The sequence below is a fragment of the Macaca fascicularis genome, chromosome 20 (genome assembly GCF_037993035.2).
Source record: "Macaca fascicularis isolate 582-1 chromosome 20, T2T-MFA8v1.1".
NCBI lineage: Eukaryota > Metazoa > Chordata > Mammalia > Primates > Cercopithecidae > Macaca > Macaca fascicularis.
Genome location: NC_088394.1, coordinates 80,549,213 through 80,674,440, shown reverse-complemented (window position 1 = coordinate 80,674,440; position 125,228 = coordinate 80,549,213). Strand labels below are relative to the sequence as shown.

The 125,228-nt window shown below is 44.9% G+C and overlaps 1 protein-coding gene across 6 annotated transcripts; it reads right to left on the bottom strand.

Moving 5' to 3' along the window:
* Window positions 1–15,638: 15,638 nt before the first annotated feature.
* On the bottom strand, window positions 15,639–96,722 carry USP10 (ubiquitin specific peptidase 10). Of its 6 annotated transcripts, XM_074027690.1 has the most exons (15): window positions 96,615–96,722; window positions 63,316–63,368; window positions 62,918–62,986; window positions 55,635–55,695; window positions 50,370–51,410; window positions 36,637–36,728; window positions 35,969–36,078; window positions 35,494–35,549; window positions 35,166–35,269; window positions 32,316–32,415; window positions 31,109–31,286; window positions 27,807–27,972; window positions 23,267–23,411; window positions 20,706–20,771; window positions 15,639–16,663 (listed from the first exon to the last, which is right to left on the bottom strand). In XM_074027690.1, the coding sequence occupies exons 5-15, from the start codon at window positions 50,971–50,973 to the stop codon at window positions 16,476–16,478; spliced, it is 1,809 nt and encodes a 602-aa protein (XP_073883791.1). In that variant the 5' UTR covers window positions 50,974–51,410; window positions 55,635–55,695; window positions 62,918–62,986; window positions 63,316–63,368; window positions 96,615–96,722; the 3' UTR covers window positions 15,639–16,475. The 6 variants fall into 6 exon arrangements, with proteins under 6 accessions (XP_073883791.1, XP_073883792.1, XP_005592738.2 ...); XM_074027691.1 differs by lacking the exon at window positions 23,267–23,411; XM_005592681.4 differs by lacking the exon at window positions 63,316–63,368.
* Window positions 96,723–125,228: the final 28,506 nt, after the last annotated feature.

Below are 125,228 nucleotides of genomic sequence, written 5' to 3'. Positions count from 1 at the left end.
ATTTTGGTCATAGGTCATACAACCCCATGACCAAGTGGGGTTTATTTAGAGAAGGCAAAGCTGGTGGAACATTTTTAAAAAATCAATCAAAGTTGGGTGCAGTAGCTCACGCCTGTAATCCCAGCATTTTGGGAGGCTGATGTGGGAGGATCACTTGAGGTCAGGAGTTTGAGACCAGCCTGGGCAATACAGCAAGACCCAATCTCTACAAAAAAATTTTAAAAGTGAGCTTGGCATGCACCTGTAGTCCCAGGTACTTGGGGGGCTGAGGCTGGAGGATTCCTTGAGCCCAGGTGCTCGAGGCTGCAGTAAGTGGTGCCACTGCACTCCAGTCTGGGCGACAGTGAGACTGTCTCTAAACAAAAATTAAAAAATAAAATAAATTTATAAAAATAAAAAAATCGGTGTAATACATTGTACTCACAGACTGAATAAGAAAAACCACATGATCATACCAATTGATGCAGAAAAAACATCTGACAAAGTTCAACATCCATTCATGATAAAAACTCTCAGAAAACCAGGGTAGAACAAGAGCAGAAGGCCATTTCCTTAATCTTTTTTTTTTTTTTTTTTTTTGAGACAGAGTTTCACTCTTGTCACCCAGGCTAGAGTGCAGTGGCATGATCTCAGCTCACTACGACTTCTCCTCCTGGGTTCAAGCAATTCTCCTGCCTCAGCCTCCTGAGTAGCTGGGATTACAGGTGCCTGCCACCACATCCGGCTAATTTTTTGTAATTTAGTAGTGATGGGGTTTCACCATGTTGGCCAGGCTGGTCTTGAACTCCTGACCTCAGGTGATCCACCTGCCTTGGCCTCCCAAAGTGCTGGGATTACAGGCCTGTATCACTGTGCCCGGCTTCCCTAATCTTATAAAGGGTATCCACAAAAACTCCACGGCTAGCATCAGACTGACTTCATGGGCAAAGAGAATGCTTCCCTTGAGGTAATGAAAAGACAATTTATAAACTCTTACCATTCCCAGTCCACATCTTATCTGGAGGCCTAGTCAATGAACTGTAACAAGAAATAAGAAATCCAAGGCATATGGACCTGAAAGGAAATAATAAAACTGTCCTTATTTGCATATAACATAATTCTCTGTGCAGAAAATCTTAAGGAAACTATTTAAAAGCTTAGGCTGGGCTGGGTGCAGTGGCTCACACATGTAATTTCAGCACTTTGGGAGGCTGAGGCAGGCGGATCACTAGAGCTCAGGAGTTCGAGACCAGCCTGGGCAACATGGTGAGACTCCCATCTCTACAAAAAAAAAAAATTAGCTGAGCATGGAGGTGTGTGCCTGTGGTCTCAGTTACTCAGGAGGCTGAGGTGGGAGGATTGCTTAAACCCAGGAAGTTGAGGCTACAACCAGCTGTGATTACACCACTGCACTCCAGTCTGGATGACAGACTGTTAATATGATGGATTACATTGATTGATTTTTAAAATTTTTATAAATTTATTTTATTTTTTACTTTTTTTTTTTTAGAGACAGAGTCTCACTCTCTTGCCCAGGCTGGGGTGCAGTGGCACCACTCACTGTGGCCTCAAACTCCGAGGCTCAAGACACTCTCCAAATTAACAAACAAAAACTTATTGAAATAATGAGTTTAACAAGATCTCAGGACATAAGGCCAACAGATGAAAAAAATCAATCATATTTCTATATACTAGCAATCAAAAATAGATAAATGATAAAAATGTTAACCCCATTTACAATAGCTCTCCAAAAATGAAATACTCAGGTATAAATCTAACGAAACTCGAGGATGATCTGTATGCTTTATCAAAATGCTGACAAAAGAAATCAAAGACCTAAAAACAGAGATATACTGTGTTTATGGATTGGAGGGCTCAAATATAACTATGCTATAAATTATCCCCAAATTGATGCAGAGGTTTAACACAATTCTAGTCAAAATTCCAGCATGACTTTTTGTAGATAGTAAAAATTAATGTGGAAAGGCAAAGGACCTAGACTAGAAAAAATGATTTTTCATTTTTCTGCCCAGCCAGACCCTCCTCTGGGCTCTGCCAGACCAGGGCTCTGTTCTGTGACTCGGAGCACCCCTGCCTTATCCCAGTTCCCAACGTCTTGCTTTCTCCCACTGGCTGCAAACTCTTTAAGACAAGAGCTGTCAAAATTCTCACCTCTGTTCATTTTTGATCTCCCTACAACTACAGGCAACGCCCGGCACAGAGTTGGGGCTCAATAAGTGTTTGATGAACGAATACATGAACTTGCAACTGGAACAAGATCTGATTCTGGTAATGGTTAACAGTGGACTTGGGGCAAGTATTTCTGGGGGTGAAAAAAAGCTTGTTTGTGTGGTAAAGACCTCGGCCAGACCAGATGCTTGGTGATCCCGAGATCCTTGCTTCACTCTCAGTACTCCAGACCTGGATGTCTCTTGAACCTTATGGTAATCGTGATAGAGTGAGAAGGCTTCTGTAGATGTAGTTATTAACTATCAATTAGGATTCAGGCTGGAGCCGTGGAGGGTTTGGAAAAATGTTTTCAGATTATTTTCCAAGAGTTTGATGAAACCCCAAGATATTTTTCCCAGACATATTTTCCCCTGAAGCTGGAAACCCGTGAGTATTGAAAGGAGAATTTAATCTTAGGGGTTACAGTCTGCTTTTGCTGCGCTCATCTGAATGGAATGGCATGTGATGCCCAAGAGGTCTGTGGCTCTGTATTTTACACGTGGAATTAGATGCTTGCATTTCAAGTGCATGCAACTGAATCTCACATTAATCCGCAAACCAGTACTTGAGTTTCAAGAGGGTATATAAACTTGGCAAATGTGCCTCTCAATTACTGGAATCAAGATAAGCCTGCTGGGTTGCAACAAGGCCCAGGCACAGGCCTCAGAGAACCCGGGACCTTTGGTCTTCAGAGAAGTGGAGGATGGGAGAGAGACATGATGCCGGCGTCTCTGGGCTTGCATGGAGACACAGAAGGAAAAAAGAGTCTCCCATTTAAAACGTAAAAACTGTCCATTGCAGAAAACTGGCAATACACAGACAAACAGATGAAGGGCAGACAATCCCACAAAGACAACCCTTGGAGGCCGAGCTCATGCCTGTAATCCCAGCACTTTGGGAAGCCGAAGCAGGCAGATCACTTGAGATCACGAGTTCGAGACCAGCCTGGCCAATATGGTGAAACCCCATCTCTACTAAAATTATAAAAATTAGGTGGGTGTGGTGGCGGGCGCCTGCAATCCCAGCTACTCAGGAGGCTGAGGCAGGAGAATTGCTTGAACCTGAGAAGCGGAGGTTGCAGTGAGCTGAGATCAGGCCATTGCACTCCAGCCTGGGAGAGACAGACTCTGTCTTAAACAAAATAAATAAATAATAAAATAAATAGATAAAGAAAACAAAGACAACTTTTGGTGATATTTTAGACCAGGACATTTCCTTCCAGTCTTCTTTTCCCCCTGCATTTTGGGAATTGCCGTTCAGGGCAGCTGAAATGAGAGGTGGGGTTTCGTGATTAATTCTGCCATGGACCCTCATGTTAAAGCCTGAGGGGCACCCAGAGACTTTGTTAAGTGTGAAGGCTTAGCGTCAGCTGTCAGCCAGGCACCTGATGACTCAATGAGTAGCCGGAAAGGAAAGGCCTTTATCTAGTTCAGAACTGCAAGGACCTGCTGTTTTGAGAATAGTTTATTAGTGAAGATAGCATTATCTGGATATATGTCTGTGAGCTTAAATCCCCTCTAGTCCATTTCAATACAGAGCAACTTGAAGCACATCAGAAAGTTTGCATTAATCCTGCAGCATTTAAAATGTGACAGAAGCTCCCTGACTCTCAGGGGGCCTGTGTGGGAGCGGAATTGGGAGCACTGTGCAATCGTGGCCACTCCTGCTAACAGGCGCCTGCCTGGGACCCCGCAGCTCCACTCAGGAGGATGCACCCAAGAGAAAGAGGACACAAGCCCTCCACAAGGCACACTGAGAACGCTCTTAACAGCCCTAACTGCAAACAACAGATGCCATCAGCAGTGGAATAGACAAGTACATCGTGGCATGTCCATAAAATGCAACATTACTCTGAAGTGAGAAAGCAAAACTAACTCCTGGCACCCGCCACTGCTGGAGGGATTTCAGAGAAGCAGCGCAGAGAGAAGGACACGGAGGGCAGGACACATGGTATCGTGCGATGCCACGGAGAGGAAGTGCGGAAGTCACAGTGATCCACGCCGTGGTTCTCAGCCAGGGTGACTGTGTCCCCAGGGTGTATTTGGCAATGTCTGGAGACATGTTCGGTTGTCACGATGGAGGGGGTGGGTGCGTCTAGTATCTAGTAGGTCGGGGCCAGGGACACAGGAAACATCCTACAGTGCACACGACAGCCACCACCTCATAGAATTATTGGCCCCAAATGTCAATCAACAGTGCCGGGGCTGAGAAGCTGATGTATGACAGCAGGGGTCAGGTTAGCATCAGGGACGGGGAGAGTGGGAGGGAGGGAGCTCGGGGCCTTTGGGGTGTGGAAATGCTCTATACGCTCACACACGTCTAAATGTGTAAAAAGCCACTGAGGTGTACACGTGCGATTTGTGCACTTTGCTACACACACACACACACACACACACACACTCTCTCTCTCTCTCACACCCCAGATCCAGAGCATTCCCCAGCAAAGCCGTGGCTCATGGTTTTGTGTTCCATCACCTCCCGCGCCCCTCTCATTTAAATAGGACAGAACATCTGAGTCAATGCATCCCTTTTACTAAGTGAAATGAAAGGGTTTGGCTCGCGGGGATTCCAAGGCAAATCTGAACCATATGAACATGCAGACTCATGGTAGACACTTGGCTCTTTCACAACTTCCTGCAGCCCGCCGCCGTCGCGGTGAGCGAGCACACGCAGGCAGCAGCATTGACGGGCGCCCGAGGCTTTATGGGCTCTGGCATCACTGCCATCGAGAGCTCATCATTTCCGTGAAAAAGGTGCCGGGCCCAGCCCGTCCCTGTTGCTCCATCAGCCGCAAACCTGCCTCAGGATGTCAACAACTGGGCAGCGTCCAGAGACCCAGGGGCTCATCTGCTCAGTGGGCCAGTGGGTCAGTCTCGAGGAGCTGACCGTGGTTTGTGCTTGCGTTCCAAGCACGACCTGACTCAGTCTAGTCCAGGGCAAAACCAGGCTGGAGAGTAACGCCCTGGCCAGACACTGCAGAAGATGTTTTGCTGTGGCTGCCACTCCTTGGAGAAAAAGCAAATTTGGAAGCTTTGACCCAAGAGGTGGAATGGCTGCGTATTTATTCTCATTTTCTTTTTCTTTCTTTCTTTCTTTCTTTCTTTCTTTCTTTTTTTTTTTTTGAGATGGAGTCCTGCTCTGTTGCCCAGGCTGGAGTGCAGTGGCACAATCTTAGCTCACTGCAACCTCAGCCTCCCAGGTTCAAGAGATTTTCCTGCCTCAGCCTCCAGAATAGCTGGGATTACAGGCGTGTGCCACCACTCCTGGCTAATTTTTGTATTTTTCATAGAGACGGGGTTTCACCACGTTGGCCAGGCTGGTCTCGAACTCCTGACCTCAGGTGATCTGCCCGCCTCGGCCTCCCAAAGTGCTGGGATTACAGGCGTAATGAGGCCCGGCCTTATTCTCATTTTCTTTCAGTGAATTTTCTTTTCTGTTTGACTCATATTATATACTGTCACCATGAGAATTAACGAGACCAGAATGCTGAAACAGATTTGGCTTAAGGAGGAAAAGACTCCGAAGTCAAAGTCAAGGTGGGTTTTCTGTGTAACCTTCAGGCACGGAAGGCCTGAACCATACAGCTTGTGAACGGCAAACGGGCTTTCAAGCCGCAGACACCTTCACGTTTCCAAAATTCATTTCTAAAATGCAAACCATATCTCAACACCGAAACCTTCAGAATTCCAGGATAAACTTTGCTTTAAATGTAAATTGCAGAAAAGAAATAGAGACCCACTCCCAGCAGAGATAAGAGGGCTAGAGTGAGGATGTTGATTTCAGGGGCTGGTAATGACCAAGAACAGCGTAGCATCGTGGCCCGGCATCGCCACAGGGCTGTCTCCCTGGGAAGACGAGGCCAGAACGAAGCCACCCTCACCTCCTCCACCTCCCTGCTCATTCTTTCTCACTCTCCCCTCTCTTCTCGGTTGCTTCTCCCCTCTACATTTTCCTTTTATTACTGTTTTTAATTTTTTTTTTTTTTTTTAGTAGAGACAAAGTCTCTTTATGTCACCCAGGCTGGTGTCAAACTCCTGGGCTCAAATGATCCTCCTGCCTTGGGCTTCCAGAGTGCTGGGATTATAGGCGCGAGTCGCCTGCCTAGCTCACATTTTCCTTCTCCTGACCTTCTCTTCCATTTCCTTTACCTGCTTAGCCTCACCCTTTCCATTCCCTAACTGGCCTCAATACGGAGTCAGAGCATACTTTCAGTTGTTTGCTGTATTTACCAAATGAAGTGTGTGTTTTCTTCTCCGTTACAAATGTGGGAGGGTTGAAGCTTTATCGTTCTATTCCTTTGCAAACAAATCTTAGGTTGCTCCAAATCTGAGGTTGGATGCCGGCTTTGAATGGTTCTTCTTGTGCACTAGTGACTGTGAGTTTTTTTAAAAGTCCCATTGAAGATGGAAAGGAGGGGACTTCCAGGAAAGCAGAGGGAATGCGCATGCAGCCAGCTCTGGAGGACGTGTCTGAGTAAAAGGAAGACAGCGGAGGGAAAGGCTTCCTAGCTCCTCTGGGTTAACTGGTTCTGGAACAGTCTTTACCCGGTTGCTCAATACCCTCGTGCTATTTTTCAGTGGGAACTTAGGAGTGAACGTCTCTCTACCCTGGTGGTCCCTGACCAGACACAACACACTATCTCAATGCTGAACTAGCACTGTCTGGCTTGATCAGAGTACCCGAACAGCCAGGAGGGCTGGGATTCTAACAAGGGATGGGGCAGGTGGGGGCACAGGTCCAGGCAGGTGCGTGACCAAGGTCCCGAAGGCTGGCTGCCCAGAATCGAGGCCCCAGCCCCAGGCCCTCCTGGGTGCTCCCTAAGGCCTGCTCTGCCAGGGTTCCCGGTGTGCTTCCTGCCCAGGAGGGCACGACCAGCGGGCAGCTGTGGTCGTCACTCATGTGCACCTGTGGGCCCACCGCTGAGGGTCCCTGCTCAGACCTCACTGGGCATGGTGTCGCATCTGCCAGAGTGGACGCTGTGGTGTCAGGCAGGTGGTGCAGTCACTGGGCATGGACTGTAGCCCCTCCTCTCCCAGGCATGGCGGGGGCCCTCTGAGGATTGCCAGGGCCACCGCGACTGAGCATCAGCTGTGCTAATGGATCACACCTGCTACCTTGCTTACTCCTATCCCTGGGCCTGGGTGCCAGTGCCACTCCCAGCTGCTACCCAGAGGAGGCACCGGGCCACCTGTCCAAGGTCACGTGGCTGGTTCGCAGCAGGTGAGGTTGGAATGCAGGCACCCCACTGTATAATCATTGTGCTACTTTGCTCTATTTTTTTTTTTTTTGCTTTAATGCTACAAGCACTGAGGCGTTCATACACATCTTCTTCCTTCTGTTTCTCTGCAATATCCACTGGGCTCTGTCTGCCATTCTAGTTTACTCCTAAGCACCCGCGATGACCTCGTCAAGCAGAGTGGGCTGCAGGGAGCAGAAACCGGGTATGAAAGGGTGTGAACACCTGCCCACAGCACAGAGGAGGGGCCCCAAGCACAGGTGCTGGGCAGGTGCCAAGTCCCTAACTGCACAATGTAGACAGAAACTATGCATGTGCTTGGCAGAGGACCAAATGCCTGGCAAGAGCTCAGAAGCAGGCCTGGCCTGCAGAAAGCCCTGTGTGTTCGCTGTTAATGTCTCTCAAATGAAAGGTGCCAAACCTCGAGCCAGAGGGGGAGTGTGCTGGAGAGGGGATGGAGGCAGGAAACCTGGAGGGAGGTGCTGCGGGGGAAGCATGCAGGAACACCCTAAGGGTGGTCACCGAGGGTGCTGCTGTGGGCTGCTGGCCCCTGTGGCTCAACATCTATATGCATGGACACACTCCAGGTCTGAGACCCCAGTCGTGGCAGCAGGCCCAGCTGCATCCTTCTTTTGGTCACAGCAGACGGTCCCACTGAAGACCGCACTCCGGCGCTGTGTGGCGTGTCCTCCCAGTGTGGCAGGGAGCGTTTGAAAACACAGGAAACAGGGATATCTTCCTAGAGAGTGAACTTGACTCATTGCAAAGCTAATCTACTTTTTCAAAAATACGACAATTCTTTTTTTTTTTTTTTAGACCAAGTGTCGCTCTGTCACCCAGGCTGGAGTGTAATGGTGCAATCTCAGCTCACTGCAACCTCCGCCTCCTGGGTTCAAGTGATTTTCCAGCCTCGGTCTCCCGAGTAGCTGGGACTACAGGTGCATGCCACCATGCCTGGCTAATTTTTGTACTTTTAGTAGAGACGGGGTTTCACCATGTTGGCCAGGCTGGACTCCAACTCCTGAGTTCAGGCAGTCGGCCTGCCTTGGCCACCCAAAGTGTGGGGATTACAGGCGTGAGCCATCTCACGGCCAAAACTATGACACATTTTATGTCACTGTATTAGCCCTAAGGGGGCACTGCTCACCTTCCAGGATGCCAAGGGCGCATATTTCAATGGAAAATTGAGGTGCTGACTTCTCTCCGCAGAGCCCAGGAGTAAACTGTGTGTGATAAAATAAGACTAGAATGTCAGGGTCTCTTGCCAGCCCCACGGGTATCAGAAGCTCTACTTTAAGCAGCAATAAATAAGTGGTTACCTGTGCAGACACGGATAGACAGGTCGGCGGTGCTGAGTCCTGGACCCGTGCCTTCTGATGGAAATAGGAGGAATGAGGCGGAGACGGGGTCCTCAGATCTGGAAGTCAATCGGCACCTGACGGGGCAGCTCTCAGTCTTTTAAAGCAGAGGAAGGCCGGGCGCGGTGGCTCACGCCTGTAATCCCAGCCCTTTGGGAGGCCGAGGCGGGCGGATCACAAGGTCAGGAGATCGAGACCATCCTGGCTAACACTGTGAAACCCCGTCTCTACTAAAAATGCAAAAAATTAGCCGGGCGAGGCGGCGGGCGCCTGTAGTCCCAGCTACTCGGGAGGCTGAGGCAGGAGAATGGCGTGAACCCGGGAGGCGGAGCTTGCAGTGAGCCGAGATCGCGCCACTGCACTCCAGCCTGGGCGACTAAGCGAGACTCTGTCTCAAAAAAAAAAAAAAAAAAAAAAGCAGAGGAAGAATTATTTTGTTAAATCAAATAGAGAAGACCTACATACTCAGAAAATAGGCAAAAATAATTGCTTTCTTTGAAGGACACGTGGGAAGTCTGAGGTCAGGTTTATTAGACCCAACCCAAGAAACCCAAGGCTATACCTTGAAAACCTGGGCATGTGGCCTGATCCCATAAACCATAACACGCTCCAGAGGGGTTAAGATGTTAAAAAACAAAACCAAAGAATAGGAGAAAAAGAAAAAATAGAAAGACAGAGAGTTAGATTTTGTCTAGTTCTCAAAGGTGCCAACAACACAGGCACCCCTCAGAAAGTTCCTATCGGGGGCCTTTTCAGATACACAAACACAACTGAGCAGCGTATTGGCTTGAAACAGGCAGCATAAATGAAGCTACCCTAATGTTTTCGTTATTAGGAAACCAAACAATAACCACTTTCCTCAAAACACAGCAAGGACTTAAATGGGAGTCTATGAGAAAACGAAAGTGATAAGTTTTTATAGGCCGTCAGCGGTGGCTCACACCTGTAATCCCAGCACTGTGGGAGCTCGAGGTGCGCGGATTCCTTGAGGCCAGGTGTTCAAGACCATCCTGGCCAAAATGGTGAAACCCCATCTCTACTAAAAATACAAAAATTAGCTGGCTGTGGTGGCATGCACCTCTAATCCCACCTACTGGGGAGGCTGAGGTTGCAGTGAGCCAAGATCACACCACCGCACTCCAGCCTGGGCTACAGAGTGAGACTCTGTCTTAAAAAAAAAAGAAAAGTTTTTACATAAAAATATCTTAAGCATATCACTGTGTGAAATCCTAGAGTCAAATAAAATACTTTGCAGATACCACAGCAGCAAGCACTGTGTGAATTCCCTTTACTGCAAATACAGTACAGTGATTTACAGGTCTGCTTACTTGCCAGTTGTTTCCAAGGAAAGGCCACTCGACCAAATACTACTGTGTTCAGCAAATCAGTGCCTAGCAAATGATCCCTTATCCTGACCACAGTACAACAGGAGACACGACTGAATCTGTGAAACAAAACGCATGTATGACCAGGAAGCAAACGTACAATTTAAATCCCACTGGAAAAAATGTACACTTGCTACTTAAAATGATGTAACATGTCTTGTTGAGGTGGGGGATGAGGAGAGGGAGAGAAACAATCAGAAAAGAGAATGAAACATTTGGTCACTTGTTCATCTGTGTATTCTTTAAAGGAACATCACCATGAGGTTAGGCCAGCAGATGCTATCGGGTGCATTTCGTTTTCGAGCAAGTTAATTTTTCCCCAAAAGGTGTCAATAAGATGGGAACAGCCAGTCTAAAAGATGAGTAACACTAAAACAAACAAACAAACACACACACAAAAAAAACTATTCCTAGGAAGCAGAGAAAATGTCTGAAGAGGGCAGATCAGTGTCTGCTCGGTGACTTTTGCTATGACTGATTTTAAAAGAAAAACATGCCGGCCTCAGTGGCTCACGCCCGTAATCCCAGCACTTTGGGAGGCTGAGGTGGGTGGATCACGAGGTCAGGAGTTCAAGATCAGCCTGGCCAACATGGCGAAACCCTGTCTCTACTAAAAATATAAAAATTATCTGGGTGTGGTGGCAGGTGCCTATAATCCCAGCTACTTGGGAGGCTGAGGAAAGAGAATCGCTTGAACCCGGAGGGCGGAGGTTGCAGTGAGTCGAGACTGTGCCATTGCACTCCAGCCTGGGCAACAAGAGCAAGACTCTGTCTCAAAAAATAAATAAATAAACAAATAAAATAAAATACAATAAGGAAAAACGTAACACTTTGTGTAGAGTTGGCTATTACCACATGGTCTTGCTAGACATGGATTTTAAAAACAATAACATTTTTGTCTAATCTCTTTTAAGTCCACTGACCCTCAGGAAATTGGTATAACGATACTGTCTTCACTAGGCTCAGTCAACAAGATATTTTTCCTTCTTGAGCCAGAGAAGTACCAGAAAAACTGTGAATCTTCTGTCTCTCTTGCTGTTTTTGGTTCTTTTGATGGACTCAGCACTTCCCAAGAGAAATGAAGCCAACAGACTGCTGTGTCCACACTGCCACAACTTACTCATTCGCATTGACTCATGAACATGAGTTGGCTGTACAATACGAGCTCAGCTCACTGGTTTATTGGGTTATTTCCCATAGTGCAAAAGCCACTGACTTGGACTGTGCTTGTCACTTTGTAACCAGTTGGCCTGGTCAAGTATAAGCAGTCTATGACAGCAATAATCAGAAACGTCACCAAATAAAAGACATTCTAAGATGATGCCTTTGCTGGCTGCAAAGTTCCTGCTCACATTGCCCGCACATTAGACGGGCACGGGATGACCAATGACGTCGAGCAATGAAAGCAGGGGCCGGGCGCGGGGGCTTACGCCTGTAATCCCAGCACAGTGGGTGGCCGAGGCAGGTGGATCACCTGAGGTTGGGAGTTCAAGACCAGCCTGACCAACATGGTGAAACCTCGTCTCTACTAAAAATACAAAATTAGCCAGGTGTGGTGGCGCATGCAGGACAATCACTTGAACCTGGGTGGTGGAGATTGTAATGAGCTGAGACTACGCCGCTGCTCTCCAGCCTGGGCAACGAAGGCAAAACTCCATCTCAAAAAAAAAAAAAAAAAAAAAAGAGAGAGAGAAATGAAAGCAGAATGCCACTGTGAGCCACTCGGGCAGCTGAATCATAGTTACACCGATGGAGACTGAAATGACCTCCAGTCTTCATCCTGCCTCAAACCCACCGTGGCTTGCACTTTCTTGGCTAGTGGACAAATAACACACCAATCAGGTAAACTTCATGACATCTTCCCTGTAAGAGAACTTCCAAGTCTTGTTGGCAACAACCGACAAATGCAAGGAAAATCTCCCTATAACATACTAAAAAGGTAACCATTCACTTTGATTTAAATGCCACCTACAAAGACATGTTAAATGATAATGAAGGAAAATCACTAAGTTTGTAGCCTCAGCACCAAGGTTAATGAGCGAAGTTCCCAAAGTAAATAACCTAAAGTTAGGAAACAGTCCCACGAAACTTACAAAAACATTAAACGTTGCAACATAAAATAGAAAAGTTGTGTGTTATCGTTCTCTAGAGGGACAGATGTATATATAAAGGGGAGTTTATTAAGGAGTATTGACTCACAAGATGAGGTCCCACAATAGGCCATCTGCAAGCTGAGGAGCAAGAAAGCCAGTCCCAGTCCCACAGCTGAAGAACGTGGAGTCCGATGTTCAAGGGCAGGAAGCATCCAGCATAGGAGAAAGATGGAGGCCAGAAGACTAGTCTAGTCTTTCCACATTCTTCTGCCTGCTTTTATTCTGGCCACGCTGGCAGCTGATTATTAGATGGCACCCACCCAGATTGAGGGCGGGTCTGCCTTCCCCAGCCCACTGACTCAAATGTTCATCTCCTTGGCAACACCCTCACAGACATACCCAGAAACAAGACTTTGCATCCTTCAGTCCAACCAAGTTGACACTCAGTATTAACCATCACAAGTTGAGTGCAAAAGCTCAAGAATAGCTAACAGGGACAGACCCGCAATTAACTTGGAACCCTAGAAAATGTCTGGATTTGCTAGAATCACCTAATTCTGTATCCCTGGGCCAATTATTCACTTGAAGGACCATATTCTGCCCTGCTCTGGGCTTCCCTGTCTGTGGCTGGGCGTGTGCTGATCCTGCCTGAGCAAAAAAAAAAAAAAAAAAAAAGACGTGGTGGGCAGCCACATGTTCATCACAAATACAATCTCAGGAGTCAGGCGGCATGAGGTTATGAGCTCTGTTTGTGTCCCCCCCGGTATTCATCTCTGAAGCCCGAACCCCCAGTGGAATACTAGGACGTGGGGCCTTTTAGGTGTAGATGAAATCGCGAAGGTGGAGGCCCACGGTGGGATGAGTGTCCTTGTAAGAGAAACAGACGAGGGCTCACTCTGCCCTGTGCAGACACAGTGAGAAAGTGGCTGTCTCCAGGCCTTCCCCAGACAGGTCTGCTGGCGTCTGTTCTTGGACTTCTAGCCTCTAGAACTGTGAGAAATAAATGTTTGTTGTCTAAGCCACTCAGACTATGGTATTTTTGTTCTAACAGCCCAAACCAACACAGGGGTTTTGCAGGCTGTCTCGCTAGCGCTAGCTTGCATTTTTCTATCAGCATAGATGGGTTAACAGAGGAGCCCTTTGCTGGCTACCAGGGAGTTGAATTTAAAAGGCCAGGTACACCAGACAGGGCAGCACCCCTCAGAGCAGATGTGTTATTGCCAGCTTTCACCGGCAGACCAGCATACGGCAATGTCCCATTGGAGTGAATCTCTAAGGGACTTGGGAGCTTTCAAAGGGAATTTTATTTTATTTTATTTTATTTTATTTATTTATTTATTTTTTTTGAGACGGAGTCTCGCTATGTCGCCCAGGGTGGAGTGCAGTGGCCGGATCTCAGCTCACTGCAAGCTCCGCCTCCCGGGTTTTCACGCCATTCTCCTGCCTCAGCCTCCCGAGTAGCTGGGACTACAGGCGCCCACCACCTCGCCCGGCTAGTTTTTTGTATTTTTTAGTAGAGACGGGGTTTCACCGTGTTAGCCAGGATGGTCTCGAACTCCTGACCTCGTGATCCGCCCGTCTCGGCCTCCCAAAGTGCTGGGATTACAGGCTTGAGCCACCGCGCCCGGCCTCAAAGGGAATTTTAGAGCGCAATCATTTCCAACTTATTTTGGGACTGATAAAATACGTATCTTAGCAAATGAAAGATGCTGGAGAAACCACTGAACGACATCTGAGAGAAATCTTCTATCTGAATATACCGGACAGCTTTTAAGACTTACAAGCAGGTTGGTGGACCTAAAAACTACATGCTTTGTTTGGCCTCTCGTTCCAGCTTCCTGTGCAAAGGCTTTCCCAGATCGGAAGGCCCCTTTCCAGAGAGGACACTCAATCTCACACACATGGGACACGGCAGTGACAAAGTCACTTTATACTGTGGAGGGTGAATGATCAACACCAGTCATGGAAGCTGGGGGCAGAGTGAGGATGAATAAGCCACCAAGGACAGAGGGCCAGAGCTGGGTCAAGCATCACAACATACACATTCAACCAAGTGCTTTAGGATGGGTTTTATCTTTTCCCGGGCTTATTGCTGCTGGTGTGCGTGGTTGCCCCAAAGTTAATCTGGCTTCCGTGGGAACTGTACATTATTTTAATGAGAAGCTAATTACAATATTGGGTCCAGAGTTGGTTCCTTCCGGTGGGTTCGTGCTCTGACTTCAGGAATGAAGCGGCAGACCTTCGTGGTGTTACAGCTCTTAAAGAAGGCACAGACCCAAAGAGTGAGCAGCAGTTAAGATTTATTGTGAAGAGCAAAAGAACGAAGCTTCCACAGCACGGAAGGGAACCCAAACGGTTGCTGGGGTGGCCAGCTTTTATTCCCTTGTCCCCTCTCATGTTCTGTTTTTGTCCTATCAGAGTGCCCTTTTTTCAATCCTCCCCGCGATTGGCTACTTTTAGACTCCTGCTGATTGGTACGTTTTACACAGCACGATTGGTGCATTTTACAAATCTCTTGCTAGAGTGCTGATTGGTGCATTTTACAAACCTATTGCTAGTTACGGAGCGCTGACTGGTGCGTTTTACAATCCTAGCTACAGAGTGCTGATTGGTGCGTTTTATAATCCTCTTGTAAGACAGAAAAGTTCTTCAAGTCCCGCTGGACCCAGAAGTCCAGCTGGCTTCACCTCTCAATATGACTTATAATTCAGCCAAGCAAATCAAAAGAGAATTACAAAGTGTAAGTAGGTTAGACAGACACTTGTACAGTAAGTTTAGGAATCTCTGCACCCAGGGTGGCACCAGGCTACAATTAAAAACACCAGATGGTAAGAGGAAGAACTTGAAAGGCTCCGACCACATTAAAACCCCTTCTCTGTAGATCTCAGGACACTACAATCAATCACCCACACAGGGCCAAAAGCCGGAGCACAGGCACCCTCTCACATGACGTCCCTCTCTCCATGTCTTGCGTCTCAGGCTTCCTTCCCACTACTGAGGGTGGCGTCTGGAGGCATCGCTAAGCCACCCCAGTGGCACTCAATTGAAGAAGGTTTAGCCTTCATCTACAGCAACTATTTCGGTGATACTGAAAATGCCGGGCTATAGATACAAGGGATGAGGAGGGGAAGGGGAAAAACCTCCTCCTTTCTGCCAATCGAAGAGTCAAAACTCATTTACCCAAATCACTACTTAATCCATTTGAAAACACTAAACAAACATAACCCGAGTGGTGGTTCAGCTTCCACAAACACGTCGAGCTGACTGAAGGGTGGGTTTTAATTCTGGAGGCAAACTCGTGCCCCCGTGAATTCCAGTTACCCGAAAAGGCATTCGCATACAAAGAAACACGCACACCTTTAAACCAACTTTGTGATTTTTATTGATGGGCGACAACTTTATACTCCTAGATATCACTAAACTGTGTACAATTAGGGACGCAGCATCAGAGAAGAGCAGACAGAATTAAACAGAGCAGACTGAAGGAGAGATCTTCATTATTTGCCCAGTTTTCATTATGTGTACACAGAAGCATGAATGCGATTTGAAATCTTTTAATGGCAATAAAGTTACAATCACCCATCTATGTAGACTAACATTTTAACTCCAAATATTTGATCTGCAATGTGTATGTAAGCAGTTTCTCTCCACACAATTATTAAAATTTTTCCTGTTAGGAACCAGCAACTTATTTTTTATGTTTATTTTTCTTTTGAAGTAAGAACTAGTTCTTCTTTGATAACTGGCTCATTTTTATCATTTATCAAAAACTAAAGGGTAGGGAAGAAAAGTGTGATGGATTAAAAAATTTCTTTTTTAAGGAAAGATAAAATTCATTTTCACAAATTTACAAGTGTTGTTGCTGGTGCAGGATTTATTCTACTAAGCAATGAGACTGGGGATCAAATCCGCTTTCTTATCTCAGGAATCAGCATTATTTCAGAAATATGGGTTTTTGTGGATTTTCTAAAATCAAGCGACAGTCTGTTTCAACCAAGTGATTTTGATTTGGAAGTTAGAGTCAACAGAAACTATGTTGTGCACGAACCCCAAGGCATCTCCTTTTCATTCTAGCCCACTTTTGCAAAGGGAGACAGAGTTTCTCTCTAAAGAGCCACTAAAGAGAGGCGGGAAGTGAGTGTGAGATGGCGTCCTACGAGGCGGGCACTGGGCGCACACACAGCGCACAGAGGGTTTAGAGCAGGTCCACTCGGCGGTAATACAGGAGGTAGGCTGTGCGTTCAGCAGTTGGTTTCACCACCTGGTACTGGCTGATCACCTTGACTGTCTGGTCATCGATGCGCAGCCAGCCATTCAGACCGATCTGGAAGACGTCTGTAGTGTAATGGCCGCCCGTCGCACTGTTGCCGTGATGGTAGACCACTGCAAGAGAGCCCAGCAGGCGGCAGAGTGAGAACAGCATTGCACACACATCACCACAGGTCTCTGCCGACTTCCCTCCAGGGATGCATCTTATGTGTGAAGCCCCTCTCCAAAGCAGGTGGGACAGAGACACGTCATCACACAAACCGATGCTATTTCAATTCAAACATGCAAGCAATCCATCATAAAAACTTTTCTGTAACTGCAAGGTAAGGGTAAGTCAGACAGATACACATGTGTGCATGTACACGTATTAACGACATGTTTAAAATGTCCCACACCTCACAAAGACACTCCTACACAGCCATCAGCTGTACAGACTTAGAGACCTGGTTCATGCCCTTGGATTCGGCTGATCTAATTCTAGACTGTCCTGAAGAGATTATCTGAATCTTGGACAGAGATTATGATGTCATTTATAACAGTGAAAAAATGGAAAACCTTAATGGCCACTAGAAGAAATGACTGAGGAGTAAATTATATTAAAATAACACGATTTATTTTTTCATGGAATAGATTAAGAATGGTGATGCAGGAATATACTTGTGGTATATTAAATGAGAAAACAAGGTCCTTAGGCCTTCCGTGGCCCATTTATCCCAACGACATGAGACACAATCTCCCTGTGCGGGCCCACACGGCAGGAGGGACACTGGGACTGCTAATCACGGTCGCTTGGGCGTGGAGCTATGGTGGGGCACTGTGGAGATAGTGCTGGTAGTTACGCATTTACTTTTAAAAAATTTTTCCATTTTTCTATAATAATGTTTTAACAGAACACACACACACACAACTTGCTATTTACTTTTTAAAAAGATCCTATAACCAAGAAGCCTTAGTCAAAGGCCTAAAAAAAAATCCGTTAGAAGATGTCATGAAAACATTAAAAGACAGCCACATCCTCCACTTCTATGGAGCAGAGGGGCTGAGGTCTGCCTGGCCAGCAGCAGACATCAGCCTGGGGAAGGCGGCAGTCCGGCGGCATTTCAGGAGGAATGACAGGGAAGCCTGCTAAGCTGCGTCCGCCATCAGTGGCACAAAAGAACAGGAACGAGGAGAGGCGTAAGACTTCGCTGCTAGGAAATTTCAGCACTAAAACAAGGTCAAACATCACCAGGTCCTAGTTGCAGCTGTCACGTGGAGGGGCTAAATGACGGCAGGAGGCCTGAGTCCTCTCTGGGCCAGGGACCTTGGCTGGCTAGAGGACAGTGCTTACGACTGAGGCCACCAGTCAGACTCCTGGGCTCTGCACAAAGAAATCCTCTGTGCAGGGACCCCGGAAGACACGGAATAGCACAGGGATAGCAAGACTGTGGGGCCTATACAGTGGAAAGCCAGCGACAGAGTCAATCCAAGGGCACAGCTTCATCCCGTACTGCACAAGTCACAGCCATCCTGTGAAAGGGCAGGAAGCACTCATGACAGCAGCATGTCCCCCAGATCCCAAGTTCACTTTGAGACTTCCGTCCTGGATCTTCACCTCACAGACCTAACTGACTGGGCTAAGAGTTTTGTTTCAAAGCAACTGTCAGTAGAATTTGCAGGACTTGGGGGTTTTACTAATTTGTCTTTCCCACAAGACATCTCCATTCTAAAATTTCAAGGGGGGACTGCATGTCACCATTCTAGTTTCGTAAGCAGCAGCCCAGATAACTAGCCTGGGCTAAGCCATGTGTCACTCACACCTGCAAGCCCGCCTGACAGGAGCGCTGAGAACCGGCTGAAAAGTTTGTGTGTGAGATTGCTTCTCCTGGGCGCCACCATCATAGCAGTTCTTAAAAAGTGTTCCTCTGCTCATTCTATAGGTAATTCTAACCAGTCCAGTGACCTCATTTCCAAGATCAGAATATGCTTCCAGCCTGGCCAATAGCAAAACCCCGTCTTTATTCAAAATACAAAAATTGGCTGGATGTGGTGTAATCCGGCTACTGGGGAGGCTGAGGCACAAGAATCACTTGAATCCGGGAGGCGGAGGTTACAATGAATGGAGATTGTGCCACTGCATTCCAGCCTGGGCAACGGAGTGAAACTGCATCTCAAAAAAGAATGGGTTGGGGTTGAGGATTCAGGATGGCAGGGGAGAGCAACCCAGGCCCAGGTCCTGAGGTCCTGGGGTCCTAGGGCATGGCAGGTTGCAGAGTGGGGGAGCAGGGTGTGTGTGCTCACACTGGGGCCCTGACCAGGAGACGAGCAATCCCCAGCCCCTGCCCCTGCCCAGTGATGTTCCCCACAAGAGCCCCCAGGGGAAGAGGTGCAGGGAGAAGGCAGAGAAACTGCTGGCCACCCACTGGGACCTGGGTGCCAGACTCGAGGGAGCCAGGCTGGATACTGGCTGGCTGCAGAGTCTGAGGACTCAGACTTTCCATTCCAGGCAGCGGACGGACAGGGCTGGAGACACCCAGGAGCGCGTGGTGCCCATGGCCATCCTGTCTGAGACCCAGCAAGTTGAGGAGGAATTGTGATCAGGGGAGAAAAGGAAAGAGAGTCAAAAGGAAGAGTGAATAGTGAGAGAAAGAGAGAGAAGCCTGGCCCCTTCTAGTGTGGCTCTGAGCCTCACCCACTGGGCCCTCACCCCTGCGGCCCTCACCCCTGGCCCCCTCACCCACTGGGCCCTCACCCCTGGCCCCGACCCCAGGCCCCTTACCCCTGGGGCCCTCACCCATGGGCCCCTCACCCCCTGGGGCCCTAACCCCTGGGCCCCTCACCCCTGGGACCCTCACCCCCGGCCCCCACCCCTAGGCCCTCACCCCTGGCCCCCACCCCTGAGGCCCTCACCCCTGGCCCCCACCCCTGGGACCCTCACCCCTGGCCCCCACCCCTGGGGCCCTCACCCCTGGGGCCCTCACTCCTGGGGCCCTCACCCCTGGGGCCCTCACTCCTGGGGCCCTCACCCCCGGCCCCCACCCCTGGGGCCCTCACCCCTGGGGCCCCCACCCCTGGGGCCCTCACCCCCGGCCCCCACCCCTGGGGCCCTCACCCCCGGCCCCCACCCCTGGGGCCCTCACCCCTGGCCAAACTTCCTAAAACACTGGGTGTGAGCTGAGGCAGAAAGGAGCATGAAGCCCGCTCTGCCACTGCAGGCCAGAGTGGTGAGTTTTTTCCTTGAGTTCTGGTTGATTTTTTTATAAAATGGGGATCCCACCTTCCATCTTCGAGGACACATGTAAGGAATAAAAGAATGATAGCTTGGGAAGAGGTTCCATACATGTGTGAAGGTCAATAAATGGCAGTGTTATGTTACGATACAAACAGCTCACCAAAGGCCACACCAGAGGAGGAAAGACACAGAAGCCAGAAACATGTAATCAGCCTGGGAAGCCAACGGAAGTGCGCAAACAGCAACGATCCAAAGAGGCAAAGACTCAGAGGCATAAAAAACGAGGCTATAAAAGAGAGAGGAGGATAGAAGGGAAGACAGAATGGAAAGGGAAGGTGTGGAAGAAAAACTGATACTGCAGGGAGCCTAAGCCAGGAGACAGAAGAGGTCTCAAAGCCCACCCATGAGGGAACAGGGGGTGCCATTCGCCCTCTTGGGAGATTTCTCATGAGCGACTGGGGGGCCTGGCCGCCGAGGGGCTTGTGTAATTGGGCCCACCCTCTCAAGCGGCCCTAACAATATCTATGGAGGAGGACGCAGGGATCACTGGCTGGGGGCGCGCTCGCCTAACCTGGCCGGGAGACCAGGTGTCGTGGAAACTCCACAGCACTGCCACCCACAGGCGCCACAAGCGCAGCAGGGAGAGGTCACATTCTCAAACAGCCAGCCTGGGAGCCTGAAACTCCCTCCTCTGACTCAAAGACAGAAATGTTCACTTTGAGCAAGGTCTTCTGCTATCTCTCCTCAGGGCCAAGATGATAATCCGTCATCTACGCAGAGTTTCAGGTAAAACTCTCACACGACTCCCTGACTCACAAGGCCACAGGATACCTAAGCAGAGCATCTGGTCGCTATGCTAAGTTGTGTTTCAGCAAAATTGTGCCCACATATAATCCCTTTCATCAGTGTTTTACTGAAGAAGTAATGTTGTACAAATTTACTCACCTGCAAAGAGCCGATAGGTTCTGTGGCATTTAAAATTCTTATTTTTAACCCCTGGAGAAAGCAGTTCTGGAAAACAAAATATCAATGGCTTGAAGCACTTTTAGAAAGGCTCAGGGTAACAGCAGCAAAAAATGGCTAACAACATTCTCCCCAGCAAGGAAACCGCCTGTCAGACCAGGAACAAAACAACACTTCATCCCTTTAGTTGCATAAAAATTGACTCATGAGGAAGATGAGCCATGTGATGTAGCAGGACACAAAATGCGCAGCCAGCCTCTGAAGAAACAGGAGCAATGGTCGAGGCTGTGATGCTCCTGCAGGAGGCCCCTTAAAAGCAGGTGCTCCACAAAATGGAAAAGAAAAACGCTGCTGACTTAAAAACAAAACAGTTATGAAACATCCAATAATTAAAATATTTTACATGAGTCAGATCATAAAACTTCAATTATAGGCTGGGCACGGTGGCTTACGCCTGTAATCCCAGCACTTTGGGAGGCTAAGGCGGGCAGATCACGAGGTCAGGAGATCGAGGCCATCCTGGCTAACAGAGTGAAACCCCATCTCTACTAAAAATACAAAAAAAATTAGCCAGGCGTGGTGGCGCGTGGCTGTTGTCTCAGCTACTCAGGAGGCTGAGGCAGGAGAATCACCTGAACATGGGAGGCGGACACTGCAGCGAGCTGAGATCACGCCACTGCACTCCAGTCTGGGTGACAGAGCAAGACTCCGTCTTGAAGAAAAACAAAAAACAAACAAAAAAACTTCAATTAAAGAACAGCAACACGATTTCTCCAAATAGGAACCAGTCTACCAGCTACTACGAGGTGCGAACTCCCTGCTCTTACTGCATGCAGAAGTACCACTTACATGGACACAAGAGTCCATCGATGGTGCGCTGTTCGAGGCAGCCATCAGTGGTTCCTTCTCTACTGCCTACCCAATGACCTAAGTGAGATCCTCTTGTCCCCATTTCTGTAATTTTTTTTTTTTTTTGAGATGGAATCTTGCTCTGCTGCCCAGGCTGGAGTGCAGTGGCATGATCTCAGTTCACTGCAACCTCTGCTTCCCGGGTTAAAGCGATTTTCCTGCCTCAGCCTCCCAAGTAGCTGGGATTACAGGCGCCCGCCACCATGCCAGGCTAATTTTTGTGTTTCTAGAAGAGACAGGGTTTCACCACATTGGTCAGGCTGGTCTTGAACTCCTGACCTCAGGTGATCCGCCTGCCTCAGCCTCCCAAAGTGCTGAGATTACAGGCGTGAGCCACTGCGCCCAGCACCCATTTATGTCATACTTTGATAACGTATTAGAGGCAGCAGCTGATATAAAAATACAGCAAGCAAGAAAAGATATAAAAGTAAAATCACTGTAGAAAAATATCCAAGTCAGCTCAGACAGCTGATCTGGAGGCGAGTGAAGATGCAGGAGCAGAGGTCGAGGATGCCTTCTTTGACTCAGCCAGCATTCTAGGTTTCCAGATGGACAGAATAAAATGGGGAGGAGGATCTGTTACATGATTCTCACTGGCATCTTTCTTCCTCTTGCTGGTCCTCAAATGGGATTACAAAGCAATCCGCTGATGAGTGATAAAGCAGCTGGAAGTGTGAGAGGAGCAATGGACACTAAACCCAGCACAGCAGCCAAGCCCGTCAGCAGGAAGCACAGCTCTTGTGTAGAGGCCTGGGAGAGACAGTGTCTGAGTCTTCAAGGGAAGATATAGGGCTCCCCTAGGGTAGAGAGGAAGCCGGCTAGAAACCAGCCATGCCCACAGTTCCTGGATCATCTGCATGGAAGGAGGTGTGAGGTGGGGCTGCTGTGCCGGGGGAGGAAGGGGAAGAGGGCTTCTCGGTTCAGGTTTGTTCCTCTACAAGACCCAGGAGGGAGGTCCAGTGTCCTCTTTTCTGCTTCCCAGATACCTCGATATTCTGAGAATCCTCTCTAGCTAATCACAGTCCCAATCAAGCCTCAGTGTTGTACTATACATTTTCACAAATTCTGAAGCTTTCAAGAAAAGTCTTCTTGAAGCTGTGCTTTTACCAAGATGCCTTTAACCCGGGGCTCTTTAAAACTGCTTCCAAAAAGTGCTGAGCCCATGACCTGACAGAGACTTGAGGCTGGTAAGTGCCACATGTCCTACTTGTGCGCCACAACTAGAGGTTAGAAGGGACTCTCACCGCCTATGAGAAATCATTCTTACTTCACTAAAAAGCCACCTAACCGGGCTAGTCAACACAGCTGTTAACACTCAGTGGAAGGCAAATTATGCACCATTCATCCCTGAAACGTTCACAGAAAAGTGATGTTCTTTTTGATAGACAAAAGCTCCTATTTTTCTAATCTAGTAAGATTATAAAGTTTAGTTATTTTTGCCTCTGTTTTTAACAGGCCATTTTAATGAGAATTTTAGTATTAAGGTCTATTACAAGTTAAGAAACTTAAAACAAGTCCAAGTCCAGCAAGAGAATGTCCTCACTCTTGGCATCATAAAGAAATGCTACAGGGTTGAGCTACTGATTTGCAGGAGTGTATCACCACGAACACTCCCGACCTCATGTGTGCATTACCTTTACTAATTTCCAAGTCCACAGGATATTCAATATTTTTGATAAGCTTCTGGCACCCACCAGTCTTCTCATAAACGAATCGTTTCAGGTGTAGCACGAGGACAGGAGGGAGTTTTTCCAGAGTCACTCTTCGACTTATCTCAACCTAAGACACAAAGCACACCAGGACACACCGTCCCTGTCTTACTTGCAACAGCTGACAACACATCCACCTTCCACTCAAAGATGTCCTCTGAGGGCTGAGGCCTGACAGTTCTCTGGCAGGGCGTCATGGCTCTTCCTGCCTCGCAGAAGCTCTGAGACTACCAATGCTCCTCTTAAGAAAATGCACATGGCCAGGTGCAGTGGCTCACGCCTATTAATCCCAGCACTTTGGGAGGCTGAGACACGCAGATCACCTGAGGTCAGGAGTTCGAGACCAGCCTGGTCAACATGGTGAAACCCCGTCTCTACTAAAAATACAAAATTAGCCAGGCGTGGTGGTGGGCGCCTGTAACCCCAGCTACTTGGGTAGCAGAGGCAAGAGAATCGCTTGAGAAGTGGAGGTTGCAGTGAGCTGAGTTCGCGCCACTGTACTCCAGCCTGGGCAACACCATGAGACCTTGTCTCAGAGAAAAAGAAAAAAGAAAAAAGAAAAGGAAGAGAAATGCACACATTCCTGTAAGCACAACTAAGGAGAGTCTCTTGGGTCCCCGAAGTCCAGCTGTAAACTCTTAAGAACTTTACTCTGTGGCATTACCGACGAATTAGCATAAGAATTAAAAAGCTAACTTAGTACCACCTTATTTATGTGCTGACTCCTCCACCTTTTGTTTTGGGAGGGAGTTCTCACGCTATCACCCAGGCTGGAGTGCAGTGGTGCAATCTCGGCTCACTGCAATCTCCGTCTCCCGAGTTCAAGCGATTCTCCTGCCTCAGCCTCCTGAGCAGCTGGGATTATAGGCTTCCACCACCACATCTGGCTAATTTTTGTATTTTTAGTAAAGAAGGGGCTTCACCATGTTGTCAAGGCTGGTCTTGAACTCCTGACTTCAGGTGATCCACACACCTCAGCCTCCCAAAGTGCTGAGATTACAGGCCTGAGCCACCAAGCTCGGCCTAGTATTGACCCATTTTAAAATAACTCTGATAGTACTGATAAAACTGCTACCAGTATGTTTTTTCAACTAGACGGGTTTTTTTTTGTTTTTGTTTTTGTTTTTTGAGACAGGATTTCACTCTGGTTGCCCATGCTAGAGTGCAGTGGCATGATGACCACTCACTGCGGCCTTGACTTCCTGGGCTCAGGTGATTCTCCCACCTCAGCCTCCCGACTGGCTGGGACTACAGCCATGAGCCCAGCTGGTCTTGAACTCCTGGACTTAAGCAATCTGCTCGCCTCAGTCTCCCAAAGTGCTGGGATTCCAGGCCAATCAGATGTTTTAAATAACCTTTAAAGCTATTTATTCTAATAATGAGTTTTATTAATTTAATCTGTTCCTGAAGTACTTTCACAGGTCTAATGAATGCTGCTTTTAAATAAAGTCAGGTTGTTATTAAGATGCATCTTTACAAATAACACTTAATCCCTTTATCTATCATTCTCTGTACTTACAAACTTTTTGATGCTTCCCATATTCATTTGGATAATACTTTTTTTTTTGAGATGGAGTCTCACTCTGTCACCCAGGCTGGAGTGCAGTGGTGTGATCTCAGCTCACTGCAACCTCCATCTCCCAGGCTCAAGTGATTCTCCTGCCTCAGCCTCCTGAGTAGCTGGGACTACAGGTGCACACCACCATGCCCAGTCACTTTTTGTATTTTTAGTAGAGATGGGGTTTCAACATGTTGGCCAGGATGGTCTCGATCTCTTGACTTCGTGATCTGCCTGCCTCAGCCTCCCAAAGTGCTGGGATTACAGGCGTGAGCCACTGCGTCTGGCCTGGAGAATACTTTTTGTGTGAGTAATTTAAAAATAACAATACAAAAGATATCAGCATATATAACACAATTAAAAAACTGTCAGAGAACTAGATTCACATCTAGTTGAAAGCATTTTCAAGGGTATTAGGCAAGCTCATAAGTCATCACTGGTTGGGTTTATTAACCTTCCAGACCCTTCCATGCCTGTCTTCCCACCTAGACTAAGGTCATAGGAGCAAAAACCACCTCGCACAGCTCCACATTCCCATGCATCTTTATGTTCTAGTGTCTCCATAGCCAACAAGCACTTCTGAGTGAATGAAGGGTGTGAACACAGCTCAACAGTTATAAGCAGAGATGGGGACTGTAAGACCTAGTCTCCTCACTTGTGAATTAAGAGAGCAGGGCTGAATTATCTCTAGGATGCTTTTCAGTGCTTACTGATCTGTGATTTTCACGTTAACACTCTCAGTTGATTCACTAAATGGTTAATCCAAAATTATTAAATGTGTATTTTGGGTTTCCAGACAAACTGAGGCTTAATTTCTAATCACTCAACAAAGGCAGACATTTTCTATACAGCAAATATTTCATATAATCCTATTTTCCCCAAAACCTTCACATGTTCCCACAGAAAAACACTTCTAATCTAAAACATAATAAAGTTGGTATTTTAAAAACTTAAAAAAAAATCACATTCAAGAAAATACGTAATGTGCTCCTTACAGATACTTCCATACAGGCTGTCCAAAACCTTCCTCGAACATCTGTTGTTCAGAGTGGTCCTGATCTCATCTGATGACACACTACAACAACCGTGCAGCCAGAACAGCTAGCAGCATTCTTTTTTTATCTTCAGGAGTCCACCAAAATGCCAGCTTTCCTTTATTTTTATTTATTTTTAAGTTTTAGAGACAAGGTTTCACTATCGCACAGGCTAGACTGCAGTGGTGCGATCATAGCTCACCGTAGCCTCAAACTGCTGGGCTCAGGCAATCCTCCTGCCTCAGCCTCCTAAAGTGCTAGGACTATGGGCATGAGCCACCACACCTGGCCCACCGTCTTTCTTGAAGCCTTTCTTCAAACCTGCTATTTAGGACAAACCATTCTTTCTTCACTACCATCTAACAACAGGCTGACAACTGCCTATGCCTCAATCCCTGCCCTCACACCACCACCCCTACCAGCCCACCCCAGCAAAGTCAAACTGTAATTGCAGCAGAAGCAAAAGAGAAAAACAGACACATTACAAAAGGGTCTTCCCTAGGTAGCCCACAGAAAGGCTGACCACCTCCCCAACAGCGTGGGTGGCCAAAGACTCCCATAGTTGGCTCAAGAAACAGTGTAAGCAGAGTGGAACAGCAGCCAGGGCCAGGGAGCCATCTCTGGAGTTGCAGCTGCCACAGAAGAGAGCCTAGCCGACAGTCATCCAGACTCAATGCACAACTGAACCACCCAACCAACCTCCCCAACACAAATACCACTTTTTCCCTCTCTCTCTTCCACGAGGTCCACCGCCAGACTCTTCTTAGCTCATTCACTGAAGTCAACTACCAAATTTCTGCCTCGGGCTCCTACGGCTTCTATTTTTTAAACAAAATCGCCCACGAGATGCAAGTCTGCAAATACGGCAGAAGATTAAGCGTAACTTCTACAGTTCTCCCCCAGAGCCTGGGTGGACCAGTCCACAGCAGGACACCCCTGAGGTGCTAAGGGTCCCGATGTCCTACTTTGCTCTTTTTGACTCAGAGCACGCAAGATAAGCCAAGGATAGATCCATCCCATTCATACAATGTGATGACAAGTCTTCTACGCTGAGGCATCTTATTTTACCTTGTAGCTGCCATCCACTGCTCATTATTCAAATATCGCTTTGCAGGAATGCTATGGATTGTCCATAATTATCAGCCTGCATTCATCTCCCCAGTGCATTTTTATGAATTCACTGCCACAACCTAAGATACATAACAGAGAAGACACTCTCTGCGGCAGAGTAGAAAACAGTCATAAGCCGGCACATCTAGATAGCCAGGAACTAATCAGCTCTCACAGGGCAGAATGTTATCTGTCTCGCCTGACTGAGTTGACAAGGACTCCACCAAGCTATGATCTGATAGTCTTAAATTCATGAAGACTGAAAGACTCAGGATCTTATCTTTTCCAGATCAAATCAAAGTAACAAGCATCAGAACAATGACTATATTATTTTTACAATGACCTGGAAGATCTACAATCAAATGCAAAACAGATGTGTTTGGAATCTCTTTGACATCCTAACTAATCTAATGAAAGTTGTACCCTACGGTATCATGAACATAAATAAGCTACTCGGCCTCTGTCAGAGGTAGTATTGATGTTGTGATATGATTAGATTGCCAGAAAATTAAATGTAGCTCAAGATAAACAATCCAAAAGGAGATCATTACCTTGTGTAATATGATTTGGAGCTAAAAGAGGCCCTTGGGATCATGTTTCAACCATTTCATTGTAAAAGCATAAAAACTTTCAGTACAAAACGGTTAAGCAACTGATTTGAGAGGCGAAACTCAGATCCATTTCCCCTCATTCCTAATGCTGTGTTCTTTCCACCAAACCAGAGCACCTCAGTAGAAAGGTTCAAAATCAAGTGTGAACATACCTCTTGTTTGGTTTTTGTGGTATAACCTTGGACAGATTCTCTTGCCACCAAGCTCTCCAGGGCATCCTGGACTGTGCGTATCTTGTCAGACTGGATATCCAACTGCAACGTGAAAAATGGCTGCAAAGTGGCAGATTCTTTTGAACTCTGCTGGTAAACCACAGACCTAAGAATTGAAAGCAAAAACAAAAAAATTAAGAGACCACTCCTTGCCACTTTCCCTTAAGATTAACCAAGAGGAATAAACACTGAAAATAAGATTATTCAGTATCACTTTCAAAAGACCACAGAGAAAAGCCAAAAATATACTGAATTTAAAAATAATTCTGCTGAATAGCACCTCCTTAGTATTTCTAACAACTAAATCTACCAGTTGATAAATGTTCCCAGCGCCAGTGCTCTGGAAGAAAACATATTTCATTTTCCAAATTCTTTCACCTCCTCTCCACACTGTTATTTACTGCACTAGTTCACAAACGCAGCTACCCTGCCATGGCCTCAAAATGCCGATGCTTTCCATTTTCTCCAAGTATCATAGCCTGTTCTAATAAAACAGAGGAAATCCCAAGGTAAACAGAGGATTGTTAATGGCATTTTCCTCCTATAAAAATGTCTTACAAAAAGAAGAAGGGGAGTAGGGTGTGTAGAATAAAAAACAAGTTAACATTCCAGGAAAAAAGGCTGCCATCCTTCCAAGAAGGGTGCCAATTTGACCTTGTTTTCTTAGCTGGTTTTTCACTTCATTTTTTTTTCTTTTTCTAAGTTTTTCTGAGTAAAAATTGTGTGTTCGGCCCATCTCTCATTTAGCCTCAGCAAGGGAACATGCCAGGGGTTCAACAAGGGCTTCTATTTCTGCAGTCTCAGTGACCTAGTTTCTAAACGGAATAAAATGGGTGTGGACAGGTACTCAGGCTTTCCAGAACACATGTGGTGAAGAGCTCGCTAAAAGCTTTTCTGTCCAGGGTTTAATTAGGCATCTCCATGCTCCTTTACAGTATGAAGACTTCAGTGACAACAGTTCCCCTGGTTCCAGAGAGGGATACAGTAGTGGGGAAAGCTCTCGTGAGAGCTGGTAGAGAAATCAACAAGAAGCCCTCTTGACTCAGTGGTCCTGTGTCTTAGCAAAGGTGGCACCGGGGAAGAAAGGTCTTCCTGGGGAAACTGAAAAACATCCGAAGAGGCTGAGTTTTAGAAGAAAATCTTTCAATTGGTGTGAATAAAGAATCATGCTTCATAATGGCTGAAAAGAAGTTCCTATGTTGTAAGAATTCCTTATCTTTGCTTTACTATTTTTCAAAAAGAAACATCAACAACCAATTTCAACACAGAGAACCCTCAGAGGATGTAGCTAGCAGCCATGACAGAGCCATTCGATCTGAGCCAGCAAGTCCTCCAAAGTGGATGCTGGTATTTTCCACTGGTTACTCTTAGACAAATTTGGGATCTTTGAGTATGCTGACCCTCTGCGGCCTTGAAATTCTGATACCCGACCTCTGCACGAAAACCATGTTCCTGATGCCTCCATTTGAGCTGTCCCTTCATCCTTCTCTCCCATCCCGAGGGGGTGTTCCCACAATCCTAAACCAGGCTGCTGGGCTGAAGGAGCAAAAGGCACAGCCGCCCCTCACTGCTGCACACTAACCTGGACCTTGGTGCCTCCCTGCCAACACCACATGTCCCAAGGAACCATAGGCAGTGGTCGGGGCTAGGCGTTTCCCAGGCGACAACTGACCACACAGCTGCCGTGGACACCCCACAGAGCACCAGAATAGAAAGGGGTCCCTTCAGACTCCCTTTACTCTCTAGCTCACCCGGTTCCAATCAGTTCACAACAGCCGAAAAGGGAAACAACTGTCTGTGGATGGGCCAATGGATAAAGAAACTGGTGTGTATATATATACAAGGGAATACTATTATATATACAAGGGAATACTATTCAGCTGTAAAAAAGACCCTGCCATTTGCCGCCAACACGAATGAACCTGGGGAATGTTATACTAAGTTATACTAAGTTAAATAAACCAGACACAGAAAGAAAAATATTGCATGGTCTCACTTATACATGGAATCTTAAAAAAAAAAAAAAAAAAGACAAAACTACAGAGATAGGGAAAACAGTGGTTCCTAGGGGTGGGGAGTGGGAATGGGAGATGTAGGTCGAAGGACACCAAGTGGTAGCGACACAGGTGAACAGGCCTAGAGATCTGATGTGGAACATCGGACAAGAGCTCCTCATAGTGCACCGTATTTGGGACTTTTGTGAAATGGGTAAACAGCTGCTCCTGCCATGTGCACACACACACAAGGGTAACTGTGATGGGGAATATGTTTATCTGCTTCACTCTAGCAACTATTTTACTATCTCTATTTCGTAATATCTTGTGTATACTTTAAATATACACAATTTATTAACATAAATAAATGAAATTCCTCCAGATACATTAATTTCTGCTCTTACCAAAACACATGGTTTGACTAGCCGGGTTTTGTTTTTTTTTTTTGACACAGTCTCGCTTTGTCACCCAGGCTGGAGTGCAGTGGTGTAATCTTGGCTCACTGCAACCTCTGCCTACTGGAGGCGGTTTTAATGTTGCAAGTTTTAAATGTTGATGAAGTCTAATAAATATATATATATTTTTTTCTCTTATGGTTATTACTTTTTTATGACCTAACTTATGAAACCTTTGCCTACCCCCAAGTCATGATGATATTCTCCTATAGCTTTATTTTTTTCTTGAGACAGAGTCTCACTCTGTCACCCATGCTGGAGTGCAATGGCACAATCTGGGCTCACTGCAACCTCTGTCTCCTGGGTTCAAGCGATTCTCCTGCCTCAGCCTCCCGAGTAGCTGGGATTACAGGTGCCCATCACCATACCTGGTTGATTTTTGTATTTTAGTAGAGACGGGTTTTCACCATGTTGGTCAAGCTTGCCTCGAACTTCTGACCTCAGGTGATCCACCCTCCTTGGCCTCCCAAAGTGCTGGGATTACAGGCAAGAGCCACGGCGTAGGGCCAATTAGCTGGCTTTTCTCTTACTCCCTAGCAATGAGCAGCTGAACTTGACGGAGCAGAAGTGAGGAGCTCCCTGTCCTTTGCAGACATGCGCCAGCAGGCAGAGAATGGGCCGTGGGGGCTGACTCGGGAGGCATCAGGAAGTGCAAGAGAAGAGCAGGCAGGGGAGCAAGATGCAAAACATCATGTCCAAGAAGTCTCAAGACAAGCCTCACACCTTCCCCCCTTCACTAACGTGGCGAACCCCCGGAAAAAGCAAATAATAAGTTATCTAGAAAAGCACAAACCTGATGTGTCCACCAAAAATGCCGGTGATTGGAGTCTGAACAAAATCCGCCTGGCGGGTGACGGAAGTCTTGTTCCGGGGGCCCACTTGCTCCCACTCGTCCTCGCTTCCTTCACCTTGTTCTTCCTGCTCTTCTTCAGTGACTGAGTGGTTTTTGGGGCCATTGGAAATCGTAAGTTCTGAAAAGGAGAGCATCTACTTAGACTACTATTTACAATAAGAATAGCAAAAAATAAAAAGGCACAGATCTGTCAACTATAGCTTTGAAAATGAAATCAGGGTGTGTTCTACATTAAGAGCCACGGCAACCAATCATACAGGCGCAACGCCGCTGGATCCACAGCAACCAATCACAACAGGCGCAACGCCGCTGGATCCACGGCAACCAATCACAACAGGCGCAACGCCGCTGGATCCACAGCAACCAATCACAACAGGCGCAACGCCGCTGGATCCACGGCAACCAATCGCAACAGGCGCAACGCCGCTGGATCCACGGCAACCAATCGCAACAGGCTCAACGCCGCTGGATCCACGGCAACCAATCGCAACAGGCACAACGCCACTGGATCCACAGCAACCAATCGCCAACAGGTGCACCACCACCAGATCCTTGCTTACATAAACTCCTAGAAAAGACACTCCTGGGATTGACTGGAGAAATGTGAAGATGCTCTGCAAAGTCGATATTACCATGTCATTACAGTTGGTTTTCTCAGTTAGATAAGGGACTGTGGTTATGCAGGAGTGGATTCTCAGGGGATGCTTTAGCACCTGGGATGAACTAGACTGTTAGCTGCAACTTAACTTTGAATCATTCAGGGAAAATGTATGCGTATGTATGTATATATGGACGGATAGATAGGACAGGTATAGTACATATATATACAGTGTGTGTACAGCATCAGAAAATATGCTTAAAACTACACTCAGCAATTATAAAGGTATTCATCAAATGATTCTTTCAGCTTTTCTATATGCTTGATCATTTTCCTAATTAAAAGTTGAAGGAAGATGGCAGAAGTTCGGGATAAACTGTAATTTACCTAAATATAACCTTCTCGATAGTGTAAGTTTTCGTAAGGAATAAATGCTATTTGAAGGGAAAACAACTGAGGGGCAGGGAAGCAACATAACATATGAGCATGCAACGCTTGTTTACAGCGAACTCTTGCACAACTCTGTGGGGCAAGTGGACCATAACCTACTTTCATTATTTGGTGAGAGAAGCTTCTTTAGGTTCAACATTTCCTCATGAAGTCCATTTAGAATGAAGCCTAAGTATTCCTCAGCATCTTCTTGTCGACCCTGAAAAGGTCAAATATAATCACTTTAGTGTGAACCGATCACTGTCCAAGGCCTGCAGGACATACAGTACTTGCAAAGTCCAATCATGCCTCCTCTGAAATGGAAGATGTAAAGTATTTCCAAACAATGACATGATGACATGGGTTTTCCTTGCATAGCTGAAATCCCAAGAGTGGGAAGAAAAGGAGAAACAGATTAAACACATATCTCTAAATGGGGATTTTTATTATTTATACTTTTCTATATTTTCGAAATTTTCTTCAATAAATATACATTACTTTTTTTTTTTTTTTGGAGAAAAAGTCTCACTCTGTCACCCAGGCTGGAGTGCAGTGGTGCAACCTTGGCTCAGTGCAACCTCCAGCTCCCGGGTTCAAGAGATTCTCCTGTCTCAGCCTCCTGAGTAGCTGGGACTACAAGTGTGTGCCACCATACCTGGCTAATCGTCGTATTTTTAGTAGAGACGGGGTTTCGTCATGTCGGCCAGGCTAGTCTCCAACTCCTGACCTCAGGCGACCTGCCTGCCTTGGCCTCCCAAAGTGCTGGGATTACAGACATGAGCCACCACACCCTGCCACATTGACTTTATCACAAAAAAGTTACTAAAAAAAAAAAAAATTCTCTCTTGGGTAAACAAAATAGAAGACGAAGAACTAGATGTCTAGGGCCAGTTCACTGTTCAACTACTGTTACCACTCAAGCAGTGAACTAAGCAGCCCTATGTCTGCTTCTGTCTGTCTTTGATGATGAACAACTACAAGGGAAAGAACTCAAACTATATGTGGAAAAACTCCACTGATTTAAAGCGTTAGCTGTTTTACACATACATCAGCAAAATCATTCACAGATGAGTCACCCAAGAGTTTAATAATCCCACATCAGGAGTGTTTGATTCTGTTACTTATCATCAGTTCATATTTCATTCTTCACAGCACAACTGCCTGTTCCAAGGCCCTGCAAATTGTTCTGTCTGAAGCATCTACTGCATTGAAGTTTACTTGCCCTCTCCAAATAGTAGATGTGGACAGCAGCTGTTCACGTGAGTGCATGCTCTGCACATGTGCAGCAAAGGGTAAAAATTGGCACAGCCAAAGTGTGCTGAAGACTTTTCACAGCAGGCCTGGGTGGCTCTCCTTGGAAAGGCCTGCTTGCAACGTTGGCTGGTGTCTGGGAACTTGGTTTTCAGCAAGGTCCCCATCAGTCCAATAACTGATATGGGATTCTGCCTAATCCTGTTTGTGCAAGCAATGTGCTTTCTGCTAACACTTTTGCTTTTGTTTTGGGAGTTTGGACTTTTGGTTCAAGCTAGGCAGATGGTACCTGTGGGACCAGCCCTCAGTAAAAACTCTGGACCCGGAGTCTGTAATGAGCTTCCTTGGGAGGCGGCATTTCACATGTGTGCTCACAGCCTCGTGCTGGAGTAGTTAGGCGCAGCCTTCTGGCTGCACTGGGAGAGGAGTCTGGAGGTTTCCTTTAGGCCCTGCCTCATCTGTCCTTTCCCTTCCTGACTCTGCTTTGCATGCTTTTGTTCTCATAAACCATAGCCACAGGTGTACCAGCTTCTGCATTTTCTGAGTTCTTCCTGTGAATCACCCAAACCTCACGGTGGTCTTGGGGAGCCCAACACATCCCATATTAATGTCACCTTTAAAAGATGCTTTTGTTCACAGCATTATCTCTGTGTATGATCCTAGAGGGCTTCCTGAGCACCCACTTTATTTTGCCTCCACCTGAGCTAGGTGGCCCCATCTGGATTCTAAGGCATCTCTGTATCTCTGTACTTCTCTTGTTGACTATTCATTTATCTCATTCCCTCACTGAGGGCAGAGGGCACACTTTATTCCATTTCTGCATCCCTAATACCATGTTCCCATTACTTGGGAAATAATTCCAAGCCAATACCAAAAGCTGCATTATAAGCATTTAAAGAGCTTAAAAATCTATGCTGCCCCTGGTGGTATCCTGCTGCGATGCCCTCGACATTTACTCTTCTTCAAAGCAAGGAAGCTTCAAGTAAACTTGACTTAAATGGCGTTTTCTCTCTGAATACATCTCTCTAAGCATCATTTCAACTGCTTGTACTGAGTCATCACAACTCAGTCTGGGAGGAAAGAAATGCTACAGTAAACTGTGCTAAGGGTGGCTCAATTCACTCTCAACAGCCCCAGGGCCTTTTATAAGGGCGCCCTGGCCCCTTGGTCCCATGCCTGTAGTAACAAACTACATGATTTTAAAAAAAATTTAGGTAAAGGAATCAAGTACATCAAAGAGCTACTAAAGCGTATAGGTATGATGAAGACATAAGCTCTTCTGAATACTGCCATCATTCCAGGCCCAATGCACTCCACTCTACCCCAGTGGCATATAGTGCAGTGGTTAAGAGAGCTGTCTTGAAAGCTGGGTTCTGCCATGCACATTAGCTATATGACTTCAGACAGTGGATTCACTTCTCTTAATTGTAACAAGGAGACTATAATCATACTTTATTCACAGAGTCAACTAAGTTAATATACGTAAAGTACTGACAGCAGTGCTTGGTGCGCCATAAAAGTTATCTGAGCAAGGTCAGATGATGAAGAGTGTGAGCAAGGCCACTCTTCAATTCATCCAAGCAATGGACTCTATTATAAACCTACATCTACTTACAGCGCTGGAGACAGAGGGCAAATATCGAATAAGCAACAGTTACCACACAAATACTGGAAAAAAAGGTAACACTTGATCCTAGCGACATGAGAGAAGTCTCAAACCTTTTCAGACAGGCTTGACTTGTTAACTGTCAGGAGTCTGTAAATATATGTGGGCTCAAAGGCAGCTCCCGGGCGAATGTCCCTCACGATTTTATCTCCAAGAGCTGCAATGGAAACAGGACACAGGTTTTCCTAACGACAATGAAGTCACAAATGATGAAAAAAGCAACATCATCAAAATCCCCCACCCCCCACCCGGCTGAATGCTGAGAATGGCACAGGTGGACAGACATTTTCTTCCCACCATGAATGAATTTACCAAATTTAAGTCATCTGTCTCCATAACTCCCAATATGTAAGAGCATCAACAAAACTCATTTTTACTAACCTTGTCGGGGTTTTGGAGGTACTGGCATATTAGTAAACTCATTCATTAGCCGAACACTAAACATGGGGAAAAAACATTAAATAGTGCAGTTTTAAACAGTATATATATACTTTCACTAAAGACCTTTGATGGCTAAGTAGAATATCAGCTATACGAGTATAGTAGATTTTAGATAACCAATGCTGTAATAGCTAGTGAACTCAAGTCTTTTCTATATGCATTTTTGGTCTATTTTAAGTGATATATGCTGGTAAACACTAAAAATATTTTCTACTGAATCTAAAGAACACAAATAATGCTGCAATTCCATTTCTGGTTAACTTCCATATAAAATCACGAACAATCTATTTTTATAAAAGACAGAATTATAGGACTCACTGGCAGGAAATCAAGAGCTTTACTAGACTATTTCAATTCTAATTATCAGAGGGGAAAAAACCCCACCACATAACACATCTTTCACCACCTTACTTACAAGCTGTCTATCATGGGTGTTGACGTACAAGGCCTTTGCACTTTGGAATACAGAGGAATGAACTTCATCAGGTGGTACATCGGCGGGCAAGCAACCAGCGCCTGCAGTGTCTACATAGTGGCAGTAAGGAAGCGTAAAGGAATGAAACAGACACACCACATTTCCTAAAGGCACGTTTAGCACAAGAACATCTCTGAAAACCTAAGTAAGCTAAGGACACTGAACTACTTAGACACGTCACCACAAAAAGGAATAAACCAAATCATTACTAGGGTAACTTTCCTGTGATGTCCATATGAGGATCTACGAAGCAGTCAATCGTTTGTATTCAAGAACTTGACTTATCCAAGATAGTTCAATGAGTTAAAACCAAATTTCCAGTTGTAAGTGGCTGCTCTGCCCTATGATCTGTAACCACTCGAATGAGAGTCAGCTTGTCTGCAGCCCTCATTCATATGCCAACAGATCCTCTCTTTTAGAGGGAGACGGACTGCGGCCAGGAATAACGCTGTTTATAAGCAAGGTAGGCTGACCGAGTCATAATAAACCAGGCTTGGGGATTCAAATGTAGGGCTAGATGGCCCACGGAGGCTGAACTAAGTCCCATGCACCCAAAGGAGGGAGAGCTGCAACACGCTGGCCTTGCGGACGGCGTCCAGGAAGGATACAGCATTAATGTAGCACCAGTTCCCTTTATTGATCAGCCCGCGGGGTTGCAACGACACTGGTTTATGGATTAGGGTTACATTCTCCAGTAACTCTGAAAGAGGGAAGAAGCATATTTCAGAAATCAACGACATCTAGTGAAGAATATTCAAATCATTTCATATGCTCTACTCTGGGAGAGCATTTAAAATCCCTTCAATAAAGCACACATCCAAAGAAAATGCATACTGTTAAGGCTTCATTCAGTTCAACATCAAGTACACTATTTAATTAAAACTTTTCTGAAATTAATCTTTTCCCTCAAACAGCAACGTTTAATCTTCCTGGGGGGAACAGAATTAGGGAACACAAGAACTACCTATTTTAATGAGAAACAAAAAAATGTGAACACAGTAACATTATTAGAGAATAGATTTGAGAGATACAGCCTTTTTTCCTTAAACACTGTTAGCCAGGTGTGTCTCATTAGCAGCAAGGTGTCTCAGACACTAGACAGAAAGATGTCTGGGCAGAACCCGTGTCTCGGTCCTCTCTGCATCGCCAGCATCTAATGCTGACCCTACACATCACTGCGCATGTTCACTGGCTGTTCAGGGAGTCAAGATATTCCTTTCAGAGACAACAGTCTCCTACGAATTAAACTGTCCACTAGAAATCCAATTTAGCAACTGTTTTATACACTGTAATTCCCTTATTCCATTCACAAAAACGCTGCTTAGCCTCGGGTTCACCCTGAGTGGACATCACTCTTTTTCTGTATTAAAACAGGTGCGAATGTCATCTTTATAGAATTAACCATCAGAAATGCTTTAAAACAAGGTCTCCCCCTGACCCACTATGAATCTTCTAATGGTGATGGCTACAATTTATAAACCCTTCCACACTTAGCACGTTCTTTACAATTTACAAATGTTAATTGGCTGGACTTAATCCTTAGTAATCTAGGAGTACCACCACCTTGCCCCTTTCACCAAAAAAGAAACTGAGGCTCCCAAAGACTAACTAACTTACCTGTGATCACACAGGAGCCAGGTAGCATAGCCAGGGCCTCAACTCCATAATCTGTAGCCAATCCACACTGTCTCCTTTACTTTTAAATTGTACACTAATCATAGAACCCACAAACAGATACACCTACTATGTACCAACAAAAATAAAAAATTCATTTAAAAATAAAGTACAATAAATAAACGAATTGTATATAGGAAAGAAAAACCAAAATGGCATACATGTGATACTAGCATCCACGTAAGACATGGCTCAAAAATAAGCTTTCTTTTCTAAACTACATTGTACTGGCAGATCCCAGACTTCAAGCACTGATCAAATGAAGAAATTAATTTGCAAAATTACACACACACACACACACACACACACACACACACACACACACCCTCTCATTCCTTCCTTCCTATGAGAGTAAATGTCCTCTTCCTTCTAACTGAAGAAGCGTAGGGCATCATTTCTGCATAGCTCTTCTTCTGTAGAAAGGAAAACATTACAGATTCTGTGGAATGTGTTCAGTTAGACTAAGTGTGCAAAGCTCCTCTCTCTCTTAATATGGAATACAGAACTGGGCCTTGAAATAAATGAATAATGGATCAGTTACTAACTGAACCCCAAGCCTGCATGTGATGACACCCAGCAGAGACAGCGCCTGTCATGTGGGGGACACTGTGCTAGAAGCTTTGTGTATATTATTCATAATTATCATAACAACCCTACTATCAGAGACAGCTACCACCCCCATTTTACGCATGAGAAAACTGAAGTCACATAACAGCTGAAATGACCTGTGAACCTGGGTCTACCTGACTTAAGAGGTTGAGCCTTTTCCTCAATATATAAGAGGCTTCACTTAACAATCCCTTTTATTCCAAGGTTTCAGATACTTACTTTTCCCCACAGGCTTAAAATCTATTTACAGTGGATTTTTACATTTGTCTTTAAACCATATCATCATAACAGTCTATCATTTCTAGTGTGTGCCACAGAACAGCTACTAATATAATCGCAGTGTTAAAAATGTGCATTTTCAAATAACCATCAATGACGTAAAGGCATAGTGTCTCAAATAAAAACTCCAGCATGATTCCAACAAGTCTTCACCATAGTATTTTTTTATCAAATGACATTTTTTTTAACCTAACCTTAAGACTCAAAACCTGCTATCTTTCTAACATAGAAACCTTTGTTTTTTTGAGACGAGTCTTGCTCTGTCACCCAGGATGGAGTGCAGTGGTGCGATTTCGGCTCACTGCAACCTCTGTGTCCTGGGTTCAAGTGATTCTCCTGCCTCAGCCTCCAGTGTAGCTGGGATTACAGATGTGCACCACTACGCCCGGCTAATTTTTGTATCTTTAGGAGAGACGGGGTTTCACCATGTTGGCCAGGCTGGTCCTGGAACTCCTGAGCTCAAGTGATTCACCTGCCTTGGCCTCCCAAAGTGCTTGGATTACAGGCGTGAGCTATGGCGTGGGCACCAGGTAAGCAAGGAACAGAGATGAATGCGAGATGGTCCTGCCCTAGGCGAGCTCGCAGACCAGTGAAGGGACAAACTCTGATGTCCCTGGCTCCAAACCACACACTGTACAGGCTAAGCTGAAGGGGTGTTGTGGGATGGGGGATGGAGGAAGGATGCTTAGCCGAATCCAAGGGCTGCAGAAACTCTAGAAAGGTCAGGGGCTGAAGACACCAAATGGAAGCTGAGGAAGAAGAGAGATACTAGAAGGTTCTCACTGGCTGGGGCAGCGGTGCTATCCAGCTAGAGCAGGAATACAACAGGATGAGCAGGTTATTTTTTGTTTCATGTAGTGATGAGTTCAGTTTTAGAGATGTTGGTAAAAGGTACCCAGATGACACCAGTAAATGGTATATTTATATCCAAAGACCAGCAAGTGACTGATTTTTTTTTTTTTTTTTGAAACAGTCTCACTCTGTCGCCCAGGCTGGAGTGCAGTGGCACCATCCTGGCTCACTCCAACCTCCGCCTCTGGGTCTCAAGCAATTCTTGTGCCTCAGCCTCCCAAGTAGCTGGGACTACAGATGTGTGCTACCACACCCAACCATAATTATTATTTTAGAGACAGGATCTTGCTCTGTTACTCAGACTGGCGTGCAGTGGCGAGATCATGGCTCACTGCAGCCTCAATCTCCCTGGTTCGACAGATTGATAATTACACAAACATACGCACAGGTCCCCAGAGTACAGGGCTGGAAGGGTAGAAAAGCGAGAAGCATGCAGGGGCAGCGTGTAGGAGTGAAGACAGCAAATGGAGGCTGCTCAGTCAGAAGCTGGGCTGAGGAAGGAGACAGGATCATGGGGCGCAAGGAGCTAGGGATCCAGGAAGATGCAGCAGCAAAGTTTCTGGGTAGGAGAATGAGTGAAACAGCAACTTTGGTTTTCTTGACGATATGGGAGGAAAGGTCTTCTAGGGCAGAGTCAGGGTGAAGATGCCAGAGGTGGGTGAGACAGGGCTTGAAGACATTCATTCCTGTTTAGCACTGATACTGGAAGGAAATGAAGGAAGCCACCAGGGCCAGGCATACAAGATCTGCCTGAAACTTCCCTTCCTTGTTGACCCGTTCGAACAGACTAAAAAACATGCTTTAAGAGTGGAGGCTAACTTCACTCTTAAAAGGAAAGCAGGTGCAGAGCAATCAAGAACTGGCTGCACTAAGCTCTGTCTGAAAACACAGCTTTTTTTTTTTTTTTTGAGACAAAGTCGAGAGACAGGGTTTTTGCCACGTTGACCAGACTGGTCTTGAACTCCTGGCCTCAAGCAATCTGCCCGCCTTGGACTCCCAAAGTAGTGGGATTACAGGTGTGAGCCACTGTGCCTGGCCTCCTTTCATGTTCTTAACTGAGTTACGTGCCCAGAATAATCTGTATGGCATGGAAGCTTGACCATTCAATCTCCATGCAATCAGAGGATATATAAATAAACTATAAACCGACTTTTTTCCAGCATTTATTTGTGAAACAGTGTGAACTGGTCAGACAGAAACCTTTAGTTTCTACCTCAACCATTCCCTTAAATCGACGCCAGCTTCCAGTTTGCTTATTTTGAGGCGCAGGCAGGTTAAAAAGCAGTTTCATAGTTTTTCTTCCACAGTATTAAAATCAAGTCTTCTAGCATCACCCAGTGGTTTGTTCAGTAACTGCAAGGAGCAACATTTCAGACACACACCTACAAAAGTCAATGAGCACCATCTCCGAAACAGCAGAACAAATGGACCCTCAGGAGATGTACTAGGGAATGTACTCCACCAGCTTTTCTTCAAGCCTTTGACAGTCTTTGAAAGGTCATTCTGGTAGAATGTTGTTAAACGTAGAACAAACGTTTACAGACTTGGAAAATATAGAAGAGACACTGAACAACCTAGATTTTTCTTAATGATTATTCCGTTATTCTAGAAAAATTTTATCTAGTGGCAAGTCTTTCATAAACTAAAATACCATATCATTCTGTTATTGGTCTCTTATAATGATCCTACATCCTAATCTCAGAGTAAGACCGACAGAAGGCACTCAAGATTCTCCACACTGTCTCCATGGTAGCCGACCTCATCACCGCCTACCTGACATTAGTGGTGTGTTGCTCAACAAAGTCTGCCCCATCTAAGGTAACAAGACTTGATGGCCTTCTGTGTCCTCAGCCTGTTACTGCCATCCCTACTAGCTGCATGAGGCCTCCCCTCCTTGCTTTCTCCCCTCAACACCCCTCTGCCAACGATCACTTCTCTCTACAAACAGCTGCCATCTGTTCCTTTCTGATCTTATGCCTCAGACTACCCTGAAGGCAAGGCCAATCATTACTCCAACTAGACAGTGCGTGGCATAGAGTAAGTTCTCATTAGACAGTAATACAGGATGAATTAAACATCTGGAGATTAAAGTTGTTGGTTATGGCAAATGACTCCATTCCTATTTGTTAGAAATGACTCAACAGACTTTAAAGGTCATTTAGCTCCTGGTCCAGAAAGTCTAAATGACAGCTCCTGAGAAGACGCACAGTAAAGGGCAAGGGCCCAGGCACACAAACCAGGAAGACGGGGTTCACACTCCTCTGCCACTTCATTCATTTTGCAGCCTGCGGCAGATCACTCCTCACCCGGAACAGATAAGGAGCTGCACCGTGCTCAGTTATGGCAAAGACGAGCACGCGTGTAAATACATGAGCAGACCACTCCCGGTATGACGGTCAGCTCATTACAGACGTCAGAATCCCCCCTAGGAAATAAAGAGCTAATAGAGGTGGAAGGAGAAGGGAAAAGCAAATTAATTTATGTAAGCGTTTGAGAAAACCAACAACTTACAGCATCTCAAGAGGAAATGTTAGCTCAACTTCCTTAAAATCTTGACAAGTTTTAAACATCTTGACATATTAAAGATGTATTAACAAAGTTCTATTTCAGGCCTGGTGTGGCAGCTCATGCCTGTAATCACAACACTTTGGGAGGCTGTGGCAGGAAGATCACTTGAGTCCAGGAATTCCAAGACCAGCCTGGACAACACAGTGAGACTCTGTTGCTACAAAAAAAAATTTTTTAATTAGCTGGACATGGTGGTGTCTGCCTGTAGTCCCAGCTACTCAGGAAGCTGGGGCAGGAAGACCACCTGTGCCCAGGAGTTCAAGGCTGCAGTGAGCTATGATCACGCCACAGCACTCCAGCCTGAGTGACAGAAAAAAAAAAAAAAAAAAAAATTTTTAAATAAAGCTCCATTTTAAGAGGAATGATTGTAAGAAATGAAGATTAAATACTTATTGTCAAAGGTGTTCTCTTAAGATCCAAACACTCAAGAAACAGTTAAGGTCCAGTTTTGTAACATATCACATGTACATCAAGCCTTCCATCCTGACTCATTTCAATAACCATAAACTGGAGGAGACACTAACGCTTTATGAAGTTCACAAGTTCCTCTTCTCCCTCGCAGTGAAAGAACAGGGGGGCAAAAGCAGTTCTAATTCCTCCTAAGACTGCGCTGAATTATGTTCAAGTGAATGAATCCTACTGTTATCATTCAAACGTCAGGTCTTGTGGACAAGCCAGAACTAATACCACTTTCCAATGTCTAATATCACTCTTCGCTCCACTTAATTAAATTCCTCTTTCAACATCAACATTTTCATTTACTATTTTATTCCTAGCCTAAAGTCCAATACACACTCTAATTATGGAGGCTAAAAGAATCAAAACGAGGAAGGCGGGCCACCAAGGATAGAGGGCAGGGAATTTCTAGGTTGAAACTTTAAGTCTGACCTGCATTCCCAAGTCATTGCCATTGGTGTATCTATTTTACCTTCTTTTAGGGCATATAATCAGAAGTCGGCTGTAATAACAAACTTTCCCCAGAAGCCTTCTTTTCAATTCATCATGGTTGATATAATTTACTACTTAGCTGTTCAGACAGCAACTTTAGGAAGATGGCCTCCCAAACCCATCTTTGTCACAGCAGTCAGTGGGGCTGCCTAGAACAGTGTGTGTGAAAAGGCACAAAATGCTAGAATGACTCATAGAAGACACGAAATTGAAACCCATAGTTCACTTTTGTAATAACTCACATTAAAAGGCTGAACTGAAATTTCACTCTTATGAAATCTGCTGACATACAGAAAAATGGAGTTGCTTAACAGTCTTTTTTTTTTTTTTTTTAATTTTAAGACATACATGGTAGATGGTAGCTCACAAGGGCTGCCACAAATCAGCCCACTGAAATTGTTTATCAACTCAAAGGCAATACCAGCATCGTAAACTTTTATGTCATTATAAGCTATGATTATTTTTACACATATTTTATACATCAAATTCTGTTTTCCTAAAGTTAGGACTTGGAGGTCATGTTGCCATCAAAAAATCCATGAAAACTCAAGGTGCAGAACTCTGATTCTTAGGGCTCAATAACTGGTCCGTAATCGACATTCTGGTGTTGTTGACCTGCTTTTCTGTCATCTTCCTAACTGTCCAGAACATTCTCCAAGTGCTTTTCTTCATCAATTTGGAAGAACACACACTATCTTGGTCACCTAACCAGATGGAGGGCAGCAAAGTGACCAAAATGTACCACTAACCATTGGCTGCAGATCAACTTATGTTTCTGAAGTGGAAAGACGTATAATAAATGTGAGGATACAAACATCGAATCAGATGTGGACTAAACTCTCAATCCACAAGGGTGGATCCCTGTAAACGGATGCCATGCCTTTTTAACTTAGATCATGACGCATGACCCCTGCCTGTGTACTTCCGAGTTTGAAGAGGAATGCAAAATATCTGAGAAACAATTTCCCCCAAGGAGGGGGTGAAAGTATATGCGTGATTTATAAACTGCCAAAATAAAGATCAGTTTTAGGATACACAGCCATGCTTAATGATGGGAATATGTTCTGAGAAATGTGGCATTAGGCAATTTTATCATTGTGGGATCAAACGCCTAAACGGTATAGCCAACTACACACCTAGGCTATATGCTAGAGCCTATTGCTCCTAAGCTACAAACCCGTACAGGATGTTGTGTACTGAATATCGTAGGCAACTGTAACACAACTCACTGGTCACTAGAAATTGTTTAGCTCCATTATAATCTTATGGGACCACCGTCGTACATGCGGTCTGTTGTTGACTGAAACATCATTAAAGCAGCACATAACTGTATTTTCATTTATACTTAAATAAACACGGATAGGGTAATTCATTCCAGAAGACCCAAATTGTAATAACTTTCTTTCTTGATCCAATACCTTTTAGGTATAAAACCACTGTGCAAAATCATATAAACAGGTTTGCTGTGCAAAATCATATAAACAGGTTTTGACTAACAATTCATAATAAATGACATTGCTAGATACTTCAACGCAATGTTTTCAGAGCTGTTCAAGAGTTCAGTTTTTCTAGTTCTCTGTCACTGGAATTTTAACTTATTTTATCGAGCAGTTGGCCACTCTCCTTACCCACCATTATTTATATTCTGTTAAAACGAAATACACTGTTGCATATATTTGAAAGCAAAACATCAAATACAAAATTGCTGTACTTGTGATGTGAAAGCATCTGATACCATTCAGTCTAGTATATGAGGAATGTTCCTTAGTAAAGACCCAGGAAAAGTACAACCTTCACTAAAAGCATATGTTCAATTTCAAACATCACATGTTCGGGCAATTCCAAAGTATCTGTGCTAATGAGGGAAGCAGCAGCAAAGGCGCTCCCCATGTGTCCGCCATACTCACTCTTAAAACAAGGGTGTCATGTTTTGCAACTACTTTCAAACACAAGCTATTAGGTTTTGGGGTTTTCTTGAGACAGTCTCACTCTGTTGCCCAGGCTGGAGTGCAGCGGTACAATCTCGGCTCACTGCAACCTCCAACTCCCGGGTTCAAGCTATTCTCCCTCCTCAGGCTCCTCAGTAGCTGGGATTACAGCCATGAGCCACCACAACCATCTAATTTTTATATTTTTAGTAAAGACGGGATTTCGCTATGTTGGCCAGGCTGGTCTTGAACTCCCGGCCTCAAGTGATCTGCCCACCTCAGCCTCCCCAAAGTGCTGGGATTACAGGCGTGAGCCACTACGCCGGGCTGTATTAAGACTTTCAAGTTTCCTTTTGTTGACTCCTACCGAAAAACGGCAATCATCTCCTTTCAGACCAGTCACTGAAAAACAGATCCCTCTCCAACCCTCCGCAGGACTGGTCTTTTGTGTTTAGATTCATCCTTCCCTTGAGGCTAAAGGAAGTCACTGGGTGTTCAGTTCACTTGCTTTCCCCTGGCGTGTCCTTCTCCTCTTAAAGAACAGTTTACACTTAAAAAACAGCCAATGGAAGAAAATGTTGACACATAACCTACACCCAGGAGATGGCCTTGCCACCAAGAAGATCCAAGTAGAACCCATTGAAGTGGATAGTTTAAGAGTAATCAAGAGTTTAATGTATTTCACTTCCAAATGCCTTACATGTGATTCTTTTTCTTTTAGTCGATCTGCCTTCTTAATTTCACTTCTGATAGCATAAAAACTAGTTGGCATTTATTAAGCAGGCTTAACAATAGGGGAAATAGTCCAGAAATGTGGGTATTTGAAACAAATAAACTTGAGACAAAAAATACACAAATTACTCTAAGCATTTTGTGTATAATTTTTTTTTTTTTTTTTTTTTAAGAGACGGGGGTCTCAGTATGTTGCCCAGGCTGGCCTCAAACTCCTAGGCTCAAGCAATCCTCAAGCCTCAATCTCCACACTATCATGCCTGGCAGAAAGGAATACATTTAATGTCTAAATCATTCCCCACTCCCTCTTTCCCAAAAGTTAGTAACACAAATACCACTGTCTCAGTAGAAACAGATACTAATGCAAGTCAAATTCTATTATAACTAACATCAAGAGATCTTTTAATGAAACTGGCCGGGCGCGGTGGCTCACGCCTGTAATCCCAGCACTTTGGGAGGCCGAGGCGGGCGGATCACAAGGTCAGGAGATCGAGACCACGGTGAAACGCCGTTTCTACTAAAAATACAAAAAAAATTAGCCGGGCGCGGTGGCGGGCGCCTGTAGTCCCAGCTACTCAGGAGGCTGAGGCAGGAGAACGGCGTGAACCCGGGAGGCGGAGCTTGCAGTGAGCCGAGATTGCGCCACTGCACTCCAGCCTGGGTGACAGAGCGAGACTCTGTCTCAAAAAAAAAAAAAAAAAAATGAAACTAGACTTTCACTCAGTTAAACGCTGCTTAAAATAAGTGGGCCTACACTTAAATAAAGTATGCCCACTAGGCCGGGCGCAGTGGCTCACGCCTGTAATCCCAGCACTTTGGGAAGCCAAAGCGGGTGGATCACAAGGTCAGGAGATGGAGACCATCCTGGCTAACTCGGTGAAATCTCGTCTCTACTAAAAATACAAAAAAAAAAAAAAAAATTTAGCCAGGCGTGGTGGCAGGCGCCTGTAGTCCCAGCCACTCAGGAGGCTGAGACAGGAGAATGGCGTGAACCCGGGGGGCGGAGCTTGCAGTGAGCCGAGATAGTGCCACTGCACTCCAGCCTGGAGGACAGAGCGAGACTCCATCTCAAAAAAAAAAAAAAAAAAAAAGTATGCCCACTAAAGGGAATTTGTGGTAGTGGATCTGACTTGTAACAAATTGAGTATATTTTGGTACTTTTATAAAGTAAATCCCTAAGTAGGAGAATAAAACAACAACAAAAAGTTCAAACAATGCCATTCTCCCTAAGCCCTATATGATCCCAAGAGTTATTTAATGTGACTCTACTGCTCTATATTTACGAGAATCCTGAAACTGTCAGCAATTACATGCTGCATATCGAAGGCTCAACAAACAGGCTGAAAAGAATTACGTACTTTTAAAGAAGCTACACTTTCACTCAGAAAATTAAAACATCTTCATAACTGATCTAACCAAAATAGGATTAAAAAAATAATCTGTTGGGGAGGGGTTTACACTATGTCCATACAAAAATAATTACGTGGACTGTGTGTGGCAAGGCTTTCCTCTACTAGTCATTAAGAGGCTCTTCAGTGTTTGACAAAGCTACTTCAACTAGACTTTAACATAAACAGAACATAACTATTTATCAAACTATATTTAAAGTCATATGACTAAGCAGAATGTTTTAAAACATTTAAAATGAAGCTTTCCTTTCTTATTTTAAATAAAGATTGAGAAAACCTCCCTAGGATGGGAGGTTTTCCTTTGTGGAGCTATTTTAGAAACAAAACTATAATGTTCTCAGCTGGGCGCAGTGGCTCACGTCTGAAATTTCAGCACTTTGAGAGGCAGAGGTGGAAGGATCACTTGTCAGGAGTTCGGGACCAGCCTGGCCAACATGGTGAAACCCCGTCTCTACTAAAAATACAAAAGCTAGCTGGGCGTGGTGGCGGGCGCCTATAGTCCCAGCTACTCGGGAGGCTGAGGCAGAAGAATTGCCTGAACCCAGGAAGAGAAGGTTGCAGTGAATTGAGATTACACCACTGCACTCCAGCCTGGGTGACAGAGTGAGACCCTCTCTCAAAAAAAAAAATAATGCTCATGACTTAGAACTTAGAATGCATTTTTAAGAGCACCCCACTGTGTATTTCTCATTATAGGTTAAAAATAAACTTTTAACTTAGTAATCTATACAAAAGGCTTACACAATCTATCTTACAATATCAGTCCTTGCAATAAATACATCCTGAAAGCTGTGTTAAAGAAATTGCCTGGCCTGAGTGCAGTGGCTCACGCCTGGAATCCCAACACTTTGGGAGGCTGAGGCAAGCAGATCATTTGAGGTCAGGAGTTTGAGGCCAGCCTGGTCAGCACGGTGAAACGTCATTTCTACTAAAAAAAAAAAAATATATATATATATAGCTGGACGTTGTGGCATGTGCCTGTAATCCCAGCTACTTGGGAGGCCGAAGCAGGAGAATCACTTGCACCCAGGAGGCGGAGTTGTAGTGAGCCAAGATTGAGCCTCTTGCACTATAGCCTGAGCAACAGAGTGAGGCCGCATCTCAAAAAAAAAAAAAAAAAAAAAAATCACCTGGCTTTAAAAAACATATATAAAGCCCAAAATAACGATGTATGGCCTATTATTTCTTCATTTTAAGAGAACTTCAGAGCAACAAGAGTACCTGAGATAACGTATTTTGTATAAGGAATAAAATACTCTTAAAAAAATGTATACATTGCTTGCTATCATCCTACTGCCATCCAAAGAATGTGTTTTATTTTTTACACAATTCTGACCCTCCACAGAAGGGTGTGCATTTGGCAGCTTGCTGCTACATCCTGGTAATGAAGGTTGTCAGGCCGGGCGCGGTGGATCAAGCCTGTAATCCCAGCACTTTGGGAGGCCGAGACGGGCGGATCACAAGGTCAGGAGATCAAGACCATCCTGGCTAACACAGTGAAACCCGGTCTGTACTAAAAAATACAAAAAAAACTAGCTGGGCAAGGTGGCGGGCACCTGCAGTCCCAGCTACTCAGGAGGCTGAGGCAGGAGAATGGCGTAAACCCGGGAGGCGGAGCTTGCAGTGAGCTGAGATCCGGCCACTGTACTCCAGCCTGGGTGACAGAGCGAGACTCCATCTCAAAAAAAAAAAAAAAAAAAAAAAAAAAAAAAAAAAAAGAAGGTTGTCAAGTGTTCCAAAAGGTCACATCAGAAAGTATTACAGAGAGCCTAAACGAAACAGCTTATTTTAACTTGGCTGCTAGGGTAAGAATCTGAAGATCCGGCTACCAAGCTTAGTAGAATCCAACCTGATGACCGAGCTTCTGCTTCTTAGGCAGGTACAGCCATGGGCAGCGTAACAATGTTTCGGTCAACGATGGACTGCACAGATGATGGTCCCACAAGATTCTAATGGAGCTGAAAATGCCCTGTTGCCTAGTGACGTCTTGATGCTCCTGACCCTGTTCAGGCCCAGGCTGATGTTTGTGTCTTAGTTTTAAGTTTAAAAAGTTAAAAACTAATTTTAACAGAAAAAAGCTTATAGAATAAGAATAAAAAGGAAGAAAATATTTTTTGTATAGCTGTACAGTGTTTCAAGCTAAGTGTTCTCATGAGTCAAAAAGTTTAGAATTTTTAATTTAAAAGTAAAATAAACAGTAAAAAGGTTACAGTAGGCTAAGGTTTATTTCTTATTGAGGAAAAATGTGTAAATCAACGTAGTACAGCCTAAGTGTACGGTGTTTATAAAGCTCGGCTTTGTTCAGTACTGTCCTAGGCCTTCACATTCACTCAGCACTCATCACCGACTCACTCACCCAGAGTCACTCCAGTCTTGCAAGCTCCATTCATGATGAGTGCTCTGTACAGGTGAAGCATTTTTCATCTTTTATACCCTATCTGTACTGTATCTTTTCTATGTCTAAATGTGTTCAGGCACACAAATACTTAGCACTGTGTTACAACGGCCTACAGTACTCAGTAGTGACATGCTGGACACGGAGCAATAGGCTGCACCACTAGCCGAAGGCTCTACCATCTGTATTTGTGTAGTACTCTCTGATGTTAACATGCACATCTCAGAGCACACATCCATCGTTACGCAACATGTGGCTGTGTGAGCACACATACCTCTTTCATACCGTGCTGCATTTCTGACTTCCTACTGTAACTTTTTAAAAACAACCTGTGAATTATGCAGCTTTCCATTTTTATTGTAATTGTTTCTACCTTGGAGCCTTAGCACTTCAAAATAAAATATTAACTTTGGGCTGAACTCTTAACATTATTCTCTTCCTTTCAAGAGCTGACGTTGATTTATCAAAATTCTGAATAAAATCCATTTACTCAATGCAAAATAGGCATAAAAACAAAAACATGTTATTTCACAAAATGCTTTCTTATATCTTAAGAAATATAAAAAGGAAGGAGCACACAGTGAGTACAAATCAGGATTATCACACCAAAGGTATATCACAGAAAAAGTCCATTATACATTCACACCGTGGAGCAGAATTACTTGAACAAAAGGCAAGAAATGGAAATGTAACTTGTCAACAGAAAAGAACTAACAGGCATGGATCTTTCACTTAACTTAAAGTTTTGACAACCCTCTCCTCCCATTTGTTTCTATATTGTCTTACTTCTAGAGAACATTTAAGACATAGGCATTCTTCAGACACTGCTATTAACACACAGGTAATCTACCATTGTTATGGGTAACACTCTAACACCACAGTCTATAAGACCAGTTGATGAGGTCTGTTCCCATCTTCACTCTAGATTTGTATCTTTTCAACTATACCTGCAATCTTTATGGCTACGGGATCCTCTGAAACTGGAACAAGCCCTTCTTTGACTTCAACCTGCTTTTCAGAAACCAGGGGAGATATGGCGGGAGGGGAATACTTAGTTTCCACATAGGCCATCGGCGAGGAGGAAGAGGGCTTAGAATCGTGAAAGAGACTGGCCCAGGACTTGGGCTGGCTGACAGGAAGGGTGCCTGATGCAGAGCCTGTGCCGTCAGCCGGAGGTGATGCATTCTCGGGTTTGGTTGGGTCCAAGTCTATGCTTTCCGTGGTGTGCAACTCCACCCCATTGGTAGCTGTGCCCTCACCCGAGGATTCAAGTATTTGTCCATTAGCAACTCCAAGGTTTTCAGTAGTATCGGTACCAACGCAGGGCTGAGCCCCAGCTGTCCTTGACAGGGTGTCTCTGCCAGCCTCTGCAGGGAAGCAGGACTGACCAAAATCAGCCCCGGGGCTCCCCTCTGGCTGCCCTGCAGTCCTGGTGTCACTGCTGAGTGCTCCGGGGAAAGGACTGTCAGGCACAGTGTCACTGACAGAGTCTGTGGAGTTCTGGGGGCTGTTACAAGTCCTGGGCGTAACTGACGGGGGCATGTCACCCATAAATTCTGCATCCTCTGCACTGACACTGTTCGGGACTGCTGAACTGGCATGGCCATTGACCAGGGCTTCTGTGGAAATACTATCATCACCGCCATCTTTCAAATAGCTGTAATATCCAGGTGGCCGCTTTTTCTTCTTTTTACGCTCCCTTTGTCCAAGACCACCTGAGACACCATCATTTTCCAAAACTTCCGCCTCCACATTAGAACTTCCATCCAAAGCGAGGGCAGAGCCTGGGTACTGGCAGTCGATGGAGCCATAGTTTGCTTCTTTAGTGATACCATCAGGGGTTGTTTTGGAAGTTGTACAACCGAGAATAAATTCAGGGGCCTGAGGGTTCAGTGTGCTTGAAATACTGTAGCTGGGGGTTCTCGGCAAAGTGTCACTGGGTTCGATGACTTCATTGACACCAAACTCAATTCTCTGATATTCTTGTCCTGTTTAGAAAACAAACTATTAGTTAAGAATACAGTTCTACAAACTCTAAGTACCAGTAATTACTCACTTTCTCTTTGAAAATGAAAACCTTAAATTCTCTTCCTAATCAACAAACCTATTACGTCCTTTACTTATGTGGAACAATTTGCTGAAAATGAAACCATAAAATTATTTAATTTGGGGATATGAAAAGCAGAAGCCTGTACTTATCTTCCTAGCTAAGGAAGGCTTTCAGAAAGTAGAAATTAAAATACATTTGTAATAAAAAGCAAGTAATATTCTGCCAGTTTAAAAATATCCCTCAATGGAATCTGACTTTCTTATAGCTGCCTTATGCCTAAGATAAAGGAATATGTATTTTGGACAATTTAAATTTTAAAGGATCATGACAACTAACTTAAGGACTTAAAACATGGTTAAATCAGCTTCTCTAGTTAACGTGATTTGATTAATTCCAAAAACATGAACTACGCAAAGAACCCTATATATTCTGGATGGGAGAAATTAGAAAGTATAAATTTAGAAACAAAAAAAGATGCCAAAAAAAGATTCAACAACAACAACAGGAGAGAATCGTATATATAAAGGCGCACTTCAGAGCACTCTTTTGAATTCTTCATTTCTTGGTCTCCTCCACTGGTAACCTTCCATTAAGTCTGAAAAGTGGCCCTGACACGAACACACGCGAATGTCCTCTAAATAAAGCCACACTGGATTAACTCCATGGTTAGGTAAAGCCTTCCGAAAATACCAAAAGAAAAAGTTAGAATTGTGAACTTTTCAATATCTCTTGGGAAGCCTTCAATACTTCCTTCCCAGGTAACCACAATCCACATATTTCATTCATGCTAAGACAGATGTATCTTTACAGTTTACATCTCTGAAATTAGGTTAAGTTTTAGAATCAATTTTGTCTTTCAACAGACATCAAGCATCGATGTCACCTTGTATTTGATAAAAAGTTACACATTTTGAAGTTAAGGAAGGACACATGCCTTCTATTTCATCTTTAATGCATAGCTAAAGATTTCTTCCAGGCTAGCATTAAGGGGCCAATTTTTTTTTCAAGGCATGTATCTCAAGAAAAGAAACTAATACCCAAAGAACGGTGTTCTACTGCAGAGAAATGAATTTATTTCACCTTGGAAGGACCCCTAGAAGTCTTTTTGTAGAAGAAAAAATACAGACCCTGAGAAGGGCCAGTTACGTGCAAGTGAGTGGACAGGAGGCTGGAGCGAAACAGCCTCCTGAGGTCTCCTGAATCTTTGTATGCTTTGGAATCACAGCCCCCCACTGTGGGGGGTGGGGGTGGTGGCAGCACAATCCTGCCCCAACAACAGCAAGTTCCTGGAAAAGAACACTGATGACGATTACACCTAACAGCAAGTTTACGTATAAAGTCATGACCATCTAATTCCTTTGGCTACTATTTAAATTTTGTTTCCTTACTTTGAAAAGAATTATCCAGGGGAACTGAATTTACTATCATACCTAGGGGCTGACTGTCCATTTTGGTTCCAGGCATCCCCTACTCCCAGATGTTCTGGGGCTCTCAAGACTCCCTGGATTGAAACAGGTGTGCCTGGGGAAGAACACTCCTCGTGGAGCCTGCCCTTTGAAGGCTGTGAAATCACATTCGAAACTAGAATGTGTTGTCATTCTGCTTACGCAAGACTGATTGTTTCTAAGACACAGATGTGCTGTCCACATCTCAATTCTCAATCTTATCAGAACATAAAACATTCTGGAACGTGATGTAATGTGAACAGAACTATTTCAGTATGTTACAGTTAGTATCAAACATTTACTCAATACCATGTTTGATCATCTCACTAGAAGGTGGATTCCTAGCCAGCACAGTTCCTTTTATCGAGGAACACTCACAATGGACGCATGGCAGAGAGTTCGGAGCCCAATCTGCCAGGCAGATGAAGTGCAGGAAGGCCTGCATGTTTGGCTTCAACAACCCAATCAACACATTAGGAAGATGGAAACTCAACACTCAGGTAATGCAGGCAGAGGGTCATAAAACCATGAATCCTAACACAGCGTTTCTCCAAGGCTGCTCACTGCAGTACATGCAGTAGAGTGGTCTGGACTACAAGGCAGAGGGTGAAGGAGGGAAATATACAGAGATTAGTAACACAAGGGCCCTGCTCAGAGAATTCACATTTATTAGGGAGACAAATACAAACAACTGAGAATGAAAACATGGAGGGAGGGGAGAGAAGGCTGTGAATAGCTCTAGAAAAAGGATTCTTCTGGATGCAGGAAACAGTGATCAACTTCCATCAGAAACTAGAGAGGTCAGTGGAACTTGATGGATCACTGAATTGGTAAGGGCGGGGTGAAGGAGTGGTATCTCAGGCTTTACGAACATCTAAAACAGGCAGTGCTTAAGGTGAAGGACACCCATTCACCTTGATGTAATTAATACTTGTCATATGCCTGTATGAAAGTATCTCATGTATCTCATACATATACATACCTACTATGTACCTACAAAATTTAAAATATAAAAAAATTTAAAAACACAAAAATAGAAAAGGCCGAGGTGTAAAAGGGAAACCACGATGAGGTGCCTCTGCAAAGGGCTTGCTGCAGCTAGAGGTGGCAGAAGGGAGCAGAATAAAGTATCCCAAACCATTCATCCAACAAATGTACTGAGGGCTTACAACATTCCAGATACTACAGGCACAGTGACAGACAGAGAGAAATGGACCCTGCCATCAGCAGCTGAGCAGTCTGGAAAGGGAGGCAGATCCATGACAGTACCCACAGGCTCTGTACAGTCGAATAGACACTGGAAGAGAAACTAATGTCATGGAAACACAAGAGACCCAGAAAAGGCTGCAGAGAAAAGCAGGCCTGTCACTAACTGTGCAAGCTGGTGGCAAGATTCCAGTCGTGCTTCTGGCAGAAAAAAAGCAGGACTTAAGAGGGGAGAGAGCAAAAAATGGAGAAAAAGGGCCAAGAAGCAGTCACCGAAAAGGGCAGGCAGGCTGGAAGGAGAGAGCGGGAAGCAGAACTCCGGAGGCTGGGGGAGCTGGTGGTGCCTACGGCACAGGGAGGAGGGTGAACTCAAAGAAGTGACGTGCATGGGAAAATTATGGCGCATTTGTAAGCACTGGATCAACACAAGCAGCGTGCTCACTACGTTCAAAGCACACAGTGACAGGAAGTCCCACTGACTCAGATGCCTGAGAGGCTGACATCAGCCGATTAAAAGGTGGCTCAGGAGGCTGAGCAGCCCGGCTTTCGGGTCCCTTGAGCTTCATTTATTTTATTACTTGTGCTAAGCTATTGTTAGATCTGCTCTTTCCCTTACAGTCTCTCACATTTCTTACAAATCTAACATGTTAGATATAATCACTCCCTGATGTTACCAGAGATAAAACATTTGGTTAGTCTCTTCAAGGTTTATACTGAGGCCTAAACTGTAACTAAAACCCCTTTCATAAGTCTGACCATGCTAACTAAACAGGGAATCCGAACCCCTAACTCTCAAAGAAAAAGTTTGGCATCAGTTTCCTGGAGGCCAGCAAGGGCCTTTAAAGTGATTTCAGATTGAAAAACGATCCAGACAGGTTTGAACTGTGCAAGGGCAGCCTGCAATAATTAAATGACCTTGTTGGTATTAAAACACTGGGTACTTAAGCAATACAAAATCACTGCATCTCCATAAGCACCATCTCTGATAATCAGTTCAGTGTCTGTGATGGAGACCCAAAAATGTAACAGACCAGGAGGTAAAGAGGTGACCTGAGTTCCCAAGAGTCAGCAACAGACCAGGACATGAATGTAAACTCCAAGAACAATAGATGCAAGCTGCCCCTTAGTTTACAAAGAACACAGGCTCAGAAGCTAGCCGGCGCTGGAGCCAGCAGGCTGCTTAGCAACAAGACCTAAACAAAGCTCCTTCAACCCGGGCATGTGCTGATGAAGAGTAACGTCCCTGCTGCACTCAGAACTGTTAGGAAAAAAATTACTCAACAACCATTTCCTAAACTAAACGGCTGGCACTCCGAAGCACAGGATACACTTTAAAACTAATTCACTAGTCAAAGTGATTCAGCAATTAAATACATTACAGTTTACAGCAAAAAGTTCAAGCTGCAAAGAAATGTTTATTCAAATGGGAAAACAATGTTTACAGGTAGCCTGCCCACCCAGCACGTATGGCCAAAATTCCCTTCAGGGAAGTAAGGCGAGAACTAGCTTACCATCAGGTAGTTTATCCACAGCCTGTGTGCCACAAAGAACTGTTCCACTGTACGGAGGAAGCTGCACAAGGAATCAGAAAACAAATTTTAATTCAACAAAATGTTAAAACCAACACATAACATTTAATTAAGGCAACAATTCATTAAAACTCTTTATCCATACAACTTTGCATGCCATTACTTTTAGCAGAATAACATACATGAAGAGTCAGTGCAATCTAAATCATCTTCATTTAAGGAAAAAAACGCAACAGAAATACTTTCAAATATTTATCACCATTAAACAGATCCAAAAATGAAGCCAAAGGGAATAAAAATGAACTCCAATGGACATGTAAATCAGCTACAATAAAATGCTTATGATACATCCTTCTTTCCACAGGATGTTAATGACTGACCATTCAGACCACAGACACTTTTGTTCACGCACTAGTGAAGATGGGTCTTCCTGACTGCACCTCTTATTCATGATCACTACATTGCAACACAGTCAGCAGAGGCTGGGACCAGGTCCACAGTCGGAGAGCAGTGGAAAGCCCACTAAAAACAAAAAGCCTGGTGACTGCGGCTCCCTTTTTAACACTGTGCCTTAATTAACGAAATTAACAGCTAGAAGTCACATTCCTTGTTTGGAAGACAGAAAGCAGAATGGGAACTGTCTGATCTCTTTGTAAAAAGCTGAAAAGGTATCCCAAAAACAACTTAAATTTTTCTTCTTCCTAGCTATTCCATAACATTTATTGAAGAGTTGGAAATGCTTCCAATGGACACACTGGGTGTAATGAAGTTTAGGAAGGGGCCAGGCATGGTGGCTCATGCCTGTAATCCCAGCACTTAGGGAGGCTAAGGTGGGTGAATCACTTGAGGTCAGGAGTTCAAGACCAGTCTAGCCAATATGGTAAAACCCCATCTCTACTAAAAATACAAAAAATCAGTTGGGCGTGGTGGCAGGCACCTGTAATCCCAGCTACTTGGGAAGTTAAGGCAGGAGAATCATTTGAACCTGGGGGATGGAGGTTGCAGGGAGCCGAGATCACGCCACTGCACTCCAGCCTGGGCAACAGAGCAAGACTCTGTCTCAAAAAAAAAAAAAAAAAAAAAGTTTAGGAAGAAAAGGGGTAAGGTAAGCAGAGACAAACTGCTACCTGAGGGCAGAACAAAAGGACAAAAAGATATTCTGGTGCAGCACTTCCCAAAGTCTGTTCACTGCAGTACAATGGCCAGTGCAGGAATGGCCGTAGGGCCGCAAAGTTCAGAGGCTCCTGGGTAAGTCTCATGCCCAATACTGTATGAGAGCTGCTGCTTGATTGGCTTCCTCAGCCGATTTCTCCCATGAAATCTCAGCACACCAATTCAATAATCACAGCAATAAAAGCTTCTCTCTGCAAGTAACCCAGTAAGTTCTCTTCCCAGAGAATTATGACAAACAGGAAAACACAGGGCAATTCCAAAGAAGCCTTCAGGAGTTGGCAACTGCACTTATCTCCACCACCAGGGGGCAACATAGTACTCATCACATTGACACCGAGGAGAAAGCATTCTGTGTGCTGAGGGCTACACTAGTCTTGGCACCCGCAATGTAAAGATCATTCCACACACCAGCATTGATGCTGGCAGGCACCTGGAGAAGAAAGGTGGGTCTATATGGGCAGTGGACACAGCTGCCATGTGTGTCTCAGGAAGCCTCCAATCTCGTTCAAAACCCTCGGTGGTCACAAAAGACAGTTTGGAAATGACACACAGAATGCCCTCTCTTTTTCTGTTAATGACATTAGGATGCCCCCTGGTGACAGAAAGCTGTATTATTTTGAGGCATGAAAAGTGTTCTGAATCACACTCTCTACACAAAATCATGGTAACATCAAGAAACCATCTTTGCCGGAGTCAAAACAGTTCTATCACTATCGTATCAATGTTCTCTTCACACTCACGGTATTCTGTTCTGCTCAGGGAAGACAGAATGCTGAAGAAAACCTGCAGATCCGAAAGTGCAGCAGGCCGGGAAGACGCACAATTTGGAGAAGGGACCTCTTCACCCATCCACTTCAAACGCCAGTGCAAGGCAGAGAGCTGTGGGAACCCTGCTCACCATCTTCCGGCTGCCCCTTCCTCAACATTCAACCACGGGGTGTGCACACTCACTCAACTCCCAGCCACTCCCACAACACGCAGAAGAAAACCCCAGCAATCGGGAAAAAAAGACGATGCTGAGGACAAGCAAGTGGAGAGGTGGGGCCAGTGATGCCAGGTGGCGCTGACTGAGGCGGAGACGCTGTACCAGTGACACCAGGTGGCACATACCCTGCTCCTCCTCAACAACTCTGGGGAGGAGGTCCTGTTATTGTGGCCCTCTGACAGATGAGGAAGTCGGGCGACACTGCTAGTAAAAGGCACTGCAGGGATCCGGTGAGATGACCACCATCAAACTCCGGATGACAGGGATCCGGTGAGACGACCACCATCAAACTCCGGATGACACTGCCACCTTCTGTAAGCGTGCTCAACACACTTACTTTGATTTGCTAAGGTGATAAAAAAGTGCACCTGCAGGAATGCCAGGTGGGTTGTGGCACTGTAGAAATGTGTGTGTTTTACTCTACAGGCACAAAGCACCTTTCTTTCAACAAACCTCCCTCACACATCAGCCCTTAGTCTGTGGTAACTGGATATCTAAATACACAACAGAAGAAAAGTGCAAGGATGGTTCGAAGTTCATTCGTTAACTATGTAACTATTTGTAAGAATACAAAGTTCAAAAATCAAAGCAAAGACATAAAATTCCCTACACAAATGCAAAACGAGCAAGCGGAAAAACTGTCATCTATGAATAGTTATGTTAACACAGTCTGAAATCTATGAATAGTCATGTTAACACGCAGTCTGAAAACAGCGCTGCAGCCTTGTGAAAAGGATACTTGGGCCTGTGGCTAGGAAGGTCATGTTCTGAAGTCTCCCTCTGGGGCTACCTGTGTGTTCTGCTTTCCGTCCCAAAGACTCTCCTGAACCACAAAGCCCTCCTTTAAAATCCCATTAAGACACCAAATTAAGAACTGTCTCTACTCTCTACACACGCCCACACCACACACACTGCCCACTGCCAACACTACGTCATCGGGAGCTTATTTACTCAGCCATGGTTGGGGTGTGTGCTACTTCCAAAACTGAGATTCTGGAAACTGTAAAGAACGGTGAGCATGTCCTCTTTCTGAACATAAATAACAGGATTATGACTGAGGTTTAAATATGCTTATTAAATAAGTTGACTGCATTTTTTCCACTGGAGAAAACCATTTTTAAATCACTAGAGCCCAGCTCTAGAAAAGATACCAGCTACCTTTCACCTGAATTTGCTTCTCCTGATTCCACTGAATTACTAGCCACCTTATCTTGTCGGTGGCAAGCTGCCAAGCAAGCAAACTAAAAGACAAAGCAGCCCTCCGTGGGCAGGAGTGGCGCTTCTGCAGGAAGGCAGAACGCACTTTCATTTTAACACCCCACATTTCTTAATTTGGTTTTTCAATTCATGGCCCCACGTAGAGAAAACAATGTTTGATCAAGCTCCTAATAGCCGAGAAAAAGCATATGAAGAATTCGGCTAAATTGTAACTTATGCCATGGCCACATGGTAGTAACACTGCATGTCTGGGCAGCAATTATGTTACCTGAGAGATAAAAGGCCAAACCGTGCTGTGGAAGTGACACGCCCTCACCATTCACACACCCACAGGCCCAAGTGACACGCCCTCACCACTCACACCCACAGATCCAAGTGACACGCCCTCGCCACTCACACACCCACAGATCCAAGTGACACGCCCTCGCCACTCACACACCCACAGATCCAAGTGACACGCCCTCGCCACTCACACCCCCACAGATCCAAGTGACACGCCCTCGCCACTCACACACCCACAGATCCAAGTGACACGCCCTCGCCACTCACACACCCACAGATCCAAGTGACACGCCCTCGCCACTCACACACCCACAGATCCAAGTGACACGCCCTCGCCACTCACACACCCACAGATCCAAGTGACACGCCCTCGCCACTCACACACCCACAGATCCAAGTGACACGCCCTCGCCACTCACACACCCACAGATCCAAGTGACACGCCCTCGCCACTCACACACCCACAGATCCAAGTGACACGCCCTCGCCACTCACAAACCCACAGGTCCAACTGACACACCCTCGCCACTCACATACCCACAGGCCCAACCACATGCAGCCCCAGGAAAGTGAGTTCCTGTGTAATTATGTGCTATTATAATTCAGACTCCTGAAGATTGGGAAAAGTAACTCAATCCAATTATGTTAGTCTGCATTTCCCTTTCTCAGGTTACTGTGATTTTGATAAACTCTTTTCATACCCCTCCAAATTTCACTGCATGCTCAAAAATAAGAAAAACAGAAAAGTCCAAATAAGCCCAGACACACTATGAGTTCTGAAGCTCAAACTCATTTTCATGAGACACAGTCATGTCTACTGTGAATAAAAGGTTTGGCATAACTTACCATCTGTGCCCTTTTCATCCATTTCTACTAACATCTGTTACTCACTAGCTATCGGACCATACATTAGCTGATTTCCCAACATTTCCGTGACGTGAATAAGCATTCTGCATTTTTTCAATTTAAAAAACAAAAGAGAGAGAAAAAAATGGGAGGCCTGAAAGGAAAGAACGTGCCCAAGCCCTCCGAGCCTGTGGAAGTGGCAGAGCTGAAGCGACCCCAGGCCTTCAGACCTGAAATACGGTGCACTTTTCACTCTCCTATCCCATGAAAACTCAAGTTTTGTCTACTCACTTGCAAAGAGACACACACCCATCCACATGTGCACACACTTGAGAAAACCAGTAGCAACTAAAATGTATGGTTACATCAGTGTGATGTGGGAAAAAATGCGAAACCACACACACACACACACAAATGACCCGTGTCTGGTGGCACACACCTGTAGTCCCAGCTACTCAGGGACCGAAGTGTGAGGACCCCCCTGAGGCAGGGCGGGGGTCAAGGCTGCAGTGAATTGTGATTGCACCACTGCACTCTGCACTCCAGCCTGGGCAGAGTGAGACCCTGTCTCGAAAGAAAGAAAAAAAATAGAAATAAAAAAATAAAATAAAATGTGTGTTTATATAGAGATAAGCAACAGGCTCACAGAACGGCACACTGGGAACCAGGGGAGATGCGCTGCCCAACAGGGCTGACGGGACAGCTAACCGCTGAGTTCCCAATGAATGGTGCGGAGGCACCTGCCAGGGCCACAGGGACAGGGAGTTCGATGCCACCTCACATGTCTGCAGAGTTCAGTGCTCGATACTCACTGAAGCGTGAAAACAAAACCTGAAAACTTTTCGAAGAAAACAGACAAATGTCTTCATTATCTCAAGGATGGGAAGAGTTTCCTAAAGATATTTTTAAAACTAAAAATCCACAAACTATAAGGGAAAAAAATCAATTCAGTTGACATTAAAGTTAAAAGTGTACTCCTCTTATCCAGCAAAAAAACCAAAACAAAACAAAACAAAAAAATCCAACCCCAAAAAGGTGCCTAACATGTGAAGCTTAAAGCCCTCATGCTAGGAACAGATGCTTGTAAAACCAAAGATTAATCCTAAAATCAGTAAGAAAAAGACAAGCTACTTGATTTAAAAATATGGACAAGGAGGCCGGGCGCGGTGGCTCACGCCTGTAATCCCAGCACTTTGGGAGGCCGAGGCGGGCGGATCACAAGGTCAGGAGATCGAGACCACGGTGAAACCCCGTCTCTACTAAAAATACAAAAAATTAGCCGGGCGCGGTTGTGGGCGCCTGTAGTCCCAGCTACTCGGGAGGCTGAGGCAGGAGAATGGCGTGAACCCGGGAGGCGGAGCTTGCAGTGAGCCGAGATCACGCCATTGCACTCCAGCCTGGGCGACAGAGCGAGACTCCGTCTCAAAAAAAAAAAAAAAAAAAAAAAAAAAAAAGGACAAGGGGGCCGGGAGCGGTGGCTCAAGCCTGTAATCCCAGCACTTTGGGAGGCCGAGACGGGCGGATCACGAGGTCAGGAGATCGAGACCATCCTGGCTAACACGATGAAACCCCGTCTCTACTGAAAAATACAAAAAACTAGCCGGGCGCGGTGGCGAGCGCCTGTAGTCCCAGCTATTCGGGAGGCTGAGGCAGGAGAATGGCGTAAACCCGGGAGGCGGAGCTTGCAGTGAGCTGAGATCCGGCCACTGCACTCCAGCCTGGGCGACAGAGCGAGACTCCGTCTCAAAAAAAAATAAAAAATAAAAATAAAAAATAAAAAAAATAAAAAATAAATAAAAATATGGACAAGGGATATAAAATCAAGTAATTCACAGAAGAGGACATCCGTATTGCCAGTAGACATGTGAAGATAATGAAATAGTGCCCAGCTGTCTGTAATCTGGGAGATGTAGATTAAAACAATGAGAATCCATTTACTACACATCAGATTCACAAAAATTTTAAATATACCAACACCAAGAGTTAGCAAGATTTTTTTTTTTAATACGAACAAGAAAACTCCCATGCACTGATGATAGGAATGCAGACTGTTAAAATCCTAGATAGCAAACTAGCAGTCTCTAGTAAAACTAAAGAGGCTCAGTCCACAAACCCAGTAATTCCATTCCCAGGTCTATGTCCCGGAGGAGCCCACAGAGGGGCACAAGGAGACATGGTAAAATACATTGACTGCAATATCTTTAACAGCTGAACTAGAGACCTAAATGGCCCTCGACAGGAAAATACGTAAGCAAATTGCGGTGTGTTCAATAAGTGGTACTGAGCAACGCAAATCAAAGAACAAGAACACATTTCGCAGCATAAAGAATACAACGTTAGCTTAAAATAAACGACAAAATGATGAACACAGTATACCATTTATGTAACATTTTAAAGCACATAAAACACTACAATTGATTATGGTGATATACACGTATATGATAAAAGGTGAAAACCAGTCAGGACCAATATTTCCCAACTTCAGCAGAGTAGTTACTTCTGGGGAGCGATGGGAGAGAGGTCCAAAGGAGGCTTCAATTGCATCTGTCATGCTTTATTTGCTTTTCAAACTCTAATAAAGTAAATACAGCAAAATGCCAAATCAAATGTCAGCCAAATCTAGCTGGTAGGTTGAGGTATTTCTCATATTAGTCTCCATATTTTTCTCTACATTGGAATTCTTTATTTAAAAAATTAAAATAGAAACATAACTATTAATTGTATCTACCCATGTACTCACTGAAACACAGTTTTGTCTTACCTCAACTGAAGATCGAGGAGTCACAAAGAACTGATTGAATTCATCAGGGCTAAAATCTCCAAAAATATACTGAAAAAAACAAGAGAGTCACTGATCACATAAAATATACAAATTATATACTTTCAGAAAAAATGCTACATATTTTAACAATCCTATGCAATATTTGGGCCATAACCCCCAAGATCCTTTCTCAATTAAACAGAGGATCTGCAACTCAAGAGTTCTAGGTTGTTTATATGAAAGAAATACTTCTGAACCTTTCCTACAAATTGTCCAAGAACACTATGAAACTGAAAAAGCTTATTTTGAAACAAGTCAATTCTGTATGCCAAACTTGTCGAGTCCTGCTTGCAGGAGAGTTTTATTGGTTCACAAATACTGCCAGTTGTTCCATTTACCTTTCTGCTGACTCATGCCACTACCTCCATTTCCGTTTTCTCTGCCAAACATACTAAAGCAGAAAACGTGGTTCAAATGGGAAGACAAGGAAATCCAAAAAAGGAAAATGTTAATGATCCTGATTAATGATCTTTAAAAATATCTATATAACTTTTTAGTTAAAAAATGCATTTCCACAGGACACACAGATACACGTATTATCAGACAGACAAAGCCCTTGTTGCAAGCCCTGATGTCACAGAATTCAGAATGTGACTTTCTGGAAAACGAAGTGGTTAAACTGCATGGATGTGAGTCTGGCAAGTGCCTACCAGTTCATATTCTCAATGGAGCTCCAAGAAACAAATCATTGAGGCCTGGCACAGGAGCTCACGCCTGTAATCCCAGCACTCCGGGAGGCTGACATGGGCAAATCACTTAGGGTCAGGAATTCGAGACCAGCCTGGTCAACATGGTGAAACTCCCATCTTTACTAAAAATACAAAAATTAGCCGGGCATGGTGGCATGCACCTGTAGTCCCTGCTGCTCCAGAGACTGAGAAAGGAGAATCGCTTGAACTCGGAAGGCGGAGGTTGCAGTGAGCTGAGATCGTGCCACCGCACTCCAGCCTGGGCGACAGAGCCAGACTCGCATCTCAAAAAAAAAAAAGAAGTCACTGAGAAGATTTAGCATGACTAGATTTCCACAATGGAGAAGCACTGATTCATTCATTTAATCAATAATTATTTAGAACCTACTAAATGCCCACGTATTATCAGTATTGGGTATAAAAATGGTAAGCAGAGTGTGGTTCCTCTGTTCTAATGGAACTAAACAGTCTAGTAACTTGCAGGGAAATTTACAAGCCAAGTGATTCAAAAATAACCAGTAACTAAATATTACATAAATGAGTAACACTCATTATTATTGTAAATGTGAATAAATGGCCACTAAATGCAATACCCTACTCGTAAGAATGCACAGGGGAAACATTTCTGGAGAGCTCTTTGACAACATCTACCAAAACTATAAATATACATTAAGAACAAAAAAATTTTCATATAATATTTACACATACTTGCAAAAGTCTACAAAGAAATTACTGACGGTAGTAGTGAAAATAAACAGAGCCTCAAAATGGTTCAGAAATGATCTTCTGAAATACTGTCACTGAAAGGTTACACCTTCTTCTCGTCACCAAAACTGGGAAAAGACGATATGAATCTCACTAAGAAACCCTCAAAGCAATGGAAGGGAAAATTCTATAGGCTAAAAGGAAGCAGAAAAAATTAGCACAGACTATCACAAAAAAAAAGGAGCTATCAGAGATCATGAAAGTATTCACGGAAATTAGATTACTAATTTTAAATCACTAAATTAAAAAACTCGACAGAATGTCTTAATAGCAAAATTAACAAGGCTATCTATATAAGGCAATTTTTTGGGGCAACATTTTGAAAGTTCCGAGAAAAAAGGATTTTGTTCCTAGAATGCCCAAGTATTTTTTCATAGAATTCTATAAATTACTTTTCAAATGCAGAAGAGAAAGAACATTTTCTGTCACATACACCTTTTTCTTGTGGGGAGGGAAGAAAACTGCTTAAGAATTCCAGAAAATGAATTTGAGAAATAGAAGTAAAATCCAAGAAACATATGGCAGCTGTGAAGTTTAATGCAAATATTAAGAATAAATAAACTAGAATCATGCTGTTTTGTTTAATATCAATAGTAGAAACGAGGCTACTCAGTGCACATTGCCTATGGGGGGTAGTCCTGCTCTGCAACGAGCAGTTAAAAAACAAAAAAAGTAGAGGCCAGGCGCGGTGGCTCACGCCTGTAATACCAGAACTTTGGGAGGCCGAGGCAGGTGGATGGTGAGGTCAGGAGTTCAAGACTGTCCTGGCTAACATGGTGAAACCCTGTCTCCAGCAAAAATACAAAAAATTAGCCAGGCATGGTGGCGTGAGCCTGTAATCCCAGCTACTCAGGAGGCTGAGGCAGGAGAATCACTTGAACCCAGGAGGCGTAGGTTGCAGCAAGCCAAGATCGAGCCACTGCACTCCAGCCTGGCGACAGAAACTCTGCCTCAAAAAAAAAAAAAAAAAAAAAAGTAGAAATGCTATCTTAAAAGTTATCCGTTTTATCTTATGACTAATAAAAAAGGTTTTTTACTTCAGAATGTGGGGAAGATACCTAAGGATAAGAAATCAGAATGTTCTGCAGGATTATTAGGTATTTTCTTTACGAAGGTTTTCTTCCTAGACAATGGAAAATAATAAACATTTCATGTTTATTCCAATCATACTTCCAAGGACATTTTCTTATTTGAGTTCATATACAGTCTAAAGTCTTTAGATCTGGTCAATCCAGTAAGAAAACTAAAAATCCAAATGAATTGATAAAAATCTTGGCAGCAAAGGAGGAGAGGAGGAGAAAACAGGATTCCAAGCCACTAACACACACTTCCTGTTTCAAATGCAGACACCAAGCGGCTTCAGCATGAGTCAGCGGCAAACACCCTCAAGACTTGAGCTGGAATGCTCAGAAAGGGTTCAGGGAATTTTTTTTCTCCTATTATTTTCAAATGTATTAGTTTTACTTAAGTCTTTATTTTTAAAGTCTCTGAGAAAATTTGTTACAGATTTTAAGTGTGTTTTTATTATAACTTCATGTCAATAATTTCTCCACAGATATGTACCTTCAACCTAATTACAAAATTAACTGGGGGAAAATGAGGAAGAACTTTAGGTACAGACACCGAGAGATTTTCAAAATACTATTAAAAGAAAAAACACTCTCAGTGTAAAAAAGGTAGGAAAATAGAATATTTATTTGTATTGCTATTAATAACATATTTGTGTTTGTTAATAATAGAGATATTTGTGTCTGCATAAAGAGACACTGGAAAGATCAACAAGAAGAAATGTGACCCTTCACCTCCGGGGCAGGAGCGCTGAGTGGACGCAGACAGGAGTGGAGGGGATTTCCTAGCATGTCTTTTGGAGGTTTTTTTTTTTTGAACTGTATACTTTATTCAAAACATTAATCATAAAAAGTAAACACAAACAACAGCACCTTACAACTCTTCAAACACACCCATTTTACACAGACATAATTTCATAAGCATGTTAGTTTCAAGATCTCATTGACAACAGGTTAGGACTTGATGAAAATGTGTCACCCAAAAACTACACCGCAAGTAACTGCTGACTACCAATGATGCAACCCTAAACTATCATTTAACACCTGACAAATGGCTAGCCACAGCTGTTCTGAACTCCAGCTTGATTTCCTTAACACTGGCTCACACAGCTCAATAAACGACTCCATCAAAATACACGTGAATCCTATTTTAATCCTTAAATGCATGAGCTCTTAAAAGTGAGCAGTTACACTACACCAATATTGAAAACCTGTCCTTTCGATTTGGTACTGAAAGAACAAAGGAACTTGCTAAGAAGTCCGTGCCACGGGTTTAAGAGCATCTCTGCAAGGCCTTCAGCATCCCGGGGAACCTTGGTTAGAATTTCCATCTCCTGTACAATGAGTATTCCCCATATGCTCATAGCAGATAAACGACATGTATCTTTTTCCTATGTGCCAATACATATATAACTTATACTCAAGCAGGAATTCTGATACAACCCAATAACTACACATAAAGGAATCCCCTATTTGGGGAGTGAACTATCAAATGTCAGTAAAAGACAAGTCATTGATATTACAAGCTAGGGGAATCCTAAGAATAAAACGGAATTTCTTAGAATTGCAATGCACATTTTGAAAAATGATAAATATTTCTTTCTAAGCAAAGTAAGCTGGCATGGTAACCATTTAAACACGGATTATGAATGATAAAATAATCCATATATATGTGAAGGTTAAGACATTTTCGTATTTAACAAAATCTTACGCATCAAAGCCGTACAATGGAAGCAGCATTTATTGTCAACACTATTCCAGAAGACAAAGTGTTGCTTGGCCAGACACGGGGGCTCACGCTTGTAATCTCATCACTTCCGGAAGCCGAGGCGAGCAGATCACTTGACTTGAGGAGTTCAAGACCAGCCTAGCCAAAATGGTGAAACCCCCCCTCTACTAAAAATACAAAAATTAGCCGGGCATGGTGGCGGGTACCTGTAATCCCAGCTACTTGGGAGGCTGATGCAGAAGAATTACGTGAACCTGGAAGGCGGAGGTTGCAATGAGCCAAGATCGTGCCACTACACTCTAGCCTGAATGACAGAGGAAGACTCTGTCTCAAAAAAAAGAAAAATGGTGTTGCTTATAAAATAGAATATGACAACTTTATTGGGAGGAAAAAAGCTAATTTTTTGATATGCTGATAAAATTACAAAAGGAAAAATGGCCAAATATTTATTCAATAGCAAATACCAGTGAGTGGACATAAATTATAATTTTGATAAAACTACAAAAGGAGGCCGGGCGCAGTGGCTCACGCCTGTAATCCCAGCACTTTGGGAGGCCGAGGTGGGCAGATCACGAGATCAGGAGATCGAGACTATCCTGACCAACACGGTGAAACCCCCTCTCTACTAAAAACACAAAAAATTAGCCAGCCGTGGTGGCACATGCTTGTAGTCCCAGCTACTCAGGAGGCTGAGGCAGGGGAATCGCTTGAACCCAAGAGGCACAGGTTGCAGTAAGCCAAGATCACGCCAGCCTGGGCGACAGCGAGAAAAAAAAAAAGGAAAAAAGGCCAAATATTTACTCAATATATTTCAATTATTTATGCAATTTATTCAATATATTTATAGCATTTACCAGTGAGTGACAATTATTTAACTAAAATGACATCTGACTAAATGTTGAAGCAAGGCATGTTTGTGACACCAAAAAGTTTATTACAGAAATTCAGGACAGCCAATTGCTACGAAAATGTTCTGGTTTCACCATCTCCTTCTCCAAAAGCCTTCCTAATTTCCAATCAAAAGTTATTTTAGGTGTTTGGTAAAATGAGGAATGTTACCAAAAGAGGGGAGAAGAAATGCTGATGAAAGAAGTCAATACCCTGAAAGGTTGTGGGAAACTTCCAGACTACAAAAAGCTAGAGACACGACAACTAAATGAATTTCCGGACCCTAGACTGTATCCTGTGATAGAAGGGAAAATTCTAGAAAGGACATTAACATGGTCAACTCCCAAAATTAGAATATGGACAGTAGGTTAGAAAAAAGTATTGCATCAATGTAAATTTGTGAAACTGGTCACGTTTTACTGTGGTTATTTAAGAGAATATGCCTATTCTTAGGAAATACACATTCAAGAATTTAGGAGCAAGGGGCTAGGGTGTATGTAATCTTCCCTCAAATCTCAAAGAGTTCAGAAAAAGATTGTATGTCTGTATATTTGCATGTGTTAGCCCATGTCTGTGTGTCTGTAAGCTTGTGTATCAGTATGAGTGTGTATGTGCAGAGACAGAGAACTCGAGCACACACAAATGATTAAGCAAACGGGTTTAATCTTAACAACAGGTGGATCTGGGTAAAGGACTATCTGGGGGTTCTTTGTACTACTTTTCTTTCCACAACTCTTCAAGTTTGAAACTTTCCAAATAAAGAGTTGTTTTTTTTTTTTTAAAGCTAACACTGAAAATTGTGAGGTTATGAGGAAAACCTTTACCCTCTCCTTATGTTTGACTGTTTAGTGTTTTCTCTCCTCCGGAAGATTAACTTATTTCAAAGGCTGTTACATGAGCGGGAAAAACTGTAGGTGTTTGGGTAAAATAACGATGAAAATAACTCAGTGTCTGACTTCACAGGGTTTACAATCTAGTGGAGAAGGAAATGCCACTGATGACATGAATTAGTTTTGCCCATAAAAGAGGCATATAAAATACAGAACAATTCAGTTCACATGGGAGACTAAAAAGCAGGAATAAGTTATTCTTTCTTGTAATTTCAAAGAAAGTGCAGAGCCTAGGACATATTGGTAGCTGTCATAAAACTAAAATAAAAGCAGGTAACTGGAGGCCCTGTCAGCCATGCCACACTACAGAAAATGTGACACTGCAGCAACTAACTCTGCCCTTCCCACAGCTACACCAAATACATTAAGGAAAGACTGCAAAGTCACCTAAGGTTTCAGCAACCCCGCCAGAGTCACAACACTGGGGTCAAAAGGAGGAACCAGAAAGCAGTAACCACCGCGTCCTGAGGTTGCATAGGAAATGCCCAGGGGCGGGACGGTACAGAAATGCCTGCGATTCGGGGGAGCAAACTACAAGGGCTTTAGGCATTTCTTCCCCTTTTTAGGGGAAGTAAGACTGTGAGCTCTAGCAGCTATTCCCCTCCACCATTTCCCCTCATATCCCACCCGGCCTCCATCCCAGGCTTTCAAAACTCTCGCTGTTCACATCTTTACTTTCTGATCCTTTCTCAAGAGGATGTGGGAAAAAAATATACAAGAAACACTTCAAGAAAAGGGGTGCAAGCCCACAGCACAGTAGGGATGGGAACAAAAGACACCTTACTTCCTGGAGCACAGCCTGTTGGCTGAGTTGGCTCAGTTTACCTTCTGGAAGGGTGTGGAGGCCACCACGGCCCTCAGAGGGCCTGAGTTTAGAAACCCTGGGCAAAGGTTTAGACAAAGTGGGAAAATCCAGTGTTCCCGCTAAAGGAAAAACAAAGACCTTGCCCTCAGAAATAAAGATACATTCCTCTATCTCAGCCAAAGGAAGGTGAGAAGGAGGAAAGACATCTAATGTTCACTTGCACAACCTTCGGGCTACAGCTCTCCTGTGGGAACTGCCGGAAACACCACTTTCGGCTTCGGGAGACACTGGGGACTATCAGCACAGCATGGCACTAGGGGGCGCTGCAGCACAGTATTCTGAAAGTCTCATCTCTGGAAATTTGAATAAATATGTAGGTTACTCCACATTAACATTCTCTGCCTTCAAAAGGACTGATGGAAATAGGAGATCAGCCCTGAGGTAAGAACATAAATACTTTGCTGCTGCATTTGTACTTTGCAGTTTCCGAGGCAGGTGGACAACTATGACCAATCTCCAAGAACAATCTCCCATTCACAGATGCACAGCTAAGCCTCACAGGGGCAAACGGTATAACCAGGTCACAGTAAAATACACAAGAAGCTGAGAAGTATAAAGTCTTCTCTCTCTTCTCCTCATCCAAATAAGCTGATTTTGGGGAAACATGAAAAGAGCAATGGACTGTTTTGAGTGATTAAAGCCTTAATCTCAACTATAAAATGAAGGCATGTTGGACCAGACAACCTCTAAAACTCTTCCCATCTCCAAAAGGATCTCTTGGATCTAAAAAGGATTAAGAAACACAGGTTTGAAAATGTCATCAGCACGGTGGCTCACACCTGTAATCCCAGCACTTTGCGGGGCTGAGGCAGCTGGATCACCTGAGGTCAGGAGTTAGAGAACAGACTGGCCAACATGGTGAAACCCTGTCTCTACTAAAAATACAAAAAAAAATTAGCTGGGCGTGGTGGCAGGCGCCTCTAATCTCAGCTACTCGGGAGGCTGAGGCAGGAGAATTGCTTGAACCCAGGAGGCAGAGGTTGCAGTGAGTGGAAATCGTGCCATTTGCACACCAGCCTGGGTAAAGAGCAAAACTCTATCTCAAAAAAAAGAAAAAGTCATCAGACTAATAATGCATGCTACAACAGGATGACTTTGAAAACATTATATTAAGTTAAAGCCAGACACAAAGAGCCATAAATTGTTTCTTCCATTCATATGAAATGCCCAGAATAGGCAAATTACCAGACACAGAAAGATCATGGTTGCCAAGGGCTGGGAGGAGAAGAGAATGGGGGAGCGGGAGGCGGGGTTGCTAATGAACATGAGCTTTCTTTTAGGGATGATGAAACGTGCTAAAATTGACTACGGTGTGAGCTGCGTACACAACTCTGTGAATATACTAAAAACCACTGATATGCATACTGAAATACAGAAATTCCACAGCATGTGAATTATATCTCAATAAAATAAAGTTTTAAAGAAAGGTCAGTACTTGTATCAAAAGAAAAATTTTCATTTCTTTACTAGGCTTTACGAATCAAAGCCCAGTAAGTAATGGGTGCTAGCTGATATCTACTGAACAATCACTGTGTACTTTCAACTTCAGAAGGTGGTGTGGGTGGTTCTGAGGACATCTGGAGATGACACTGTCATCAAATAGTGAATGCACAGCAGGAATTTCACTGATTTAACAACATGCACTGAGCATCAACTATCCACACGGGAACTATGCAAGACTATGAGAGTAAAACTTTGAATACAACACACACAGGGGTCTGGGCAGGGTGACATTTACAGTTTTATTACAGTGCAAGCCAACTGCAAGCTGCACTAAGTGCCACAAATGGCAGAAGCCGACAAAGGAAGAGGGAGGAAGAGAAGTTTTGTTCCCCCACTAACAGGGCTTTATTTTCTCGGGGCAGAGAGGTCCTGAGAAGGGAACAGAGCAGACAAACTATCAGAAAGTAACCCTCACAGGCAACCTCTTTCCTTGAAATTCAAACGTCAAAGTACTGCAACTGAGTGTCTACTTCTCTGCCTGTCTGTATATTCTATTTCTACTATTAAAGTGCTATCAAAAAGTAATCATTTTACCTTTCAAAGTATGGTTTTCAACAGGTTGGCTGTATATTAAGTGTTTTCATGGAGATTCCGAGCTAAAATTTCATTCAGAAATTTTAGATTGAATTCAGATGGAATCGCCAAATTAGAAAACATGATTCACTTAACAGAAACCCACTTTTACCAACTTTCCAGTCCTGTGTCTATAATAGAACTGTATTACAAAAAGGCCGTTAAATTTTAACTCGCTTTGCTCTTAACTAGTACTAAACACCAAGGTAATATAGATAGCCCTCATTATTGAATAACCTGCTGTGTAAAATTGCTATTGTATGAAACAGAGCAGATAAATTAGGGAGTAAATTCAGTCAACTTTATCTGGGATAGCCCTAGCACAAGTTCAAGATTCTACCTACTTTCATATTCATTACAATCACCTTGGTGCTGACCTTAAGAAAAAAAGAAATGGAAGAAGAAACCAACAAAAAAGAAACTGTAACAGCAGTTTTATCTTTGCTGGGGCCAAGGATGAACAAAAGAAGAGGCTGCAAGGGGGCTCAATGTCATTCTGGGGAATGACAGAACTGGTATCTTGATTATGGAGGTGATTACACAAATGTATATGCCTGTTAAAACTCATGGAAATATACACTTTAAATGGGTGAAATTCACTGCACATATGCTATACCTCCATAAAGCTGATTTCTTTTAAGTACAAGAATCGAGTTAGCTCCATCTTTGTCTAGCCAGAAGTTAATGCAGTACACTTGGCATAGAGGAGGTGCTCAAAACAGCTTTATTGAACAAATGAATTCAGGAAGAGGAAGATCAAAAAACCCACACAAATAAAAAGCTCTAAGGACAAGGAATAACTTCTCCATACTACATAGCAATCATTGCGACTTCCCAGATGTCAGTGGGCTGACAGTCTTAACTTGACCACTCTGAATGGTTTTTTTTGTTTTTTTTTTTGAGACGGAGTCTCGCTCTGTCGCCCAGGCTGGAGTGCAGTGGCCTGATCTCAGCTCACTGCAAGCTCCGCCTCCCGGGTTCACGCCATTCTCCTGCCTCAGCCTCCCGAGTAGCTGGGACTACAGGCGCCCGCCACCTCGCCCGGCTAGTTTTTTGTAGTTTTAGTAGAGACGGGGTTTCACTGTGTTCACCAGGATGGTCTCGATCTCCTGACCTCGTGATCCACCCGTCTCGGCCTCCCAAAGTGCTGGGATTACAGGCTTGAGCCACCGCGCCCGGCCCTCTGAATGGTTTTTATTCTCATGTTTTTATTATCACCAGAGATGTTCCAGCGAGGAGTACATCTTTCATTCTCAAATATAATCTTCAAATAAATATAATCAAGAAATAACACTTACTTTTAAAGTATAACACTTAAACTTATATTTTAAAATATAACATGTATTCAAGATAAGTGAATTAAGCTTTACAGAACACTTTAAAGGAAAACCTATTTTGACCTAGAGAAAAATCATTAACAACTACCATGTGATCCATTTCCCAAGCTAAAGAGAAACCACTTTTCATAATCTTAAGTTTATAAGGGAGAAAAAAGGGCCACAAAAACCCTTGGATGTGATCAGAAGGTATTGGGGCAGGTCAATCCTTTTAAAATTGACTTTTATTCCCCATCCCCCGTCTTTGACCCTCAAATAAGACCACCTGCGTCCAGTGTGAAGCAGGCATGCATCCTGTATTTCTTGGCCCCTCCCTTCTGCTCAAACTGTCTTTCTAGGTACATTTCAATAAGAACCACGTATTCGTACTCAGTTTCACTTTGCTGTCAATGACAGGAACTCATGTTCCTACAGACAAAAAATTATCTTTTAAATTGATGTACTATAAAGTTAAGATGACTGAGCCGGGCACAGTGGCTCACGCCTGTAATCCCAGTATTTTGGGAGGCCAAGGCAGATGAACCACTTGAGGTAGGGAATTCAAGACTGGCCAACATGGTGAAACTCCATCTCTACTAAAAATACAAAAATTAGCTGGGCATGATGGAGTCCGCCTGTAATCCCAGTTACTCGGGAGGCTGAGGCAGAACTGCTTAAACCTGGGAGGCAAAGGTTTCAGTGAGCCAAGATCACACCACTGCACTCCAGCCTGGGCGACGGAGTGAGACTCTGTCTTAAAAAAAGAAGACTGACAATATCAAATATTGGTGAGGACAGAGAAGTTGCGTTCTCACACACTGCTAGTGCAGATAGCAAATGGCATGGCTGCTTTGAAAAAGCCTTGCAGTTTCTTATAAAATAGAATATACGCTTACCACATTTTACCCCCAAGAAATCAAAACCTATGTCCACACAGACACTTCTACATGAATGTGAACAGCAGATTCAAACAGTGGGAACAACAAAAATGTCTATCAAGAAGTGAAGAGACAAGCACACTGTGGGACATCCATAAAGGAATACTACCCAGTACTGAAAAGGTTGGAATCAACACTCAACATGGCTAAATTTAAAAAGTTGGGTCAGGTGAAAGAAACCAAACAAAACAGTACAGTTTGTGTAATTTTGCATCAATATAATTCTAGAAAAGGCAAACTTTCTTAGCCTACAGTGACAGAAGCAGACCACTAGTTGCCTGGACAAGGTGGGGATTCATGGTAAAGGGGCATGAAGAAACTTTCTGGGCAATGGAAATGTTCTGTATCTTGATTGTCGTGGTAGTTACTACTTCGTTGTATATGTCTACCAAAACTCAAACTGGGCTGGGCGTGATGGCTCCCGCCTGTAATTCCAGCATTTCGGGAGGTCAAGGTGAGAGGATCACTTGAGAAGAGTTTGAGACCAGCCTGGGCAACACGGTGAAACCCCGTCTCTACTAAAATACAAAAAATTAGCCAGGCATGGCAGTGTGTGCCTGTAGTTCCAGCTACTCGGGAGGCTGAGGCAGCAGAACTGCTTGAACCTGGGAGGCAGAGGTTGCAGTGAGCCATGATCGCGCCACTACACTCCAGCCTGGCAACAGAGCAAGACTCCATCTCTTAAAAAAAAAAAAACAGCCAGACTTTGTGGCACATGCCTGTAGTCCCAAGTTACTTGGGAGGGCTAACGCAGGAGGATGGCTTGAACCTGGGAGGTCAAGGCTGCAGTGAGCTATGATCACACCACTGCACTCCAACCTTGCCTAAAAAAAAAATACAAAAAACCTCAAACTGCAAACTTAAAATGGGTACATTTATTGTATTAAATTACACTTCAATAAGGTTGACTTTTTAAAAATTGTTATGCACAATCTATGTAAGGAAGATGAAGCAGTACCATAATCAAAGCTCTTGAAGACCAAGGGCCACAGCTGTAATCTTTCATTTACAGAAGAATTCCTCAGTACACTCTATTTGTTAATCTCTCATTTACAGAAGAATTCCTCAGTACACTCTATTTGTTAATCTCTCATTTACAGAAGAATTCCTCAGTACACTCAATTTGTAGGCATCCACACGCTGGGATTTTTAGTTTCACATTCCTTGGTCCAAAGACTTCCCTGTGCTACACACCACCACCTTAAAAACTGTGCATCATCACCGGGCGTGGTGGCTCACACCTGTAATCCCAGCACTTTGGGAGGCCGAGGTGGGAGGATCACAAGGTCAGGAGATCAAGACCATCCTGGGTAACACGGTGAAACTCCATCTCTACTAAAAATACAATAAATTAGCTGGGCAAGGTGGCATGTGTCTGTAATCCCAGCTACTTGGGAAGCTGAGGCAGGTGAATCGCTTGAACGCAGGAGGCAGAGGTTGCAGTGAGCCAAGACTGCGCCATTGCACTCCAGCCTGGGCAAATGAGCAAGATTCCTTCTCAAAAAAAAAAAAAAAAAAAAAAAAAACAAAAATTGGCCATCATCAGCCTGTAATCCCAGCACTCTGGGAAGCCGAGGCGGGTGTATCACGAGGTCAGGAGATTGAGACAATCCTGGCTAAGACGGTGAAACCCCATTTCTATTAAAAAATAAAAAAATTAGCTGAGTGTGGTGGCAGAACCCTGTAGTCCCAGCTACTGAGGCTGAGGCAGGAGAATGGCGTGAACCCGGGAGGTGGAGCTTGCAGTGAGCCGAGATCGTGCCACTGCACTACAGCCTCAGCGACAGAGCAAGGCTCCGTCTCAAAAAAAGAAAAAAAAAATTGTGCATCATCTTTTTATTCTGCATCTGTTTTCAATGTAACTGTGCTCCACTCTGAAGCCTCTGTCCCATTATTACTCAATCACTTCAGATTATTCTTGCCTGGCTCAACCTTTATTACTGCCGAGCTTCTCGGACCATGTACTCAAATTCCACACAAAGACAATTACTGCCAAAAACAATGAAGCAAATCTATAGTGTTTCCATTAAACAGAATGCTACATGGGCAGAAGTTTGTAAGTGCCATCTGTTCTACAGGATTTTTCACTTAATAAAATATGCTGGAACCAGACCAACAAAAGGCCAGCTACTGAAGGCCACCTGCCAGGAAGGAAAGCACATCGCTACAGCAGAGCTTCGTTTTAAAGGACATCCATGAAAAAAGAAGCCTAACTACAGAAATGATTTTCCTCTGATTTGCTGGCCACTGTCAACAGACTCTTCAAATATCCTAGAAAATCGAGGACTGCCTAATGAGAAGTACTTATATCAGCTGGTAAACAGACTCCTCTCCTTCCAGTTTTAAGATTAAGTACAGAACTCCCCCCTTAATGAGCTGCTTTGTTGTCAATGGAAAGCAAAGTTACTTAGAAGGTTTGGTTTAAGAAGTAAAAAGCTGCAAAATTACTATCTGCTGAAAATAAAAGACCGCAAAAAGAGGTATGCTAGCTAAGGAAGGAGTCCACTATTTACTTTCTCAGTTTAACCTTCACCTAATGATCTGTCGAAACATGCCCTCCAAAGATTTAAATTATGCAAGTATAGCTTGCTTTACCAGCACAAATCCTAATAGTTTGCATTCCACTCTTTAATTATGTATTTAAGTTCATGGATATGGTCTGAAATCTTTTATTAGAAAACTGTTAACCCCAGACTTCAAAGTCCCCCTTATGAGACCAGCATCCCCTGGAAGAAATGTTTTCCACCCAATCGGCTTCCTATACTCTATTTTCCACATAAAAGCAGATAACCCACCCGCGGTGGTACTCACCTAGCAGGGGAGCAGCATAAACCACATTGGACAAAGGCCTAAGAAAACAGTCCTCGAACCTGGCCACACCTCAGACTCAGAGTATCCTCAGGCCATACCTGCAACAATTCTGGTTTCAGTGGTCTAGGGTGGAGTCCAGGCCTCATTCAGCATTTTAAACACTTTACAGCTGGGAGTTTAGAATCACTGTGTAGGGGCATTCCCGTGATCCAAGAAAAAGCTCTATCACTACAGGCAACTAAGAAGGTGGGAGACACTAAGCAGAAAACAGGAGGATGAGCAGAGCTACTTCTCCATTCAGCCATGCCTCCCAATTAAAAAAGAAATTATAAAATAATTTGAGGTAATTATTCACTATAAAAAGTTGATGAACAACATCCAGAACAGATGTCTTTAAAATGGGAACTCTTTTAGTGCTTTTAAGGGTTTACTGATCATTAACGACTTAACAAAGGCAAAAAGAACAACAACAACAACAACAACAACAAAACTGGCTGGGCGCGGTGGCTCATGCCTGTAATCCCAGCACTTTGGGAGGCCGAGGCGGGCGGATCATTTGAGATCAGGAGTTTGAGACCAGCTTGACCTACATAGTGAAACCCTGTCTCTATTAAAATACAAAAATTAGCCGGGTGTGGTGGCGGGCGCCTATAATCTCAGGTACTTGGGAGGCTGAGGCAGGAAAATCACTTGAACCCAGGAGGTGGAGGCGGCAGTGAGCCAAGATTGTGCCACTGCACTCCAGCCTGGGTGACAGAGAGAGACTCCTCAAAAACAACAACAACAAAACTAGAAGTCAGAAGAAAACCTTTTTTTTCTTTTTTTTTGGTGAGACAGTCTCATTGTGTTGCCCAAGCTGGAGTGCAGTGGCGCAATCTCAGTTCACTGCAACCTCTGCCTCCCAGATTCAAGCAATTCTCCTACCTCAGCCTCCCGAGTAGCTGGGATTAGAGGCATGTGCCACGATGCCTAGGCTAATTTTTGTATTTTTAGTAGAGACGGGGTTTCACCATGTTGGCCAGGTTGGTCTCGAACTCCTGACAGGTAATCCACCTGCCTCAGCCTCCCAAAGTGCTGGGATTACAGGCGTGAGCCACCGCACCCAGCCAGAAGAAAAACTATAATGCAACTAAAGTAGAAGTAATATGACAGAAAAAATTAAACTCCTGCCAAACACAGTGGCCCACACCTGCAGTCCCAGCTCCTCAGGAGGCTGAGGTGGGAGGATCCCTTGAGCCAATAACTTTGAGGCTGCAGTAAGCCATGATTGCACCACTGCACTCTATCTTGGGTCACAGAGTACAATCCTGTCTCAATAAAATAAATTAAACTCACAAGCAACTCTTCAGAAATGTCTTTTGAACAAAAGACGCTTCTTTTGTAATTAAACTCATCTCTCATTTGCTCTTTTAATTCTCTGAAATCTAACTTTCACTACCAACACTCCACTTTCTCAGAAATAACCTTCCAATCCGATTTCCCCTTCTCAATGTAGTCAAGTTCTCTGAAGCATCCACAACTCTACAAGACAACTAATCTTCCACTCTCTCTCTCACCATTGTTCTCCCAATCTCTTAGGTAAGAAACTTTGAAAATACCAGAAATTATATACCCTTTCCATCACAAATACTCTAAGGTGATCATGAATCCCAAATTTCTGGGACCATCTCAACAAAATATCAAAATGTTCAGAAAAACTGCATTTGGCAAGAACAGCAACTGAATGTATTAAATTAAGCATTACAATTAATTAATCCATACTGAAATCACATACAACTGAGAACCAGAGAACAGGACCTCAATGAATCGAAAGCAGTAGAAGCACTTTCCTGCACACACACAACTCAGGAAGATCACTAAGTGATTCATCTCCTCTTCATTTCTACAGTTACTATCCAGCACAGGCCCCAATGACCCCACCTATGCCTGGGTATCTGCAATAACCTAGGTGGTGGCCTCCTCCTATCTACCTAGTAAAATGCTTGGCACCTAAGAGACTCACAAATGCTGACAGAATGGCTCACAGTCATCGAACAGCTGGTCACCAAGCTAAATCGACACTTATTGAGCACCAATGACATACAAAGGACATTAAAAAGCAGTTTAAGATGTTTAAGCAACGTGTCCTGCCTTCAAAGAACTGGGGCCAGGGAAGGGAAGGAGGACATACAGCTAGTGTGTACTAATGTTCATTGAGCTCCAGATAATGTTAAAGGCATTTATTTAATCAACATATTTCATTTAATTTGCACAAAATTTCTAAAAGGGATTCCTAATCTTTTTTGGGTGGCAGCAGACCTCCTGAGAAACTGATGTAAGGGAATTAGGCCCACCTCCTAAAGAATGCATGTACACACATTTCTGCCTATGATTTCAGAACTTCACAGACCCTCTGAAGCTCCCAAAGCCCAATATTACCTGCTACTCAAAGTGAGGTCACCAGGCCAGGAGCCTAGGAATTACCCAGGAGCTCAGACAGCGCTCAGGGCTCACCCCAGGTGTACTGAATCCAAATGTGCATATTCACAAGCCAGCTGATTTTCAATGGACTTTCAAGTTTGAGAAGCACTGCTATGCTCTATCTTATGTAATCCCAAGCCTCTACTATGAAGCAAGCACACTGCTATCACAGTGACTGTCCCTATGGCTATGGCTCTGGACTTCTATTTTAAGTTGGGTAACCATTTATCATCCAAATTAGAGGCATATTTCAGAGTGAAAGGATCATTATGATGAATTATGCTGGGATAAGTTTAGACCAGGACATGTGGTCACTCCTCTAATTGTAAGGTGTATATAAAGGTAGAATCTTAACTCTTCAACTTGGTGTAATGGGTGTCTCTGCCTACCAACCTTGCTGAAGGTTGTGCACCTAAGATCCTAGTAACTCAGTAACTCTGCATTTATTCATTACTCTGCTGGTAAGCCTTCATGCAGGCAGCTCCCTCATCCCCTATGCTGAAGAAGTCTTACTTGTCCTTCAAGGCTCAACGCAGGTATCCACCTCCTCAAAAAGTGTTTCTAAACCCCATTTTGGCCAAAGCACTGTTCACATTTCACAGTAATTCTCATTTACCTATGTCTCTGTGAACGAACTGTTATCTCCTTGTGTCAGTCTGTATTTCGTCGACTGAAGCACAATACTGAGAACCTAATAAAGATTTGCTGAATGATGAAGACGAAAACACTTTAAAAGTTCAGAGAAACCAACCTTGCCTGAGATTTCACAAACAGAAAATGGAACAGGATTGGAACCTGGGGCTGACCTCATGGCACAGACACATTAACAGTTAGGGAACAATAATATTTAAAGAAGACTGTAAGATGCAATCAGACAGTACAGATGATTTGTCAGGGAGAAAAGACAATCTTCCAGTCTGAGGAGTCCAGGAGGAACTGGCATATCTGGAAAAGGAGAGGGGGGAGAGACATTACGCTCATGTGGGACAGAAGCGAACTGGCCAGCTCCCCTTCCTACCCTGTGGGAGAGTGGTCACCCAGTTCAGAGATCAACACACACCCACCCCCAGGCCAGATGGGAGCCCCGCCTGGCATGCCACCCTCCTCGCCACAGTGCTCTGGTTCAGGGACGACCCAAAGGGCATGAAGCTCAGGACACTGCCTAGAATTCTGGGATGCACACTCACTCTCTTGGTCAGGCTGGTGTGACGGAGGCTGCGCCCAAATGTGAAGCCTGCAACTGCTGTGGCCATTCCGCCATCTTGGGGGAAACTAGCCCTGGGATAATACTGACATGCAGAATGAAAAGATGAAGAAATGCAAAGTGAAAAAATGAAGTCAGGTCCTCAAAACTCTAACTGAATGGCTGAATTAAACTTGGAAGCCTGATCTACCTCTGGAATTTCTAGTTATATGAGCCACTAAATCTCTAGTTTATGGTGTAAACCAGTTAGAAAGCTGAGCTCTACTTTTTTTTTTTTTTTTTTTTTTTTAAAGGGAGGGCACCCTAACACATGAACAGGGTAAGCAAAAAAGGAGATAAAAGGATAGCTGGGCAGCAGTGACCAGAGAATTCATATAAAGCAGTAAGATCACCCAGCTGGGCTCACTGGCTCATGCCTATAATCCCAGTGCTTTGGGAGGCGGAGACCCTATTCCTTCTCAAGACTAGCTCATTACCCATCTTCATTCTCTGAATTACTACAAAAGAACCTGCCACATGCACCACATAATTCAGCACTTAATTACACATCTTGTAATATGCCCAGTTGTTTCTTATGCCTTAGCTATCCATTATACACAAGGGTAAGGATACTTTGGTTATCTTCCTGGATATCTACAGCAGTAGCTAAAATAGTTGGCCTTCACCAAACTTAAGCCAGCTTATTGATAAATCACTTTGGGAGGCCGAGGCAGGCGATCCTGGATCACTTGAGGTCAGGAGATCGAGACCAGACTCACCAATATGGTGAAACCCCATCTCTACTAAAAAATACAAAAAGTAGCTGGGCGTGGTGGTGCATGCCTGTACTCCCAGCTACTCAGGAGGTTGAGGCAAGAGAATCACTTTAGCACGAGAGGTGGAGGTTGCAGTGAGCCAAGATTGCACACTGCACTCCAGCCTGGGCGACAGAGCAAGACTCTGTCTCAAAAAAAAAAAAAAAAAAAAAAAACTAACAATAATAAACATATCTTTTAAAATATTTTTCAAACATTTCATATGTAGAACTTGTTTTGGATATTACTTTTAAAATTTAAAAAAATTCATGTTTTAAATATCTCCTTAATACCCCTTAGCAAAATATACCTCTCCCTTTGTCCCAAAAATAATCCATGAATTAGGGATGTTCATATTTCAGGTTACAATAATGTGCTTTATTTGCTCTAGAAAATAAGATAATTCACAACAACTAAAAACTGGACCCAAAAAAACCTGCCAAACATTACCATTTTTTAGTACGCATATACTATAACTTGTGAATACGCGGCAGTCCTTAAAAAACAACGCTGAAGATTAAGTTAAGGCTCTTGAGATATAAAACAACAATCGCAAAGGAAAATATTTAATGGAAAAACATTCACAATGTAAGAAATGGAAAGCCACGCATGGTGGCTCACGTCTGTAGTCCCAGCGTTTTGGGTGGCTGAGGAGGGAGGATGGCCTGAGCCTGGGAGTTGGACGCTGCAGTGGGTGAGCTATGATCTGGCCACTCACTCCAGCCTGGATGATAGACCCAGACCCCATCTCTAAAAAAGAGGAAGAAGTAGGAAAAACTTCTTACTAAACAAGTATCATTCCACATTTTAAGAAGGAAAATACTATACCATGAACACCCCACAACAAGCTGGCTCCCGCCAGCCACCCACCTCCCGCCAGCCACTGGCCACCCTAAGGCCTTCCCCTCCTCTAGGCACCATTCAGGCCTTCCACACTTCTCAACTGGGTCTCTGCAACAAACTACCTCCGCCTCTGTGCTCACCCCTCACCCTCCAAACTGCATGTGGCCACCACAGAGCTGTCTCTCAACTCAACCTTACTGTTCTGGTGCCCAGAAAAAGCCTTTCAAGTCTCCCAGAACTTTTCAGACGAAAAGGCTCTAGCAGAGACTACAAGACGCACCATGCACCTTCCCAGCCAACCCCCAGCGCCGCAGCCCCACAACTCTCCACACCCCAAATGCACTTCAGCGACAAGGCACACACCACGTCTTTCTGCTTTGGGCGCCGTTCTCTTGGGCCCCTGCTGGCCTGGATGACTGCGCACATTACAGAACTCAGTTCCAAAGGCTCATCTTTGTGAACTATTTTCCTCACAAACATGAGCCAAGGTGTCCCCGGGGACTCTCCTGTGACCGCCTCTCTAACTCTGGAACCTAACAGTTGATTCTCTAGCTTCTTGACCACACTAGACCGTGGGCTTCTGAATATGTCCAATGTGGTATCCTTTCATGAATGTGTTTGTTAATAAATATTTCCTAAGCACTCACCACGTTCTAGGACTAGGGGCCCTAGCAGTGAACAAAGCAAACAAAAACCCCTGCCCTCACGGAGCTTACACTGGGGGAGGACAAGAGAGTGACCCTGAGACACGTATGTCAGGATACCGGATATGGAGGTATTAGGTGTGAAGTGCTCTGGAGAGGGAGCAAGGAGACAGGGGGACAAGTGTGAAGGAGGGCGCGATTTTACAGGTGGGTAAAGTGGGCCTAAGACGATGGCACAGGCACAGAGACTCACTGAAAGTGGGGGAGCAAGCCACAGGGACAGAGGGGGCGAGCCTGTCTACAGACAGAGGGTCTCGGGGAGAGACAACGTGTTCCCCTCCATTTTGGTACAGACAATGCCTGCCACACAGCTGAGCTCAATAACTAGCGGGTGAACGATGGCTTTGGCTGAGACACCTAAAGTCACAAAGGTGGGGGAAAAGATCAACTAACTGCAGCAAACCAACTGAAAAGCTCTTCCCATGTTTACCGCTGACACATAACTGGGCCCTGTACTGGAAAGTTCGGCGGCTCCACGGATCTTGGATTTGGGCGACAGCTGCATTTGCTCTAGGAAGACCTGCGAGGATCACCAGCATGCCCAAAGAGCCCCCGCAGCCAAGCGCTTGCCAGTAACGCTGGTGAAGGCATTCTCTCTGCATTGCTAAGTGTCCTATGATCTCCAGACTACACTTGTTGAGAAAGAGACCAAGGAATAAAACAAAATAACTTATATGTGACGTGCGAGTCAGTCACCTGGATTCAAGAAACGATCACAACAGAGGTAAAGAGAGCACCGAAGAACCTGAAGAGAAGCTTAGGGGTCACACATGCACTCTAAATGCAGAAATGACAATCAATCTGATACTTCGGGAAGCAGCCACCACTTCTTCAGCTCTCATTACTATTTCTACAGAAGGCAAATCTGTCCCTCGTGGTCTTGCAGGCTGTGGTCCTGAACTTCATGCCTAGAACTATTACAGAAACACCCAAAACAACCAGAAGCAGTCCTGAAAACAGTGAATGACAACCAGCTGTTCTCTGTTTTCTTCATCTGGTCCCTGTCAATTAACCTATTCATTGGACAAATACCTGAGTGCCCATTGTGCTAGGCAGTGGGGACACTGGGGGAGCCAGACCACACCAGACTCAAAAAAGCCTTCCTGACCGACAGAGCAGCCAGGCCGGCGGCTGCTTCCGGCTCATCCATGTGGTGTTCGCCTCTGCATAAGGCACAATCTCCACAGACACAGCCATGCCTTCCTTCTGCTACTCTCAGGACAGGGCCCACACAGGCCTCTCTACACAGCTGACCACCTTCAGAGGAAGGACAGGGCATCTACAAAATCAAAGTATAAGGGCCCTCAAAGCCTGCCGTGCACACAAAATACTGCAATTTGTTTCCCTTCTCATAGAGAAGAGATCAACTGATGAATATGCTAACTTAAGTCTATGTTTCCACCCAAAAGCAGCAAGGGCAAAGAAGCACAGCTGCAAGGTGTTTCTGTCCACCTTAAAAAGCAAAAGCCACGGGATGCGGTGGCAGGTGGATCACTTGAGGTCAGGAGTTCAAGACCAGCCTGGCCAACACGGTGAAACTCCACTTCTGCTAAAAATACAAAAATCAGCCAGGCATGGTGACGTGCACCTGTAATCCCAGCTACTCGGGAGGCTGAGGCAGAGAATCGCTTGAGCCCAGGAGGCAGACATTGCAGTCAGCTGAGATCTTGCCACTGCCTGGGTGACAGAACAAGACTCCATCTAAGACAAAAAAAAAAAAAAAAAAAAAAAAAAGCTAGCCCTTTCTCACCGCCTAAAACTCTAGTTACAGGTGGAAGAAAAGTTTGTGCTGCTGGCACCTAACTTACATCGTTATGGCACAGAAGAACAAAGAGGTAAGAAGCCAGAGAGAACCAAGCGTAATTATTTCAGCACCAGTTTGGGAAAAACCAGAGACTAGAATTTCCTCACCTGACAAATCCATGACCAACAACAGCAAAAGAGAGCAGGAATTCCTGATGGCGAATTGGCTTACTGCTACGCACACATCCTCGGAGACGCTGACAACAGGCTTCAGGATGAATTAGACAGTTCCAATTCTCTGGGACATCAGGTGCTCACAGTTACACTGAGCTGTGGGGGAGTGTGCTGATCCCATGCTGTCCACAGGGGTCCTATTTCAAGATGTGGGGTGCAGAGCACCAGCCAGAGCAGCTCTTAAGGCTTTGGGGAACACATCTGTACTTACATTTTTAAAAACATATGTTTTTTGCAACTTACAAATCCCAACACAGGCCCCGGCACAGAGCAAGTGCTGGGCAAACGCTTGTTTAAAAGGCATTAATTATTTACTTAACAAATGCCAAATCAAACTGAAATCTCATTCTGAAGACACAACATGACAGATCTTCAAAGTGGCAAAATGTCAGGTTTCTCATCTGCTCAGAATTGTTCCACAATTCCACTCAGCACTAAAATAAGTTAGTATCACACTCAGAGTGAGAGGCACAATCCGTATCTTCGTTGTTGTTCACATCTAACCTAGACTGGAGATGTAACACTTTGTCCGAAATATGATTTCGTTATTGCTATTCATGGGAAAGTGCTCAACAAGTTAAAACGAAAAAAGCTGTACACAAACCCATGCAGAGGATCTGCAACCTGAGCCTGGCTGGGACAGCCTGGGGACCTGCTCACAGGGATCCTTACTCAGTGTCTTTGAGTGGCACCCAGGGTGCCAGGTGATTCTGGTGTTTGAAGAGGGCATTCAAGGATCACAAACCTAAAAACACTGTTAAACCCAATGATTCCAAATTTCTCAAGTTTACTGCCAAAAGTACTAAAGGAAACATTTAAAATAAGGTAACAGAAGTCAGCTAAGTTTTTCTTAATATCTTCTTTAGTTTCTACAAACATCATCGGGACAGATGTTTGTGTTTAAAGGTGCCTCCCCCTCAAAATAAACGGAATACGCCCCTAAACGACCTTCCCTACTACTCTATCCAATTATCACTGACGACACCGAAGGGCTACTTGCCTTACATTAATCTGTCTCAGAAGTCCCCAAAAGAAATGCCCTACTTCTTTCCCCTCAAAGTTATGAGGCTTAAGATGCCAAGGTGAGCAGAGTCGAGTCCCAGTTATGCAGGAGAGCCTAAAGAATCAAATCCCTGACAACTCTCAAAGCATCTCAGGAAGACCCCTGCACAATCATCTCAACCCAGCAAACTCTTTTTTTTTTTGAGATGGAGTCTTCTCTGTTGCACGGGATATAGTGCAGTGGCACAATCTGGCTCACTGAAACCTCTGCCTCCCGGCTTCAAGTGATTCTCCTGCCTCAGCCTCTCCAGTAGCTGGGATTACAGACATGCGCCACCACGCCCAGCTAGTTTTTGTATTTTTAGTAGAGATGGGGTTTCACCATGTTGGCCAGGCTGGTCTCAAACTCCTGACCTCAAGTGATCCACCTACTTCAGTCTCCCAAAGTGCTGGGATTACAAGCGTGAGCCTTGCACCCGGCCTCAACCAGCAATCTTAACACAGAGCGTTGCTACCAACTTAACTCAGTCCTGAGCTTGGATTATCAAATTCTTTACTTCTCCTCTCCAGACTCCCGGCTAACCACTTCACCCTACACACCACTTCAGCCACAAATTTCTCTGTTTCCCAAACAGGCTGCAGGCTTTGAGCCTGTTCCTCTGCACATTCTCCTCCACATGCCCTTGTCCGTGTGCTTCTCTGCCTGGAAAACTCCAGCTCAAATGTCACCATTTTAGAAGAGACGTCTTCCCAGCTTTGCCTGACATTCAGTCCCACTCTCCTCCTTTTTCCAAACACCTTATACCTAACTCCTGAGTCATGCAACTTCTCTCCACCTCCATTGCACGTTCTGAGTCAAAAGTCCAAGGACCCTGCTCTAAATGATCTCCTCACTGCCACTGCAACCCCGTGAGTCCATTCTTCACTGGGCAGAGTATGATCCCAAACGGCAATCTGATTATGAGGTTCCATGGTCAAATGTTGTACCATCCCAGCCGGGCGCGGTGGCTCACACCTGTAATCCCAGCACTTTGGGAGGCCGAGGCGGGTGGATCACGAGGTCAGGAGATCGAGACCATCCTGGCTAACACAGTGAAACCCCATCTCTACTAAAAATACAAAAAATTATCGGCACGTTGGCAGGCGACTGTAGTCCCAGCTGCTCAGGAGGCTGAGGCAGGAGAATGGCGTGAACCCAGGAGGCGGAGCTTGCAGTGAGCCGAGATCGCGCCACCGCACTCCAGCCTGGGTGACAGAGTGAGACTCCGTCTCCAAAAAAAAAAAAAAATGTTGTACCATCCCCTCTTCCACACTTTTCTCAGGATAAAGACAGTAACATCTAACAAAGACTGCAAAACTGGATGGTGCGTCTGTCCTTCCCCTCCAGCTCTGTGCCCAAGACACATAGGTTCTTGCTGAGTTCTCTGCAGTGCTCCAAATGCCCTCCAGCTGAAGGTCCACCGCACATGCTGTCCCCACTGCCTCATGCTATTAACGCATCACTTCCACGGGAACCATTCTGACTTCAGATCGTATTCCCTTCCTTTGGGAAACATCTCTCAGTTTGGAGTGTCATGTATTTAACTGTGATTATCTGATTAAAAACTGTCTTCCTCACTGGACCCATAAACTCCTCGGTGGGAGAAACAATGCCTGTTTTTGCTCATTACTCCCTCCTCAGTGCCTGGTACACAGCGGCCACTCAGTAACTATTTGCTGAATGAATGAAGAAACGAATGAATGAATGTTCTTGACTATGTTGTTCACATTTGTGTTACAAGAATTACCACCCTAAAACTGGATGCACCCAGTCATCAGCCTGCTTCTCTCCCTCGCTACCCGCTGAACCTGTAAAGCACAGGAATTCTCTTCAGCTCTACACTCCTAACATCCGGCCACCAACATCTCTGAATAATCACAAAAGATATAAAGTCCTTCATATGTGGTTCTGAAAAAAAGTGTCTAATATTCTGCAAATTCATTCTAAACAAAACAGTAAACCACACTTGGAAGCCCTGATTTTGCATTTTATTACAAGTCAGAAGTAGTTCGATGTGGTTCTCTCTCAGGAGTGGGCCTGAGCTGGGGAGTGTTTTGTTTTTTGCCATTGCAGTGCTCTGATGAAACAAAGTGACAGAAGACAAAAATATGATTTTGAAGAAGATGGAGAAAAATTCAGGTTAATTACCCGGTTTCTCATTATTCCCTAGGGCAGGTGACTTACCAATCTCCAACTAATAAAAAGTTTGTCCTCATAAATCTAGTGCAAAGGCAATGGATGGACAAAAATCTGAATGTGAATCAGACCTCCTTTATTGTTTTTTGAGATGGAGTTTCACTCTTTCACCCAGGCTGGAGTGAAGTGGCGTGATTTTAGCTCACAGCAACCTCTGCCCCTACGGGTTCAAGCTATTCTCCTGCCTCAGACTCCCAAGCAGCTGGGAATATAGGTGCCCACCACTATGCCTGACTAAATTTTTTTATTTTTAGCAGAGATGGGGTTTCACCATGTAGGCCAGGATGGTTTCAAACTCCTGACCTCAGGTGATCCACCCGCCTCGGCCTCCCAAAGTGCTGGGATTATAGGCGTGAGCCACCATGCCCAGCCCAGGCTTCTTTTTACAATATGAACACCGGACAGCATGACTGCTATTAAGGGGGTGGAAGTCTTCAAAATATTTCTTTTCTTTTCTTTCTTGACATGAGTCTCGCTCTGTCACCCAAGCTGAAGTGCAGTGGCACAATCTCAACTCACTACAATCTGCACCTCCCAGGTTCAAGGGATTCTCCCACCTCAACCTCCCAAGTAGCTGGGACTACAGAAGAGCACCACCATGCCCAGCTAATTTTTGTATTTTTTGTAGAGAAAGAGTTTTGCTATGTTGCCCAGGCTGGTCCCAAACTCCTGAGCTTGAGTGATTCACCTGCCTCAGCCTCCCAAAGTGCTGGAATTACAGGCGTGAGTCACTGCACCTGGCCTAAAATATTTCTTAAGAAAAAAAAAATTGTTTGGACAACATGTTATAAGTTTTGACAGCACTTCCACAATCCCCCGCATACTGGATCCTGATAAGCCACTTTAATCTCCTGAATATCTGCTTCATTCCCTGGCAAAATTAGGTAAAAATAAGAAAACTGACTTCAGTAGATGTTTTCAATAATTTTGAAAACAAGGTTTGCTCAATAAAGCTCAGTTCAGTGACTAGACAGAACAGAAATACTCCAATGGAAAAAAGCATAGAAGACACACACCAAACTGACGATGAAGGATCAGAGAGGAAGGGAATGACTTCTACTTTTCACTTTAAATACTTCTGTGCTGTTTTCGTGTCTTAAAAATAGCATGTCATTGTAATAGAAAATAAAATAAAGAACTTCATTGTACCACACACAATATTTAGTGGATAGTAACACATTATAGTAACAGATTTTGTAATTAGTAACATTAAAGTTTTTAAACACGCATTTCATTCATTCATTCTGTAAATGCTTATGGAGGAACTACTAAGGGGAAGTCACAATGTGAAAGATTATGCCTTCATCAGTCTCTTCCAGAAAACCAGTTTGGCAAAGTAGAAAAAGCAAAGGATTCAGGAGTCAAAACACCTGCTTTCAAAAGGTCCTGAGGGCCAGCAGCCATGTGACCTCAAGTCACAACCTCTCTGGGTCTTATCTTACTCATCTGTAAAATGGTTATAATAATACAGGACAGAGTTGCTGTAAAGGCTCAAACAAGCTACGGCACTTTCTAAACTATGCAGTTCATAGAGTTTATAGGCTTCAAGTGATGACTCCTGCAATGCTTAGTATTTTGTAATAAATATGTTCCTCCTTGTCCAATGATCACATCTACCCAGGCCTACGTGAGGTCTTAAATAAATATATATATAGTCTTTGCAGCTATCTAAGGGAAATTATTACTTAAGATATCAAGAGAAGGGGTATATAGGAACTCTCCGTACTTTCTTCTCAATTTTGCTGTGAACCTAAAACTGCTCTAAAAAATAAGTATTAAAAAATTGTTTCAATGTACCAGAAGTTTTTTATATTGGGCAGGAATCTCAAAAACCTCTAGAATTGAACTTCATTTTGAAATTCTCTTCTACTTTTAACCAAAACTTCAACATGTCCTATCAAAAGTAAAAAGACTGATACTTTCAGAATGAACAGGGAGGCTGGGCGTGGTAGCTCACACCTATAATCCCAGTACTTTAGTAAATTGAGGCAGGAGGATCCCTTGAGGCCAGGAGTTCAAGACCAGTCTGGGAAACACAGGAATCCCTGTCTCTACAAAACAACAACAAATTGTTTTTTCAAAGAATGAGTAGGGAGGCTGGGTGCAGTGGCTCCCGCCTGTAATCCCAGCACCTTGGGAGGCCAAGGTAGGTGGATCACCTGAGGTCAGGAGTTTGACACCAGCCTGACCACCATGGTGAAACCCCGTCTCTACTAAAAATACAAAAAAAATTAGCTGGGCATGGTGGCTCACACCTGTAATCCCAGCACTTGGAGAGGCCAAGGGGGGCAGATCACCTAAGGTTAGGAGATCAAGACCAGCCTGACCAACATGTTGAAACCTGTGTCTACTAAAAATACAAAAACTGGGCCAGGTGCGGTAGCTCATGCCTGTAATCCCAGCACTTTGGGAGGCTGAGGTAGCTGGATCACCTGAGGTCAGGAGTTCGAGATCAGCCTAACATGGTGAAACCCCATCTCTACTAAAAATACAAAAAAATTAGCTGGGCACGGTGGCAGGCGCCTGTAATCCCAGCTACTCAAGAGGCTGAGGCAGGAGAATCGCTTGAATCTGGGAGGTAGAGGTTGTAGTGAACCGAGATCGTACCATTGTACTCCAGACTGGGCAAGAGAGTGAGACTGTCTCAAAAAAAAAAAAAAAAAAACCAAGGGCATAACATGTCTGTACTCAATATACACAAATGAAAAGGAGCCCATCTTCATAAAACAAAGACAAATGGGAAACAAAAATCTAGCACCATCAGATCACGGAGAGAGAGAAAGGGAAGGAAGGAGGGAGGAGTCAGCTAGAAGTAAAAACCAGGTACAAAAGGCACAGGAGTGGCTGGGCATGGTGGCTCACACCTTTAATCCCAGCACTTTGGGAGGCGGGCGGATCATGAGGTCAGGAGATCGAGACCATCCTGGCTAACACAGTGAAACCCCATCTCTACTAAAAATACAAAAAATTAGCTGGGCGTGGTGGCGGGCCCCTGTAGTCCCAGCTACTCGGGAGGCTGAGGCAGGAGAATCGCTTGAACACGGGAGGCAGAGGTTGCAGTGAGATGAGATCACGCCACTGCACTCCAGCCTGGGCGAGAGTGAGACTCCATCTCAAAAAAAAAAAAAAAAAAGAAAAAGAAAAAAAAAAAGGCACAAGAGTGGGGACCCTCAGTTTGTTACCACAGATGCTCTCACTTCAAAAGGGACTGGTTTTGAGACTCCTGAGCCATACAGTACAGGCTTAAGGAGATGTTCCTCCAGCTGATGCCAGAAAAATAAACTGAGAATGGATCTGAAGAATGACAACCGATAAGGCTGTAGACACAAGCCCAACCTGGAGGAGACTGAGGACTCTTAGGAGTAGCCATCATTACAGTGCAGACGGTGGCAGGTGCTGGGCCCGTACTCCACATGTACACTCTCCTAACAATTTTCATGTGAGCCCAAAAGGGAAAGTCGAGGAATTCAGGCTTTAATAGCCCCAAACCACAGTTCTATCTCAACACCTTACCCGCCCTATTCCAGGAGAGGGCAACCAGGGCATGATGTTTCAAGACAGGGCAGAATGGCAGTGCTGGTAGAGCTTCCAGGTTCTCAAGTCATCTGATGAAAATGGGATCATGGCCCAGGAGCTTTCAAATAGCCAGAAAATAGCCAGTTCAGAAAAAGTCTACGATCTGAAGATTCTATATCAAGGTTTACGATAAATTCTACATTTTCTGGTCCTTGAAACAAATACTATACACAAATCCCATGGGCTACCTTTATTTTCCTACACTAACTCTTCATCCAGCCTGTATTGACAGAAATGGTCACAGAAAGACCTTTTGGGAGAACACTTCAATAAACAGGAAAACTGCAGTCCAAGCACATGTAAGTCTTTGGAAATGAACATCTACACTGCTGAAGTGGCACTAAAGTGACAAATGACAGTAATCCAATGGCCCAAGGCCAGCAAATTCCATTGTAAACAGATTTATCTGTTTTGTGCGATGGTGATTCTTGCATATGTGGCAGTAAATAGATAAGTAACAGCCTAATTACAAATTCAAAAGCAAGCTCTTCCCACTATGTTTCATATTTTGGTATATCATCCGTAAGAAGTGCCCTCAGCAACCACGTTTAATGTGTCACTTGAATACCAGCAACCATTAACAGGAAGTACCGACATGTCTGAAATTATATCTTTAAAAACAAACAAACAAACAAAAAAACAGAAACAAAAACCCTGATGTAACTAATTCAACTGGAGATGATACCACTTTTCTCAATTACTTGAATGTTATATTCTGAGCACAGCGCAATGAATGTGCCGCTTAGGCTTGGCATTAAACAGCAATCATTAAGCTTAGTAATCCTTTTCTCCTTTAAGTTTTCCTATGTGAATCACTGCTTAAATCCTATCAGTTCCACGTAACAGAACACTAGAATACATGTCCTAACTTTTGCTTTAGTGAGGAATTTAGAATGTGGTAGGCCCGCTTAGTATTCACCGGAATTTCAGTGCACTGCCCTCTCAACGAGATGGGCTCAAGAGCATGAAGGTGAGGTCCTGGTACAGGGCGGCTGCTCAGATCATCTGTACAAACCATTCAGGCGACCACTGGCTCACAAACTTAAAACATCTACTCTTAGGACATGTTTAAATAGCTTGCTGTCACTAAGAAAAGGAAAACTGTTATCTCCAAATGCCCTGTCAACATTTCAAATAATTGTATTTACTTCAGCTGCTCATTACGTGAGACTCTAATAAAAATCTCTCTCTTTCAAGAACTAACACTAATCCAGCTGTCAGCTAGAAACAGATATTCAGCAATACAGTAACATTCAGCCATACGCTAGAGGTGGAAACCAAGAGTTTCCATCATGTAAAATTTGGGGGCCCTGTTATCACAAGGTAAAAAGAAAAAAAAGAGACTGGGGTGAGTCTATGCAGACAAGGACAGAACCCAACTGCATGACATTCGAATTGGGTGTAGGAAGCATTATCGTGGAGATTTCACTATAAATGACATCAATAATCACAAATATTTTTTCAGGTGTAAGGCAAAACTAACAGCTTCAAATTAATTACCGCAAATCATTTAATTGGTGCCCTTGGTGACAAAGAGTTCACTTGGACTTACACTTCAACTGCTGAAGTTCATCTGTATTTGCTAAAATGTTGACAGTCACTGGTCTCAAAATGTTTCCAAATTCTTCACTATTACACTTCAATACAGGTAACAGGGATCAACCAACACCTTCTAATAATTGGAAATAGGGTTATGAACCTAAAAACTTTTTAATTTATTATTTATTTTGAGTTGGAGTTTCATGCTTTTTTTTTTTTTTTTGAGACAGAGTCTTGCTCTGTCACCCAGGTTGGAGTGCAGCGGCATGATCTCGGCTCACTGCAACCTCCGCCACCTGGGTTCAAGTGATTCTCCTGCCCCAGCCTCCCAAGTAGCTGGGACTATAGGCGAGCTTCACCACACTCGGCTAATTTTTGTATTTTTCATAGAGACGGGGTTTCATCATGTTGGTCAGACTGGTCTCAAACTCCCGACCTCAAGTGATCCACCCGCCTGGGCCTCCCAAAGTGCTGGGATTACACGCACGAGCCACGGCGCTGACCTGTAAACATTTTTAAATTGTAACTTTTTCCACGTACCATTATTCTCAGTGACAAATTTAACTTTAACAAGTCAATTTTTTTTTTTTGAGACAGAGTTTTGCTCTTGTTGCCCAAGCTGCAGTGCAATGGCGCGATCTCAGCTCACTGCAACCTCCACCTTCCGGGTTCAAGCGATTCTCCTCCCTCAGCCTCCGAGTAGCTGGGATTATAGGCACATGCCACCATGCCCCGCTAATTTTGTATTTTTAGTAGAGACGGGATTTCTCCATGTTGGGCAGGCTGGTCTCCAGCTCAGACTCAGGTGATTCACCCGCCTCAGCCTCCCAAAGTGCTGGAATTACAGGTGTGAGCCACCGCGCCCCGCCCCGGACAAGTCAAATTTAAAATAAGACCTTTAATTTGCAGTTGTTATTCCCAACAGAAACAAGTAATATGCATATCATGGCGCTTAACACCTGATAAACAATCAGTATTTGCTGAATGAAAGAATGGCCATTAAGGCTGCAAGACTCTTAGAACAGTAGGCAAACAAATAAAACAAATTTATTAAAACGCTCAGAATGACTCGAGCAGGAACCAGTAACTAAATCCTGTCATACATGATTCCATTACTTGTTTCCATTACTATTTTTTTTATTGAAAATTATTAGAAATCGGCCAGGGGCAGTGGCTCACACCTATAATCCCAGCACTTCGGGAGGCCGAGGCGGGTGGATCACCTGAGGTCAGGAGTTTGAGACCAGCCTGATCAACATGGTGAAACGCGTCTCTAATAAAAATACAAAAAATTAGCCGGGCGTGGTGGCGGGCGCCTGTAACCCCAGCTACTTGGTAGGCTGAGGCAGAAGAATCGCTTGAACCTCGGAGGCAGAGGTTGCAGTGGGCCAAGATGGCGCCACTGCACTCCAGCCTAGGCAACAAGAGCAAAATTCCATCTCAAAAAAAAAAAAGAAAAGAAAATTATGAGAAATCAAACTATTTCCTTTGCTACTTTCTCCATGCTAGAACTTAAAAGCATTTAAATCACACTTTAAAAGAATAAACCCAAAGTGTTGCTAACATTTCTGTTCGCCAACTTTTGCTACTCCAATTTTCTAAAGATGTATATAACGACGATTTAGACTGTTGTATAAAATGTAAATACTGGGACAACGAATTTACAATTAAGTTTACATATTATCCATCCCCATTAATTAACATTTCAATCAACCTTTAATTGTGATTGATGCTTATTAAATAAAGGAAGTGAGTTATGCCTAAAGATGCTTTCTTCATGTCAAAATCACAAGGAATATTACACATTAATTCATAATGAGACTTATACTTGTTCATACCAATTTAAATAGGCTAATTAGTATTTAAGTTGAGGAAAAGCAAATATCAAATCTTTTTTTGTTTAAAATAGAAAGGTCTAAACAAAGCTAAATACACCAAATCTCTTAAAATCTTTGTGTTATACATTTGTAAAAACTATTCAACTGCTGATGCCTTCTTTCGTGCAAAGACCTATACTACTTACAAAAATGTACAAAGGAACAAAACGTTAAAGGGGGAAGTTCTGATGCAAACTACACTACAGCTAATTTAACACAATTGAAGCTTGTCGTAACATCTAATTTTTAAAAAAGTTTTCGCATTTTAGATTCCACAACACGCATTCATTACAATAGTTACGAAAATCATGTTTCAAAAGAGGTCTAGTCAGATTGACTTCATCTGCAGAACGGCAACAAAACCCAACTGCTTATGAAGGGTTATGATTTTACCCGCCACCAGTTTTCCGAATGGCTACTTTGTTTCATTTCCCCATATTTAATACAAATACACAATGAGATGGTTAAAAAGTGTGCAACAATTTATAGGGACCAGATGTCAACAAATTAGCAGTCTAAAGCAAGACTGACAAATAATAACATCACGCCGATTTTTGTCCAGAAAAATTACAATGGCGGAGGGGAGACATGGGGTGGGAGAAGGGGTGGGAGAGGTGAATAAGAGCTTAACTCTACACGCACATCTCCCAAAAAGAGCTCTTTCTTTCCACTACGGGATTATTGTAAAGGGCCCCTAAGCTTTAGATAGTGTTCAGGCAGGGTGCGTTAGTGTCAGCCTGGCTGGGATGGATTCGTGCAAGGGATGTCACTCAAATGCAAGTGAAAGTACGGTCCTTGCGACTTATTTCGAGTTTTCTTTGCAACAGTAGCCTAACGCCGCTACTCAGCGACTTCTATCTAAAAACCAGAATATCAGCAGCCCCCGCGTCATCAATCAAGCTGAAAAAGGAAGCTTTGGGGGCAAAGGGGCAACAGGGCACCCCTAAATCTTTGAGGCTCGCTCTGGGTAGAGGCAGCAACCTGAGCTGCTCTGGGGCTCCTGCCGCTCCAGGGGACTCCCGGAGCCCCCGGGCCGCCTCCCTGGGCCGGCGCGGCGGGGAGGGCCCCACTCCACACCCCGGGCTCGCCCCGCGGTCCAGCCCCAGGGAGGTTAACCCCTTCGGCGCCCCCCACGCCCTCCCCAGGCGGGGACCGGAGCCCCCGTCCCTCTGCCTCTCCGGGACTAGGGGGCCTGGGTGGCTCAGGGGGACGAAGGCGCGACGGGCGCGGAGGCGGCGGGTGGCTCCGGCCTAGGCCCGGGCAGCGTGTCCCGGCGCCCTCCCCCACTCCCACACGCTCGCTCCGGGCAGGGCGCGGGCGCCCGCCCGCTGCGGCGTCCGCCCGCCCCGGGCTGGGGCCCCTTCCGGCCGAAGGCGCGGACCGGCGGCTACCTGCGGGCTGTGGAGGGCCATGGCTGCCCGTTTCAATGGGACTCGGCGTTCCTCCGGCTGCTCACGCTGCTTCCCCCGCCGCCGCCATCTTCTCGCCCGCACATACACACTCGCATCGGCCGCCGCGCCTGCGCACTGGCCGCGCGCCGCGGGGCGCGGGGAGGCCGGCGTGCTGCTGCGCCTGCGCGGCCGACAGGTGGGCGTGCGTCTGCCGGGCCGCGGACCTTCCCTGCCCCGCCTGGAACCGGCCGGACTCTGAGCCTCGCGACCCTCGGGCGGAAGATGCCCGGCGGCTGCATTCTAAGAGCCCGCCGGGTCCTGCCTGCGAAGCCGGAAGGGGAGGCAGCAGGCAGGTGGAGGTGGCAACGCCGAGGCGCCGGCGGGCCCCGGCTCCTCACCTACTGGCACCTGGGCCCCCGGAGCTCGGGAGCCGCGGCCTTTGGTCGGCCGGGGGCCCACGAGCCGCCCTCGGCGTCCCTGGGCCCGGGCCTCGGCAGTGTTCGCATTAGATCTCCGAGGAGGGTCAGGTTTATGAAGATCCCATTGCCGCCCGTTCATTCATTCGTTCACTCTTCATTCACTCCCCAAGTCCTGCCTGGGCGCCTGGGCCACGCCTTTTGCTAGGCATTAGGGGAAAAAAGGAAAACAGAAACAAAACGTAGGGCATAAAAGCACGCGCAAAGTGCTTGACATGAGGCCTGGCAAGTAGCAAGCACTCAGCAAGTGCTACGTGTTGCACACGTGCGTGCGTGTGCACGGCAAACCAGCCTTGGGGGTCGTTGGTCCATTCATTATTGAGAAGCAGGCGCCCCTGCCTGACTGCACCGTTTTCCAGCCAGTGGGCCCACCCTCGGGTTTTGGCCCCTTTTCTAGCTGTGATTTCAGACAAGCGACTTCACTTCACTAAGCGCTGGTCTCCTCACCTGTGAATAATACAAATATGTCGTCAAGCGTAAGATTTCTGTGAAGTTCAAATTAGATTAATGTGAGCACACTGGCCAAGAGAACAGTCAATAAAAATTGGCTACTGGGATTGTTACTAATAACCACTATCATTGCTTTCATTTGTTCAACAAACACCTACAGAGAGTCTGCTCTTGCTAGACCTTACGCTAAGCAGAGGAGATTAACAGGAAGATCCATTCCCACGTTACATAAAATAGGGAGCCTGATCTCTTCATAAGTGGGATGCCATGAAACATATAAGTGGGCCAGGCGCGGTGGCTCACGCCTGGAATCCCACACATTGGGAGGCCGAGGCGGGCGGATCACAGTGAAGAGTTGGAGACCAGTCTGGCCAATATGATGAAACCCCATCTGTACTAAAAATACAGAAATTGGCGGGTTGTAGTGATCCAATGTAGTGATTGTTCCAATCAATCTTGCTTCGATCCTGATATGTCTTTTTTTTTTTTTTTTTTTGAGACGGAGTCTCGCTCTGTCGCCCAGGCTGGAGTGCAGTGGCCGGATCTCAGCTCACTGCAAGCTCCGCCTCCCGGGTTCACGCCATTCTCCTGTCTCAGCCTCCTGAGTAGCTGGGACTACAGGCGCCCGCCACCTCGCCCGGCTAGTTTTTTGTATTTTTTAGTAGAGACGGGGTTTCACCGTGTTAGCCAGGATGGTCTCGATCTCCTGACCTAGTGATCCGCCCGTCTCGGCCTCCCAAAGTGCTGGGATTACAGGCTTGAGCCACCGCGCCCGGCCCTGATACGTCTTTTAAGCTGATTTTACTGTTTATTTGTTGACAATTGAAGACATTTTAATATGGATTGGATATAGGTGATCTTTGTGAATTATTGGTAATTTTATAGTGTAATATTGATACTGCACTCCTTGAGAGAATGTCCTTATTGTGAGGTGATGCATTCTGAATAATTTAGGAGTGAAGGCCATAATGCCTGTGAACTATTGTTTAATGGTTCAACAAAAGATAAAATCATATACACACATAAACATTCAGGGAGAGACAGCAAATATGGCAAAATGTTTACAATTGTAGGCTCTAAGTAGTGCTATATATTTCAGCTTTTCTCTATGTTTGAAAATTTTTATAACAAAAAGTTGAGGAAAACAATACAATATAGTGTCTATGCTATGATTTTAACCATGGAAAAGCGATATCTGCACATGGATAGAAACTGGGGGACGTGAAAACTCACGGGTGATTTATGGTTGTCTCTCTGGCTGGGGGTGGTGGCTCACACCTGTAATCTCAGCACTTTGGGAGGCTGAGATGGGTGGATCGCCTGAGGTCAGGAGTTCAAGACCAGCCTCATCAACACGGTGAAACCCCGTCTCTACTAAAATTACAAAAATTAGTCAGGCGTTGTGGCAGGTGCTTGTAATCCCAGCTACTCAGGAGGCTGAGGCAGAAGAATCACTTGAACCCGGGAGGCAGAGGTTGCAGGGAGCCGAGATGATACCATCATTGCACTCCAGCCTGGGCAAGAGTGAAATTCTAAGAAAAATATATATATATAAATAAAAATATATATATATCTTATATATATCTATATATATAGTTGTTTGTCTGATTTTTATCATACAGTTGCTTGAATAACAAATAAAAGTGATAATAAACAAAAGATCCCAGGCCGGGCGCGGTGGCTCATGCCTATAGTCCCAGCACTTTGGGAGGCGGGTGGATCACCTGAGCTCAAGCGTTCGAGACCAGCCTGGCCAACATGGTGAAACCCCGTCTCTGCTAAAAATACAAAAATTAGCCGGGCATGGTGGCAGGCACCTGTAATCCCAGCTACTTGGGGGACCGAGGCAGGAGAATTGCTTGAACCTGGGAGGCGAAGGTTGCAGTGAGCCAAGATCATGCCATTGCACTCCAGCCTGGGAGACAAAAGCGAGACTTCTTCTCAAAAAAATAAATAAATAAGTAAATAAAAATAAAATAAAAAAGATCACAGTCTTCATTTTCAAATAATTCACATAGATATTAACATGTATCTTCAGTATAAGGAAATAGATGTTAAAAGGAAGATATGAACAAGCACTATAGCCTACAGTGCTTAGCAGACCTTGGTGATGTACTTTGGCTGTGTCCCCACCCAAATCTCACCTTGAATTGTCATAATCCCCACATGTCAAGAGTGGGGCCAGGTGGAGATAACCAAATCATTGGTGTGGTTTTCCCCATGCTGTTCTCTTGGTAGTGAGTAAGTCTCACTAAATCTAATGTTTGTGTGTGTGTCTGTATGGTTTTTTTGTTTGGTTGGTTTTTTTGTTTGGTTGTTTTTTGTTTTTTTGAGACAGTCTTGCTCTGTCACCCAGGCTGGAGTGCAGTGGCGGGATCTCAGCTCACCACAACCTCCTCCTCCTGGGTTCAAGTGATTCTCCTGCCTCAGCCTCTGGAGTAGCTGGGACTACAGGCATGTGACACCACGCCCAGCTAATTTTTGTAGTTTTAGTAGAGATGGGGGTTTCACCATGATGGCCAGGCTAGTCTTGAACTCCTGACCTCAAGTGATCTGCCCACGTCAACCTCCCAAAGTGCTGGGATTACAGGCATGAGCCACCGCACCCAGACTCTAATGATTTTACAAATGAGAGTTCCCCTGCACAAGCTCTCTTGCTTGCTGCCATATTAGACGTGACTTTGCTCCTCATTCACCTTCTGCCATGATTGTGAGGCCTCCCCTGCCATGTGGAACTGTGAGTCAATTAAACCTCTTTGTTTTATAAATTACCCAGTTTGGGTATGTCCTTATTAGCAGTGTGACAACAGACTAATACACCTGGTATCTCCCATGAGTCTAGGGACAGTGGTCTAAACCTGGAGTCAAGACAGGCCCAAGTTCAAATCTGGAATTCCCCACTCACTGGCTGTGTGAACCTGGGCAAGTTACCTAAATTTTCTGTGAATCTTTTGTAGGAGGTGGTGTCATGGGCAGAATAATGACCCTCCCCTGAAAGATGTCCATGCTCCAACCTCAGAACCTGTGAATACATTACTTTGCATGGCAAAAGGAACATTGCAGATGTGATAATGTTACGGGCTTTGAGATGGATTATGCTGGGAAATAATCTAATTATGACATGACTGGTGGGTCCCATGTAATCACAGGGTCCTTATGAGGGAAAGAAGGAGGGGCAAGAGAGTCAGGTCACAAGGAGATGTGAAAATAGAAGCAGAAAGAGAGAGGGAGAGATTTGAAGATACCACGCTGCTGACTTTGAAAATGGAGTGAGGTGCCATGAGCCAAGGAATGTGGGTGGCCTCTAGGAGCTGGAAAAGGGCAAACATTTTCTCCTAGAGCTTCCAGAAGGAACATAGCCTTGCTTTCCCCTTGATTTAGCCCCGTGAGTCTTCTGAGCTACAGAACTTTAAAACAAAAACCTTGTGTTGATTTAAGCCAGTAAATTTTGTGATTTGTTCCAGCAACAATAGGAAACTATGTCGGGGAAGCAACACCACTTGTTCTATAAGCCTGTTGCTGGGAGGAGGTGAAGTAATGGAGCTAGCACATGGAGTGTGCTGCCTGATGCTTTTATTTTTTTATTTTTATTTATTTTTTTTTTGAGATAGAGTTTCACTCTGTTGCCCAGGCTGGAGTACAGTGGCAAGGTATCAGCTCACTGCAACCTCCGCCTCCAGGGTTCAAACGATTCTCCTGCCTCAGCCTCCCAAGTAGCTGGGATTACAGGCATGCTCCACCATGCCCAGCTAATTTTTTTATTTTTAGTGGAGACAGCATTTTACTCTGTTGGCCAGGCTGGTCTCAAACTCCAGACCTCAGGTGATCCACCCGCCTTGGCCTCACAAAGTGCTGGGATTACAGGCATGAGCCATCGCGCCCGGCACTACCCAATTCTTAAAGACTTTTCTGATCAGATTGGTGGTGATAGTAACAAATGTAACTTTTTGTCAACTTTTAGATTCAGGAGGTACATGTGCAGATTTGTTACCTGGGTATGTTGCATGATGCTGAGGTTTGGGGTAGGAATGATCTCGCCACCCAGGTACTGAGCATAGTACCCAAATGTTAGTTGTTCAACCCTTGCCCCTCTCCCTCCCTTCCCCCTCTAGTAGTCCCTTGTGTCTATTGTTGCCATCCTTATGTCTGTAATTAAAAAAAGATAGAATAGAATGCTTCAACATTTGGAAGATCTGCGTAACTCAGTGAATCAATGTTTTCCAAATGACTGATGTTATAAAATTGCACATGAGTAAAAGATCCATTCAAAGTACAAGTACAGTGGGGCCAGGCACAGTGGCTAATGCTTGTAATCCCAGGCTGGTCTCAAACTCCTGAGCTCAAGCAATCCTTTTCCCTCAGTCTCCCACAGTGCTGGGATTACAGGTGTGAGCCACTGCTCCTGGCCCAGACTTTTAAAAAATTTGTAAAAATACAAAATAATGCCACTCCTCTCACCAAAATGTTTTTTTTTTTTTGGAGTGTAGTTGTTTTTAATTAAAATGATGTTGTTTATGTCAACATTTAATGAATGTATTATATTTTACATAAATTGTTATTATTTTGTGATGTTTTAGTTTTACTTCTAATATGGTCAACCACAACAGATGCAACTCACTCACAAAAACAGCTATAATTTTTTCTTTTTTTTTTTTTTGAGACAGAGTCTCACTCTATCACCCAGGCTGGAGTGCAGTGGCTCAGTCTCGACTCACTGCAACCTCCGCCTCCTGGGTTCAAGTTGTTCTCCTGCCTCGGCCTCCTGAGTAGCTGGGATTACAGGTGCGTGCCACCACGCCCAGCTAATTTTTGTATTTTTAGTAGAGACAAGGTTTCACCATGCTGGTCAGGCTGGTCTTGAACTCCTGACCTAGTGATCCTCCCACCTCAGCCTCTCAAAGTGCTGGAATGACAGGCGTGAATCACTGCGCTGGCTCCTTTTTTTTTTTTTTTTCATTTAATTCTTTATCCTTGCCAACAGGAGGTCAGCCAACAATAATTTTTAAGAATGTAAAGAGATCAGTGACCAAGATATTTGAGAACTCCAGCTCTCCCGTGCCAGCAAGCACCCACTTTAAATGTGCCCTCTGTCTTCCCGGAACATTTTTTCCCCAGGGAGGCTCAATCCTTCACTCCCTCAGGTTTCTGTTCATGGTCATCTCTTCCCAAAGGACCCTCCTCACTCCTTTGCCCATAACGGGAGCCCCACCCCGTGCCCTCCTGCAATCCAGGTTATTTTCCCACAGCATTCACACACTTTCTTTCAAAGAAAAATCAGAATTTGGGGAAACTTGTAGCTGACATTTGGGGAAACTAGCTGACATTCTATGGTATATTTATTTTTTGAGTTTATTGTCTTTCTCCTCCACTAGCATCAGGCCAGGCGCGGTGGCTCATGCCTGTAATCCCAATACTTGGGGAGGCTAAGGCAGATGGATCACTTAAGCCCAGGAGTTCGAGACCAGCCTGGTTAACATGGCAAAACACCATCCGTCTCTACTAAAAAATACAAAAATCCACTGGACGTGGTGGCAGGTGCCTGTAATCCCAGCTAGTCAGGAGGCTGAGGCAGGAGGATTGCTTGAACCTGGCGGGTGGAAGTTGCAATGAGCCAAGATCATACCACTCCACTCCAGTATGGGCAACAGAGCAACTGTCTCAAAAAATAATGATAATAATAAAATAAAATAAAAAATATAAGCTCCATGAAGCCAGGTACTTGGTCTTGTTTTCTGATATTTTCGCAGGACCTAGCACAGTTCCAGGCATTTTAGGCAGCTGCTCACAAAACATTTGTTGAATGAATGAATGAAGGAATGACCTCATTTAATTCTCGGAAAACCCAGTGAGGCAGATACTATTGGTTTCCCCGTTTTAGGGTGGGGAAAATGGAAAAAAGCCAAGTGACTTGCCTAATGTCATGTCACTTATAAGTGGGGAAGATTGGGATCGAAAGGATTTGCCAAACGCAGAGTTCAAAACTGAGTCAAATCAAGTACTATGAAAAGACTTTTTTTTTTTTTTTTTTGAGACGGAGCCTCGCTCTGTCACCCAGGCTGGAGTACAGTGGCCGGATCTCAGCTCACTGCAAGCTCCTCCTCTTGGATTCACGCCATTCTCCTGCCTCAGCCTCCCAAGTAACTGGGACTACAGGCGCCCGCCACCTCGCCCGGCTAGTTTTTTTTTTTTGTATTTTTTAGTAGAGACGGGGTTTCACCGTGTTAGCCAGGATGGTCTCGATCTCCTGACCTCGTGATCCGCCCGTCTCGGCCTCCCAAAGTGCTGGGATTACAGGCTTGAGCCACCGCGCCCGGCCGAAAAGCCATTTTTGAGACAATTTAGAGTACGTAGATGAGGCCTGGAAAATACCAAGAAACTATTTACCAATACATGTGTTAGGTATGGTCATGATAATTGTGATTTATATAAGAAAATACTCCTGGTTTTAAGAGACGTGCACTGAAATATGTAGAGAATGAAATGACATGAGGTATGGGATTTGCTTTAAAATATCTGAGGACAAAACAGAAAGGAAAAAGGAAGCAACGAAGCAAACATTGCAAAATCTTGGTAGCTGTTAAACCTGATATATGGATGTCTTTGTTAGTCCTGGTCCTTTGAGAAACAGGGACCAAGAGGTGGAAGAAGGAAAAGGCCCAGGTGGAAAAGAGGAGGGGTGGGCAGAGATGGGAGATCGTCTAGCAGGCTGTGGGGCTGGCCCCTGCAGAGGAGAGCGGGAAGGCAGAGGGCCGGGAGGAAGAGGCTTTCACTGTAGGGCAGTTTTCTAAAAGTTTCAGCAAGGCCATCAGGAGTCCTTGGGACACAACTGCACATAAGAGAAGTCCCATATGTCCCAGAAAAGAACCAGCCTAGTCGCTGTTTCCTGTGGCTGCTGTAACAACCACAAACTGGAAGGCTTAAAGCAACACAAATGTATTCTCACAGCTCTGGAGGTCAGAGTCCAAAACCCAGGTGTTGGCAGGGCCACGCTCCCTCTGGAGGTTCCGAGGAGGACACTGCTGCAGGCCTGTGTCCCAGCTTCTGGAGCAGTCGGCCACCCTTGACGATCCTCAGCTGGTAGCGCCATGGCTCCAATCTCTGTCTCCGTCATCACCTGCCTTCTTTTCTGTTTGGCTCTGTCTCTGTCATGTAATAAAACCAACGCAGACAATTTTTCCTCCAAAGCTGGATCAAATTTCAGGTGGTCCACTGGAGCCCTGAATTACAGCTTGCTCTGCAGGCCATGTTATCTGAAATCTGTTTATTGTTAAACACCAGCATCGAAGTCAGCTCAGCAATCTGCCCTAGGAGGGAGGGAGGACCTGTTGAGGGAGCACAGAGCCCTGCCTTTCATCTGAACCTCACTCAGATCTCTTTGCTTGTTGATGGCATGTTGAATGGACTAGAACATCCTTTTTTTTTTTTTTTCTAATTATGTTACTCTTTCATTTTTGGTGGCAGAACTCACATAGCTGACGTCTCTTCTTAAGTGAGGATGTATATAATGCAGTTCCTCACTTAAACATTATACTCATTTCCCTTGTCTCTGCCCCTCCCCAGACAGTTGCCAAATTTAGGCACCGCCGTCTTCAAAGACTTTGGCCAGGAGAAAAAAACTGCTAAAGAAAGGGAGTAAGAAAAAATAAAACACACATTCTTGATCTAGATTCCATTCTTCCTTTTTTTTTTTGGACAGGTTCTCACTCTGTCACCCAGGCTGGAGTGAAATGGTGCCATCTCAGCTGCTCACTGCAATCTCCGCCTCCTGGGCTCAAGCAATTCTCATGCCTCAACCTCCAGAGTAGCTGGGACTACAGGCACATAGAACCACACCCAGTTAATTTTGTTTACTTTTTGTAGAGACAGGGTCTCCCTATGTTGCCCAGGCTGGTCTTGAACTCCTGGGCTCAAGTGATCCACGTACCTAGGCCTCCCAAAGTGCTGGGATTACAGGCATGAGTCACTATGCCTGGCCTGGGTTCATTCTTAATTCAGTCCCCTCAAGTCACTCTAAGACCTTGGAGAAATCGCTAATTTTCTGTAACTTGTTTCCTACACAAGGAAGAAAGCGCTGTTTGTCCTGCATGCTTCGTTGAGTAGACCCTGAGATCAATGGAGATGATGAAGGTGGTGGCGACTTCAGTCATGTGAAATGATACATTAGCTGCAATGTGTTCATAGTATCAGTGAGTTGAAGTGGTGTCATTATTATTTAATGCTCCTTCATTTTTCTTGATCCAGTCACCCTTACAAACCCTTCCTTTTCCCACTCATCCAAGAATTTCTTATTTTTCACCAATTTTCATGTGATGTAGGTTTTTGCTTCTTTGCCAGACCACCCAGAGAACAAAAGCATTCTTTCAATCTCCTTTAGCCTACAAAAAATGTTTTTTTTTCTACTCTAAAGGCAAGATTGATTATTTTAACAGAATTCTACAATTTTGAAGAAAAAATAATCCGTGACCCCAGCATTCTAGCACAAACACTGATTGTTTGATTTTTTAAAGCTTGTTGTTAACATGGATGTGATGGGAATCTACAAAGTAGACTCTGGAGTCCCAGGGTCCAAGCTTAGTTCCCAGCTCTCCCACTTAGCGGCAGGAAGCTGTGGGCAAGGCTGCTCCTGGAAGCCTTTTTCTTCATTTGGGGGTAACGATGCCTTTCACACAGGTCATTGCCAGGACTAAGTGAGACGGTGTACATCAGCTATGGTAGGGTAAATTGAGGTACATGGAGAAGCATCAGCAAAGCTAACCCAAGAAGCCCTCCCAAGAACCGAGGGACCCTCCAAAGGGTGTGGCATAGAGGAATGGAGAGAACAGTGATCCAGGAAAAACCAGGGTAGTTCACCCAGCACCTCCAAGGTGCCAGGGTGGATTTGCAGCTGAGTTTCCTGGGAGAGCGAGGGAGTCTTGGCAGAGATGGCGCTGGAGAATTGGGCAAGGGTCCGGTCATATAATTATGTGAACCATTTACTGAGCACCGTGTGTCAAGCACTCAGATTGAACCCTTTATATGCATCACTAATTCATTTTCTCATGTATTTATTCATTTGACAAAAGCGTGGTGAACAGGCCGGGAGTGGGGACTCATGCCTGTAATCCCAGCACTTTGGGAGGCTGAAGTGGGAGGATCGCTTGAGGTCAGCAGTTCAAGACCAGCCTGATCAGCATCGTGAAACTCCATCTCTACTAAAAACACAAAACAATAGCCGGGCCTGGTGGTGCATGCCTGTAATCCCAGCTACTCAGGAGGCTGAGGCATGAGGATCACTTGAACCCGGGAGGCGGAGGTTGCAGTGAGCTGAGATCATGCCACTACACTTCAGCCTGGGAGACAGAGTGAGACGCAGTCTCAAAAAAATAATAATAAGTAAAAATTAAAAAGCATGGTGAGTTCCTACTGTATGGAAATATTAGATGCCAAAGATATGAGGGTAAGTTGAACAAAATGCCTGTGTTGTCACGTCACTGCTTCAATCTGTCTCCATTGTCACGTGCCTTCTTTCCTGTTTGGGTCTGTCTCTACGTCATGTCATAAAACCAGCACAGACAATTTTTCCTCTAGAGCTGAATCAGATTTCAGGTGGTCCATCTGAGCCCTGAATTACGGTTCACTCTGTGCAGATGTGTTATCTGAAACCTGTTTATCATTAAACACCAACAATTGAACTCAGCTCAGCAACCTGCCCTAGGAGGGAGGGAGGGCACATGGAGGGAACATAGATCCCTGCCTGTAAACTAAGAAACAAGGAGGGACAGGAGTAGACATAGGTTTGAACAGGATCTCTCTGGCTGCTGTAGCCTGGGAGGGATAAGGGTGAAATAATAGGATATTGCACTTAGTAGGATGTTACTAGAATCTCTGCCGGTCAACTAAGAATGTACTTATAAATGTGGACGTATTCAGATTCTGTATGCGTGTTTTAGTCCATTTTCATACTGCTATGAAGAAATGCCTAAGACTGGGTAATTTATTAAGAAAAGGAAGTTTAAACTGGGTGTGGTGGCTCACACCTGTAATCCCAGCACTTTGGGAGGCAGAGGTGGGTGGATCACCTGAGGTCAGGAGTTCGAGACCAGCCTGGCCAAAATGGCGAAACTCTGTTTCTACTGAAAACACAAAAATCAGCCAGGTATGGTGGCACACACCTGTAATCTCAGCTACTTAGGAGACTGAGGCAGGAGAATCGCTTGAACCCAGGAGGCAGAGGTTGCAGTGAGCAGAGATTGTGCCACTGCACTCCAGCCTGGGCCACAGAGTGAGATATCATCTCAAAAAAAAAAAAAAAAAAAAAGAAAGAAAGAAAGAAAGAAAGAAAAACAGGTTTAATGGAAGGTTTAATGGACTCACAGTTCCATATCGGTGGGGAGGCCTCATAATCATGGCGAAAGCTGAAGGAGGAGCAAAGGCACATCTTACATGGTGACAGGCAAGAGAGCATGTGCAGGGGAACTGCACTTTATAAAACCATCAGATCTCAGGAAACCTATTCACTATGATGAGAACAGCACAGGAAAAACCCAACCCCATGATTCAATTACCTCCCACTGCATCCCTCCCATGACACATGCGAATTATGGGAGGTACAATTCAAGATGGGATTTGGGTGGGGACACAGCTAAACCATGTCAATGCAGATATATACACGTTTGCTCTCAGCACATACTGTTAGACAAGTAACTTGTTTCCATCATCTCACCATCATTGACAGCACTGCCGTGAAGTGTTTATTTCTTAACGGATCTTTCCCTGATTTTATTATATTAAGTAAGTAAATAAGCAATGACTTGGTGGATGGTGAGCATTTTATATCTTACCCTCCAAGGGTTTCCCAACAGCTGTCACTCTTCAGAAAGGAGGCCACTTAATGCTAATGAAATTGGGCAGGAGATAATTTTTTTTTTTTGTCCCATTGCATGCTGGTGAGTCAAAGCCACAAGGTTTCCTGGATCTGCCCTAATGACCATGATCTTGCTCTTGTAGTTCTTGCTTTCCATTGCAGCCCCAACACAAGGCATGATCCCGGATATGTGATGAAAGCTCAACTAATACTTGATTTATTAATCATGAGCTGAGGCCCCAAAGAACATTTGAATGGTAGCTAAAGTCTCTGGACAAGGAGGTGAACAGGCTTCATGCACTCAAAAACCATCTTTATGTTTTCTCCTAAGTAGAGATTCCCTTTTCCTACCCCATGACATAGTAGGTTTTCCAGATTGAAGAGATTACCCAGCTAGTGAGAGACACCTTGAATCTTTCGTGGATCCTAGAAACATCCTACTAAGTGTGACATCCTACTATTTTTTTTTTTTTTAGACAATCTCTGTCACCCAGACTGAAGTGCAATGGTGCAATCTCACCACACTGCAGCCTCCACTTCCTGGGTTCAAGTGATTCTCCCACCTCAGCCTCCCTAGTAGCTGAAATTACAGGCACCTGCCACCACGCCCGGCCTAATTTTTCATATTTTTAGTCGAGACAGGGTTTCATCATATTGGTCAGACTGGTCTCGAACTCCTGACCTCAGGTGATCTGCCCGTCTCAGCCTCCCAAAGTGTTGGGATTACAGTTGTGAGCCACCGCACCTGGCCTAATGTTTTATTATTTTTTTCAGAATTATATTTTCAAGATTTTGATATTCTGGGATTTCAACATTTGGGATTATAGCATTCAGAATGGTGTCTTCTGGGATTATGATCAGCTTCCCTTTGAACATAGTGAAGCTATGGACTAGTATGCTTTGGAACACATTGCAAGTTAAATAATAACATTTTGGAACCAAGGGATGAATAGTCCAAATCTTGATGTTTGAACATCCTGGTTGTTAGAGGTAGCAGAGATCCTGGAGATTTGGGGTCATCCTCCATGTATCACTGGAGAAGACCCCAGATAAAGGCAGTGACTTGTCCTGGCTCTCAGGAGACACCCCCCCCCAACTCTGGTTCATTAATTAACCGCTGAGTTAATTCAGCACACATTTATTAAGCGCTCCTGTGACAGGCACTGTTGAGGCTTGGAGGATGATAGAGGAAACAAAACAAACAGCTCTGCTTTCGCAGGGGCTTCCACATCAGCAGGAAAGACGGGCATTGAAGGAAATCAGCAAAATGGATGATATGTTGGTGAGAAATTCTAATGCGAAAAGATAAAGCAAGAGTGAGGATAAGCAGTGTTATGGGGCAGATGTTACCATTTCCTTTTTCTTTTTTTTTTTTTTTTTTGTAAGACAGGGTCTCACTCTGCCACCCAAGCTGGAGAGCAATGGTGTGATCTCCACTCACTGCAACCTCCACCTCCCTGGTTCAAGACATTCTCCTGCCTCAGGCTCCAAGTAGCTGGGATTACAGGCATGTGCCACCACGCCCAGCTAATTTTTGTATTCTTTTATTCTTTTTATTTTTTGAGACGGAGTCTCACTCTGTCGCCCAGGCTGGAATGCGGTGGCGCAATCTCGGCTCACTGCAAGCTCTGCCTGCCGGGTTCACGCCATTCTCCTGTCTCAGCCTCCCGAGTAGCTGGGCCTACAGGCACCCGCCACCACACCCGGCTAATTCTTCATATTAGAGTAGAGATGGGGTTTCACCGTGTTAGCCAGGATGGTCTTGATTGCCTGACCTCGTGATCCGCCCATCTCGGCCTTCCAAAGAGCTGGGATTACAGGCATGAGCCCCCGCGCCCGGCCTCTTTTTTTTTTTTTTTTTGAGATGAAGACTTGCTCTTGTCCCCCAGGCTAGAGTGCAATGGTGCAATCTCGGTTCACTGCAACCTCCGCCTCCTGGGTTCAAGCAATTCTCCTGACTCAGCCTCCTGAGTAGCTGGGATTACACGCGCCCAACACCACACCTGGCTAATTTTTGTGTTTTTAGTAGAGATGGGGATTCACCATGTTGGCCAGGCAGGTCTTGAACTCCTGACCTCAGGTGATCTGCCCACCTCGGCCTCCCAAAGTGCTGGGATTACAGGCGTGAGCCACGGCGCCTGGCCTCTTTTTTTTTTTTTTTTTTTTCTTTTTTGAGAGGGAGTCTCGCTCTGTCACCCAGGCTGGAGAGTGCAGTGGCATGATCTCAGCTCATTGCAACCTCCGCCTCCTGGGTTCAAGCAATTCTCCTGCCTCAGCCTCCGAGTAGCTGGGACTACAGGCACACAGCCCCACGCCCGGCTAATTTTTGTAATTTTAGTGGAGATGAGATTTCACCATATTGGTCAGGCTGGTCTCAAACTCCTGAGCTCAGATGACCACCCGCCTTGGCCTCCCAAAGTGCTGGGATTACAGGCGTGAGCCATCGCTGCTGGCCTAATTTTTGTACTCTTAGTAGACACGTGGTTTTGCCATGTTGGCCAGGCTGGTCTTGAACTTCTGACCTGAGGTGATCTGGCCACCTCAGCCTCCCAAAATCCTGGGATTACAGGCGTGAGCCACCACACCCGGCCTTTAGTCACATTTATTTGAGAAACATATGAAAACACAGCACATCACTTCGTATGTCACTTTATACAATAAAACAGACAATTATAAAATACATGTTTTTGTGGCCAGGCACAGTGGCTCATGCATGTAATTCCAGTATTTTGGGAGGCCGAAGTGGGAGAACTGCTTGAGCCCAGGAGTTCAAGACCAGCTTGGGCAACACAGTGAGACCCCATTTCTGAAAAAATTTAAAAATCAGCTGGGCCTGGTGATGTGTACCTGAAGTCCCTGCTACTCGGGAGGCTGAGGTAGGAGGATCGGTTGAACCCAGGCGTTTGAGGCTACAGTGAGCTATGGTCGCACAACTGCACTCCAGCCTGGGTGACAGGGTAAGACCCTACCTCAAAACAAAACAAAAAAAAGTGCCGGGCGCGGTGGCTCACACCTATAATCCCAGCACTTTGGGAGGCCAAGGCGGGTGGATCACCTGAGGTCAGGAGTTCAAGATCAGCCTGGCCCACATGGTGAAACTCCGTCTCTACTAAAAATACAAAAATTAGCCAGGTGTGATGGCGGGAGCCTGTGATCACAGCTACTCAGGAGGCTTAGGCAGGAGAATCACTTGAACCCGGGAGGTGGAGGTTGCAGTGAGCCAAGATCGTGCCATTGCACTACAGCCTGGGCAATAAGAGCGAAACTCCGTCTCAAAATAAAAAAAAAAGAAAAAAAAAGATAGTTATGGGCAAATGGGTGGAGATAGTCCATATGAGTTGGCTGACTTTTACCATCATGAACTATATTTTGAAGTCTCGCATCACAATGAACAGCTGCTTTTCTTCTTTTAGGACAAGAGTCTCTTCGGAGAATATGTTCACATTCGTTTTCCATGTGGCGTTGTTCTTTTTGAAACTTTTCTATGATTTGATGTATACCAACATGAGCATTTCCTATTAAATTTTCCCATCTTCTGTGCCATGCTTCTGTGTTGTTTTGGGTAGCAAAATTCTATTCCTCATGCACTCAGACACCACAGATCTGGTGGATGCTGAGGTTTAAACAGCAACACCATTGTGCAAGCATCTCAGCCTACCATGCACATTATATTTTTGAACCAGTCAGCAACTTTGTTGGCTTCTTCAGGCAAATGTGGCTTTAATTCATTAAGAACTCCCTAGGGCTGGGTGTGGTGGCTTACACCTGTAATCCCAGCACTTTGGGTGGCCGAGGCAGGTGGATCACCTGAGGTCAGGAGTTCGAGACCAGCCTGACCAACGTGGTGAAACCTTGTCTCTACTAAAAATACAAAATTAGCCGGGCATGGTGGCGCATGCCTGTAATCCCAGCTACTCAGGAGGCTGAGGCAGGAGAATTGCTTGAACCCAGGAGATGGAGGTTGCCCAGCCTGGGCAACAAGAGCAAGACTCTGTCTCAAAAAAAAAAAAAATTAGCTGGGCATGGTGGCATAGGCATGTAACCCCAGCTACTTGGGTGGCTGAGGCAGGAGAATCACTTGAACCAAGGAGATGGAGGCTGTAATGAGCTGAGATCACACCATTGCACTCCAGCTTGGGCAACAAGAATTAAACTCCATCTCAAAAAAAAAAAAAAAAAAAAAGTTCCCAGAGTGTCATCAGCCGGAAGGAATGCCAATGTAGTCAAATGGCACATTTTTTCTCTTTTTTTCTTTTTCATTAGAGTTGGGGTCTCACTCTGTCACCCAGGCTGGAGTGCATGTCACAATCGTGGCTCACTACAGCCTCAACTTCCTAGGCTCAAGCGATCCTGCTGCCTCAGCCTTCTAAAGCACTGGGATTACAGGCACAAGCTACCACATGATACATTTTTTAAATGAATGTTTTTGTTGTTATCGTATCACGTGGCCAATCCATACATCTGAATTTTCTGCCAAATACATTGGGTTGAATGGAAAAAAATAAACTTTATTGGTAACACCTTGAAATTCACTTTTAGAAGCCTCGATTGCACCTAATTCCAATCTGTCATGGTTTGGCAATTTGTTTAGACATTAGGGATTTTAGTCTTTGGGGATTTGATCTTTCGAGATTTCAACATTTGGGATTATGGCATTCTGGACTGTGTCTTTTGGGATTATGATCCCAACCCACTCATAGTCACTTTGGAGATTTCTTCCTGAGTTTAACAGCCCCGATCTGTCTCTGAGAGATTAGAAGTGGCTGCCTGTACTCTGACACTCTTGGCACTGAGAGGTGGAGTCTATTTCCTGTCCCCTAGAAGTTGAGCCAGTCCTGTGTCTTGCTTTGGCCAATAGCATGCGGTGGAGGTGATGCTGTGTCAACTCCAGGGCTCGCCTTTGTCTTGTATGCTCAGGATGTTCCCTCGTGGAACCCAGCCCTCAGCTGCATGGAAAGGCCATGTAGAGGAGAACCAAGGTGCTCAGCCTGGTCACGACCGCAGATGATGGCAACCCCAGCTGTCTCCAGAGAAAAGAACTGCCCAGTTGAACCTAGCCACCCCACAATATTGTGATGGATAATAAATGGTGGTTGTAGCCAGGTCACTGTGGCTCACATCTGTAATCCCAGCATTTTGAGAAGCCAAGGTAGGAGAATTGCTTGAGCCCAGGAGTTCAAGACCAGCTTGAGCAACATAGCAAAACCTTGTCTCTACAAAAAATTTAAAAGTTAGCCAGTATGGTGGTATGCACCTGTGGTCCCAGCTACTGGGGCGGCTGAGGTGGAAGGATCCCTTGAGCCAGGAAGGTTGAGGCTACAGTGAGCCATGATCACACCATCTCACTCCAGCCTGGGCAACAGAGTGAGACCCCAACTCAAAAAAATAAAAAAAATTCATGCCAATATATAGTGAACACATGACAGACATTCACTTACCTCGTTAATGAGGGACCCACCAGGGCAGTCAAGCTGGTCCAAAGGAAGATGCGAGAGACTGAAATATACACAGATGTTCCTTGACTTACAATAGGGTTATGTTCCAAAAAGCCAATGGTAAGCTGAAAATATCTTAAGTCAAAAATGCATTTAATGCCCCAATAAATTGATCGTAAATTCGAAAATTTGTTAAGTCAAACTGTCGTAAGTCAGAGGTCATCTGTACAGTTAATGAAAGAAGGAATGCTGGAATAAAATTGTGAAGTATAACACAAGAAGGTTAACGCCCTACAAGGCAATAAAATGACAACATTGGAAATTATCTTTTCTTCCAGATGGAAATAATTTCCATTTCTATGGAACAAAAAATATTCTATGAGCTAACATCTAACTTTGCAGAGTCTAGGCCCTAACAGTAAATAGTAAGTTTAAAAAATTACATTTCTTGACTGGGCGTGGTGCCTCATGCCTGTAATCCCAGCACTTTGGGAGGCCAAGGTGGGCGGATCACCTGAGGTTAGGAGTTCGAGACCAGCCTGGCCAATATGGCGAAACCCCATCTCTAATAAAAATACAAAAATTAGCTGGGCGTGGTGGTGGGTGCCTGTAATCCCAGCTACTCGGGAGGCTGAGGCAGAAGAGTCGTTTGAACCCGGGTGGCGGAGGTTGCAGTGAGCTGAGATTGCGCCACTGCACTCCAGTCTAGGTAACAGAGCAAACTCCATCTCAAATAATAGTAATAATAATAATAATAATAATAATAATAATAATAATACATTTCTCTAGAGCAGCAAAGTACTATGGCCTGTGGGCCAAATCTGGTCCTCTACCTGTTGTTATAAATGAAGTGGGAACACAGGCATACTCATCTGTTTATATATTGCCCAAAGCTGCTTTTTTACTACAACAGCAGAGTCAAGTCATTGCAACAGTCTTGCCCACAAAGTCTAAAATTTTAACCATCTGACCCTTTTCAGGAAGTTTTCTGACCCTTGCCCCAGAAGACCTCTGAGCTGTGGTTCTTAAAGTGTTGTCCCTGGATCAGCAGCATTAGCCCCCAAGAGCTATGAGAAAGGTAAATACTGGGGCTGACTCCAGACCCACTGAGTCGGATACACCAGGAGTGGACCAGCACTCTGGGTTTAGCACATTCTCCTGGGGTCTTTTTTTGTTTGTTTGTTTGTTTTTTGAGACGGAGTCTCGCTCTGTCGCCCAGGCTGGAGTGCAGTGGCGCGATCTCGGCTCACTGCAAGCTCCGCCTCCTGGGTTTACGCCATTCTCCTGCCTCAGCCTCCTGAGTAGCTGGGACTACAGGCGCCCGCCACCGCGCCCGGCTAATTTTTTGTATTTTTAGTAGAGACGGGGTTTCACCGTGGTCTCGATCTCCTGACCTTGTGATCCGCCCGCCTCGGCCTCCCAAAGTGCTGGGATTACAGGCGTGAGCCACCGCGCCCGGCCCTCCTGGGGTCTTGATTTGCACTCAAGTTTGAGAAATTCTGCCTTTGAGAGTCAGATGACCTTTGGGCTGACTTGAGGACAATGCAGTAATTTTGTATGACATCCAAAGGGCACTCAGCATCCCAAGTTTGGTATAAATTTTCTTTATGGCCGGGCGCGGTGGCTCGAGCCTGTAATCCCAGCACTTTGGGAGGCTGAGATGGGCGGATCACGAGGTCAGGAGATCGAGACCATCCTGGCTAACATGGTGAAACCCCATCTCTACTAACAAATACAAAAATCTAGCCGGGCGAGGTGGCGGGCGCCTGTAGTCCCAGCTCTTCGGGAGGCTGAGGCAGGAGAATGGCGTAAACCCGGGAGGGGGAGCTTGCAGTGAGCTGAGATCTGGCCACTGCACTCCAGCCTGGGCGACAGAGTGAGACTCCGTCTCAAAAAAAAAAAATTTTTTTTTCTTTATATGGTACATGGGGGAAATGGCGGGTAGTGAGATTGGGGAGCTAGGCCGATGGCAGATCATGCCAAGGCAGGAAGTTCAGCTGTCATCTTTCCACTGATGGCTTTGGCACAGGAATGGTGATCAGATTTTCATTTTAGAAAGACCTCTCTGTTTACATCCGTTGGGATGTAAACCAGTCAGAACTAAGGGTGGGAAGATGGTGAGGTTAGAGGAGCACAAAAAGGTGGGAAGGTTTGTATCTAGTGAAGAGCTTGTACCTGAAACCCTGAATCCAGGCTGGAGATACTTTGTGAACTCCTGGATACAGCTATGCCTTAAGCTAGAGAAAATGCATAGACTTCCCGAAGAAGCCATCCAGAACAGGGTGCTGCAGTGGAGACCAGTAACAGGGGAAGGCATGGAAAGATATTAAGGTCACGGGATCTGCCAAACGATGTGAATGGTGAGAGACAGGAAATGTTATCCCAAAGGTATATCTCTGATTTGTTGGATTGGGTAGAAAGGGACCGTCTAGGAGGAGCGCCTAACTGCATGGAGAACCTCATCTCTCACTGCTCTCAGCCTGATAGGAGACAGAGAGACACACAAATGACCCCCAGCCAGGGGAAGGACTGCTCTTCCATGGGCACCACGGGCGTGCCTTTCCTCTCCTTCGTTTCCATCTGCATGCCTTTGTGGAAAGTATAGCAGGGAGGTGAAGTCCACACCCCTCCTGGCAAAGCAGCACAGTGGGTAAAATCCCCTGGCTTCCTTTAGGAACTTTAAATATGCAAGTCAAAGAACTTCTGAGGCACCCACAGATGACTATCAGATCCTTCTTCCCTTTCACACATCCTACATTGCATCACTTGATCACAAAGTCAGATCGATACTCTATCTATCTGTCTATCTATCTATCGGTCTATCTATCTATAATTTTGAGACAGGGTCTCATTTGCCCCCCGGCTGGAGTGTAGTGGTGTGATTGTAGCTCACTGCAGCCTTGAGGGCTCAAGCAATCCTCCCACCTCAGCCTCCTCCCCATAGCTGAGACTACAGGCATATGCCACCACACCCAGCTAGTTTTTTAAATTTCTATTTATTTATTTATTTATTTTAGTGGAGATGAGGTCTCATTATGTTGCCCGGGCTGGTCTTGAACTCCTGGGCTCAAGCGATCCTCCTGCCTCAGCCTCCCAAGGTGCTGTGATTGCAGGTGCGAGCCGCTGCTCCCGACCTCCCCTGGCTTCTGTGTTCAATGCTCCTCGCCTTAAATTCTGGCTCTGTCCCCTTGACAAGCTATTGAAATTTCTCTGAGTCTCTGTTTCTTTACCTGTAATTTTGTGATAACAAGCCGCACCTCCCAGCACGGTCGGGAGGAATACATATTGAGATATCAAATGCAAAGTGCTTTTCCAGATGCCTGCTACATGGTAAGTGTTTAATCAGGGGTGGATACTATGATACTCATTCTGGGGCCTCCAAACAGACAAACATTTCTGGACTAACTGGCTTGTGACATGGATTGTTTCCTTCCAATTTAAAATGCTTTCTTTTAATGAAAGTTTAAAAAAATAATAAAAGCGTAATTACCACTTGATAGGTAATTACTATGCTGGGCTTGTGCTACAATTCAATACAACTGATTTGCATAGAAGATCATGTTGCTGCTGGTAGCACTACTGATACATTAGTTACACAGTAATTTTAGATTTAACTTCATGGCAAGATTCTAGGGATGACAGCCTCCTGGGAGAGGGGGAGGGGCATCCTACCACCTGTCGTCAGCTGCCACCATGAGTACCATGATCTTGTACAAATTGGAGGAAGGGTTGAGACATGGGACTGAGGCTTCATCTGACTTTTAAAAATTCAGTTTGTTTTAATTCTGTCCAAATATAGAAGCAATACACACTCAGTGTGGTAAAGAGGGTAAAGCAAGGTGGAAAGAAGGAAAAAAAAGATTTTTTAAAAAGACAAACACTGTTGGTTTTTTGGTATAACATATACGCTCCAAATCTTTTTCCTTGATATTTGGAATGTAATGGTGAGAATGTCATTTAGTTCAATGATGCACATGATATACCCAAGGCAGTGTCTGGGGCTTAGTTCCTGCTCAGGAAATGAAAGTGTTGTTGTTGTTATTATTATTATTATTATTATTATTACAGGATATCTGATTTTTGTATTCTGGCCTTTGTATGGCACAACTGCAATAATTTTTCCGTTTGATTAAAATGAAAAAGCCCTCATAAGCATTATTTTAAGTGGTTGTACCATATTCTGTTCCATACAAGTTTCATGCATATAAATTATTTCAAATTGTTTGCTCTTATGAATATTAATGAACATCTTTATGCACAAGGTCTTTTCTATGTTCAAGTTATCACATTATATTAGTCAGGGTTCTCCAGAGAAACAGAACCATTAGGAGACATGGGTATAGAAAGGCGGGGACTCATGCCTGTAATCCCAGCACATTGGGAGACCGAGGAAAGGAGGATTGCTTGAGCCCAGGATTTTGAGACCAGTCTAGGCAACATAGGGGGACCCCCATCTTTACAAAAAAATATGTTTAAAAATTAGCCAGGCGTGGTGGTACATGCCTGTAGTCCCAGCTAGTTGGGAGGCTGAGGTGGGAGGATCACTTGAGCTCGCAAGGATGAGGCTGTAGTGAGCCGACGTGACAGTACCACTGTACTCCAGCCTGGGCGACAGAGTGAGACTCCGTCTCAAAAAAAAAAAAGAGAAAGAGAGAGATTGACCATAAGGAATTGGCTCACATGATTACAGAGGCTGAGAAGTTCCAGGATCTGCCGTCTGCAAGCTGGAGAGCCAGAAAAGCATGTGGTGTAGTTCCTATTCCAGTCTAAAGGCCCAAAAATCAGGACAGCAAATGATGTTAGGAGAGCCGATAATGTCAGGAGAGCCGATGATGTCGGGAGAGCCAATGATGTAAGTTACAGTCCAAGTGCAAGAGAAGACCAATGTCCCACCTCAAAGACAGGTGGGGAGAGAAAATTCTCCCTTTTGTTCTATTTAGGCCTCCCACTGATTGGATGAGGCCCACCCACATTAGGAGGACAGTCTGCTTTCCAGAGTCCACTGACTCAGGTGTTCCTCTCGTCCAGAAATGCCCTCGCAGACACACCCAGAGTAAGCCGCGTCCAGACATTTCGGCATCTTGATTCAGTCAAGTTGACAAGTGAAATTAACCATTGTACACATGATTCCTTGCACTCTTGTCCAGTTCTGAAACTGAGGATTGAGACCAGCCATGGGCAACATGGTGAGACTCCATCTCTACAAAAAGTACGAAAAAAGCCAGGTGTGGCAATTCATGCCTGTGGGCTCAGCTACTCAGGAACCTGAGGTAGGAGGATCACTTGAACTTAGGAGCTTGAGGCTGTAGTGAGCTATGATCGTGCCACTGCACTCCAGCCTGGGTGACAGAGGTGACCCTATCTCAAAACAAAACAAAGCAAATTGAGGATTCTGAGATGGAGGACCCTTTCTGGAAGTCTGGTTGGAACCTATAATAGAGCTGCAGGACTCAATGTCTACTTCAACTGTGGGGACACGCATACTCTGGTGGAAGCATGAGTTGGTTTAACTCTTCTGGGAGTCTGACAGTATGCTTCAAAAATATTTAAATGAAATAGTCTAGATTGGACTGTTTGGTTGCAATTGACAGAAATGCATCTCTAGTGTAAGGAAAAATAAATGTTATTGTCTGTTGGACCTAGAAGTCTAGGGTTTCAGGCATGGCGGGATCCAGGGTTCAACTGATGTCAATGGGACTCCATGGTACTTTCTCCTTCTCACATCCTTGCTTTCTTTTGGGTTGGCTCCATTCGTACGCCAGCTCTTCTTGCACGGTGATAAGACAGTGTTAGAAGCAGTCTAACTGCATTCTTTTTGTGGCATCCCCAGTGGAAACAGCATTTCTTTCACCAATTATACAAATAGATGACCCAAAACAAAGGCTCACGTAGACTGATCTGAGTTATGTCCAGGTCTAGACCATTCTTCCTGCTAGAAGGATTTAATGCTTTGATGCCTGGGCTTGGGTCCATAGAGTAAATGAAATTCCACCAGTAAAAGTGTGAATCCTGCCTCTAGATGTTGGAGACAAGGATGCTCTGTCAGCAAAACAATGTCCTGCACAGTCTCTGAGCTTCCAACTTTATTGAGCTATAATTCACATACCATAAAGACTCATGCTTAGCCTTTTCCATTATACATTCAGTAGCTTTTAGTATATTCATGGAGTTGTTCAACCATCAGTACTATCCAATTCCAAAACATTTTCATCATCCCCCCAAAAAACTCTGCACCCAATAGCAGTCACTCCCCATTCTTCCATCTCCCAGTCCCCGGCAGCCACAAATCTACTTTCTGTCTATATGGATTTACCTGTTCTGGACATTTCATACAACTGGAATCATACAATATGTGTTCTTTTGTGTCCGGCTTCTTTCGCTTAATGTGATATTTTCAAGGTTCCTGGTTTGTAGCATGTATCAGAACTTCATTCCTTCTCATGATGCAATAACATTTTATTGTATGGAGAGACACATTTTTGTTGTTTATTCATCAATTGATGGACATTTTGTTTTTTTCCACTTTTGTCTATTATGAATAATGCTGTTATGAACATTTGTGTACTTTTTTTTTTCTTTGTGGACATGCGTTTTCATTTCCCTTGAGCATATCCCTAGGAGTGGAATAACTGGGTGGTAGGGTAACTCATTTTTGGCCTTTTTGAGGAGCTGCCAGACTGTCTTCCCCAGCGGCCACACCACTGTTCCCATTACATTCCGATAAATAGAGAAGAAGGGTTCCAATTTCTCCACATCCTCACCAACACTTGCTGTTATCTATCTTTGGTTTTAGCCCTCCTAGTCCCTCTGACGTGGTCTCTCACTGTGGTTTTATTTGCCTTTCTCTAATAACAGCCTGGGATTTTTCCTTTTCCCGGCTGGTAGTGGCTAAAGTTGGGATAAAACTCTGCATGTGAGTCTCGGTTTATGTGTATGTGCTGGCTTTTGTGCATAGCCAATATTGAGAATCTGGCCCTAGTGACTTCAGTGCACAAGGATTTACCCTAGACTGGTGTCTGCAACAAAACACCGTAAGCTGAGTAGCTTATAAACAACAGAAATTCATTACTCACAGCTCTGGAGGCTGGAAGTCCAAGATCAAGGCTCCAGGAAATTCAGGTGAGGGCTTTCTGGTTCATAGATGGCTCCTTCTTTCTATGTCCTCACATGGTAGGAGGTTAAGGGGTCTCTCTCAGGCATATATATACAGAGAGAGAGAGAGAGAGAGAGAGAGAGAGAGAGAGAGAGAGCGAGAGAAAGTCTTGCTCTGCAGCCCAGGCGGGCACAAACACGGCTCACTGCAGCCCTGGCCTCCCAGGCTCAAGCAATCCTCCAGTCTCTGGCTTCCGAGTAGCTGGGACTACTGGGACTGCAGGCATGTGCCACCACACCCAACTAATTTTCTTTCTTATTTATTTATTTTTTATTTTTTGAGTCAGAGTTTCCCTTTTGTTGCCCAGGCTGTGGTACAGTGGCGAAATCTCAGCTCACTACAACCTCTGCCTCCTGGGTTCAAGCGATCCTTCTGCCTCAGGCTCCTGAGTAGCTGGGGTTATAGGTGCCTGCCACCATACCTGGCTAATTTTTGTATTTTTAGTACAGATGGGGTTTCACCATGTTGGCGAGGCTGGTCTCAAACTCCTGACCTCAGGTGATCTGACTGCCTCGGCTTCCCAAAGTGCTGGGATTACAGGCGTGAGCTGCTGCACCCAGCCACACCCAACCAATTGAAATATATATATGTGTGTGTGTGTGTCTGTGTGTGTATATGTGTGTGTGTGTGTATATATATTAGAATTGGGGTCTTGCTGTATTGCCCAAGTTGGTCTCAAACTCCTGGGCTCAAGCCATCCTCCCACCTCAGCCTCCCAAAATGCTGGGATTACAGGCCTGAACCACTGCGCCCGGCCCTTAGGCCTTTTTTTTTTTTTTTTTTTTTTTTTTTTTTTTGAGACGGAGTCTCGCTCTGTCACCCAGGCTGGAGTGCAGTGGCCGGATCTCAGCTCACTGCAAGCTCCGCCTCCCGGGTTCCCGCCATTCTCCTGCCTCAGCCTCCCAAGTAGCTGGGACTACAGGCGCCCGCCACCTCGCCCGGCTAGTTTTTTGTATTTTTTAGTAGAGACGGGGTTTCACCGTGTTAGCCAGGATGGTCTCGATCTCCTGACGTCGTGATCCGCCCGTCTCGGCCTCCCAAAGTGCTGGGATTACAGGCTTGAGCCACCGCACCCGGCCCTTAGGCCTTTCTTGTAAGGGCACTAATCCCATGATGAGGGCTCCAATCGCATGCCCTAATCACCTGGCCAAGGCTCCACCTCTTTACACCATCACCTTGGGGGTTAGGATTTCAACCTAGGAATTTGGGGGAGGACACAAACTTTTAGACCATAGAATTGGGTCTCCCAAAAACAGACTATGAGATTGCATGCACGGAATTTGTTGGGGAATGTGCTCTGAGAATCAACACCTGCCAGGGCTGCAGGGAACAGGATTGAGCAGAGGGAGAAGGTGAACTGAGGTTTTGTGGACAGCCCTGAACCTGGGATGGCCCTCAGAGGTGTCACACATTGGAGGAAGGAAGGAGGCTGGGCTCTGAACTCCTGTGTTGGCCAGAGATGGCATGGGAGCTCTCCCTGGGAGGAGGGCATCCGTGGGTAAGGCAGTTTCTTTGACCAAGGAAAATGCCCAGTGAGGGACTCAGCCACAAACTGTCAGGGGCAATGTTCCCAGCAGCTGGGAGAATGAGCACTGTAGTCTTTTTTTTTTTTTTCTTGGAGCCAGAGTCTCCCTCTGTTGCCTAGGCTGGAGTGCAGTGGTGCAATCTCGGCTCACTGCAACCTCTGCCTCCTAGGTTCAAGTGATTCTTGTGCCTCAGCCTCCTGAGTTGCTGGGACTACAGTCATGAGCTGCCAGACCTGGCTAATTTTTGTATTTTTAGTAGAGACAGGGTTTCACTATGTTGGCCAGGCTGGTCTCGAACTCCTGACCTCAAATGATCCGCCAACTTCAGCCTCCTGAAGTGCCAGGATTACAGGCATAAGCCACCGTGCCTGGCCGTGCACCGCAGTCTTTTTTTTTTTTCTTTTTTTTTCTTTTTTTTTTTTTTGAGACGGAGTCTCGCTCTGCCGCCCAGGCTGGAGTGCAGTGGCCGGATCTCAGCTCACTGCAAGCTCCGCCTCCCGGGTTCACGCCATTCTCCTGCCTCAGCCTCCCGAGTAGTTGGGACTACAGGCGCCCGCCACCGCGCCCGGCTAGTTTTTTGTATTTTTTAGTAGAGACGGGGTTTCACCGTGTTAGCCAGGATGGTCTCGATCTCCTGACCTCGTGATCCGCCCGTCTCGGCCTCCCAAAGTGCTGGGATTACAGGCTTGAGCCACCGCGCCCGGCCGCACTGCAGTCTTGAAGGGTGGGGGCAGGGACGATGCCTCTGGCTTCTGTTCTGTACTGTCCACCCCTTGCACTGTGAGATCGCTTGTTTAATGTACTAAGTTCACCCTGCATGGAAACAGCTTGTTATGAGCTGAATTTTGTTCTTGTTCCCTGCACATTTCAAATGAAGTTCTAACTCCCAGGACCTCAGAAATGAGCCTGCATTTGAACATAGGGTCTTTAAGGAGCTGATTAAATGAGAATGAGGTCACATGAGCCCTAATCCAATACAACTGGTGTCCTTACAAGAAGAGGCGATTAGGACACAGACACACACAGAGGGAAGACCACGTGAGGACACAGGGAGAAGACGGCCATCTGCAAGCCAAGGAGAGAAACCAACCACGCCGACCTTGATCTCACACGCCCAGCCTCCAGAAATGTGAGGAAATAGGTTTCCGTTGTTTAAGCCTTCCAATCTGTCGTGCTTTGTTATGGCAGCCCCGGGAAACGAATACAGAGTCCCTCCAGGATTCTGGCTGGGAAATTTACTAGAGGAAAGAAAGTTCATGGAACCAACCCAGCTCTCTGGGGGCCACAGCTGATGTTCTTCTCCATCCTCTGCTAGGGTCCCCTCACCCTGCCCCAGGCCCTGTGTTGGTTCCTAGCGTAACCTGGTTCCTAGGGTAACCTGGAACCAGGAGGTGACTCAGATTCTCATCCTTGGAGGGTCTGAGCTCCTGGCCGTCATGCCTTTTGCAGGCTGTGGCTGCTGCTGTTGCAATCTCTATGGAAGCTAAGCAGAGGAGGTCGGAGAGAGCCCCACCCGCTCTGTGTGTAATAGCAGCCCTGCTGCCTCCTGCCACTCCGTCCTAGCCTGCAGACTGCTTCATGAGGAGCCCGAAGTGACCAGGAGGAAGCAGAGCTTCAAGTTGAATGGGACCTCTCTATATCCCCTGGTGGAAACATGAACTCTTCAGAGAAACTGCATCTTTAGACCGCCAGAGTGAAGGTGGCAGGAGTGGGAGGCACACCCCTTAGGCGGTCACCGAGAACACGCTCAGCAGGGCCGTACCTCCGGCCATCCCTTGGTTCCTGGACTAATGCGTTCTCCATTTTAGGAACACTGCATGCTACCTTGGTTGTTGATTTAGGGGGTATGTTACATTCCAGGAGGTGGTGCCCCAAAGTCTCAGAAACAAAAGAAAATTCGTGTAAAAGTAGACCACGCAGTTCACACCCACATTGTTTAAGGTTCAGTTGTGTGTGTGTTTATATATAGATAGATAGTTTAGAGATGGGGCTTTGATCTGTTGTACAAGCTGGAATGTCTCTAGGCTGCCACCTTTACTGTGCTTTCAAAAGATCTTTCTATTGCCTTATCACACTGGCAGCTTCCAGGCGGTAAAGGTGATGGGACTGGGAATCCCAGGGTTATATGATTACCTCCCTATCTCTGTCTCCTCTTCTGCTGCTACTTTTTTTTTTTTTTTTTTTTTTTTTTTTTTTTTTTTACCTGTATAGACGGGGTTTCACCATGTCGTCCAGGCTGGGCTTGAACTCAGCCCAGACTGGGCTCAAGGGATCCTCCTGCCTCAGCCTCTCGAAGTGCTGGGATTATAGACGTGAGCCAGGAGCACCCGGCCATACCTTCTCTTCTGTAAAGTGGGTCTCTTGGTCCAAGGTGTTGCTATGCAGGATCCCACCTCAGTGAATTAAACGCTGTGAAAGTCATGGGCTAGAGGTTCCAGAGAGAGCCTGTGGGTATGGAGCAGCGTGGGTTCGGGGCAACACGATCCGGAACAGCATGGGTTCGGGGCAACACGATCTGGAACAGCGTCGGTTTGGGGCAACACGATCTGGAACAGCGTCGGTTCTGGAACAGCGTCGGTGCTGGAACAGCATCGGTTCGGGGCAACACGATCTGGAACAGCGTCGGTGCTGGAACAGCATCGGTTCGGGGCAACAGGATCTGCTGAGCCTTGCAGGGTAGAAGGGGCCCAGTGGAACCAATTGGCCACTGAGTGGTAGGTGGGTCTCGAGG

Coding starts and splice junctions, on each gene's coding strand:
- USP10 (XM_005592681.4), bottom strand. CDS start 96,635: ATGGCCCTCCACAGCCCGCAG. Junction 55,696..62,917: donor CTCCTCGATCTTCAGTTGAG/GTAAGACAAAAC, acceptor TTCCTTGTGCAG/CTTCCTCCGTACAGTGGAAC. Junction 32,416..35,165: donor AGTCAAGCCTGTCTGAAAAG/GTTTGAGACTTC, acceptor TGACCTTTTCAG/GGTCGACAAGAAGATGCTGA.